This window comes from Astyanax mexicanus, chromosome 14 (genome assembly GCF_023375975.1).
Source record: "Astyanax mexicanus isolate ESR-SI-001 chromosome 14, AstMex3_surface, whole genome shotgun sequence".
NCBI lineage: Eukaryota > Metazoa > Chordata > Actinopteri > Characiformes > Acestrorhamphidae > Astyanax > Astyanax mexicanus.
In genome coordinates this window covers 24,240,872-24,369,055 of record NC_064421.1, presented here as the reverse complement: position 1 = coordinate 24,369,055, position 128,184 = coordinate 24,240,872, and the positions used below count along the sequence as shown (strand labels likewise).

The window sequence follows — 128,184 nt, the reverse complement described above, 5'->3', positions numbered from 1 at the left end:
CATGTTTTACCATATTTTTACCATGTTTTACAATATTTTACCATGTTTTACCATGTTTACCATGTTTTCACCTTGTTTATCATGTTTACCATATTTTTACCTTGTGTACCATATTTTACCACGTTTACCATGTTTTACCATATTTTACCACGTTTACCATGTTTTACCATATTTTACCATGTTTACCATATTTTTACCTTGTTTACCATGTTTACCATATTTTTACCTTCTGTACCATATTTTACCATGTTTACCATATTTTTTACCTTGTTTACCATGTTTACCATATTTTACCATGTTTACCATGTTTTACCATATTTTACCATGTTTACCATGTTTTACCATATTTTATCATGTTTACCATATTTTTTACCTTGTTTACCATGTTTTACCATATTTTACCATGTTTACCATATTTTTTACCCTGTTTAACATATTTTACCATGCTTTACCATGTTTACCATATTTTTACCCTGTTTACCGTGCTTTACCATGTTTTACCATATTTTACCATGTTTACCATGTTTTACCATATTTTACCATGTTTACCATATTTTTTTACCATGTTTACCATTTTTTTTTACCATGTTTACCATGTTTTACCATATTTTACCATGTTTACCATATTTTTTACCATGTTTACCATATTTTTTTACCTTGTTTACCATATTTTACCATGTTTTTTACCCTGTTTACCGTGCTTTACCATGTTTTACCATATTTTTACCATGTTTACCATATTTTTTTTACCATGTTTCCCATTTTTTTACCATGTTTCCCATTTTTTTTTACCATGTTTACCATATTTTTTTTACCATGTTTCCCATTTTTTACAATGTTTAACTTATTGTCTACCATGTTTTACCATATTTTTATTGTTTTACCATGTTTTTATAATTTTACTATGTTTAGAATATTTTTTGCAATGTTTACCATATTTTACCATGTTTTCTTTTATAGTTTTACCATGTTTTTATATTTTTATCATGTTTACCATTGTTTACCAGGTTTTACCATGTTTATCATATTGTTACCATGTTTTACCATGTTTTTAATAGTTTTACCACATTTTTATAATTTTACTATGATTAATTTTACTACCATATTTTATCATGATTAACATGTTTTACCATGTTTTTATAGTTTTACCATGTTTTTTTATTTTACCATTTTTACCATATTTTTTTCTTTGTTTTTATAGTTTTACCATGTTTACCATATTTTACCACGTTTTTTTATTTACCATGTTTACCATATTTTTCTTTGTTTGAATAGTTTTACCATGTTTACCATATTTTTACCATATTATACCATGGTTTTATAATTGTATCATGTTTCTATGCACAGCCCTGTCTGAAGAGTTTTTTTCTTACCTCCGTGCTCACTGAGGTTCTGTGTTACATGTTTAGTGTTTTGTCTGATTCTTTCTTCTGTAAAGTTGCTTTGTGACATCAGTTGTAAAAAGCACTATATAAACACATTTGATTTATAATTTTACCATGTTTTCCATATCTTTACCATGTTTACCATACTTTACCATGTTTTACCATGTTTACCATATTTTACCATGTTTTACCATATTTTTACCATGTTTACCATATTTTACCAGGTTTTATCATATTTGTACCATGTTTTACAATATTTTACCATGTTTTACCATGTTTACCATGTTTTTACCTTGTTTATCATGTTTACCATATTTTTACCTTGTGTACCATATTTTACCACGTTTACCATGTTTTACCATATTTTACCACGTTTACCATGTTTTACCATATTTTACCACGTTTACCATGTTTTACCATATTTTACCATGTTTACCATATTTTTACCTTGTTTACCATGTTTACCATATTTTTACCTTCTGTACCATATTTTACCATATTTACCATGTTTTACCATATTTTACCATGTTTACCATATTTTTTACCTTGTTTACCATGTTTACCATATTTTTTACCTTGTTTACCATATTTTACCATGCTTTACCATGTTTTTACCCTGTTTACCGTGCTTTACCATGTTTTACCATATTTACCATGTTTTACCATGTTTACCATGTTTTACCATATTTTACCATGTTTACCATATTTTTTACCTTGTTTACCATATTTTTTACCTTGTTTACCATGTTTACCATATTTTTACCTTGTTTACCATATTTTTCCATGCTTTACCATGTTTACCATATTTTTACCCTGTTTACAGTGCTTTACCATGTTTTACCATATTTTACCATGTTTACCATGTTTTACCATATTTTACCATGTTCTACCATATTTTACCATGTTTACCATATTTTTTCCTTGTTTACAAGGTTTTACCATATTTTACCATGTTTACCATATTTTTACTATTATTTACCATGTTTTACCATGTTTACCATGTTTTACCATGTTTACCATATTTTACCATGTTTACCATATTTTTTTTTTACCATGTTTCCCATTTTTACCATGTTTACCATTTTTTTTACCATGTTTCCCATTTTTTCCCATGTTTACCATATTTTTTTTTTTACCATGTTTACCATATTTTTACCATGTTTACCATATTTTTATCAGGTTTTACAATGTTTAACTTATTGTCTACCATGTTTTACCATATTTGTATTGTTTTACCATGTTTTTATAATTTTACTATGTTTAGAATATTTTTGCAATGTTTACCATATTTTATCATGTTTTCTTTTATAGTTTTACCATGTTTTTATATTTTTATCATGTTTACCATTGTTTACCAGGTTTTACCATGTTTAACATATTGTTACCATGTTTTACCATGTTTTTTATAGTTTTACCACGTTTTTATAATTTTACTATGATTAATTTTACTACCATATTTTATCATGATTAACATGTTTTACCAGGTTTTACCATGTTTTGATAGTCTTACCATGTTTTTTTTTTACCATGTTTACTTTATTTTACCATACTTTACCGTTTACCATATTTTACCATGTTGTACCATGTTTTTTTGTATAGTTTTATCATGTTTTTATAATTTTACCATGTTTACTACAATTTACCATGTTTACAATATTTTTTGCTGTAATTCTATGAAAAACACACTCAAAAGCACAATTTAATGCTTTTATGTTGTGTTTAAATATAGCTTAATTGCAAATAATTCATTGAAATATACTTCAGTTGCCATAAGTATAAATAGTATATTTAGTAAGTATTTAAGTACATATTCTAGTTTTAAAAAGTATGTACTTTTACATGAAACTTTTAAAAATATACTTAACACACTTTTCTTTTACAAGGCTGAGCACCACCTAAAGGACCTCCCTGAAGATTTATTTATTTTTACCTTCTAACAATGTAAACTTGAATAAAACAAGATAGACACATATTTAATTGACTGATATCTAATTGACGGAATAAAGTCACTATGAAAATATGAATAGCGCCGCTGTCAAACACTGTGAGCTATATGGCAGAGTTGGACTGCAAATTTTCCAGTGATGGTTCTTCAGATTCTAAAGATATTTTTCAAATTGACAAAGAAGAAGAATCTGCAGTGATTGCGAAGGAGACTGTAGAGAATAATAGTAATAATATCTAGCTTAGTGCTCTACAGACTGTACTGGGATTTGACTCTCTCGAAAGAGCCTGAACTGTCCCACTGTACATCAAATTAATACAGCCAAAAACAACACACCTTTTTGTCCTTTTGCATCATCTTCAGTTCATCTTCTTCAACTCCTTAGGTTGTTTTCTACCATCTAAGTCACATATGTCACTCCAAAGACAACGGGCATTGCCAAATAAAAGTTTTTTTTAAGCTCTATTCCTTGAATTTGTAGGAAACCATGATAATGACTAGTTAGGAACTCAGCTTAATCCCTTTCCCTTTCTCAGGCAGATGTCTGTGAAAAAATCAGGAGGACCAGTAAGTTTTTTGGCTTTCTCGGCCACATGACATTGCGTTCAGTAGCTCCTCCATTTCCACTTGCAGTTGTGTTTACGTGGATCTAGGTGGAAACATGCGCACAAAGTGTTATAACGGTGTGTGTGCCAGTGGATCAATAGCTGTTTTATTAAACGTAAGGTGACGAAACTAAGAGATTTGCGTCCGGATGGGACTAAAATTGTTGGCCGACCACAGAGTTTAGTAGGTAGAGAAAAACAGTAGGTAATTCAGCCTGTAATTTTCTCAGAAGACATCTGAGAAAAACACATACATGGTTGTTCTGGACGGGAATAAAACCACAGAGGACCCCCATAAAAGAAAATTACCCCAGAACCCCCTGAAAAACTAATCCTGTCCAGGATTTAGGCTATAGACTGTATTTATGTGTTTGACAATTTCATATTAGCTGTTGCTTAGTCTTTTAATCTTTAAAGTTCTGAAGTCCACCCATAGGCCTATCTGTAGAAATCAATACCCTATCAATACAGTGCACTTAGTAACTGAATCTCCTTCCCTTCCCCATTTTTACAACACTACTGAGTCTCAGTGTCCATATGTAACTCTCTTAGCAGCTCTGGAGACATGGACACTCTCTCAGATCAGATCCTTCAGCCTCCTGTGGGAGCTGCCCTCCTCCAGAACCTCCTTCTCTCTCAGCTAATCTCAGCCTCTATATTTAGTCAGGATATTTACAAACCTGTCATGTCTCTGTCAGCCTTGTGTTTGTCTAGAGGTTAATGCTTTTCCAATGGCTGATCAGGAGGGTGGAGCAAGATGTGGTGAGCAAGAGCCGTGAGAAGCCTGGAGGTGCCAAGTATGGTGGGCCCATACTTTCACATGGATTTTGTGAAGTGATTTTTCACATGGATATTGACTGGGGGAAGTCATGCTTTATAAGAATACTGTATGTAACAATCCCATTTCACTCCTTGACCCTACCACTTACCAAGGGGTGGGGTTGTCTCCATTCTTGTTAGGATTGAAGGGGTAGAGGGAAGAGATAGGGCTTGTTAGGCCTTCATACAGAGAATTTCAGATGCACACTTCAAACCGAGAAGTAGGAGAATCACTGGTAAGATAGCAGAACCAGTGACCAAAGAAATCCACAAATTTTCCATGTTAAAAGTGATGGTGCGCACGTTACAATGGCTGAATTCCTTATAACAAGCATAAAAAAGATTGCAAGTAGTTTGTCTCAGTAGCTAGCTAGCTAGCTATCTAATTTTCCCATTCCACCTTAAATGGTGCAACAGATGGCAGGGGCTGCAGCATTTAAGGCGGAACAAAAAAATAAAATAAAAGCTAATCAAAGCTAATTTTAGCTATAACAAAGGAAAGTGCATTCGCTGCCTGCTAGAGATGCTACATTGGTGTCAGTTTAAAAAAAAAAAGCAACATTTCTGAGACATGAACTGCTTTTTATGAGACAAATTGTATTGCATGAGTACATTTCTGATTTTGTGATTACATATGTACAAACATTTAAATTCTTTGCAGATTTACACCTCAAATGAAGACATCTTTAAGTAGCCTAAGATTTTCAGAAAATAATACCATCTTGGATGTCTGACTGTCCCTTTTAGATACTTAGTAATGTATTGGTAAGTATTAAAACAACAAGCTTTAACTTTTGAAGATCAGTTCATTTTTATACTTTCTATTCACAGAAACAAAAATCTTACTGTAGTCAAGAGTTTCCAATTGTTTGCATGCCACTGAATACCAAAGGCGTGATCCGAACTGGCCTACTGTACTTTCAATGGAATGAATAGCTACTTAATGAGATTTTGGAATTTGTTTTCTCAGCTATTATCCCTTCATTATTTGTGATTACTCAGACTGTACTGTAACTGTACATCTGTGACTAGTGTGATCAATCTGGAGATAACAGACACACTGTTTGTGATAAATGACCCATTACATTTTCAACTTTAAGTGCTATATATGACGTTATATCCTGTAATGTCCAACCTGTAACTGGCCAGAGGCGGAGACTGTTTTAAGAAGATGACTCGGATTAAAAGAGTACAGATCCATCCCTCTAATGCTCGGCCAACAGAGGCCTCCATCTCTACAACACGGCACAAACAGCAAACACACAGCAGGCTGGGTCACATTAGTGCGTCACTGCATCTGAACTTTTCATCTCTGAAGAAACAGAGAGACCAAAATAGTCTTTGTTGACCCCGGATTGCATAAACACACTCATATGGTAACCAAAAATGAAATTCCAAAGGTCCTGTGTGTGTGCTTTTCAATCTGTTTACAATTGACATTTGCAGTATGGCGCAAGAGACCACCTTTTATTTATTTCATTTTCCATCAAAACAGCCAATTAAAAGCAGCCTTCTCATTCATCTGGAGAGATTTCTAAGGAGCCTATGTCCAATGTCGTCCACTTACACATAAACAAATCACATCTAAACAAAAATTCTAAATACAGACAAAATAGGAGCCCTAGGAAACATGACCTGGTACAGCACCAAATCTACTGTCATCTTTATTATGTTTTAAAAGAAAAACACACTTCACTCCACTTTCTAGGTTTAAAAAATAATAATAATAATGTTTTTCATCAAGCCTATTTCTATAAGAAGACAGTAAAAACATGGAGCTGATCAGGAAGCTCTTCAGAACAATGCAGAAATAAATAAATCGGGAAATAATTAAATGCAGAAATAAATAAATCGGGAAATAATTAAATGCAGAAATAAATGAATACAGAAATGAATAGTTATGTAAATAAATAAACAAATGAATCAAAAGAAAAATTAAACAATGTTAATAAAGAAACCCACAAATAACAAATTATTAAGATATTTATTATGTATATGTATTTATTTTCATATTAATTATAATTATTCTTTAGTGTTTAAATCACCATTTTACCTTTATTGAATGATTTACATAGGTATTTATTTATTTATTTATTTTGGATAAATCAGAAAATGTTCCGACTTTTAAGGCTAAAATGTAAAGGTTGTAAAAATCTCTAACAGTCATTCACTGGAATGTCAAAAGAATGAAAGGTGTCATAAAGGCAATGTATGGACAAACTAAAAACTAAAACATTTGGAATTCTATTCAGTTGTTAGGGCTTTGTGAGATATAAATATGAATAATTTTCTATTATTTCCTAATCCTAAAAAAAGAATAGCTTGTGCATGAATTGGTATTTCTCACATGAATTGGTGTCTAACTTTTGCTTTAAGACATAACTAAAGGACATGCTTTACACATGCATTTCTGGACAAGCTTAGAGATTTAGAATTGTTACTAAATGTGAAAAAGTGAAAGAGACATGAGGACTGAGGTGGTTGTGTAATTTTACAGTATTTAACATACATATGGCTTGTGCTGTCCTGCCAGTTTAACCAAAGTTACATAGGATTTTTGGCCGTGTTGAGCCTCGGGTAGTAAATATATAGACGGTATTCTTCCTATTACAGGCCAGTGGAGGATCAAAACGATTTTCTAGTACTGACTTTGTACACAATGTTGCACTACAATAATTGTGTTGTATTGTGATGTGTTTTATTCACATATAAATAATGATGATCACATTCTCTAATTTAATGCACCACTCCTTTTCAGAACAGCCTGAAGCCTGGCAGTGAATCATATTTCAATCCTCACCAATCATCCACTCCCTCAGAACCTGAAAACAAAGCTTTTATTTATATAAGTAATTTACTCCCTGCTGTCTGTCTTCTCACCACATCTATCATCTTTGTTTGAATCAAATGAGCTTCTGTAGGCTGTACACTTGTGGGTTTTCACTACAGTAATAAAATAGATTCCTTTTTGTTGGCAGACTTCCAGAAATACCTGGAATTTCTGCGTGTATTGATCACATCCTGGACAAATAATCATTTATCTCACCACAGTACACAACATCAATGATCAGGAATTTGTGAGCTATGTGCTCTGTGTGGTAAGTCAACTTACCTATAGATTACACACACACAGTTATTGATACTACAAATCCTATATACATATAGTTCTATATAGTTAATCTGTATGAAAGTACACACAATCATTAATTTTCAAAGGTTTAAGATCCCATATCTAATAAATAATAGTTTTATTCAGTAATAAATAATATTTCAGTTAATTTGTTTTGCATTTTTTTGACAACAATTTTTTTTACCATGTCTTTTGACATAAACGGTGGGAATAAGTGTGATTTCAAATTGCAAAAATGCAAATTTCCTATTTTACTTCAAAGGTTTGAGATCCCCTTTCTAATAAATAATAGTTTTATTCAGTAACAAATAATATTTCAGTTAATTTGTTTAGCATTTTTTTGACAACAAAAATGTCTTTTGAAATAAAAGTGTGATTTCAAATTGCAAACATGCAAATTTCCTACCCTACAGTCTATATGTGGAAACTAAAACAGCATTTAATGAAATTTGTTCTTCCTTTATGTAATGAAACCTGTGCACATACAAATATGTGCCTATTTAGCCTTTATACGTTTAGCACTACCCATTCTCATTGAAGTAATAGAAGTGCTTCAGCCTTGAATGCTTTTTAAATCTGTCCTAAAGGCACAATGACATAAATGTTCTTTAATTTTAATGGATTGAAAGAAGGTTAGAAAAGTGCAATAGGAAAAAGATCAGGCACTTATATAGTATAGTATAGTAAAATACAAATCAAATGTAGGATTGTCACGCTTTCCAGTCTTCCTCCTGCTTTTGCACTTCAATTACCATAATACTTCTCCATAGGAGGACCCTATCATGTCAACTGTTCCAATGTTTATTCTCTCCAGAGTACTGATGTGTTTCGCCTTGCTCCTAATTACTGCTTTACATATTTAAACCTATGTAAATGTCTGTTTGCACTGTTACTTTGCAAAGTATTGCCAACCTTACATATTTATATGCTGAAAATTTTGCTTGTTTCTCTCAGCCTGGCTCTCAATCTCTGTTTGGGTTTATTTTTTAGTTTGATTTGATCTCTTGGCTCTTAGATTTTGCCTTTGTTTATGGCTATTGTTTGTTTATGGTTGCCCATGCCTGTTCTGATTGCCTGTGCTGTAAGTCTCTTTGGCTGATTGCTCTGTTAACCCCTTGAAGCCTCTAGTTACTAAAGCTACATGGGTTGGACAATGAAACTGACAGTTTTGGTGGAAACAGGAGAGTTGAGGTGCACATTGAATTCTGCCGCGATTTTATGTTTTTCGGATACAATCCGGGTTAGCACCCGAACATCCCTTTCAGACAGCTTCCTCTTGCGTCCAGAGTTAATCCTGTTGGATGTGGTTCGTCCTTCTTGATGGTATGCTGACATTACCCTGGATACCGTGGCTCTTGACGCATCACAAAGACTTGCTGTCTTGGTCACAGATGCCCCAGCAAGACGTGCACCAACAAATTGTCCTCTTTTGAACTCTGGTATGTCACCCATAATGTTGTGTGCATTGCAAAATTTTGAGCAAAACTGTGCCAATTGAATCCTTCACACTTTTCTCTTACTGGTGCAATGTGCAATTACTGAAGATTGGCCACCAGGCTGGTCCAATTTAGCCATGAAACCTCCCACACTAAAATGACAGGTGTTTCAGTTTCATTGTCCGACCCCTGTATGTTTACATTTACCCCTTTTATTTGCCAGTATCTGACATTAACATTTTAAAATGATGACAATTATGTGAAATGTAAATGTATACTAGTATTGTACTGGAATCATAATTTTAATTGCAACACAATTCACACACACAGACACAGACACACACATTAGGTATTGATTTCAGTGTGAACAAGTGATGGAGAGATCTGAACACGGGTGTCTGAGGGTTCTGGAGCCAGCGGGTCTGACCACACTCAGTCCTTCTGGTTTGTTCGGCCAGCTGCTACCCCGTGCCCTGCTGTCTCTTCATGACTCCACTGTTCTCCTGCCAACTAACCGAGCCCTGCTCAGTGGAATGGACAGTGCAGGGCAGCGAGGAGACAGCTGTCCTCTCGTACTGGCTGCGCTGCCCACTTCTCTCTTTGGATTCCTGGCATTCTCGCTGGTTCTGGAGAGGAAGGAGAGGGCCGAAATTCCCCAGCAGGGCAGGGCAGATGGACTCACAGCTCCTGCCTGACCAGAACAGCTGAGGGTTTGAAGATCCAAGTGCACCAGCTCTCATAAAAACAAAAATCGCATGGTGAGCGCCAAAGAAAGGGCAGTGGATTTATCACTCAGTCATGACATTTTGCTCCTGGTAATTGACTTTTATCTAAACGATCCAAGAACACTGTACGCATGGGATCGTGGGCTGACTTGTTTTTGTAAGTCAAGCCAAAGAACCAATATTTTACTGTAGAAAGGCCAAATCTAGTCAGCAAATATAAATACATTCATGAACACTATCATTGCCAAAAGTCATGGAATAGCAATATGTAACTTTAACATTAAGTGTTACCTCAGGCAATGGCTTGGGAAGGCAAGTCAGGAAAGTGTTTGCCCCTTTCTGACTTCCTGATTTTTTGCATGTTTGTCACACTTAAATGTTTCGAAACATCAAACCAATTTATATATTAGTCAAAGACAACACATGAGAACACAAAATGCAATTTTTAAATGGAGGTGTTTATTATTAAGAGAGAAAAAAAATCCAGACCTAAACCTAATAGCTGGTCGGGCCAACCTTAGCAGCAACAACTGCAACCAAGCGTTTGTGATAACTTGCAATGAGTCTTGGATCCACTCATCTTTGCAGAATTGTTTTAATTCAGCCACATTGGAGGGTTTTCGAGCATGAACAACCTTTTTAAGGTCATGCCACAGCATCTCAATCGGATTCAGGTCAGGACTTTGACTAGGCCACTCCAAAGTCCTTATTTTATTTTTCTTCAGCCATTCAGAGGTGGACTTGCTGGTGTGTTTTGGATCATTGTCCTGCCGCAGAACCCAAGTTCGTTTCAGCTTGAGGTCACGAGCAGATGGTCGGACATTCTCCTTAAGGATCTTTTGGTAGACAGCAGAATTCATAGTTTCATTTATCACAGTTATCCAGGTCCTGAAGCAGCAAAACAACCCCAGACCATCACACTACCACCACCATGTTTTACTGTTGGTATAATGTTCTTTTTCTAGAATGCAGTGTTTCTTTTACGCCAGATGTACTAGGACACAAACCTTCCAAAGAGTTCAACTTTTGTCTCATCGGTCCACAGAATGTTTTTCCAAAAGGGAAGGTTCACCACTGTCCCTTACATTGTGTTCAAATTCCCTGAAATGGCCTAAAAATAAACTGTTTTTACTTTGACTTCCACTGAACTCTCTTGTAAAGTACATATATACACAGCTCTGGAAAAAATGAGACATAAATATGAAGAGTTTCTTTGATTTTACCATATTTGAAAACTTCTGGAATATAATCAAGAGGAAGTTGGATGACACAAGCCATCAAACCAAGCTAAACTGCTTGAATTTTTGTACCAGGAGTGGCATAAAGTTATCCAGAAGCAGTGTGTAAGACTGGTGTCTTTCAACACCATGTAGGTCAGCATGAAAACAAACACACACACAAAGCCTTTTTCCTGATCTAATAGAACATGCTGAAAACAGGAAGGGCACAGTGGTGGGCAGTACTGGAGGAAATGTTTAGAACAGTATAAACACGATCGTTGTCGGTGCTGGAGTTCAGGCCTTTGTTAGACCTAAAACTAATCTGTGATTATTCTCTGGGTGATGAATAAGGGCAGCAGAAGCAGCTACTTCAGTGTGGTTTTCCCTTCTGTCTGCAGTAAGAACAGCCCAGGCCGCTGAGGGCTTTGAGAGCCAGCTTTGTGCTGGAGAGCATGTGAGGACACAGCCCTGGTCAGACACTATAAATGGATTAACAGCGTCCTCCACTGGTGATGGACACACTCTGCATCTTGATGGCCAAAAGATACTAGTTCAGTACTGTGGCAGTTCTTTTAATAAGAACAGTTATAACATACCTAACAATGTTCTTATGTCAAATCATTCTTGTATTTTTAATAGAATTACATTTCATATCGTTATTTTTTTCATATTATTTTGGAGTATGGAATTATTATTTATTATTAATTTTCTTTATATTCTAGTCTAATCTCAGTGGCTTAGTGCATATCAAGAAACTAAAATAACTTTAAGCCCCCAGCTGACCCTGCTAGGCGATGATTCCTTACTCTTAACGGATGGGGAAATTACTAAAGCTAATTAGCTATAAGGTTCATTAAACTGGCTTTAATTGCTGCAAACTAATGTATTGCTCAGAAATGGAAAAACAGTGAGCCTCCAAATTCCTCAATGTGGATAAAAGAACTCTATTCTCAGGTTACATCTGAAAAGGTTCTCTTTAATTTAAGAAATATCAGTGTAATTTAACTTTTGTTATCATCCAAATACCTCCGACTATTACTAAATGAGAGCTGATGTATAAAGTAACTAAAGACCTTGATGTGCTTGTACACCATTTTTATATGTATGCATACCTTGTGTTTATTATATAATACATTCACATTTGTTAACTAACACCTTTATTTATAGATGTATTTATCCTTTTGTTCTTGTCTGACTTTTGTGTGTGGAGGGTGAGGGGAATAATTGTTTTTATTATTATTATTGTTATTATTTTTATTATTATCTTAATTACCCTTATTAAATAAATATTTAAACGTTCCGATAGATGTATGTAACAACCTTTGATTAAAAAAAATAAACATACTGAAGGAAAATATATCATGATATATGATTAAAAAAAGTGATAAAAAAATGTGACTAATTATATGTAATTTGTAACTATAGTTATTTGTTTAGCGTAGTAAAAACACACACACACACATATACTTTTTTTAAAAATATGTATATTAATAATTTGATGTATTTGTCCAATGTATATATTATTCCAATTCAAAATAAATGTACACACTGATAATAAGCCATAACATTAAAACCATCTGCATATTATTGTGTAGGCATGACCTGGCATGACCGACAGACTCCACAATATTTATTAAGTCAAGTTCCCTATGGTATTTAGCACCAAAACGATATCAGCAGATATTCTGCAGAAGTTCTGCAAGTTGTGAGGTGTGCGGGGCTACGGACAGCCTAAGGTGCACCAACACCTGTATACATTGTGAGGTGTTATCTTGTGCTATGGCTGAACATTGTAGTGATTGTGAACAGTGGCGTCTGGTCAGAGTTGTCCAAGCAGCAGGTGAGTGGCAGAAATCATATTGCAGTGTGACCTGACAAAGGTCATGGGACATGATAGTAGTCCATGACATTTGGCATGCCAGTGTATATAGAACCATGAAATCTAAACAAGGGTCATTTGAATGGCAATTTGAGCTTATCTCAATATTGTGACTACAGTTTGACACACAAATTAGAAAGTTGTTTAAGATTCTGATTTGCATCACACCTAATTTTTCACATGACTGACAACAATAAAGAAAAGGACATCAAAACAAAAATCAGATATCATTGACATTACTAAAATACAGTACAAATTAATTTAAGCAAGTCAGGAATTTTCTTCATCATACTAAATGTGGTTAATTGAAAAAAAAAGGTTAAAAAAGGTTACTTGGCCTTCATTCATTAATCATTGAACTGTTTGTTTGTTATCAATTTACAGTGGTACTTTAAAGATTGTAAACCCTTTATAATTGTCTATATTTCTGCATAAATATGACCCAAAACATCCATATTTTCACACAATTCTTAAAAGTAGAGATGAAGAGAATCCAGTTAAACAAATTATTATACATGGTCATTTATTTATTGAGGAAAATAGTATAATATTATAACATTACATATATGTAAATGGCAAAAAAAGTGAACGTTTTCTTTCAGTATCAGTTCTTTTTGGAGAGCAGTGGTTTTCTCCTTGAGACCCTGTCTTCTGTTCTCCTGATGGTGGACTCATGAACATTAACTTTAGCCAACGAGAAAGAGGCCTTCAGTTGCTTAGAGGTTACCCTGGGGTGCTTTGTGACACTGCCAATTATTACACACCTTGCTCTTGGAGTGATCTTCGCTGGTGGACCCCTTTTGGGGAGGGTAACAATATTCTTGAATTTCCTCCATTTGTACACAATCTGTGTGACTGTGGATGGATGGAGTCCAAACTCTTTAGAGATGGTTTTGGAACCTTTTTCAGCCTGATGAGCATCAATAGCTCTTTTTCTGAGGTGCTCATGAATCTCCATTGTTAATGCCATGATGTACTTCCATAAACAAAGGTGTTGTGACGAGCAGACTGTGATAGATTTCCTTGCACCTGATTGTCGTCCCCTTGACTGAAAAGACCAGACTCTAATTTCACCTCAAAACTAATTACTGATTCCTAGTTCACAAGTTTTTTCAATCACACATGTAATATTGGACTATTTATTGGACTATTTACCTCAATAAATACAAGACCAAGTGTAATAATATTGTCTTATTTGTTTAATTGGGTTCTCTTTATCTAATTTTAGGAATTATGAATTTTAGGTCATATTTATGCAAAAATATAGAACATTCTAAAGGTTTCCCAATATTTTAAGCACCACTATATATGATTTATTAATTTATATGCATGTTTCCAGCTTAGATGCTTGATGTATTTGCGTGAAAAGAACCAACCTGTGTCTGAAACATAATTGCCCAAAATGAGTGGCTTCTTCCAGCTGTAATACACCTACACTCAAAAAATAAATAGATTTAACAGCAATATAGAACCGTTACAATTATTTCTCCTGATTATTTAAAGGCATTGTAGCACATTTTATCTTTAAATATTTAAAAGCAGACCATGTTTTTTTACTCCTAACAGACTGAACCATGTACCATGACCACTGGAGAGAGAGTAAGGTCTTCTGCATGACTAAACAGCAAGAATTCTTTCTCAAAAAGAAGAATATAGCTGCTTGAATGCACACACTGACATACACACACACATGCGCACAGATCAGCAGTATTGAATTGGCTTCATTCTGAGCCTGCACAGACCTTAGGTCAGAGCAAGCCATTGGCTGAGGTTCATCACATGACTGCAGATTACAGCTGGAGGCAGAGCTGTGTTTGTTGGGGTTTCATATGGTGTAGATCAGACGCACACCACAGCATTCCTCTTAGCCTGCGCTAACAGATACATACAATCCTTGAACCAGTTCCTCAGCCTCAGAAACTGTGCAGGAGCCTCACAGGACCCACCTCCCCAGATCAGATCCTTAAGCAACCTGAGGCCTGGTCATATACAGCTGAAGCATTTTATATACATGTTCTCTTATAAAGCCATTGTAGAGACGTTGTTAGACCTATATAATCATTATTAATGTAGACATTATTATTAATGTCTTCTTGATATTAGCAATTATTGCAGCATTTGGATGCAACTAATGTGTAAAACTGAAAGAATAAATTAACACCTTCTTTAGGGGAAACGTGAAAGATTGTGTAAATCAATATAGGTTGTACTCTGTACTGTTTACATAGGATTCACTGAACTCCTTAACCTCCTACACTGCAAGGAAATGCTGGCAGTTTCTGGCCTTGCATTTCTTAGAATTAGAAAAAAAAGAGACCACTTATACATTATAAGTTTCTTTGCTTTTACCAAATTGAAAACCTCTGGAATATAATCAAGAGGAAGATGGATGATCACAATCCACCAATCCAAGCTGAACTGCTTGAACTTTTGCACCAGGAGTGGCATAAAGTTATCCAAAAGCACTGTGTAAGACTGGTGGAGGAGAACATGCCAAGATAAATTAAAACTGTGATTAAAAACCAGGGTAATTCCATCAAATATTGATTTCTGAACTCTTAAAACTTTATGAATATGAACTTGTTATCTCTACATTATTTGAGGTCTAAAAGCTCTGTATCTTTTTTGTTATTTCAACCATTTCTCATTTTCTGCAAATACATGCTCTAAATGGCTATTTTGTTAGGGATTTAGGAGAAATGTTGTCCATAGTTTTTAGAATAAAACACCAATGTTCATTTTACTCAAACGTATAACTATAAATAGCAAAATAAGAGAAATTGATTCAGAAACTGAAGTGGTCTCTTAATTTTTTCAGAGCTGTATAAAGATCACAGCCACATGCATTTACACTTGGTAATAAAATAGAGTTCTGGTTAGTCAGACTGAAATACAGTTTCTGTGTGGGATGGGGTATATAAAATTGCTTCTGGTATAGCAATTATTACTGGCATTTCTGTTGTACTTTGAGGCAAATGCATTTACACTGCTATAACATACTGCCCAAACGTGTCTCAGATCACCTTCTGAAGTGGTTTAAGTGATCAGATTTTTTCTTGTGTGTGTTTACACTCATGTTTTTATGTGGAGTATCTTATCCAGAGATAATCCTGAAAAAGGGGAGTACATATTCAATATCTAGAACACCATATATTAAAGTGAGTTGATATGATAGGAGTGGATTTGATATATCCACACATGCCTGACAAAATCGGATCTGTGTCACTTTAAAGAAAACAAATCTGACTTCAACTACTTCAATCTGATAATCTGAATGTAGCCTCGGAATGATTTAATGTGAAATGGTGCACTGCGCACAGTGCGCAGAAAATAATAACTTTTACAGTGGTGGTAATAGTATTCAGGGGATAGAAAGTGGGTTGGAATACATATATATATAAATATATATATTTAAGTTCATCAACTTAATTAAAAACGATCAAGTATGGTCATTAGTATGTGGATTGTATTCTAATATGATTTTAGCCACATTAATTTACACTTGATAGTCCAATTCTGTCTTTGGATTGTCATAATAGCTGTGTAGGACTAAATATGCAAATTTGTTTTTTATACTGGAAACAGTTGTTTATTCACCCTCTCACAAGCCATTGAACTTTTAAAACTTTAAATGTAGCAGATAGCAACAGCTTGAGCAGTCCATGTTCACAATAAAACAACGGTTCAGGGTCCCTACAAACAAGCTTTTCAGACTAGAAGCTAGGGGTGGGACAAAATATCGATATCACAATAGATTGTATTGTTTGCTATACATTATCAATACGTGGCATCAAATTTATATTTATATTTCATTGAAATATAGGGTCTCTAAACTCCTGAAGCCTTGTCCCCCTATTTTACTTGAAGTAATTGCATCAAATGAATTGGGCAAACCTGTGGGGAAGAATATTGGTCCTCTTAAGAGTATCTTCTTCAGTAACACAGATGTTGTGAAGTACTGAAGTATAAACTCTGTCCTTTTTCCGGCACTGTAAACACCTTCCAAACTGACAAGATCTGCATTAATACAATGATGTGCCCCACTAGGAGCAGTTTTAGTTGCACTGGGAGAGACTGATGCATCTACACTGCTATAACATTTGAGATGCATTTGAGGTGTGTCTCAGGCTGAAGCATTTGAATTCGAAATTCATATAAATGCATCTTGAGTGCCTTTTATACTCATTTTCAGATGGTTTGGTCCTATCTAGATTTAATCCTGTGTGTAAACCCATGTGATGAACTGTACCCTGCCCAGTACATTGAGCCCATCATTCCAGCAAGGCTCCACATCCACTGGGATCCTAACCAGGAGAAAGATGAAAGGATTAAGGATTATGTTTTCTTGATTTGTTTACATCTTTATCGTTTAATTACTGTATGTAAAAAGTTTTAAAATCACTGAAATCCCCCTTTAAAAAGAACTCAGCTATGTACACTTGTTTTTTTATTTAAGTACTGGATTATTAAATGTAAAAAGAGTCAAAGAGTTTAAAAGACCTCACCTCTGTCCTAATACAACTGGACCAAAGCCCTGTTTGCAGTACTGATGTTGTTTTGCGCTGCTCGTACTGAGAGTTACTAAGTGTTTCCTGCTGTGGCCCTGATCTTCTCTGTTTGGCTTATTCACATGCTGACTCATTCTTTACAGAAAAGGACTCTGGAACTTTTACCACCCACAACGACCTTTTTTTTTTTTTTTGAAAAACAGTGATTCAAGTTTTCCTTAACTGAGAGTAAGGACTCTGAGCTAATTTTGGGACATAAAGTTTAGAAGATAGCTTTTAACGAGTTGTCCCCCTGTCACAGGGGGACGTAGGGCCCTCGCACAACAGCGCAAATCGTACCGGGCCAAACCGAGAAACCGGTGAAAGTAATTTTGAGGTCTTGTTATTATTAGTGTGGTAATTTTCAAGAGTTTTCTATCCTGCCAAAAATGTGAAATACCCATTTAAAATACAGGTGGCACTATAGAGCTGTTAAAACACATATATTTGAAATTCTAATTCTAGATCAAACAACAGCCTCAGATAAGCAGGCCGGTCAAAGTTTGTGAGCTTTTCTCTCTTATAACGTCCTCAAAACTCCTAGCATTACCTATGTGTCAACCTCCAGTTTTGATGTGGCATCTCAAACATTCAACCGTCCGCCATTCCCTCCTCGTTTAAGATATCGACTATTTCTTCACAATTTATCATCAGATATGTTCAATGTTTATTTTTACCAAATACCAAGAGAATTCAACAAAATTTCTAGGAGTAGTTTGACAACATACGCAAAAAATGTATGCAAAATTCAGATATTTCAAAATGGCCGACTTCCTGTTGGGCGGAGTCAGTCCTACCAATACTGAAAACGTGTCTAATGATGTCTCTTGTGTTTTTGCCAAGTTTCATGAATTTTTAATCATCTGTGTTCTGACTGTGTCATGGTTTCACTTTGGTTTAGTGTTGCGTCTCTATTCAATCAATTGCTCGCCATTACGTCACCGTTTTAGCGATCAACTATTCCTTTGGCAATTTTCATCAACTGTGTCTGATGTTCATTCTCAGCTAATTTAGAGGTAATCTGACAAAGACTTTAGGAACAGTTTAAATGAGTTTGTGAAAAAAAGTGTAAAAAAATTACAAAATCCAATATGGCCGACTTCCTGTTGGGCGGAGCTAATACAAACCAATTGCAAATATGTGCAGAGTCATAGTATCTAAGCTCCTACCAAAATTTGAGAAGATTAGACAAATTGTGACACATCCACAGCTAATTTATTAAACGAATGAATTAGGGGGCGCTATAGAGTCCGCTAGCTACACATGAAAAAATTATCACAATATTTGTAAAGTGTTTTTAGATCTTATGGAATCTGACAATTTTCAAGAGTTTTTGAGCATTTCCGTAATGTCAAATATGCATTGAAACCTAGGTGGCGCTATAGAGCCAATGAAATATGTATATATGAAATTTCAATTTTTAATCAAAGGACCGCTTAAATCAAGCAGGCCTGTAAAGTTTCGTGAGTGTTCAACCTGTTTAACCTCCTCAAACACCTACCAACACCAGAATGTATTTACTTCCTATTTTAATGGGGTATCTCCAGCAATTCAACTGTCCGCCATTTCGTCCCCGTTTAAGATATCGACTATTCCTTCGCAATTTATCATCACGGATGGTAGTAGTTTATTGCTGACAAATATCAAGAGTATTCAACAAATTCCCTAGGAGGAGTTCGACAAAGTATGCAAAAAATGTGTGTAAAATGCACTTATTTCAAAATGGCCGACTTCCTGTTGGGCGGATTCAGTCTTATGAATACTAAAAACGTGTCTAATGATGTCTCTTGTGTTTTTGCCAAGTTTCATGAGTTTTCAATCATCTGTGTTATGACCGTGTCATGGTTTCACTTTTGTTTAGTGTTGCGTCTCCATTAAATTAATTGCCTGCCATTACATCATCGTTTCAGCTATCGACTATTCCTTCACAATTTATCACCATGTATGTCTGGAGCCTACCCACGCCCAATTTAGAGGTAATTTGACAAAGACTTTAGGAGCAGTTTAAATGAGTTTGTGAAAAAAAGTGTAAAAATATTACAAAATCCAATATGGCCGACTTCCTGTTGGGCGGAGCTAATACAAACCAATTGCAAATATGTGCAGAGTCATAGGCTGCGTCCGAAATCGCGTACTTAAGCAGTACGTACTGGATTGGGGTGAGTACGCACTGCTTGTCGAGCAAAGCAGTACGCTTTTTCAGTACGCCAGACCGCAGTACGCACGCAGCCTCGGACGCACTACATCCACCATCTTACCTCTGACGCCCTTTCACCTCTCACCCCTCCTAACCAGCGGCACACTTTACAGAGCTTTACCCTAATTAATTTCATTAAAATCCCCTCATTAATCAGCTCTTATTAATAAATAAACCCCCAAACTGTCCTATTTAATAAACACTGACTGTAAATAAAACTTAAAATTAATATTTCCTCAAATATGAAATATTTAATAATAAATATGAACAGACTGTTTAATATTCATGAAGTATATTAATAATACTTGCTTATGCAACAAAACAATTATCAAAAAGTTTCAAAGATAAATACCAAAATGTTAATTAATTCCTGCCTTTCCATTTCACCTCAGAATTTCCTTTTCTAGCCTAAATATTTAAACACATGATCCTTATTGTTATACATTATCTTTTACTGACTGCATTAAACATAAAGGCAGCATATATGCATTACTGATGTAAATAAAATATGCTAGAACCAGTCAGTTTCGGGAAAACTGGGGATCATATTTGGCAATAAAATGTAAATTAAAAAAATATTTTAGTTATTTTATTTAATATAATTTTTCCCTCACTTGCATATTTACACAAATACATTTCTCACAAAATACAAGAATGACAAGTCTTTAAAGTAGCTTTATTTATTTTTTTTATTCATTGTTCATTTTTCTCCCTCTCTTCATCTTCATCCTCTCGAGTAGGAAGGATAGTTGAATCTGAAACACACACAGATTAAATCAGTTTAGCTTGGTCATTAAACAAATATAATATAAATTCTGAACAACATAAAAGTCTTACCATCCTGGCTGGTTAGCTAGCTATTTAATAAAACTAAATAAAATGGTCAGATTTTGGTTATAATTTATTAATGTGATTTTTGGCAACCAGTCTGTCTGTCTGTTGAAAAGCCTCTCTGATATCAGCAGCCTTTTTCCTCAGATGAGTTTATACAGACTGATCAGTATTAAGTTAAAACTGCCCCAGCTCCTCAGAACTGCAGCAGTATACAGGGCTGTAGTGAGTTAGTAAACGCTGGTGCTGCAGAACAGAAGATTAATAAAGAGTTGTGATAAGTTTAATAACTCTAGCTAAGCTAACTGATCTCAGTAGCACAGGGCTAACGCTGCTCAGTAAAGCAGTTCAGATACGAAAATAAAGATGTTCTGTCTGCAACAGCATTAATAACAAACCCACACCCCTATAACTCGCTACTTTAACTTAAACTAACCCTCATAAATCTTTCATTTACAGCCTAATATCACAAACAACCAAAACAGTTTATATATCTGAATCTCCTCACCTCATAAACTTCTCTCTCTCTCCACTCCTCTCCTCCGCCGCTCACTGACGGGTCACTCAGCTCAGCGCGGCTCCCGGTGGATTGTGGGAAATATTAGCGGGTGAAGTGTGCTGGGCTTGTATACTTAAAAATGTCTCCCGGTGCAGTACGTCATCCGGGAACTTTTCGCGTACTCAAACTCGCCTACTGCGCATTCGGACACACTACCCGATCTCGCATACTGCTTTTGCATACTGTTTAGTATGGAAGTACGCGATTTCGGACGCAGCCCACAGTATCTAAGCTCCTACCAAAATTTGAGAAGATCAGACAAATTGTGACACATCCACAGCTAATTTATTAAACGAATGAATTAGGGGGCGCTATAGAGTCCGCTAGCTACACATGAAAAAATTATCACAATATTTGTAAAGTGTTTTTAGATCTTATGGAATCTGACAATTTTCAAGAGTTTTTGAGCATTTCCGTAATGTCAAATATGCATTGAAACCTAGGTGGCGCTATAGAGCCAATGAAATATGTATATATGAAATTTCAATTTTTAATCAAAGGACCGCTTAAATCAAGCAGGCCTGTAAAGTTTCGTGAGTGTTCAACCTGTTTAACCTCCTCAAACACCTACCAACACCAGAATGTATTTACTTCCTATTTTAATGGGGTATCTCCAGCAATTCAACTGTCCGCCATTTCGTCCCCGTTTAAGATATCGACTATTCCTTCGCAATTTATCATCACGGATGGTAGTAGTTTATTGCTGACAAATATCAAGAGTATTCAACAAATTCCCTAGGAGGAGTTCGACAAAGTATGCAAAAAATGTGTGTAAAATGCATGTTTTTCAAAATGGCCGACTTCCTGTTGGGCGGAGTCAATCATATCAACACTGAAAATGTGTGTAATGATGTCTTTTATGTTTTTGCCAAGTTTCATGAATTTCCAAGCAGCAGTATTCTGACCATGCTAATGTTTCTATTTGGTTTAGTGTTGTGTCTCCATTAAATCAATTGCCCGCCATTACGTCATCGTTTCAGCTATCGACTATTCCTTCGCAATTTAGCACCATGTATGTCTGGAGACTATCCACAGACCATTTAGTTGTAATCTGACAAAGACTCTAGGAGGAGTTCGAATGAGTATGTGAAAAATGTTTAAAAAATTAACATTTTTCAAAATGGCCGACTTCCTGTTGGGCGGAGCTAATACATGCCAATGGGTATTATGTGTGGCATCGTAATATCTATGTTTCTACCAAAAATTTTGAACATTGGGGAAAATTTGAGACAGCTACCGCTAATTTATTAGCCTAAACCAAATAGGGGGCGCTGTAGAGTCATTTAGCACCACATTAGAAAAATGATTACATTTCTCGAAATCATTTAAAGGCATTATTGGGTCTGCTAATTTAGAAGAGGCTAAGAGCTTTCTATAAATGTCATATAAAATAGGTGGCGCTAGAGAGCTGATAAATTATGAATATGAAAAATTCCAATTTTACATCAAAGTACATCCTATGCCCAATAGGCCTGTGAAATTTTATGAGTTTTCGAACATCGTAACCCACCCAAAACACCACGGGAAACTTTTTATTTTGTGACTTCCTGCCAAAATGGCTGACTTCCTGTTAGGCGGAGTCAAATAAATCCAAGTGATTCTTGATCGGTATAATGAGGTCAATGAGCGTACCAAAGTTGGTGCACATTGGACAAACTTTATCCCGGCCACTGGCAACGTTTGGGGGCGCTATAGAGCTCCTGATCCACGCCCAAACCTGTGAACAATGTAATTTAAAATTTTTCACCGGCTTTGACGTCTGTGCCAAAATGCAAGAGTTTTCGAGTATCGGAAAGGCCTCAAAAATGGGCGCGAAGTTTGTAAATAAAAATAATAATAAACGGACCAAAAACAATAGGGCTTTGCACCTCCGGTGCAGGCTTCGCCTGCGCCTTCGGTGCTCGGGCCCTAATTAAAAGCCTTACTGACTGCAGTGTGCCAGTGTTAGGAAATTAAGAGTTCTGGGAGGAGGCGGGCTGGAATTTTTAGAACACACGTCAAAAACACAGCAAAACAGCCTACCATTGGAAAGTCTATGAATGACTTTTGCCTTTATTTACACCATGCTAGTGTCCCTTAAAGGGATATGTGATATCAGGTGAGCCACGCACAAACTCACGTCAACCACAGTGCCACCAGTCACTAGTTATACTGGTCTGAAACCAATAGATCAAGGCTTTCAGTCCTTAAAACTTAAAGAAAAAACTAAAACAAAATCAAAAATCAATTTACTGATGGTCAGTGATGGTTTGGAGAGCCATGCCATCTGCTGGTTTTGGTCCACTGTGTTATATCAAGTCCAAAGTCAGCACTTGATGCTCTCCTCTGCTGACTACTTTTATGGAGATGCAGATTTGATTTTTTTGACTTGGTACACTGCCCACACTGCCACAAAAAAATTTGAGATGCTGTTTTTTGTTTTATAGACTGTAAGCCATGATAAAAAAATAAACGCTTATAATAGATCAATCTATTTGTAATACGTCTATATAATATGAGTTTGACATTTTGAACTGAATTACTGAAATAAATTATTTTTTAATTCTATTCTATTTTTTTTTTTACCTTTTTTACTTAAAAACTGCTAGTATTGAACCACTACTAACTACTCCTAACTTCCCCCCTGAGTATGGGCCTGTGGACCACTGAAGAATGCTTCTAAAGGGAAATGTGATATCAGGTGAGCTACAGGCCAACCCTTAAACCTCAACAGAGTTGCCAGGTTTGCGGTTTTCCCGCCAAATTGGGCTTGTTTGAAAATCCAGTCGCGGGTGAAAATTCAGTGGTGGCGGCTGCCAAAAACGTCAACACGGTGGGCAAACATGTAGAGGTTGACACTAAAATCAATCTTCCTTGATTAACAACAACCATAAGAATGAGGAGAACATAACGACATAAGGGAGGACAGCAGGAGAGAGAGAGTAACCAGAATGTAACCAGACGTAAAAACCACAGAGTAACCAGAAATCACAAGGCGATGAAAAAAAAAATGTTAAAGAAGAGAAAAGAAAGTTCAGGAGGGGCAAGAACAGAAATTAGTAAGTAAGTAAATTATTATTTTTGCTAACTATGTTACTATCAAATGTTATGGACTTTGATATAAACTGTTATAAGATAACTAATAAAACATTAATGTTTCAAAATTATTAATGACTTTAAGATAAATAGCAATCCTGATAATAAACACCTTGTAAAAAAAATCAAACAAAGTCGTACACTCATAGTTGTTCTGACATTTGCTTCAAACGTGTGACAGACAGATATTTTGGGCTAGTTCAAGCTTCTGATTTTGGGCTGGATATTTTTGTTGGACCTGGCAACATTAGTGGCACTGTAACCGTTGGAACTGGAACTGTTCTGTAGAATACAGTCAGCTAGCGTTAACTAGGTTAGGTTTTCGTTTTTGTGTTGAAGAGAGAGAGGGATGGAGGGCTGTTAGGGAGATGGTGGGGTGTTGTAGGGCTCGGGAGGGAGAGCTGAGGGGGGGTTCCAATCTGAAAGCAACAGTTGTTTACTTTGTTATTTTGCCTCTAGTGGGTCTGAAGTTGTACAACAGCGATTGTTTCGGTATTTCCGAGGGAGGCGGAGACTGAGCTGGACGGTGATGCTCGCGGTCTCCACCTCCTCCGCCTCTCCTCCTCTCTCCTCCCTCGAGTCTCTCCTGACCGCCAGCCCGCTTTCTCCCTCCCTCCGGCCGCCCCGCTTTGTTTTCGCGCTCTTACCGAGTCCCTCAGCTGCTCTGTCCCGGCGCGAGTCTCCGAGTAGCGCGGTGAAGCAGAGTAGTGAAAATGGGCGCACTGTCTCTTTAAGATCCCCTGACTGCTCCGCTTCGTATTGATCAATCCACCATTTTCCAACACACTCAGCGGCGGAGGCAGTGCTCGCGACGGCGTGAGGAAGCCCTACCTGGAGCCACCAGGACGCGGGGCAGTCATGGCAGCCAACATGTACCGGGTCGGAGGTAGAGAGCACGTTTTCTGCCTGTCTGTGTCTCTGTGTTGGTGTATGTTTATCCCTCCCCTGAGCGGCGGCCTCGGGTATATACAGCGTTATAGAGCTAGTTACAGTTCAGAGCCCAGAGCTGGAGCAGCTCTCCGTGTCCTTCCTCTTTATTTCCTAAAGCTGGAGTAGAGAGAGCCTCATGCTCTGTGACCAAAGGAGGATGAAGATGATGATGAGGAGCGGGATAAAGATGAAGAGTCTAACTAACGCTAGCTGCTTTCAAACCCCCTCCAAAATGTGTCGTTTAGCTAACTTACTTTCTTAAAACTGGAGTATTCTAGCTTAGCTAACCTAAACATAGGTTAGTAACTTAGTATTTACAGTGAGTTTAGCTAGGTTTACTAGTTAATTAACGCCAACTAACTAACCTAGCTAGCAGCTCTGCAGTCCTATACCCCACCAGCAAACAGCCAAAGCTCATAATTCCCCCAGAACTGAAGCTTTTTACTTAAGTTTTCAAGTTTTTAAAGAAACCTCACATATCATGTAGCATGTTTAAAAAAAGCTGACTAGCTTAGCTCATAGCTTAGTTGCCAAGTAACGGGTGAGTTAACCAGCTAACTATCCAGACATACGTAACTTAGCTATGGGTTAGCTAGCTTAGCCTAATTACTTAACGTTAATACTAACGTTAATTACTTCTCAGCCACAAGAAGTAACGTTAGGGAACGTTTGGTTGAGCATGGAAGTAAAAAAAAAACTATCAGACAGTAGAAAAGCTACGAACTGGAGTACTTTACCGCTGTTAACCTGTTCCTGAACGAGGAGGTAAACAGAGAGAAGTGAGCCGTGGTGGAAACGTGAGTCCGTCCTTAATTAGTTAACTAACGCTGGTCAGGTTAAGTTAACCTAGCCTTCTTGTGTGAAGTAGTACGTTAGTTAAGTTACATATAATTATAAAATAAAAGTATTGAATAGTTCAATTTTTTCAATTGCTTTGAAGCAGGGGTGGGCGATAACAGTTAACGTTATATAACTAAAATAATATCACAATATTTCGGTGTATTTTTGCGATAAAGATATTCTTGGCGATATGACAAAACATTGATTTTTATTAAATAATAATTTTAGCAACATAGTTACTACTACAACAAAATAGATATTAAAGTTTTATTTAGTCTAAGCAAAAAATATATAAACAATTGTCTGATTCGTAAAACAGAGCCTGGTTTTGTAAAAGAAAAAAAAAAGGTGTAATAAAAGTAAAGTAATGGAACTAACACAAATATACCACAAAACTAAAGTGCAGCATATGTAGTGCATATAAACTGTAACCATTAAAATACTCGCTGTTTTAAATCCCGTTCATGCAGCTTGCCATCAGCTACAGGAGCCCTGAGAGAGCAGGGCTCTCCTTGCTCGCTCTGTGGGTAGATGGAGCTCTTTCCCCACATCACTCCAAAGGGTGATGTTGATCAGCACAATTGTCACAGATATTATTGTGAAAAATTATATATTGTCTTTATAGAAAACAACCATTGATATATTCAGCATATAATGGTACAATCATAAAATAACACCCTTTTAGAGAACCATACACTTTTAAAATGAATAATAGTCTAGGAGAGAAGTGTGTTTTCCAGCAATTCGCAAGTTTAAAAGTTTGCCCTATATGTTTTAGTCCTGTTTTTATTGAGTAAATACAGTGGTTGGTATCAAGAACAGCAGAACTTAATAAAGTCAAGAACATATAATTATGGTGACAGATGTAATGAATACCATAAGTAAATTCAGTGAAGACTTTTTAAAGCCTAGAATGATGTTGTGAGCAGAAGAAATTAAGTCAATTTCGAATCCCTCTGTAATATTTTGTAGCCATTTATTATACTAAATTACGTGTCAAAAACAAGTTGGTAGTTTTCTGAGAATGTAAACTTCCCAATTTAGCTTTTTTAAAGTTAAATTGGGATACAGTTTAGCAGTTGAGTAGTGGAACATGTCATCAGTTAAGACTGTCTTTTTCCACCTCAGTCTTGGGGGAGACCCCCTACCCTGCCAAATATGGCACGAGTCTTCCTCTTACAGTTCATTGTGGTCCGGTTTCTGTCTCTTGAAGTTTTTGATAGTGAGCTAGCTTTGTATGTGTTTTTTGTCATATGTAGTGAATTGGAGATGATGCTCAATTATACGTTATATAAAAACATTTTCACAGTACACAGTATTTATCATCTTTTGACATAAAAAAAAAATCAGTATCAGATTCTGCTGTTCAAATACTCTTTCATGAATGACGATGAATTTTATTGTATTTTTGCGGCGCATCATCTAATCTAACTGAATTTTCTTAAAGTATGTTGTCCATGCAATAAGAAAATTTATGACAATATGATAAAATTAATATAAATATTTATGTATAAAATGGGGACTAATTAAACAGTGTTTGGCTGTACAGAATTTTAGAAGGATATCTTTCTTTAAAAAGTAAATAAAGACTTATTCTTGGTTAAAATGTTTGCAGACTTGCTAGTCCAAATGAATTTTTTTCAAATAACTAAGTGAATCAGTTTGCTGCAGTAACAGCCTATACTCTTTCAACCTATACTCTTAAGTCTTTACATGAGAGATTGCAACATTGCTGTAAGGTCAGAGTGCATTTATACATAAGAAGTAGTCAGATCGAGTTCTTAAGATTCAGTGTGATGTGCGTTCTGCCAGTTCAGGCATTCTTGGACACCTGTATTAGTAATTTTGCATGTTATAGTTCCTAAGTTCACCAATTAGAATTAGAATATCTGAATACATTTGGGCACTAAGTGAACAGACAGAAGTATTGGGACACCCACAGGAGCTTTTATGAAGTCTCATTCTATATCTATAATCGTTAATGTGGAGTAGCTCTTCTCTTTGCAGCTCTGATAACAGGTTTGGAGCACTGTGTGCTTCAGCACTAGGCAATCCCACTCTGTAACTTTACATGGGCTGTGTCTGAAATAGGAAAAAGCAAGCTGACTTGATGCTGTGCTTGTCTACACTGTCTCAGAAGGCAGTGTAGTGATTGTGTATCCAAATCACAAAGGCAACAATTAATCCTGAGGTTAATTGCTAGATCGAGTGTTTAGCTTTGTGTCTTTAGCTCTTAGCAATTTAATGATAAGTGTAACTCCAGCCTTTGTTTTACATGGTTTATGTGGCCTATAGTTTCTCCTACAGTGTGGTTGTTCTCTGAAGGCTCAGAAAGGTGTTGTGCTGTGGCTTGGGAGCTCACTAACACTCCTCTAACAGTGTTTGCACCATCCTGTGCTGCTGAGGCTGAAAATGGCCTCAGGCTTTCAGACCTGCAGAGAACCTCTGTGGGCCACTGTACCTTCAGCCTTTGCGGCACCTGATCCATATCGATGACTTCTACCCATCTGGATGATCTCCCATGGACCGAAGCAAGGTCGTAGAACAAGCACATGAAATTTTGCACTTATAAACCATGGCAAAGCTAGATTATTTTAACTGCTACTTTTAGTCTTAAGATGCAGATGGTGCATGCAATGATTAGTTGTACACAATAGATAGTGTACTAATGTGTACAGTAATCACTGAATGGTTTATTGTGTGGAGTCAAATTTAAATAGAAAAAGTGTGTGGACATGATTTTAATGAATGCAATCAGTTACTTTAAGCTACACCCATTGCTGAAACAAATATACAGTTGCACACACACAGCTTGGCTTGTCCCCAAAAAGAAGTATTGGCAATAAAGCAGAACTTTCCTGAGCAGAAAGTCATGACTCCTATGGCATCTAATTTAAAGTGTGGGCAACAGGGGTGCAACTCCTAACCACCTAAGATTTCTAGCTGTCGAGAAGGGCTGCAACTAATGATTATTTTGGTAGTCGACTAAGCTGATTCGTCGATTAGTCGATTAGTCAATGATTATTTCTACCATGTCCTCCATCTCTAAAAATGATAAACAGCTAAACATGTGATTTTAAAAAAGGTGTTTAAATGTCTAGATGTTGTTTAAATGTGGAAAATACTGATATTTAGTGATTAAATATGTACTCTGTTGTGTTTGGCCCCTTTTGGAGACATAGACTAAGTTGAGTGTAAACTGTGGGAGTGAACCATTTGCTTATCTCCCATTGCGCTTCTGTCCCCAGTGCTTTGCGTAATGTGGTACTGTTACAAAATTAGCGATTAGTCAACAATGAAATTTGTGGTCAACAAATTAAAATAATTGACAGCCCTACTGTTGAGCAGTAGAACTGTGTTCTCTGGAATGATGGTGTTCCATCCAGTACTTTTGAGATGAGTAGAGTTATGGATGAGATGATGCGGGGTGGTAATTATCCATCATCTTGACCATGCTCATGCTCTTGTCAGTGAATGCAGTCAAATCTTCATGTCAATGCTGCAATATCTGTGTCCTCTAGGATTTGTTTTTTAAGGATGAAATGATGGAAAGCCTTTAACTAATGTGGCTAAATAACCCAGTGTACGTTAGCTAAGCAACTTGCAGAGTGTGAGTTGCTGTCATGTAAAATTGCTTGCATCTTGCGCTCATATCTTGCACTCATTTGTGTAGGTCAATTGTCCTGCACCTGGCAACCTGTGTGGAGAGGGAGCAGGATATACAACTCAATATAATACAATATAATCAATACAATATAATGTTTTAAAATTGGACCATAGTAGCCATTTAACATGCTTACTGTTAAATATATTTCAATTGAACACAATGACAGTTGCACTCTGTGGTATTTCAGAGCCTCCGGAAGCCAAAACATTACTACACAATGACACATGCATGTTCTTATTTTGATAAAACTGCACAAAGATGGTGCATTACTAGTAATGACATTTTTAAGTCTTATATAAAATAGTTTTAAATATACAGCTCTGGTAAAAAAATAAGAGACCACTTAAAAATTATGGAATATAATCAAGAGCAAGATGGATGATCACAAGCCATTACATCAGGCAGAACTGCTTGATTTTTTGCACCAGGAGTGGCATAAAGTTATCAAAAAACAGTGTGTAAGACTGGTGGAGGAGAACATTTCCAGAAAACTGAAAACCAGGGATATTCCACCAAATATTGATTTCGGAACTCTTAAAACTTTATGAATTTTAACTTGTTTTTTGTGTGTAAAAAGGCAGCAATACTATATGCTATTTTGTCTGCGTAATTCAGCAGCTGATACCTTGAGGTGTGCTGGTTTGTTTTGGTTTGTTTGTTTATTGTGATTCTCATTAACACCAAGATTCATGGCACATTTGAATCTATTCTCTGCGCTCTCTGCATGCATGCCTGCTGTGCGTGAGACTGCAGAGACTGAGAGTGAGCACAGTGTTTCACAGTGTTTCAGTGGAAACTGTGGAGATTGGACATCGGCATTCGATTCTTTAAAGCTCTCCACAGCTCTCCATTTGCGAGTAATGCTGTTTACAACTAGGAATGCTTGATTTTGATGCAGTAGGCGTAGTGCTAAATGGATGCATTAATTACTGACTTTTGTGATTAGCATATCGTAGAGCCTGAAATTGCTAATAATGATTAATACAATGCTAATTGTACAGCCCTCGCTGAAGTGCATGAGTGCTTGGATTCTGGTTAAAGGACGTTGCTCAACTGCCCATCGCCCCCCTCTCAGTACGGTAAATTAGTGGAGGCATATCTACCAAGGTATATTTGAGCCACAGTGGCATCAGCAGCACAAAGCCAATCTCCCCCTCCTGACTGCTGAGGCTTTGCGTTTGAATGCAGAGCTATCATTGGAAAACAATGCCTTGTAGAGAGGAGAGAAAGCCTGTCTGAGTGCCCTCTGTTCTTCTTTGTCTTTCCCGCACACGATGGCAAAAGGTGGCCTGGCGGAATTTCCTCTCACAGAACTCATTGTGCTGCCTCTGCTTTGTTTGCCTTCTCCCTGGAGTTGAGGCTCTCCCAGAAACTCCAGCGCTGACTTGGAATGTGCCAGGAAGAGAGCCTCAAGCAGACCACCATGATGAACCACAGAAATGATGGAAATATGCAGGACTGCGTGTCGCAGGTCTGCTGTGGAGCTTTGGGCCTGCAGGCAGTGAGACGATGTTGCAGATGTTGACCAGTCAGGCGTTTTTACACCTGCACTGTTGGGTCCGGTTAGAACAGACTCTGGTTCTAAACTCTGGAGCAGTTCGCTTGTGGTGAGAACATGATCCGGTCTCAATCAGACCCAGCTATCAAATATACTCCTTTTATTTGAGCTAAACTGCTGATAAGGCACAGTTTAATCTGATACATTAGCCAGATAAAGCTAATTACCACTTGTATGAACAAAGGCTGTCTCTGTTTCCTGATGTTTACACACAGGGTCTGTGCTGCGTTCACTACTCATAGCCGCACGACTCAGTTTACTATGTTTACATATGCACTGCATGCCCCATTGAAAACACTGTGTTTAAAAGCACAGCAGGAAATTTTGTAGTGTTCTGTGTTAAAGCAGCTTTAAACGGCACAGATATTCACGCTGGACCACTGAATCTTTTCGCTATATTTTCTTTCTTGTTCCCGTGCCAGACAGCTCTGACCCATTAGAAGAGACAATGTGCTCTCATGGTTTATTGGTGCACATTTTGGTGCATTTAGTTTTGTGCCTGTGTGAAACCAAACCAAGCACAGGGAAAAAACGCTCCAAATAAACAAACTGATCAACTGATTCAGACAAGAGAAACGAACTACAGGTGTAAAAACGCCCTAGACTCTCCTCTATGGATTGTCCTGAAATGTGTAGGCCCTGGAAGTGATGTAGAATCTGAATCAAGAAGTCAAAGCTGGCAGGGCTGAGGTTCTCCAGTGGGCTCTTCTTATTATTACCACCTGCTTGTCTTTCCTTGCAGCAGTGAATCTATTGATGGAGTAGATTCAGTTGTTGACTGATCACAAAGAAGATGCTGTTGCTTTGACAAGATCATTGGAACCTTTGAGAAGGTTAAACTTTTTTATCGTGTTTCATATCGGTATTGGGATGTCCAACATCGTTACTGGTTATCACATTTTTTTTTGTCCATATCTTGCACCTCTACTGTCACACAGTCTCAAAAATTATATGGTATCATACAGTATTAACAGGGAGTAATGTAAACTGTGCAAGTAGTGCAAATGGTCCTGTGTTTATGTTGCTTCTGTGCAATATGGTTTCATCAGGCTTACAGCGGGTTGTTTATTTATTCTCATCATAGGGGTGGGCGATATGGCCCTAAAATAATATCACGATATTTCATGGCATTTGTGTGATAACTATACTCTTGACGATATGACAAAACACTTTTTTTAAGAATACACTACTGAACAATACTAATAATGCTCTCCATATATCTCCATATATCCAGTGCTGCAGTAACATGAATGACACTGGACAGATATAATCTGTCTCTAGTAGATGTTTAATGAGGAATGAGAACAGTGTGAATTTGTCTTTTGCTAAAAACAGCAAAAAAGTCGTACCCGGATGTGATAATTAGGGGTGGGTTATGTGGCACGATATTTTAGGGTTTAATATCCGTTCACGATATTTAAAAATGTTAACAATATTATCGCATACGATACGATATTGCACACCCCTAGTGGCTACAGGTTCTCATTCCAGACAAGCAGAAGCTTGTGTACTTTTTTGTTTGAAGAATCAGTTGTTCTTTTGGTTATTTAGAAGGAAAACCTGCAGCCACACTGGCTTTTTGCAAAAGATTAATGCAAGGTTCACCCTGCATGACTTGAAGAGTTGTCAAATTGTTGTATTTTTTACACTACACCACTTAATATCCTGCAATCAGGAATCCGGGATCTCTTTACTGGTTCTGATTTGCGTACTACATTACTTATCAGCGACACTGGGTAATGAATTACAAGATCTTTCACCAGACTACGATGTCCAATTCTTGCTGTCCAAAAATGGTCAAGAAATACATATGAGAACTGATGCAATGTTGAGTGATGTATTTCCTTAAGAAAAGAAAGACACAAGTTGTCTGCGTTTATTTGCAGTGAAAAACACCAAAAGAGAAAGAAAAATATAGAAGAGAAAATTAAAAGAATGAAAGTAAATAAATACAATTTTAAGGAAACATGATGATATGCATCATTTTAAATAGTGCTGTTTGTCTACAAATTACACAATTGAAGGAATAAAAAATTGTAATTGAGAATCGCTCATATATTTGAGGAATATCTATTTTTTTGGTATTTATTTATTTTTATCGATCAGCCCTATTAATATCCTACCTCAAGAAGAACAATCCTGTCATTTAGAGGTATCGGAGTAAACCCACACTGCTATTTCCTTTCACTTCGCTTTGTAAATAAGACGCTAATAAGGGGCAACCAAGCTGGAGAGGAGCTGCGCATGCATGGGGGAGATTTTCCGCATGCAGGTTACTGCTGCAACCCTAGTGACGGGTAATTCTAATTTGCAGGTGTTTAGACTTTAAGCCTGCGGCTTAGCTATGTTAGCTAACAGAGTCTGAGCTTAAGCACATTTAAAAGATAATGCCTCATATTTAAGAGCACAAATTTGTTTAAAGTATTATGTGTTTTTAGCTTTTTTTTTGGGCACATTTAATAGATTGAAGCTGAATTATATCCACACATGCGTGCTTCCGCTTTCATTTGAACTCGCTTCTCACATGCTGCTAAATGCACAACTGCAGCCGTCCTGTCAGTCCCAGCCCCCGTTTGTTTTCAAGGCATGACATCAACAATCAGTGAGCCCCCACAGAACCCCTGCCCTGTGGCTATTTTAAATGCACATCAGTGAATGAGCTGTTTTGGCTGTGTACTGGATAGACACGGAACATTTATTTTACACATCAGACACATTGTAATTTTGAAACATCATCCTTATTTGAAGAAATCTCTTTTTTTTTATTTTTATTCTCTACTGTGCATTAAATACTGTTATACTGTCTAACACAACACAACACAGATCTTTTAAGTGACAATATTTTTTTTTAATAACTTATTTCATACAAAAGAAATCTATATAGCTCCCTCCCTAAAGCTGGGCAATATGGCAACGTTTTATTGTATTGTGATATATTGTCTATATATGCATATGTTTTACTAATCATATATATATATATAAAAAAATAAATAAAGCACTAATCCAGCTGTACATTTATACTGCCTTTTATTCTGTAGTGTAATTGATACCAACATAATATTGTATCGACTGAAATTAGGAAAAGTATTGTGATATAAATCTTGACCATATTGTCCAGCCCTAGCCCTCCCTCAATTATCGAGTAATAAATCACTGTAAATAATGTTGACTTTTCAGTAGTTGATGATAATAGATGATGATTATATCGATGTCAATCAATCATTACAGCGATTGAGTTTATTAGTATTAGTAGAGGTTTTGTGAAGCCCAGGTTCTACAGTTGATGATGGGCATGCTGCGTGACAAGTTGTCTGCAGCTGCCTGCCAAAAGAAGCATCAGGCCAGGATGCTCTGCCCAGTGCCCACCCTCCACAGCTCCTCCCTAACAGCGGTTATCTCACCAGTACACTCGGGTGATTGACAGTTGAAACAGCAACTTTATCATTTATTCAATAGTTCTTCTGCTGGCAGAGACTCTTAATAAGTCTATTTGGCCCTTGATAATCCAAGGCTGTCAGTTGAAGTTTCCACTTGTTCAAATCATGTTGGATCCCGTGAAGTTTCCCCTCCCCGTCACTTTTGTTTTTGGTGCTTATGATCTACTGTATTTGCATCATTGAGCGTGTGCACGCGTGTGCGTGCACGGAATACGATGTTGGCTAAATATTGAGCGCACATGAGAGGCTGATGTGGAAACGGACCCGTGGTTCAGCTGGGCAATCAGGGAGAAGAAGGTGGAAGCTTACCATCTGATGGAGTTTAGGAATGTGTGAGGGGAATAAAGAGGAGACTCTGGAAGTGTGTGTGTGTGTGTGTGTGTGTGTGTGTGTGTTTGTGTGTGTTTGTGTTTGTGTGTGGTGAGAACATAAGCTTAAATGAACTGATATTGCCATAGTAACGGATGTCCCGTGGGTCCCAGTCTGAATGTCTTGAGGTAGGGATTGAATGCAGTCTATGCACTTAGACCTAAGCAGACTGTGGCCTCAGTGCAGGTCAGAGAAGTCTTTCTCTCTTTCTCATTCTTTCTCTTTGTCTTTCTTTCTCCCTCTCTCACTCTCTTTTCTCTCTCTCTCTCTCTCTCCCTGTCTATCCCTCTGCTGTTTCTACTTTCACTCGGTTTTAAACTTGTATACTAAAAATTGTATACTAACCTTGACCACAACTAGCTGAAACTCTAGTTCTTTCTCATGTCTCTCGCTCTTCTCGTCTCTCCCTCTCTCTCTCTCTGCTTAGGCTCCACTCATGTCTCTCGTTCTCTCTCAGTAGGGCTCAGCAACATGCGTGGATTGGATCGCAGGAAATTTGACTGCACCGTGATGTCACAGGCTGTGCTATGCGCTGATTGGCCGTGCCCGGCGGGGGGGATGGGACGCTGTGGGTGCAGGCAAGCAGACAGGCAGGGACGGCGGGAGGGCTGGCATGACTCGCCGCGAGACACAGAATGGCATTGCCTCTAGTTCTTCTGGAGCTCCTCAGCATGTGCCACACAGAGCTTTGGCAGTGTGTGCTCACAGTCGCTCTCGCACACACGTGTGCTATTCCATGCCGGGTTTTGCTCAGGTCCAAGGGGCCTTGGCTAGAACTTGTGCTCGTTAAAAAAAGTGACAAAGAGGTGCGGTCTGCTCAGTGTCTTATTCTCAGGACGGCCCTCTGAGAGAAAACAGATAATTCGCGTGTGGATGCGCTGATGGTGGCGAAACATGCAAACACAAGTCCCCAGTTGTCATGAAAGTGAATTATTACAAAGTTTTAATCAAAAACTAGTACAGGATCACTTTAAAGGAATGAGGTGGTTAGTCTTAAGTGTGAAATAAATCATTAGAGCTGTACTTTGGTACTTTAGAGCTGTACTACGTGTCTCACTCACTCACTCATTTATTGTCAACCACTTAATACATTTGCGGTCGCAGTGTAGTCTGAGCCAATCCCGGCAGTCATTGGGTGGAACGCAGTATACACCCTGGAGAGGCCGTCAGTCCATAACAGGGCAAAGAGACACACAGACACACAGTTTCTTTTACTGTTTATTATATGTAAAAGTCTCATTCCATAGTTTTTATTCATTTTAAAATGTCTAATTGTGGTCTCCAGGATGAATGAATGCCATGTTAGCCGTTTTTTGTGAAAAAAAAAAAAACTGCTTCTATTTTGCCCTGCTTTATTTCACTGGATTAATGGTCTCTGAAGAAAGACAGTATTTCCACTCTTGCTCATGAATATTTATACATGCAAACATATCGTCTCTAATTGGCTAACAGCACTGCAGCAGATGACGCGACTTAACCCCTCTACAATTTTACAGCTCTAAAACTCAAAAGGTCAAAATGTTTTCAGAGTTACAGCCTTAGTTATAAATGTATAGCACTAAGTGCTAGATAAAGATAACCCTTAAGTGTTGAGCGCGTGGCATCAACCAGATTCTGGTAGATTCTAAAACACATTCTAAAACTGCTGATTTTAATCAAAGTACACCCGACTCTGAACTAAAGTTCCAGTTTCTATTTCAACAACATAGTTTAAATCAGATTTTAAATCAATTTTGACAAAAACCTTGTGAACTATTTGTAGCGTTTGCCTCGTAATTCACACAAAAAAGGCAATTTTTCAACTTTTGGCATGGCTACTGAGCTTTTACTGAGATTTATTGTGGCGTCGTCGCCACTTGCAGCGTAAACAGCAAACTGATTGACTCTTTTTTTTGAAGGGCAGGACTTTAATCTTGAGTACACAATGGGTTGAGCGTTATGAGAATCATTCCCAATAACCAAGAATCTTATTAGTGTAGTGCAGCAGTCACCCAAAGTGGGAATTGAACCATACTCTCCTGTACTGAGCAGTGGAGAAATTAAACTGTGTTCTTTGGAGGGATAGTGCTCCATCCAATGCTTTTGGGATGAGGTGGGGAGTTGGGAATGGTGTGGTGGGTTGGTGATCATCCAACATCGTGACTTTACTAACAGTAATGGCCAGAATTTAGTAGAAAGATATTCCTGAGCAGTATAAAAACAGTATAAAAAACCCTTTTTTAATACACTTTATTTCAGTGAGGTTGAAACATTGATTAAGCAAGTGTCTCTGATTTAAAATGTTTGATACTTTCTTCACACTACAGTTTTTCTCTTGTGTTTTAAGAGCCTGTTAACTGTGTGCTGCTGCTCTCAGTATTTTAAATGCTTTAATACGCATATTATTTTGTACAAAAGGATGTTTGCAAATGCTTGTAAGGCACCCAAGCAGCTGCTGAAGCTTTGTACGACAGACAGAGCTATCCAGACTCAGCCCTGGCGCTTTAGTGTCCTGACTGATTTGGAGCAACGAGTGCAGGCGGTTCCTTTTCACTGCACAGTGCAGCAGTACTCCCCCCGTCAAGGATCTTTTTCCTGGGATGCATGAAAAGACTGATCAGAACGATCAGCCAAACAGACAGCGTATTTGGAAATGTGTGTTTGGCTGCGTCCCCGGGTCCCTCTTTCTCTCTCTCTCTCTCTTGGGGAGGTGCAGATTACTACCGAGCCTCGTGTGTGCATGTGCGCATGTGTGTATGCTCGCAGCCCACCATGTGTGGAGTGTAATCTGCCAGAGGCCCTGGCGCACGCAGGGTTAAGACCAGGCACCCCACCAAGCCTGCGGCCTGAAGGGACGTCCCACTGAGCCGTAAGCCTGCACTCAGCCCACACGGCCTGGAGCAAGGCCAAGATTGCACACGCACACGCACACACAAGGAGACGAGGGGAAAGGGGAGCAGAAATAAGAATGAGGATCGATAGAGGAATGGAAGAGAACAAGGGATGGGAATAAAATGGGAGAGATGTGGATCCTGATTTCTGCATGTTCAGATTTAAAGCCAGTTGAATGTTCTGAGCAATTAAGTGAGAAGAACTGAATGTGTTTTATGTTTAACTACAGCTCTGGAAATAAATAAGAGACCACTTAAAAATGATGAGTTTCTATGATTTTACCAAATTGAAAACCACTGAAATATAATCAAGAGGAAGATGAATTGTCACAAGCCATCAAACCAAGCTGAACTGCTTGATTTTTTGCACCAGGAATGGAATAAAGTTATTCAAAAGCAGTGTGTAAGACTGATGGAGGAGAACATGCCAAGATGCATGAAAACTGTGATTCAAAACCAGGGTTATTCCACCAAATATTGATTTCTGAACTCTTAAAACTTTATAAATATAAACTTGTTTTCTTTGCATTATTTTCACATCTGAAAGCTCTGCATTTTTTTTTTTTTTTTGTTATTTCAGCCATTTCTCATTTTCTGCAAATAAATGCTCTAAATGACAACATTTTTTATTTGGATTTTGGTAGAAATGTTGTCCATAGTTTATAGAATAAAACAACACTGTTCATTTTACTCAAACACATACCTATAAATAGCAAAATCAGAGAAACTGATTCAGAAACGGAAGTGGTCTCTTGTTGTAATATTTTTGTGCTAAGCTATAGGCCTTTGTGTGGGCCTCTGTATATGCCATTGTAATATGGTTCTGTTATATATACTATATTGGCTGTATGGAGCTGCTCAGCCATAGAAACCCATTCTATGAAGCTCTCTACTCTTTACTGTTCTTGAGCTAAGCTTGAAGGCCACATGAAGTTTGGAGGTCTGTATTGACTTACACTGTAGAAAGTTGGTGACTTCATTTTATATTGACAGAGTGAGTTGCTTTCATTCCCTTTCGTTTTCACTTTGTTATAGTATCACTGACAGTTGACTATCACTGAACCATGCTGAAATTCACTGAGCTCCTGAGAGCGACCCAATCTTTCACTTATGTTTGTGGAAAAAACAGTCTGCATGTCTAGATGCTTGGTTATTTATACACTTGTGGCCATCGAAGTGATTAGAACCTTTAAAGTTCAATGATTTAGATGGGTGAGCAAATAATTATGGTAATATATTGTATGATGGGTGTTCTGTTTCTGTAGGCTTAGTCTTTTCAGGTGTGCTTCTGTTTCTGTCTAAAAAGTAATTTCAGGAGGTGGTCTGAGACTTAAACCATATTGCAGCAGTTTAAATGCATCAGTCTCTACAAGACTTGCCAAATTCAAACCGAAACATCATAACTTCCATGCAACAAACAAATTTGCTGTGATTCAGATACTAGTGACAGATACTAGTGACAGGTAGTGACCAGGTGTACACGGGTCATATAGTCCCAATTAAAATAGTCTGTACAGCCTTTACTCAGTTAATTGGCCAGTAATGTAAAATGTTAGCATGCGATATGCCCACACACACACACATACATCTGTCCACTTACACCGCGCCATTCATCAGGGCTTTTGGAGTTTGAAATAAGTTTATATAAACGAGAGAAAAACATGTCTGCCAGTGTATAGAGCCACTCTCTTGACACACAACAGTGACTGTGAGAAAGAGGAGGAGGAAGCAGATCAGTAGGGATGGGGCAAACAAGACTAGTTACCAAAGCTATACTCTTAACCCACTACAGTTCCCACAGTACCATGCAAATCCACCGGCTTACAGCTTAACATTTCCAGGTGACACATGCGCATGTGTCCAGCGTTATACAGGAGTTTTAGTAAAGTTTCTACAGCACAGAGGCTGAAGCAGTATTAGCATTAGCCGCTAACCACAGCTAACCACAACTCTTTTGCCATTTAGAGGCGAGTATATTAGACTGTAGCCTGCGAGTTTACTGTGTTAAAACAAGCTTTGTGGCGCAAACTGCTAGCTGATCACCCCCTGGGTAACTAGAACGCTCAGGGTTTCTCAGTGTAGCTCTATCGGGTGACTTGACTAGTGCTAACAGGGTTATTGGGAAATTTGAATTCTTTTTTTCTCGAGAAAATTTTGGTTCTAAAACAATTATTTAATGTTTGGTTAATTCTATCACGTCACTGAAAATTAGCTAGCTGGGTGCGTGGGTCCTACTCTGACTGGAGTTTTAGCTACACTGTAACTGTAAATTCACACAGTTAGAAAAATCATAATTTAATAATGTCTATCTTCATTTAGACAAATATAAGGCATAGACATGCAAAATATGCAGAAATGTTATTCAGCTAGTAAAATGTGTGATATTTCATAGTTTTTCATTAATTGTATGTAAGATGGGCCTACTATTATGGCAGTTTTAACATGGATTTTTAGTTTTATTGTCTGTACTGATGTTTTGAAGATCGTATGCTCACGAGAATTTGTATGAACCCTATGCTAAGTGCTGCCATCCGCGGCTAGCGCTGCTGCTAAAATACTGGAACTCTTAAGCTCACTGTAAATAAACGGTAGCGCTTTTCTCACCCAAATAAACAGTTTTCAGGAGAGAAATATGTGTAGAAAAACATCCAGTGCTGGTTTGACTTTTAAAACTTTTAAGTAAAGTTACAGTTTTGTTACTTAGATGCCCCCAACAGTGAGACCTGCTGAATTAGAAGGGTAACATGAGGTCACCACTGTTCCTTACTAGTGTTGCATATAATGCGCCTTATAATCCGGTGCGTCCTTATGTTTGAAAATAGACCAGAAAATAGACGTTCATTGAAGGTGTGCTTTAAAGTCTGTAGAATACGATGTATTTCACCTAATAGTGTATGTTCTGTCCAATTGCTTACACAGTTGTGACGCCTCTACTGTAACAGTTTGTTATAAATACTGTGTACTGTTATACCTCTATTTTGTAGTATTGAAATCTGTCCTAGATAATAACCTACAGCTCTCAGCTGCTTCTGATGATGCTCCCATGTGCCGTCACTGATGACTGTTCTCTCTATCTCCCTACAGATTATGTTTACTTTGAAAACTCCTCCAGTAACCCACTGCTGATCAGGAGAATAGAGGAACTCAACAAGGTGAGTGTGTGTGTGTGTTTGTGTGTATTTGTGCTTATAAGTGAGTTCAGAGCATTTGTCCAGTGCTTTGTGCATCATGCTTTCTGCCTCCCTCTACCTCACGCTCTGCCAGTAACAATGTCCCAGCTTTCATTCTTTTTCTTTTCTCGCAGTCTCTCTCACTCTCTCCTCTCCATTTTTCTCCACTTCCCTCCTTTTCTCTTCTCTCTTTCCATTCCCACCCTAATGATGTTCCTTCTATCCCTAGTTGCACTGAGCTCGCCTGCCTCACATCCTTCAGAAGCAGCAGAGTTTTACGTCCACACTTCCTCATCTGCATGTTCGACCTTTGCCTAAAGCTGATTGGTAACCAGTTTGTGCCGTTGCTGTGACAACTTTGCCTCTTATTTGCAGACGGCAAATGGAAACGTGGAGGCCAAAGTGGTGTGTTTCTACAGACGGAGAGACATCTCTGCCACGCTCATCGCCTTAGCAGACAAACATGCACGTAAGTACAGAAAGTGACAATGATTATGTTTCCCATAGTTCACAGAGGCTGAGGACGTTTAGACCATGACACATGTTGGTGCTGTCCCGCAAAAAGCTTGCATTTTTTTTTACTTTTTAACTTTTAAAAAGTCTCAATTTGCTAGAGGTTCTTTATATTATGTCAACATGTATTGATGAATGCACCAACAAACTGGATTCCATTGAAAGTTTTTTTTGTTTTTCTTTTTTATTAATTTTGCGTGTTATCCAAAAACAAGTACGAGCAAGTACAGGTATAATAACATAAAACAAAATTATAATTCTTTAAATAGCCCAACATGTTTTGCTCCTAAATAAACAAATACCAGCAATTAAAGATTTATTGCTGTCAGTTTCACAGATCCACACATCCAGGATTCCGCAGGTTTACCCTGTTGATTTGATCACATGATAATGTCAGTAATGAAGTAACGGAGCGGTAAATTTAGAACGTCTAATAGGTGGGCAAGTCTTGAGGAGTTTAGTTTCAATAAAAACAATCAGTACTTGATGCCACTTCTAAATATGATGTAATACATTATGGTGTATTGCAATATTGATATAGTGTCCCACCCCTAGTAACCAGTGGCTTTAAAGACAGTAAAGGGTGCTTGCGCTCTCTCTCTCTCTCTCTCTCTCTCTCTCTCTCTCTTTCTCTCTCTTTCTCCCTCCCTCCCCTCTCAGTCTTTCCTCTCATTTGCCCCTTTAGAAATAAAAAAAAATGTATGAATAGTCCTTCTAAAAATAATTAACTAAATAAAAAGATGCTTTAAAACACAGTGAAACCACCTGTAAAGAAATACAGTGATGCACATATTTGGCTTTTAACCTAGCCTGACATAACATCTTAGTTAAGTCAGTTCATAGTTTGGTCAGATCTGTACTGCTGACTCGACTCATGGCTGAGATATCTGTTGTACTGCAGTGTTCTCATTGTAGCTGGGAGCTAGTTGAGAATATCCAGTCGTCCCTGCTGTAAAAATGGCTGCAGTTATAAAGTTGGCGGTGGTGCTCGCGCGTGGTTCATACGTGTGGGGGCTAGGCGTGAGTGACTGTCAGCAGCACTGGTGTGAAGGCAGTGTGTCTGAATGTAAGAACATGGGCCTGTACGCTCGTACATGAAAGAGAAAGGAGAATAAAGCGTGTGCTAGACTGATCCTGAGGTGGTGGGGCTGTTTGTTCATGTGGACCACACAGCAGCAGTTAGGAGGAACGTAGGATGTGCAGTGGTTGTGGTGGTGCTGTTGGGTGGGGGTGTAGGCTACTTAATGTGCGTGTGCGTATGTGCGTATGTGGATTGTGGGCCTCTCCACAGTGCCAGCAGTCCCTCCATGGACTTTCAGACATTTGCAATATGTGAAAAATGCGTGGCAGGAATGGCTGTGGACCGCATGGGTGTGGGCTACATCCTGACTGTGCTTTGGAGAGGAAAGGAGAAAAGAATAGGGAAGAAGAGTGGCAACAGAGAAAAAGTGAAGACATGCTGAAGAAAAAGGAGGTGGCTCTCAAATTAGGACGAGAAGAACAGGGATAAAAAAAAAAAAGGATAGTGAAGACAAGATGATGGTGAGACTGAGAGTGGAGGGATGAATCCCTTCTGGACCAGCTGACACGAGGGAGTCTGAGAAGATACATACATACATCAGTGTGTATTTGTATCAGCACCAATAATGACTTTTAAATGGATTGGATACCATTTGAACCAGTGTTACCGGTTCTTATGCAGTGCTTTTTTTTTTTTTTTTTGGTGTATTTATTTTTTGCTATGGAATCAACAGTAACTCTTTTTTTTTTCCAGTCCTGTCCACATGTAGGTGCCATAATTGTAAAGCTTTGCAATAATTCAGCTGAAGTGTCTCATCAGTTTTCCAATTACTTATTTTTTATTTTAAAGCACTCATAAAATCCCTTCATTTTCTCAAAAATCGACAGTACACCTTTTAATCCACTGTGCCTGTATGAATTCTACTGGTCAGGTATTAAATAGCACTAAAGCCACTCTGCAGAAGTACAGCTTTATAAAGGAATTTTAGTAAAGTTTCTCCAGCACCAATATATGGGACTGTTGTCTGCATGTTTAGCTCTTTCTGGTGGCATTTACTAGCGCTAAGCACTGCTAACCACGGCTATTGCTGCTGCTAACTGCTAACTAACTAAAATATTGATAATCTAAGCTTACTGCAAATAAAGAGGTACTTTACTCACCCAAATAAACATTTTTTATACAGTTTTGTTAACCTAACCTGGTCATTAAGTATGCTCAGATTCTTAGCTGAATTTTATTTTATTCCCACACAACAATACTGAGCCTGAACCTGACCAATTGAAGCAACCTCAGATCACTTCCCTTCCCTACACAAGGCTAATTTATCCATGTGTCTACTTAGATTACCAGGAGTTAAAATGTACATATACAGTACCAAAACAGTATCAACATTTTAAATACACATTCTAATATATTTTTTCTTTTTTTTTCTCCTTCTTTGTGAAGTATTTATTTGGGCTCTTATCTGGAGTGCTGTTAACTTGCGGTTTCTGAGGCTGGTAACCTCAGAACCTGCCTTTACTTGGCCGCCCCTGATGAGAGCCAGTTTCATCATAACATTTTTAATGGTCTTTGTGACTACGCTTAAAGATACTTTGAAAAGTTCTTGAAATGTTTTTCAATTTACTTATCTTCATTTCTTTAAGTATTTTTTTCTTTAATTAGTTTATTTAGTTCTTGCCATAATATGGATTAAAACATTATTCAAATAGGGTTATTCACTGTATACCAATTCTACCTCTTCACAACTTTACAACTGATGCTCTCAAACACATTAAGAGGCAAGAAATACAAGTAATTAACTTTTGACCAGACATTCGTGGTGATCCAGAACACAGGACCTTCTTTCTGTATTTACTTTTTGCACCCATCCTTGTCAGCTCTGACTAATAAAAGAATACACCATGCTCACATGGTTTGTTGTGATGATTTTTTTTGCATTTTTCCACTTGCAGTTTTTCTTGTGTGAAACTGAAACACATGCTCCAGATTGTTGAACTGGTCCAGAAATCAAGTGGACAAAATTCTGATCCACTTGATTTGTGCATTTCTGATTTAATAACTGTTTTCTAGTTCATAAAGTTTTAACATAAACATTAGTGGTTGGCAATATGGTCCTAAAATAATAATGATATATTGGGGATTTTTTGTGGTTTTATTGGCGATATGAAAAATACACTAAAATTTATATTTTTAAGAATATGCTTCTGCTACTGTATAACACTTTTAAACATTCAGTAGAAACAAAAAAAACTGTAAATTTAAGTCTACGTGTTAAAGTTTCCAGATTAATTGTGAGCATTAGTGCATTAGTGCATTAATGTTAACAGCACTACTTTATTTCTATAGAACGGAAGGTAGTGGAGCCACAGTGTCTGTTTTATACAATCACTGGTCTAGCCAGAAATGTGCAGAAAGCTATAACTGGTGCCTGCTCTAGTTGTGTGTCCTCAGGGATAACTCTGGGCCTCCCCCCCTTGACCACAGTATTCAATGTTTATAGTAAAACCCCCATCCAACAGTTTGTCAGTTTGGAACATGTCCAAAACATATAGCTGAGGGTGTCATATAGCGGGCAGCGCATTTTGAGAAACCTTCACTGTGGTCTGTTAATCTCCACTGTATATTTATGTTCATGTACTTTGCTACTATGAAAGATGAGCACCTTCTGGTACAGGGTCAGCTCTTCGTATTGGCTGATACTCACTCCAGTATTCTGATTCTAGGGTATCACAAGAGAGGAGAAGTTTAACTTTCGGTGCTTTCTGAGCACGTCTTCATGTTAAAACTGAAAGCACAGGGATCGTGACTCAGCCAGCCTGAGGTTCTTCGTTCTAAACTTTCCTCTGGAGCTTGCTCGCAGAGTAACTCAGCTGTGTGTATGTGTGTGTGTGTTTTGAGTGTACGTGCACACATGCACTTGTATGTGTGAGTTTGTGGTGAGTCACAGATTAAATATTTTGTTCTCTGTGATGCTGGCTCCTCCTAGCCGGGGTCTGAAGCTTTGGGAGCTGTTTGGCGGCCATGTTTTCACGTGTGCGAAGGCAAAGAGGGAGAAGGACTTGGCCCTGGGCTGAACTGACCACTCCCTGCAGCCTCCTCCTCCCTCACCGTGCCTGAGAGCGGCCTGCGTTCAGACTTGACCTCTCAGTTCAGGGAGGAACAAGTCTTGACTCACCAAATGCATCACAGCTTTCAGTATGACTTATCTTCTTGAATGTGTGTGTATGTGTGTTTATTTGTGTCTCTTTGTGTGTGTGTGCGCCTGTGTCTGAGTGTACGTGGATTGTTATCTATTTATAGAGACATCAGTGTGATGATGTGCTATAGATGTAGATGTAAGTAAGTGAGAGTATTTCATCAGATTACTTCAGCGTATTTAATCAGCCTTTATTTAAACTTAGATGTGCGTTGACGTATAATAAAAAAAAGATCTAAAAAATGTACGATATGGCCCGAAAGAAAATCATTTAACTTCCACATTTGTCAAATAAAAAAGCAAAACCAAATTTAATTGTCTTTGAAAAAAATCAGCTAAGACATAGAGCGGGGGTCGGCAATTAGTTTTGGCCGGGAGCCAGATATTTTCGAAGCCATTACATGGCGGGCCACAAAAAAAAAAATCATTTTTTGGAAAATGAAGCAGGTAAACCCAGGAAGAAAGGAAAAAATAAATAAATAAACACACTGCTCCTCACATGGGGATCGAACCCGAGACATTAGGATAGCGGTCCGATATACTACCGCTGTGTCGGCTAGTGGACTAGGTTACAGATGGGAAAAATGCCTTATAATATGAGAGGGAGCCTGAGAACGGGCGGAAAAATGAGAACGGGCGGAAACAAAAAATCAGGCCGAGCGCAACAGAGAGACAGAGGAGGTGTGTTAACTAAAGTTTGCCAGAGAAGCATTTTTTTTCCATTATCGTTCATTATAGTTCAAACAACCTCACGGGCCAGATGTTTCACGCTTGCGGGCCACCTATATTGCCGACCTATGACATAAAGGAATCAAATACGTAACAAAATCTACTAATATATACTAGTGTATCTAAAAAATATATATATATATAATTTAAAAAGTTACTTTATTTTTTTCAGTATTTCAGTTCAAAATGTGAAAGTCATATATATTATATAGATATATTCCACACAAAGTGATCTAATACAATGTCTTCTATTGTTGACGATTATTGCTTACAGCCAATGAAAACCCAAAAATCAGTGTCGCAGATAATTTTAATACTATATTAGACCAATCGGCAGTGTGCCAAGTCCTGCTGAAAAATGAAATTTGCACCTCTATAAAAAATTGTCAGCAGAGGGAAGCATGAAGTGCTGCAAGATTTTCCAGAAAACACAGCACAGCACAGCAGTGCCAATACTACACATTATAGCACCAACCTTGAGTGTAATATTGTGATTATACTTACACCACAGTTCCATTATTGCTGTTTATTGAAAGATTTTAAGTTATATAGGACGAGAAAAATATGATCTGTTTGGTTATAAACACTCCATTCCGTTGCTGCTCTGTTTGTAGCTGCGCTGTTTGGCTAGTAAACGCTGCATCGTTGCTGGGTTACCTGTATGTAGTGAAGTAATACATGGAGAGCTTCAGTTACAGTGCATTACCGGCTGATAACGGCACTCATAGAACGCCTCTCAGCCAGTCACATTGCAGGGTTGGAACTAACTGTGGTATAATTATAGCTTAATTTTGTGACTCTATAACAGTAGGATTTCCTGTTGAGTTTGGAGTTCTGAGAGATGAGTTTTTGGGAGGCATTACTGTGTTGAAATTGGTGCAAAAGACATTCGGGAATTTCTGTCTTTCCCAAATCACCTCCTGATGCATTCTCTAAAAGGTGACTTTTTCAGATTGTGCTGCATATTATTACAGGTTACAGGTCCATAGTAAGTAGTTGAATTTTCCTCTGAGTAAGAGCAGACATCAAATTGTTAATCGAATAGTTTAAGTGGGTTCTGCATTAAAATACAAAGCAGCAATGATGTGATATTTGTTTTAATACATTGATCGGTTCCAGTGTGTAAAAGAACTGGCGCAAAACATTGCCATACAGCTACTAATGCTGAGTAATATTACATTTTAGTGCAAAGTGATGAACACTGAGGGCCTGAGGGTGCACACTTGGCTGGCTTAGGTTTGATATTAGATTGACACTTCTTTTGAATACACAAATCTTTAGATAAACACACAGATGGATAAACAAAAAGGATCTCTAAAACACAAGTTCTAGTTTGGAGCCGTTTTTCTTTTCTTTTGTCTATCCACCACTTCAGCGTTGTGTGCATGCAGAACAGGCACCATATGTGAAAGTGTAACCTCAGACCATCTCAGAGGTACATAGGGCTGTTCTCAGATTCCAGCACGACAGGGTTTAGTGTACTTTCTGACGTAATGCACCTGATTGAACTCGTCAGCTAATTGCCAAACCCTTCGTGAGCTGGTTTGCGTGTGGTAGAGTGGGCGAAGGTTCAGAAAGAGAGAGACTCATCGAGATAAACTGGCCTGTTTAATGTTGCAGTGTTTTCTAGTCAGAACAAGGTTCTTGCGTTTGGTACATTTGTGTTCTTTTGGTCCGGTTTATTTTGGTTTCAGACTGTAGTTTATTGAATGGACTAGTAGGTCGAATTCTGCCTTCCTGCTAAATTTCTCCCTTTTGAGTGCATGTGCAGCTCTCAGCAAAATTAGCATAACACATTACCCTCAGAGTCCTTCTATTTCTGTTCATAAATAAGGGTTAGTCTACAGTTACAGTAGATACAGGAGTCACTTGTGTAAGTGTTTGCATTCATACTGCTGCGTAAAGTTAGTGCATGTAAACGAAAGTTGCCACAACACCAGTTATTTTACTTTATTCTGTTGTTTAATGGGTGATGATGGTGCACCTCAACTCCCTGTAATTGGTTCAAAATCATAATCAAATAAAAAACATGCTTTTACACTACAAACAAAGTAAACTTTTTTACTTATGGCAGGTTCACACTACACAAACACTGAACATGTCGTTGTGCTGTTCACACTGGTTGTTCTTCAGTTGTTGAGACTTTCACACTACAAGACCGTTCGGCATAACGTGTCACAAATTACACAATTTGTTGCTGTGGGAAATTGCAGACTTACCTGGCTGCTCTACAGAAACACGTTTCGTCACAAGAACACACCAGAACTAAATACACGAAAACTCTCTACAGAGGAAAATATGCACTTGCAATGAGACCAACATAAAAAGGTTCATATGAAGCAATATATAATTTATAAATGTCAGATTTTATTGTTAGTTTTATACTGAAATATGTAGAGGACTTACTTGCAGGCTCCCTCTAGAGTTTAACAGTCATTTACTGATATAACAGAGGCTCTGGTAATGCTTAGCTGTAGCTGCTGCTCCTGACTCCCAGTCGTCGACTGGATCAGATATCTAGCATGCCAAATATTAGCCTGGCATCTGCGACTGGTTGGCGATCAGTTGGCAACAGCTTGGCAAATGTCTTTCAGTAGTTTACACTACTTGACTGTGCGAGCGCTGAGTTTTTTTTGTAGGCGATAAACGAAAAACTGTTGGCGACTGAAAAACTGAGATAAAATCATGTGGTGTGAACCTGGAATTAGGGTGCTTTCACGCCTGTCTTGTTAGATTCGGATTTTCAGACTATTCAGTTTGGTCTGAAATCTCAGGTGTGAACCTGCAGTGTGGAAAACCTTTTTTTTTTTTTTTTTTAAGGTGGTTTGAACTTACAGACCAGTTACAGGAAGTTGAAGCAGGCTGTCCTCAGCCTTGAAACAAACCAGAGGAAAGAAAAAATGGTGTTGTGCTGCAGTCTGATTCCCCTTGCCGTGCAAATATGCCTACCGTAGATGTAGATAAACCTTTTATTCATAAACAGAAATAAAGGAAATCTGAGGGTAATCTGCTTAGGGTAAATTCACTCATTCTGCTGCGGAGTTGAATTCTGGAAATGAGGTAGAATTTGGCACGGCACCTGGAAAAACACCTTTTCAATTAACCAGTTAACCAGTATTGGGATGTAGAAAAGACCTTTACACCAGTAAACTGCAGTGTGAAACCAAAACTAGCTGTGCCAAATGTACACAATGTAACAAACATGAGGAACCTTGGTGTGGACTCTGGTCCAGACCTTCAGGTGCAAGAACTCCCTAAATGGAGCCAATACAGTCCAGCCTTTTCTGCAGATGATGAACCTGTTGATTCCAATGTAATATTGATACGGATGTACATAGACTCTGTGCAGTTTAGCAGTTGAGACATTTCTACAAATGGCCTTATTTATAGTGCTGTGTCTGTGTGTGTGTGTGTGTGTGTGTGTGTAGAAGAGTGAATTCTCCATCTGCCCATGTCCCTCTCCTCTGTCTCCTAATCCTCCATGCATCCCTCTCTCAGGAGTCAGGGGGCAGCTCCCTCTTCCTCTCCTCTTCTCCTCTTCCTCCGCTCTCTTCGTGGTAAGGCGACTCATTCATCAATAATTGATAATTGTTTGGGACAGGTGAGATGGAGAGGCAATTTGTGTAGAGTATAGGCTGGGTGCAGTGCCAGTAGATTGGCTGAGCTGGTGTTCTGTTAACCCTCTCTCTACTTCTTTCTGGTTCTGTCTCTTTCTCTTTTTTTTCTGACCCTCTCTTTTCTTCCTTGCCCACCACTCCTCCGTATCTGTCTCTCTCTATTTTTTTTTTCTGTTTGAATTTTTTTTTTATTTTTCTCTGATATTTCTTTTTGAACTCTGTTTCTCTGTTCCTGTTTCTACCTGTTCTTTTTTTTCTAATGTTCTCTCTCTCTCTTCTTTCATTTTGCACACCCTTTCTTCATTTTCTCTCTGCTCTCTTTCTCTGATCTTTCTTTTTGCACTTTTTTCTGTTTCTCTGTTCCTGTTTCTACCTGTTCTTTTTTTTTCTAACGTTCTCTCTCTCTGTTCTTTCATTTTGCACACACCTGTTATCTCTCTCTCTCCTTTTGATTTCTTTGTTTCTGTTTCTCTCAAACCTCTGTTTTTTTTTTGCACTTTCGCTTTCATTTGCTCTCTTTACTTCTCTCTCTCTTCTGACTCTGTCTCTGTTCTCTTTTGTTTCTCTGTCTCTCTCTGGTTCCTCCATATCAGTCTCTCTGTTTTCTATTTTTTCAGTTTGTTTTCTCTGTTTCTTTTCTCTGATCTTTCTTTTTGCACTCTTTTCTGTTCCTACCTATTTTTTCTAATGTTCTCTCACTTTCTGTTCTTTCTTTCTCAGTTTTCTTTCTCTCCTTTAGATTTGTCGTTTCTGTTTGTCCCTCACACCTCTGATCTTTTTTTTGCACATTTTCTTTCTTTCTCTTTCTACTTCTCTCTCTCTCTCTCTATCTCTCTTTTCTGACCCTGTCTCTGCTCTTCTTTGTTCCCCTTTCACTCTCTACTCTCTCCATATCTGTCTCTCTGTTTTTGTTTTTTAGTTTGTCTTTTTGTTTACTCTGTGCTCCTTTTCTCTAATTTTTACTTTTTGCACTGGTCTTCTGTTTCTTTATTTTTGCTAATGTTCTTTCTCCTTCTGTTCTTTCTTTTTGCCCACCCGTTCTTTGTTTTCTCTCTCCTTTTGTTCTTTTTGTATTCTGTTTCTCTGTCTCACAACTCTTAATTTTGTGCACTTTCCTTTTTCCCCTCTGTTCTCTTTTTTTTTTGCTTACTTGTTCTGATCTCTCAATTTCTTTTTTTTTCTGTTTTCATCTTGCTCTTTTCTATCTGTTCTTGTTCTCCCTCCAGTCTCTCTCTCTATCTCTCTCTCTCTCTCTGTGGACAGAGGCTGTAGGTGAGACAATTTTGCCTCATCTCTCTCAAGGACATTGTGCCCTGTTCACTCACTTCTCACCTCTGCAGTCCTGTCTTACTCTTACTTCAACCATATGCTCCCTATATTTCTCTCTCTCTCTCTCTCGCTCTCGCTCTCTCTCTCACACACACACACACACACACACACACACAATGTACATTTCAAAATACGGGATGTCAGTACTCCAGATATAGCTTTACAGTTACCCATCAACTGTATTGTGTGTGTGTGTGTGTGTTTCTTGCAAAGGAAGATAAAATTTGAAGATAACAGAAACAGAGAGCGTGGAGTGTGTGCTCAGAATGCTGGAGTGAGGAAGAGGAGGGAATACGTATTGATTTTAGGCCCACCTTTTTTCTCTCCCCCTGAAAATCCCTTGATTGCTTTTGTTCTCTCTCTCTCTCTTTCTCTCTCTCTTTCTGGTCTTTTGCACTCTCTCTTAGTCTCTCTACTCTTTCTCTCTCTTTCATTCTCTTGCCCTCTCTCACTCCATGACTTGCTGCTTCTCTCTCTCTCTGTCTCTCTCTCTCTCTGTCTCTCTCTCTCTGTCTTTCTCTCTCTGTCTTTCTCTCTCTGTTTCTCTCTCTCTCTCTCTCTCTCTCTCTCTCTCTCTCTTTCTAATGAAACTCCAAATGAATCGGAGCACGCTTCTTTCTCACTCCCTCTCCCCCACTCTCTTCCTCTCACCCTCCTGCTCCTCAGTCTCTCTCCCACTTATCATTCTCCACTCAGCACCCTCACTTCATACACCCCCCCCCCCCCCACACACACACACACAAACTACACATGTGTAGGACTGGGTAAGAGTGATATTTTCTCTCTGCTGTTCTGCAGAGGAGATTACAGGGGGAGCAGGGATGAAGCGCTCGTATGTGAACTGAATGAGGGGGTGGTGTTTATGTTGATAGGGTCTCATTTGTTTCACCCGTTTTATTTCAGATCTGTACAACACCGTTCTCACATTCAGCTTATATATAATCCGCCTGCTTTGCAGATGGAGACTGCTGCTGCTGTGGATGGAGTACAGTTTTTGGCAGCAGATCTGTTCCACTCCACCTTTAAATATGCTAATCCACTGAGCGTGGTGTGAAATGTAACACACATCATTTTTGTGATTATTATTAGTATTATAAATTCAGTGTAATTCAAGAGTAGGAAATGATTAGATTTCTTGTAGGATTTGATGTTATTTCTGTCTCAAAATATTATTTCAGTACACAATATTACCTGGGATTAAAAGTAGTGTAAGCTGTGCAAGTGTTGAAGATCTTTTTATGCACCTTTGCATATAATTGGTTACCTTTGACCACATATGTAATAACATCTGTCTCTACCTCCTGTTTCTCTCATTCATTGAATTCAGAAAAGTAGAGATGGACTGATTTACCAAAGGTACACCAAAGTATCAGCCTACTTCAAGCTTTGGTATATCAGTGTAGTTTATAGCACCTTTCATTTGTTTTTGCTGTGTTCAAATATACTGGGACAAATAATGTACTCTTGAGAGGTTAACTGGTTAGTGGTCTTAAAAGGACATGTTAGTTTTACACTTTCTGCAGGGTTAGTAATTAGTGCTATCTGTTCTAATAGTGCAAATTTTTTAGATCTAAATGTGACTTTCACGCGCACACTTTTATTCTACGCCATTTTTTAATTATAATTTATTTTTTAAATAATTATAATAAATTATAATTTTCTCCCCAATTTACACGGCCAATTATCCAACCCACTCATTAGGACTCCCCCTATCACTAGTGATGCCCCAACACCAGGAGGGTGAAGACTAGCATATGCCTCCTCTGATACATGTAAAGTCACCGCCACTGCCTCTTTTTACACTGCTGCTGATCTAACATTGCCAGGTAGCATCACAGTGCACTTGGAGGAAAGCACTCGGAGGTTCCGATAAATCAGCTCACAGGTGACTTGTGCTGCGGACATCACCCTTTGGGTGAGAGAGTGCCATTTAGAGAGCGCCATCTACCCACCCAGAGAGAGCATGGCCAGTTGTGCTCTCTCAGGGCTCTGGTAGCTGATCGCAGATTCAAATCCTGTTTATGTAGCTTGCCATTTTTTTTTTATTGCTAGTTAACCCGAAGTCAGTGCTCTCTCTTAATTTAATTGAACAAGCGCGAGGTCTAAGTGTCTAAGTATTTTTTTTTTGCTTGTCACTTTTAAGGCTTGTTTATATTCTGTTTATTTGAAAAATAAAACCAATGTGTTTTTTTCCTCCCACATACTTCTCTGCATCCTATATTCTAGAATTGAAGGAATAAATCTATCAGGAGGATGTTCAGACAGTGGTTGATTGATTCCAGTGATACTGCTCTGTTTTATGTGTATTCGTGGGCTTAGAAGTGCACAACCTTTGCATGCCATTGTAGAAGTATGTCAGTTTCAGAACATTTAAGTATCTAGTGGTTACTCTTCTGCTATTAATGCCCATGTATTGGTAGTTAACTAAAGCTGCTCTTGACCTTTGGCTTGCAGGAGAGCTGGAGGAGGAGATGGAGAACCCAGAGATGGCAGATCTGCCCGAGAAACAGAAACACCAGCTGAGACACAGAGAACTCTTTCTCTCCAGACAGCTGGAGTCTCTGCCTGCTACACACATCAGGTACAAACACCCCATCTGACCTCACTGTCTCTCTGACACATTGGACGAGTTTTCATAATTGTGGTGAAATTCTTCAAACGCTGTCACGGCTGAGGTTTTGTTCCGTAAGCCGGTGAAAGACTCCGCGGATGGCTGTTCCGAGCGGCTGATGTGTCTGAGGCACATTATTATTTCCCCACATGTCAGGAGTCTCTGTCAGGGATCCTCCTGTGTAAACAGTCCTGCAGTGTGAAATGACATATCCGACAATGATGGGGTCAGACCTCTGGAGAGATCTTACACTGTCACGCTGAAGAGTGATGCAGGAATTAGACTGCACATGCTGACTCAGATGCTGCACAGAAAAGAGTTTTAGCAGCTAATAAGCATTGAGGTTTATTTTATTTGCAGCCAGTATATTCTTCACAAGCACCTGGAAATTTAATATGTTGAGTTGCTGATATTAAAAGTAAGCCTCATAATTAGCTAATACCTCTGTACCCGCCTTTTACATTCTTCTCAAACTAACTGACTTAAAGTATAGGGGGTAAACTGATAAACTGATACTTTTGACAATTTATTTAAGGATGTCCCTGTCTCTAACTTCCTTTTCTCTAATTTATTAAATTCAATTAAGTAGAGATGGACCATTTAGTGTTTTTGGGGCGTAGATTATTGACGCCTTTACCTGTTTTTGCTCTTTGAATATTCACGGCACGGCACGGATGAGTGATGTACTCTCAAGAGGGGTATCCGTTTAGAGGTATAAAAAGGTCATGTTGAAACACATCAGCATTGAGTAATTTTGAACACTGACTTTAATGGGGTTCTGCAGCTATTAGTAAGGTCTGTATTGCCAATTTACAGTTATATGAGGAATGTATGAGGAAAGTAAAGTCAGTCTTTCACTTGCTGCAAGAATGGGACTTTTGTTATGCTCCTTGGAAGCTACAGAATGCTGCACTGAAAATGCTTGTCTGTCTGTATGAACAAATTTTAGCCAGATGCCGCCTTTCTCGATCATTACCACACACTGCACTGTCCACTGTGGGTGATAATGCCTTACTTGATGTATTCTTCATACATGTGATACTGTATTACAACTCATTTTCTGTAGGTGTGTGGGCATTATGATTCCTTGACAAAGTCCTCCGTTGATCTTTGATAATTCACAATAACTTGCCGTGAGGTCGCTGGCCAGTATTCAGCCTCACTCACAAGATAACACCTCACAACCTGTCTTCTAATGTAACACTTGATAATCAGTTACATACTGCCTATACCATGTCAGAATATTTGTTGGGGTGTAATGTCAGTTTTACATGACAAAACCACGTACTTATCAGTATTTGGTGTGTTAAGTTCTTTCTTAACATTTTGGCCTAGAAACAAAGCAGATTTCAAAGGCATATACAGCTCTGGAAAAAATTAAGAGACCAATTCAGTTTCTGAATCAGTTTCTCTGATTTAGCTATTTATAGGTATATGTTTGAGTAAAATAAACATTGTTATTTTATTTTATAAAATACAACAAGATTTCTCCCAAATTCCAAATAAAAATATTGTAATTTAGAGCATTTATTTGCAGAGAAATGAGAAATGGCTGAAATAACAAAAAAAAGATGCAGAGCTTTCAGACCTCAAATAATGCAAATAATACAAGTCCATATTCATAAAGTTTTATTAGTTCAGATATTTGGTGGAATAAAACCCTGTTTTTTAATCACAGTTTTTATGCATCTCAGCATGTTCTCGTCCACCAGTCTTACACACTGCTTTTGGATAACTTTATGCCACTCCTGGTGCAAAAATTCAAGCAGTTCAGTTTGGTTTGATGGCTTGTGATCATCCATCTTCCTTTTGATTATATTCCAGAGGTTTTTATTTGGTAAAATCAAAGAAACTCATCGTTTTTAAGTGGTTTCTTATTTTTTCCAGAGTTGTATATTGGATTTAGATGTTTTGCCACAGTGTTTCTGTGTGTGACCGAGAGAGACACACCACACATTTTCCACTGAATTTGTTCTCTCTTTGTCAAAAACTGACATTGTTGTAAACCGAAGCAAAAGTCCTTGCCTGAATTCTCTTTAGTTGTGGATACAGTTGGATCTCATGGTTCTTGTTGTAGTCATTGTTAATGGATGTGTTTTTTGTGTCACTCACTCTTCAGGGGAAAGTGCTGTGTGACGCTTCTCAACGAGACAGAGACCCTCAAGTCCTACCTGGACAGAGAGGTAAGTGCTGCACACCATGTGACCTGCTGAACTGATGCAGTACAGAGATACTGGATGGATGCACCAGCCTCGTTCAGCCTATACAAGCTAGAGATATATGTGTTTATCTGACAAGCGTGTGTGTGTGTGTGTGTTTGTGTGTGTGGATGGATGAGAGCTAGTTTTGAGCTCCGTTCTGAATAAATAATTCAGCGTGTTGACCCAGAATGTTCTCCTCGTATTTAGTAATGAGGAGACTGGAGACTCCACTCAATACCATGCAAACACACAAACACACACACACACACATCGCTCTATAAGTACACAAGGCCGCGTCTTTGTTTGCGCCTGTGTCTCTCTGACTTGTGCTGTGTTTCTGTTGCTTTTTGGATGCAGGACACGTTCTTCTACTCGCTGGTGTACGACCCTCAGCAGAAGACTCTCCTGGCCGATAAGGGGGAGATCAGAGTGGGGAATAAGTACCAGGCAGATATTACTGACCTTCTGCAAGAGGGTAGGCCTGCCTTTCACACACTCTGCAGAGTTTAAGGTCTCATACTTAAAACATATCCCCACTGTATATATGTATATAGATATAGCGTCAAACACAGGGCAGAACAAAGGCTTATACCTTCTTCGTCTCAGTGGGGTTTTCTCTCTTACACGCTTTTGCTTTTACTCACTCATACTTATTTAGCCGTATTTTGATATATCTGCACTGTATGTTAAAGTATAAAACACTTTATTACACTTACATTATATTTCTATTTAACTCTTAAGGCACTAAATCTCAATATGTGTAAATAGAGCCTAGGTTTTTGCTCTGTTTAAGTCTTTAGTCCGCAAAACCAAAGTATTTTAGCTCACTTAAAACTTAAAACATCTAAAACCATGGATGAGTCAGGGCCAGGATGGGAATCACTATACTGTGATTCTGTGATACTTGATATACAGCTCTGGAAAAAATAAGAGACCACTTAAATAAGGTATGATTTTACCAAATTGAAAATCAAGAGGAAGATGGATGATCACAACAATCAAACCAAGCTAAACTGCTTGAATTTTTGCACCGGGAGTGGCATAAAGTTATCCAAAAGCAGTGTGTAAGACTGGTGTAGGAGAACATGCCAAGATACATGAAAACTGTGATTAAAAAAAAACTCCACCAAATATTGATTTCTGAACTGTTTGAATTTCATGAATATGAACTTGTTTTCTTTACATTATTTGAGGTCTGAAAGCTCTGAATGCCCTTTTTTTTTGTTATTTCAGCCATTTTTCATTTTCTGCAAATAAATGCTCTAATTAAAGTTTAAATTAAAGTTTATATTCATTTTACTCAAACATATACCTATAAATAGCAAAATCAGAGAAACTGATTTAGAAACTAAAGTGGTCTCTTAATTTTTTTCCAGAGCTGTATTGCAAGACACTTCAGTGTTACTGAAGTGGATAATATACTCCTGAATAAGGAGCAAATACCTGGAATGATGGATTTATTGGTGCCAGTTTTACTAAATTTGACAGCAAACATTAAACGATGTACAAAAATGTGCTTAGGGTAGCTTGCCCCCAGTTGTTTGTCTCTTTAACAAACAACTAGGGGCTCCTAGTGGTCCTGCAGACTAAGGCTCTGGTTAAATTCTAGTTTAAATCCGGAGTCTGAGAGAGCACGATCGGCCTTGCTCTCTGTGTGGGTAGCTTTCCTCCACGCTTTCCTCCACGCTTTCCTCCAAGCGTGTTGGCTACTAGTATGAAAAGAGGTGGTGGCTGACTTCATATGTGTCAGAGGAGGCATGTGCTAGTCTTCAACCTCCTAGTGTTAGGAGGGGGCATTACTAGTGATAGGGGGAGTCCAGCTGAGTGGGTGGGATAATCGTCATAGCTAAACTGTGGAGAAAAGCAGAATAAAAGGAAATGACTGACACACAATTGGGAATAAATTTTGACTTTAAGGGAGGACAGCACATGCCTGATTTAGTCCCTTGTTTTCCACCATTTATTCACTGGGAGTTTCTTGTCCTCATTCTTCACTACAGGTTCACCCTATTCATTTGATTAGTGTCAAAGTGGAGGGTGGGTCTTGTAGAATTTACTTATAATTTACTTATAAAAAAATATATATATATATATATATTTTGTCTTCACATATCAATAATGTATCGCAAAACTAAAAACAATACAATATATCGCTGTATCAATATTTTGTCCGACCCCTAGACAGGGCTGATCCAGACTATTTGATGATATCCATTAAACCAGATCCATTTCCAATCCTTTGTTTTGTTGTAGTAGAGCAAACGCTAGTGTCCTGTAGTTGCCATTAAAAGTTGGGATGTACAGAAATGGTTCTTGGCGATTGTTTGGCTACAACTGACACTGAAAAACATTTAAGGTTTCTGTTAATTTGGCCACTTTTTCCCCATTGAATCATTTAACTACAGTGTTGTTTTTGAAAGAGAAAGCAATTACACAGTGCAACAGAAATATTTAAAATAAAATGTATTATCCTCTGAACATTTTAATCACAGCTTGTTGCAACTTGATTACACTTTTAAAATGTTATTGCTCAGTATAAATCCTTTATTTTTTTTATCTTTTAATATTTTTAGTATTATTTTTACAATTCTCTGCTGAATAATTTCAGTTGTTGCATATATGATGCATCGCTGATTGATGGACATGATTTCCCAGCTGTGAAATTGAAGAGTGTCTCAGCAGGTATCAGCTGGGAGGTGCATTACTAAGACAGTGGAGTTTAGGAACGACAGCAACCATATAGTTACAGAGCAAGTTCACTTAGTCCTGAGGTGCAACGAAATCACAAATACTCTGCGATATCTATAACTGCAGACTTCAAAGAGGGGTCTACCTCCATATTAATGCCTATTGATTTAGAGTGGGATATCATGAAAGCTCTTGAAAATGATACAGTGTTTTTGATGGTACATGCTACCTCCATGACTCATGCACCATGCTATTACCATTTTTTTTTTTATTTCCTCTTTTGTACTCATCATGTTTGAATCAGTCCTTCTCTCTGAGTCATTAGAAATACATCAGAAATGCATGAACCGCATTTAGTGGAGATGAGCAGCTTTAGCATAGTGTTCTTCAGCGCTCTGCTTGTGTTTTGGTTTATCAGGTGAGGATGACGGCAGGGAGCAGGTCAAACTGGAGGAGAGAGTGTGGGACACCAGCAGTCCTCTGACAGAGAAACAGATCGACCAGTTCCTTGTAGTGGCTCGGTAAGCTCCTCATAGACTTGAGGGTTTTGTTTATCAATGTTTTTGCTTTAATGCCTGACCTTGAATGTGTTTACATGTATCTTATAATCCGATTATGGATGGATTTTTGCAGTTATCTGATTTTATCAAGTAGGCACACTATCAATGAAGGTCTATTTTCATACATATGGTGCACCGGATTATAAGGCGCATTATGCGACACTAGTAAGAAAACAGGAGTGTTGCCATATTTTCCTTCTAATTCAGCAGGTCTCACCGCTGGTTGGTGGTGGATGGGTAGCTACCTAAGTTAAGTAAAGCTAAGCTAAGCGAACGAAACTGTATTTCTTTAAAAAAGACTGTTTCTTTTAAAGTCAAATGAGTGCTGGATATTAATCTACACAGATTTCTCTCCTAAAAACATATTTTTTGGTGAGTAAAGCGCTTCCGTTTTTTACAGTAAGCTTAGATTTCCAGATTTCTACAAAGGCTTGGTGCAGCAGCATTAGCATTAGTGGCTAACTGCTAGCACTAGCCACGCTTAGTGCTAGTAAATGCCACATGACAGCTGACTGGTAGCCGGCTAATGCTACTCCAGCAGTGCTAGCCAGGGTTAGCAGCAGGCTACAGGCCAATAATACTCACTTCTGTATGGCCTAAACTGCGAAAGAGCTAGCGCATAGCACGGTTAGCAGCTAATGCTAATACTGCTCCGTCCTTAGTGCTGGAGAACTAAACTGAAACTCCTGTATAACTCTGCACTTCAGTTGAGTGGCTCTACTGTTCCTTACAACCTGACTTAAATGTTATACATAAGGTGCACCGGATTATAAGGCGCAATGATGATTTTGGGGAAAATTAAATGAAATATTCTGGAAATAAGCAAGCAGCATTTAAGACCACAACCATATAATGGCAACGAAACAACGAAACTGAAACCAAAGGATTTAAATAATCTTCGATTTCTAGCTGTTCATATTGTGGCTTTTTTGGGGGTTTAAGATGACATTTACATAATTTACATTCTCTTATTCTGTGTATTGGCTGGTTGCAAAAATCTGAGTATAGTTTTCCCATTATCTGATTATTCATGTTCATGTTAATGCATTGATTTGGGTTGCTGCCAAACTCAGTAATTATATTATGAAGTGCATGTAAATGCACTCAGTGGCTGATTATTAACCAAGTAAAGGTTCTGGACAGTCAAAGCTCACATATGTTCAAATTTAGCCATTAAAGTGCTGATTTTTTCCTATCTCTTATTTTGCTCTCTCCATCTCTCCCCCTCTCCTCCTCTCTTTCCGCTCTCAGGTCTGTGGGTACATTTGCACGGGCTCTGGACTGCAGTAGTTCAGTTCGGCAGCCCAGTCTGCACATGAGCGCTGCAGCAGCCTCCAGAGATATCACACTGGTAAGGCACCACCTACACTCACTACACACTACATCCTCCTTCTGCTCTGCTTCACACTTTGGTCTGGCTTATAAAACGCATTGTGATAATCACTTGTGCTTTGCTGATTGGCCATGCACGGATAATCATAATGGTTTGCTGCAACATGAAGATCAATAAAAATAAAAGCATAACCTATGAAAGAGTAGGTAAGACTTCAAAATGATAGTGATGCTACACTGACTTGTAATTCTATAATTTTATATATACAGAATCCAGACGTATGTGGCACTCAAGTAGGGCAGAGTGACTGTAAAGTGCAGGGTAAAATGTGATACAGCACTGAAAAAAAATGAGACCACTTCCGTTTCTGAATCAGTTTCTTTAATTTTGCTATTTATAGTTTTTTTTTTGAGTAAAATGAACATTGTTGTTTTATTCTATAAACTACGAACAACATTTCTCCCAAATTCCAAATAAAAATATTGTCATTATAGCGTTTATATACAGAAAATGAGAAATGGCTGAAATAACAAAAAAGATGCAGAGCCTTCAGACCTCAAATAATGCAAAGAAAACAAGTTCATATTCATACATTTTTAAGAGTTCAGAAATGTAATATTTGTAGGAATAACCCTGTTTTTTATTCACAGTTTTTTAAGAGTTCAGAAATGTAATATTTGTAGGAATAACCCTGTTTTTTATTCACAGTTTTCATGCATCTTGGCATGTTCTCCTCCACCAGTTTTACACACTGCTTTTGGATAACTTTATGCCACTCCTGGTTCAAAAATTCAAGCAGTTCAGCTTGGTTTGATGGCTTGTGGTCATCTGTCTTCCTCTTGATTATATTCCAGAGGTTTTCAATTTGATAAAATAAAAATAAAAAAACTCATAAATTTTAAGTGGTCTCTAATTTTTTTCCAGGGCTGTAGATAGTGTGACAGATAAGTTTTCTTTTATGGGCTGTGGTGTGATACACTGCCACTGGCTGTTGAGCAGCCTGATGGCCTGATGGCCTGAGGGAAGAAGCTGTTCTAGAACTGACTGGTTCTGGTCGTCATGCCTCTCTTACTTGGTGGTGATGCATCCTGAAAGGATATTCTCCACTGTGCTCCACTCTAGCGATATGGGCTGGACAACGCTTGTAAAAACATAACATATTTGTCTTATATGTGTGTAAATTCTTGTAATGTTACTCTGCTGCGTCTGTCCACGTGCTTCTTAATTTATATTCACAGTTCTGTAGCTCTTAGCTTGTTCAAAAAGCATGTGTAAAACCTGTCCTTCTGTGGGGGCTTGAATTGCACTTGCGACTGTAGGGGTGAGCTCAATAGGTCGTCTCAGTAGACATTAAAAAGGTCTAAACTAGTGCCCTTAGATTCATTTAGAATCATTGTTCCTCTAGCGAACATCTCACTTCTCATGCAAGTTGCGTAAGTCGTTGACTCTGCCAACGTCTGGCAGTATGGGGATAAAATATCTGTGTACCTGTGGGTCATTTGCTAAAATATACTTACCGGAGTCTAACCAACCACAGCATGAATCATTCTGTATTCTGGGCTGCACAAAAAACAAGTTGCAGGCCTCATTTTTCCTGTGGTTCCCCGTGGATTCTGAACAGAACAGAACAGAACAGGACGGGACAGGAGAGAGTACGAGTGATGTTCACCCACAACCACCTTCTGCTTGATTCTGCCCCTCATTTATAAAACATATAGTACAGGTGCCAGAGGGCACCACACACATGCATAAACATGCACCCTGAGACACTGAGCAATGCTTTTTTAGTCTGTAGGTGGGGAGCTGTTGTGAAATGGTATTTTTCGATATATAATTTGGCTTTGAAGGCTAATCATTTATTCACATTTTTGCATGTCTTGAGAGATGTGTACATGTACAGGAAAGACAGTAAAGTTTAGTTGAACAAATAGGAGTAGCAGTACCACTGCTGCCCTTGTTGTGTGACACAAAATGCCACACTAGACAAATGCTTTACTTTGGAGTTTGCTTAGTATAGCTTTGAAAATAATTAAATAAACAATTACATTATTTTATTATAAAATGCATTGCGCGAAGGCCCATTTGCATGTTATTTATTAATGTTTGCAAATGAATTGGCTTGATTTTGGTCTGGCATTAAGTTGATTGCATAATCAGAGTGCCGTGTTTGCCGGGTTGCAATCAAACATTTCTCATTCGCTTTTTTTTCTCCACGTTTAATATGATGTTATCAACATAATAGGATTGTTTAACTTAAAAAATAGTCATTGAAAAGTTACTTGATTTTAATAATTCAGTTAAAAATGTGAAACTCTTATTAAATAGATATTTTAAGCGTTTATTTCTTTTATTGTTGATGATTATGGCTTACAGCCAATGAAAATCCAAAAATCAGTGTCTTAGGACATTCAATTATTATACAAGACCAATTGGTACTTTGGCAGTGTGCCAAGTCCTGCTGAAAAAAATGAAATCCTCATCTCCATAAAAGTTGTCATCAGAGAGAAGCATGAAGTGCTTTAAGATTTTAAAGAAAAACACTGCGCTGATTTTAGACTTGATAAAACACAGTGGATCAACACCAGCAGATTATATGACTTTCCAAACCATTGCTGATCGTCAGTAAATTTTACATTTCCTTTGGAAATCAAGGGAGCAGAGTCTGGAGGAAGAGTGGAGAGACACACAGTCCAAGCTGCTTGAGGTCAAGTTTGAAGTTTCCACCAATCCGTGATGGTTTGGAGAGACATGTCATCTGCTGGTGTTGGTCCACTGTGTTATAAGTCAGCGCATTGTCTAAAATATTTTTTTTTTTCTTAATGTATTCTGTTTGGGGATGTAATAGTTAACAGATTGTATTATGTATGAACACTTGGTTGTCAAGTTTTTCCTGTTTTTAAGACTAATCAGACTAAAATCTGATTACTGTCTGACACAATATAGAAATCTGTGCGAAAGGTGGTTGCTGCCCAAATTGTATGTAACCTCTAGAGTGATCCCTGTTTTGTCTGAGTTTAGTAAGAGAAAATTGTATAATGCAGTTTTTAATTTATTTTATTCAGTCCATTATTGAAACAAAGGTCCTCTAAAAGTAGGTGTAGTTGGATATTTTAATTGCTTAAACAGATTAAAGTGTTTAAACTTGCATCTCATATACCGCTTGCCACATAGTAATTTGTAGATCTGTAGATTTGAAAAAAAAATTGACCAGACCTGTGAATATAATTAGTTTTGTGGAAAATATATTGTAAAAGATTTAATAGATAGAAGATATTGTCATTTTAAGATAGATTTATGCTACTTATGTAATAATATAGAATAATTAAGCATTTACACATAACTTGTAAATATCAGTCAGCTTTTAAATATTAAGCATATTTAGGCATTGGATTTGGAATATAAAAATGTTCAAATATCCTTACTAAATTATAGAATAATGATGGTGAATATCACAAATCATGTCAACCCAAGTCGGCATAGTGGATTATTCACTTTAATGGGTTTTAAAAAACAATGGGCTATATTGAGGCCAGCAAAAATGATTAAGGTCATATTATATTATAAATATTATAAAATAAGTCGATAATTATTGTGATAAGTATTTTAAACCAACCAATCAAATATTTTTCCCTTTTTTTGTCTCCAGTTCCACGCCATGGACACACTGCACAAGAACGGCTATGACATGACCCGGGCTATCGCAGCCCTGGTGCCGCAGGGTGGACCCGTACTCTGCAGAGACGAGATGGAGGAGTGGAGCGCTTCAGAGGCCAACCTGTTCGAAGAGGCACTGGAGAAATACGGCAAAGACTTCACTGACATCCAGCAAGACTTTGTAAGTTTCTGAGAAACAACACATTTACCAAGAGACCAAGTGGCATATATAGAACTTAGGGTTCAATATATATAGAGAAAATGCAGACAAAACTATGCAATAAAGACTCTATTTAGAATGCAATAAAAGCAGATTGCCTATTACAGTGAAGTGTGTCTAGATCATATTTAACTCTGCCACCTGCTGGTGATTTAGTGTACATATGTTGTTGTAGCGTAAAGGTCTAACCCAAACTGCCCCAGCCCAGAGAGACAGGGAGGAGCCACTCATAGAACATTTCCACACCCACTTTTACAGAAGAAGCAAAGGCATCTTATTAAAAAAGAAAAAGTGAGTGTTTTGCTTTAAGTAGTGTTTTGCTTCAGATTTGTTCATGTTCTGCAGTAAAAAAAATGTTTGAACTCCTAGTTGAGTTTAAAGTACTGTGTCAAATTGTTTCACTAACATATTAGTCCAAAATATTGTTTATTGCATGATTTAAGAACATTTGTTATAATAATCTCTTAACCTTTTTAGGCAGTTTCTTTTAAAATGTCACATTTACTGATGGGATAAATTATAAACCATTAGGATAAACTAGATTAGTGTTGGGTTTTTGTTTTTTTTCTTATCTTTGCATAGTCAAAGATAATTTCTCAAGTAGTTTCTCTGAATAACCACTATGTGATTAAAGTGATATTGACAATATAATTTGTGTTTTTAGAATTTAATATATTTAGCAGGGTGGAAATTAGGGCTGCACATTATATTTTTCAACATCTCCTTCGCAATGTGTTCATGTTAAAACGTGCTGGTATAATTTAATACACACAAAGGAATGGATGCATAATGATATCAGAATTATGTAGGTATTCGCCGATAATTGCTTTTTTTTTTTTGAGACCATTGGCCAATATAGCCAGTGTTTTAAAACGATATATGCTGATGTATTTATTAAATGCTGAAAAAGGACAAAGCGATGCTGGCCACACTACAACAACTGGCCAACGCTGGCCGTGATACATTAAGACTATAAAGACTAATAAAAATAAATATGAACTGTCTTAAATCAATGTATTTTTGAGTTATGAAGTGAAACCAGGGTGTCTAATCTCTCGAAGATATAAACGTGTATATTGCCATTGGCATCAGCAGATACCTACATGTGTGATATCTGCATCGGCCCAGAATTCTCACATCGGTGCATTCCTTCATTATTAATATCATTGTGTTGAATCATTGACTTTTGGAGAAATGTGGTGAAAAATTTCGATATCTCATAGCTCTCTGGACACGGGACTTTTATTTTGTAATTGAAACTGCTGCATACTTTTTTTTTTTTTTACACAAAAAAAAATCACGTTCTCGCCTAGAAATAACAAAACTTTATTTTTATTACACAGCAGAACTATTTACAAAATGTATACCTTGCAGGTATATAATTTCTCCTCTGCTGATACTGCTGCAAGGTGCATTCTGGGATATCAGACTGTATGAAGTCATTTTTCATGCTTCCCTGATAATGAGGGAGGAGCAGGAACACATCTGGGTATTTAACTGTGATCTTCTTAATGGAACACTGCTTGGGCTATGACTGATGACGTTTCCCGAGTCCACAAGAATACAAGTACAGACAAGAATGCAGATTGAGAAACGGCCCCAGATTTACAGAAAAACTTCAGTTCTTACATCACTTCCTGTGTGCTACATGTTTAACTGTCTACAGAAAGCATTCAGCATTTTCAGAACTTTTAGAAAATTTTCCTTTGACACAATTGCAAATGGAGAAATGAGGGGATATAAAAAATAAATAAATATGTGGTTTATAACAGTGACTGACGTGCAGTTTCTTGCAGGGTTAAAGTTAAACAGAGTGCTCTGTGCTTTGTTTTTCAGCTGCCGTGGAAGTCTCTGACTAGCATTATTGAGTATTACTACATGTGGAAAACCACAGACAGATATGTTCAGCAGGTAAGGACTTTTTTCTGGTTAAATAAAATGAGTAAATAATAATAATAAATGAGTAAATAAATAATTTCCCTGTCTTTTGCTTCCTGGTATAGAAACGGTTAAAGGCTGCGGAGGCGGAGAGCAAGCTGAAGCAGGTTTACATCCCTAACTAGTGAGTATCTTGGCGAACAGGTCAGAGGGAAGCCCTGGATTTGCGAGCATTTCAGCATAAGCTCTGAGTAAATGGCTCTTTGATCATGCATAATCCTGTGATCTCTGTGACCCTCATACTCTCTCTCTCTCTCTCTGTCTGTTTGTTTGTCTGTCTGTCTGTATGTGTGCGTGTGTATACAGTAACAAACCCAACCCCAACCAGCTGAGTGTGAACAGTGTGAAGCCAGCTCTGGTGAACGGGGCAGGGGTGTTGCCGGGGGCGACGGGGCAGCCGACCGTACTTGGCCGGGCCTGCGAGAGCTGCTACAGTAAGTCAGGGATTTCTGAATTAAACTTTTTAACCGTTTTTTAAGCTTCACGTGGGCAGAAGCCATTTTAAAAAGCTTTGATTGGTTAGAACAGCTGTCAGTCAGATAAGTCCTATAGCAACTAAAAAAAAAACAGACTAATGCTCTAATGAATGATTTAGTTGTTTTTTTATTTTAGTTAATTGATAGAATATATATTTCCTGATTAAATATCATGTAATTGTTTACATGCACCTATTGTCACCCCTTCTCTGAAGGGTTAAAAGGGCCTTACTGCACACCACTGATAAACACATACATAAGTAATATCAGTACATGGGAATATAAATGTCCTCAACATGAATGCCGTGTCGCTTCTAATTTGTTTCTAAAAGTGAAAACTCAGCTGTAAAAAAAAAAAACCAAAAGCATCGCTGAATTGTTTTGCTTTGCCAGCACCACTTTTGTGCAGAAGTGTGGCCATGTACAAAGTCAGTGTTAATAACTGTTAAACTTTGCTTTGCATTTTATTTTCCGGTAATTTCCAGGGTTTTGGTCCCTGTTAATCACCTGTGTATTGTACTAGGTCAAGTAAATTTTACTTTATATCACTATACTGGGTATCAGCAACTTTCCTTCAAGCTGATTGGCTGCCAGGTAATGCAGTAAAAACAACAGGCAGTGGTTGACTTGTGGCTGTCTACAAACCCTTATTTTTGTGTATGTGTGCGCTTGCGTTTGTGTGTGTGTATAGCCACCAGCTCGTATCAGTGGTACTCATGGGGGCCGACCAACATGCAGTGCAGGCTGTGCGCCTCCTGCTGGACCTACTGGAAGAAGTACGGTGGCCTGAAGATGCCCACTAGGTTGGACGGGGAGCGGCCAGGTCCCAACCGCAACAACATGGTGGGCAGGTTTCCAAAACAGAGCTCTTCCATTTACGCTATGCTCAATGAAAGTGTTGAAAGAGTATATTCCAAATCATGCTGTAGCTTTTTTGCTGGTCCATTTATCATGTAGTTTGGATGCTGTGTACAGAACATCTGCCAGGTTCACATTATGAATGTGCAAAATTGGACATAAATGCTATAAAATTATTAATTGGCATGCTTATCCATCCTGATGGAAATAATAAGGTTATAAATCTGGAAAAGTCATGCAGTTTGAAAAAAACATTTTCCTGGCCTGTGTAAGATTTGGAAAAAATAAAAATGCCCAGGAAGTTTTGGAAAAGTCATAGGAATTTGGTCTACAAATCTTTGTGTTTCAGTTTATCAATGGAGAATATCTATTGTGAGCTAACATGTACGTCAGCTCAGAGTTAATTCAGTAATTTAGCCCTACACAGTTTATTATTAAAGGTTGTGTGTCAACATTTTTATCAGATTCATTTTAGGCCTACTATTATCAATTTATTGTCCATGTCTGCATTGATGTTTTAAAAATCGTATGGTCAGGAAAAGTTGCCTTAAAGACATGGAAAAGTCATGAGAAAATCATGGAAATGTATTGGTTAAAAGGTGTATGAACCCTGTAAATAAATAACTAATCTTTACCCTAATGAGACCAGATGTGTTTCAGATGTATTCCACTTGCAATGTCAACATCAGCTTCATCATCCTCTATTTTTCCCCCCTCTCCTCACATATTCCTCTGCTTTGAGACCTTTAGAAAGGTTTAGTGATTCTGAAAGGGTTTGCCATTACTGAATTCCTGCTGTGTCGTTTTTTCAGCTAACACCCTGTGTTTATGAGAAACGCTGGCATGCTCACTCTGATCTTTCTGGTTGCTAGAGTCCTCATGGCCTGCCGGTTAGGCACAGCGGGAGTCCAAAGTTCGCTGTGAAGACCAGGCAAGCTTTCTACCTGCAGACCACCCAGCTGACCCGAATGGCCCGCCGGGTCTGCCAGGACCTCCTCAGGTCCCGCTACGTAGCTAGACACCCCTACATACCTGTCAACACAGCAGCCATCAAAGCAGAGTGTAGGTGAAATGTTTTAGATTTTTTTTTCTTTTCCTGGGGCTGTCCAGATGAGAGCCAGTTTCATCATAACATTTATTGATGGTATTTGCAACTGCACTTGAGGATACTTTCAAAGTTCTTGAACAGTTTTTTTTACTGAATGACATTTTTTTCTTTACTTAGTTGAGTAGTTCCTGCCATAATATGGATTAAAACATTAACCAAATAGGGCTATTTACTGTATTCACCAACTTTACCTCTCCACAACTTTACAATTGATGCTCTCAAACACATTAGGAGGCAAGAAATTCAAGTAATTAACTCTTGACAAGTTCAGCACAGCTGTTAACTGAAAGCTGTTCCAAGTGACTCTACTCCATAAAGCTAAATAAGCAAATAAAAAGTTAAACATATTCTGGTTTGTTTAACACTTTTTTTTGTTCACTGAATAATACCATATGTTTTTCTTCTTAGTTTGGATGACAATGCAATGCATTTGTTTATAATGAAAAACTGAATTTAAGGTGTGTCTAAACTCTTTTGGTACTGTATGTGTAAGTAAGCTTTATTTATAAAGCACTCTTTACACAGCTTCCACTGCCCAAAGTGCTGTACACAAAATGTCTAATAACTACACATGCATACAACCAAAAATTAGGTAAAAGAAATCACTTAAATAACATATTAAAATAAGAATCCCAACATAAAAAAAAAAAAAAAAAAAAAAATGCTAAAAATACACATAAACTAAAATGCACAACAACAATATATAAAGGATAAATCGAATTTCCACAGTAACTCACTAATCAAAAGCAAGTTTGTATAAGTAAGTCTTTAAACCTGATTTAAAAACCGAGACAGAAGTAGCTTGGTGAATAGTTAGTGGCAGACTGTTCCAAAGTCTTGGGGCATACACTGAAAATGCACGATCACCTTTGAGTTTCAAACGAACCCTATGAATGACCAACAAATTCTGTGCTGATGATCTCAGAGAGCGCTGTGAGACTGAGGAGGTAAGCAAATCTGCAATATAAGAGGGTGCCAGACCATTTAATGCTTTAAAAACTACTAAAAGCACTTTAAACTGAATTCTGTATTCGACAGGTAGCCAATGAAGTGAGGCGAGAACTGGTGTTATATGTTCTCTTTTCTTGGTTCTTGTCAATAATCTGCATGCAGCATTCTGAAAGTGATGCAGAAGGGACTGGTTAATCCCAATGTACAAAGAATTACAGTAGTCTATTTGTGAAGAGATAAATGCATGGATAATGTGTGTATGAAAAAATTACTATTACTACAAATTATATATTATGTCTATATATCTAAATCCATAGTACCTATCCATGAAATTGTCCATGAAATCCTCAAAAATGACCTGAAATAAACATCATTTAAAGTTAAGGTTTTACCTCTCTCCTGCAAAGTTACTGTTTTGGAAATACTTGTTTTTCATTGGACAGTGGTGATATTCACATTAATTAATTACAGGACTTTACATTGCATGTCACACAGGTCAGAATATAGACAGCTTCTCCTCACTGCTATTGCTGAGGAACCAAACCCCTCTATAAACTATTGTAATAATAATAGTTCTCATTTTTTATTCCTCCGGAACCATGGTGCAACATGGAACAACAATACAATAGACAAACATAAAGTGCAAAAGTGTAACGGAAGTGCAACATAAAAACTATTACACTACAATAAATACAACAGACGAGACAGTTTAACAGACAGGACAGTGCAGTACTGATATGGTACAATGAAATGAGTGAGGATAAGTTGGAGAGATATGTAACATAATGTAACATATAGAACATACATGATGACACAGCAGTTACTGAGGTTTAGAGTTTATATTGCTGATAGGGATAGAGACATTCCATCCCTAAAGCTCCATCCCTTTCCTCTCTGCTTTGATAAGGACCATCATATTCACCACACTTGTGTTAGATGCAGATAAAAATGTGTCCTCCACCTTTAACCAATTCATGCGCTCAACACACACATACATAGGAACACAGTAAAATAGTGATTACACAGTGCACGGTGGGTAGCCCTTGCTGTGGCAGTCCAACAGTGGCAGCCTGTTAAACAAAATGCAAAAATTCTACTTCATCTGAAAAAGCCTCATGTGATTAGCTAATGACTGTTTCCTGGTCTTAATGTTACTTTGTTAATTTGTACCTATGATATTCCTGTATGTATTATTTTCTTTCACAGTATGTTGAAACGCAGTTAAATTCACAGCCTGTTTTCTGTGCTGTATTTGTAGGCGCAGTGCGGTTGCCAGATATGTCCAAAAAGCCTGCATCCTTGAAACAGGCAGTACGGAAGCCTCTGGAGTCTGTGGTTAGATATCTTGGTGGGTGGAAATGACATCTGCACTCTTTTTCATTTTCCTTTGTTATTTTAAAAGTATGGGGAACATTCGCTCTTGGGGCCACAGCACTTTCTGCCTGTTGTCTGTTTTACAGTGTTTAGAACAGAGTATCTATTTCAGAGTGTGAAAGTGTTGGAGAGGTAGAGTAGACTTTTCTAGAAAGGATATATCTGTTTAGTTTAACATGTCCGAGGGTGAGAGAGAGAACAGGAATTTGCATTTGATGATTAGGTTTCAAGTCAGAGACGGCAATAGTGCTCTAGAGAAGAGCTTAATGTGATGAAATGGATTAAGTGGCCCAGGAAGGTGTATAGTATTTTGTTTATATTGCTGCATTTTTAAATCTCAGAGCCCATAGGCTCCGTCATTTCCGTTAAGAGCTTCAGAATAATTAACAAATGCACTCAGAGTGTATTCAGTGTACAGTGTACAACAAGTCCGTTCAGGTCTGCGGCTCCTTTTTAATCAGATGTTTAGTGATCATTAATCAGCACTGGAAATTACCATGTCATATTTTGTGCCATGACTTTGGGTATTTACAGATTTTTGTCTTTTTATTCTAGAGGCCCATCCATGTCCTCCTAAACCAGAAATTCTTCGAGGAGCCTCCATTTCCACAAGCAGCCTGACGCCCATCAAATCCTCCCCCATCCTCAACAACGGCTCGCCCACCATCCTGGGCAAACGTACCTACGAGCAGCACAACGGCCTGGAGGGTGAGATAATTCAGAGTATCTCTTGTCAGCTCAGCTTCTGTTTGTGGTGATCATCAACCATCTCTCGTTTCTTCTCATTCATACTCTCCTTCGCTCTCTCGTTCTCAAATTCTAGCTCTCTAGAATTTCCACACTTACATTCTCACTCCTTTCCTTTTCTTTTCTTTCTTATCCATGCTCTGCTCTTTCCTTGCTTTGAGTTTTGCGCTCACATTTTTCCATTTTGTGTTCTCTCGCTTTTTCATTTTATTAATTTTATTACAGATTCAAGCTTTTTTTTTCCTCTTGCACTCTCTCTCTTTCTACCTCTCTTGTGTTCACACTCTCTCACACTTATCATCATACATTCTTACTCTTTTACTTTTTCTCTCTCCTTCTAACTTTTGCTCTCATTCTCTCTAGCTCTCATGTTCTTGCTCTCGCATTCTTGCTTTTTTATTTTAGCCTTCTTTCTCTCTCTCAAGTTTTTGTACTTTCTCTCTTCTTCTCTCTCACTTGCTCTCGCATGTTTCTATATACAGCTCTGGAAAAAAAATAAGCGACCACTTAAAAATGATGAGTTGTTTTTTTTTTTTACCAAATTTGAAAACCACTGGAATATAATTAAGAGGAAGCTGGATGATCACAAGCCATCAAACCAAGCTGTACTGCTTGAATTTTTGCATCAGGAGTGGCATAAAGTTATCCAAAAGCAGTGTGAATGACTGGTGGAGGAGAACATGCCAAGATGCATGAAAACTGTGATTACATCAAATATTGATTTTTTTTTTTACTTTAAAAACTTTTCTTTGCATTATTTGAGGTCTGAAAGGTCTGCTTTTTGGTTTATTTCAGCCATTTCTAATTTTCTGCAAATACATGCTCTAAATGACAATATCTTTATTTGGAATTTGGGAGAAATGTTGTTTGTAGTTTTAAGAATAAAACAACAATGTTAATTTTACTCAAATATATACCTATAAATAGCAAAATCAGTGGTCTCTCTTTTTTTTCCAGAGCTCTGTCCCCACTCTTTATTTTTTTTCTCTTTTCTCTCTCCTTGTTATTATACATGTTTACTCTCTTGCTTTCTCTCTTCTTCTAACGTTCATTCTCTCTTGCTCTTGTTCTCACTTTTTGTTTTATCCCTTCTTCTTACTCTTTAGTTGTTTTGATTTCTCTCTCTTCTTACTTGCTTTCTCTCTTGCCCTCACACCTTTTTGTTTTCTTTCTCTTCTTTAACTCGAACACAATCTTGCACTTTTGCTTTCCCTCTCTCTCTTTTTGATCTTCCTTTCTCTCTCTCAGGTTGGCTTTACTAGCCTGACTGTCTTAATAAAGCACACAAACCTTAAGGTTGAACATATGTAGTTAAATTACAGCAATTATAAAATGAATGAATGAAAAACTCATTAACTACTAATATAAATAATAATCAAAGAAAATAAATTGAATCTCTCTCTCGCTCTCTCTCACCCTGCATCATCTGTCTCCAATCTTTGAATTGCTGTCAGTGTTGTCATGGCAACAGATCAGCAGTGACTCACATGGATCTCCTGCAGGATCAGACCCCAAAAAAGACACACACACACACACACACACACTTTCACCAACCGACAACACTGTCACAGCCATTTTCAGTCACTCATGAGAGCTCTAACCCACATGTGCTGCATTCAAGTTGTCTTAGTTTATAGTATAATACTTGCAGCTAGGCCTAAACGAAGTTTACATACTGGCTTATTCGTGTTATTAGGCTCTCATTGCTGTGAAAAACATTATTGAGATCAGCAAATAATGGAGTTCATCATGTCTGTACGTTATACATTATCTAGTATGTTAAGTCAGTAATGTAATTACTGTAACAGGCCTTCTAGCTGCATATCTGATTGCTTCAGTTAAGCATCCTTGTCTATGCTCTGTCATATCATGTCATAAACTCTATCCAAGGGTCTGGAAACCAATGTTCCATGGTTATGTAATTCCCTGATGAGCTTGGCACCATGCTGCTCTGAGCAGCACTGCTTCTCTTCCTTTGCCTTCTCTTTTATGTTTCTCTCTGATTCTTAGACCTGACATTCCTGCAACAGCTGCCTTTATATCACTGACCACTGTCATATCAGCTGGTCTTTAATGTGTAGATTAGAGTTTTACCTTATGTAAGTAGTGTGGAGCAGTGTGAGCAAGTTCACCTCAGTACCTTTTACAGCCAACAGGGGGAGATAATGCACAGTTCATAATGGCCACAGGGTACAGTAAGGTCTACTACCGGTATTCAGATATAAATTGTGACGCTGCACTGATGAGAGAGCTTCTTTTGAAGGTGACTTTTGTTTTGGCGGGTTTGGTATCTTTCCCTGATCATCATAATTTATATGCAACTCCAAAACCCTGTTTACACTTGATCACATAATGCATCTTGAGTGTCAGGTTTATATGATAGGGCTTAGTGCTGGGCAGTATACCGGTTCATTCGGTATACTGCGGGGTGAACTTGAACCGCGTTTGAAGTGTTTTTTATCCCAGTAAAATAGAGCAATAACTACAGCCTTTTCAAATATATTAATACTGTAGCTTAAAAGATGATTTGACTGTATTTGTTAACTGGAGAGAAAAAGGGAATTGTAGCTGATTTAAATACTGTAATGCCTATAATGGCTTCAGGAATAACATATAGTAAATTGATAAAGTGGTATCTAACTTGTGCAATAGAACTTTTGAGAAATATCTCTTTGAATACTTAAACATTGAGTATTTTAGGTTTGTTTATAGTGTTTTTAATAAATATTAAAATATTTAATTTTGTAAAGGGAGCCGTGTTAAATTTGTTAGCGTATCTAATTTTAAGGTCTATTGTTTACATTCTTTAGCTATTTTTCTAATAATAAGGACTGATTTCTTCATATTGTGTAATTTTGTTGGACAAAGTAAACCCAATACTATTCAAAGCCTTAATTTAAATCCTTAGTGTTTTATATTATATAACAGTATAGCATTATATAGTATAGCAGTAACTCACAAACCTATATTAAAGCCTAGTCATGCAAAAAATAATAATAATAAAAAAATATATAAAAATACTGTGATATACCGTGATACCGTCAGAATCTTGAAAAAAAACGTGATATGCATTTTTGGCCTAACCGCCCAGCACTAATGGGGCTCCATCCAGTACTTATGGAATAAGGTGTGGAGTGTTGTGGATGGTGTGATGGGGGATCATCAAAGATTTTGACCTCATTAATGACTAATTTATAACTTGTGCCACTGAACACAATTACATCCTCACAACAATACTCCAGAATGTAGTAGTAGGTATTTCCTGAGCAGTAAAGAAATATAAACTTTTTTGTAATACTCTTTATCTCTGGGTACATCTTGTGCACTTTTGTAACTCATGCAGATAAGCTTGCTCCGTCCATCTCATCCTGCAGCAGTTCTTAATTTGTAAATGATGAGCCAAAAAAACTCATTGGTCCTCCTGTTTTTTTCAATTGCAGTTTGGATGCAAGATTTTTATAACTGAGAAGAAGTGTGAAATATTTTTCACATATGTTGCCCTGAGAAACTAATCCTTTTCGGATATGGTATACTACACCACCTCAGTGTTACTGCAGTGCTGAGAAAGATCCACCACCATTACTTGCTCTCTATCGGCTAATATTTATTCTATGCTGAAAAAGGACCAAGTCACACTGGCTGCCATATTTTTTATTAGTTAGTTTATAAGTTATAAAGTTATACTGGGGTGTCTATTTTCTTTGTAAGTTATAAATGTCTATATCGGCATTGGCATCGGCAGATATGTACATGTGTAGTATCGGATATCGGCATCGGCCACTTCCCAACATCAGTGCATCCCTAGTCTATAGACTACAGAACAACAGCGTGTGAAAAAGAAAATAGATTGATAAAAAAAAAGTATGCAGAGAAACAGGAGGACAAGTGTCTGTAATTAAAAAAACTACAAAGTGCTCCTACGTGCTCAGTGAAGCTGAAAAGATGGGCAATGAGTGCAGAAACAGGATACAGGGTTGAGTCATTAGATGGACAGTTAGGGCAGAAACAAGATACATGGTGAAGTCATAATATTCTGACTTGATTTGTTTATATTGTTCACTTATTCTGCCACAGCAAAGGGGCCATTTCAAAGAAATATGTTTGTGATGTATGTAAACTTTAGAACACAGCTCTTCTAGACTAGAGGTTCTGGATTTAGCTTGCACAATCACACTGTAACAACACCCTGTCTGTTTTCCCATCTTCTTTCAGGATCCAAACCCAAAGTGTTGACCCCTCAGTGGGAGATCATGTCCAAGCGTATGTCTGAGCAGGGACGCCCTCCCTCCGCCTTGCAGGACAATGAAGTTCATGAGCTTGACTGACCCCTTCTGTGGCCTCCACCTGTTATGCACAGAGAACAGGTATAGGTTTATTTATTTATTATTTTATTTTTTTTATATAAATTAAATGTTATTGCACATTGGTTCATGTCTAAATTACAATTCAAACCTGTGTACTTAATGGTTTTATTTTGTTTTTGCAGGTGAAGATGAAGGTTTTCTCTCCATCTCTCAGTGATTTGAAGGACCTATGAAGAGGATCTAGGCTCAGCCTGGGCGGTATTAGAGCTGGTGTCAATAAGAGACTTTGGAGGGATGGGGACAGGGGGGGGACAGCAAAGAACTTTTGAACTAGAACAGGCTTTGGCCAATGATAGGACTGACCTGACTGTACAGGACTGCGTTCAATATTTACCATATATTGCAACTTCTGTTGATTATTATTATTATTATTATTATTATTATTATAACTACAAGTCTTGTTGCTATTGTTTTTTTTTTGTTTTGTTCATTTTTTAACCAAATGTAATCTTTTTTTAGTTAACTGTTGATAAAAGAGAGAAACTGAGACGTTTCTTGAAGCAGCTTGCTCTCAAACCCTAAAGAGGGAAAACATGGACAGACTGTCACTTTGGCATCTTGCATTGTTTTCAAATTTTTCTAAACTTACCAGAAAAAGAGATGGACAATTCCGTCAGTGCTGTTGTTTTGATTCCGTTTCTTTGAATGCTTGTATTATTTGGTTTCTTTAGTCCGTCCTTCCCTGAAGCCACAGACGTTTAACTTATTGATGAAGATGACGGAACGTGCTCTTTTTCTACCTTTTTCCACAAGTATTGCAACTAAGCTTCGATGGTGTAATTACAGAAAGTTGTTTCTCTTTTGTGAATATGTAAATGAGAACATTTACGGAGGCATTATTGTACAGTGGTGCATTTTGGGCCTCCAGTGTTTATCAATGCTTGTTATAATGATTTTGTCATGTACAGCATATTCTTTTTGTAAGGAAACTCTTGCATAAATGGAGAATTGTTCTGAGATGGTGGAAATTCTACAAGGGTACTGCTCCATGAATACAATGCACCTTCTCAAGAATGATACCGTATACATGTTTTACAGATCAGTTTCTTTACACTCACACGCATCCTGCCAGGAGTGGTGCTGAAAACCAGGCAGGTTATCAGCCTGCTGATATGCGATATGCTCGGGTTTACACCACAGTTGGCTTATTAAATATTAATACCTTTTAGAGAGCGGATGGCAAATAGAAGTCCTCCCGACACGTTCATCACGTTCACTAAAAGCCTCATGTTTTTCATCAGATTATCGTAGTTGAGCCTTATTTTAGTCATTACATAGATAACAATATGACAACATGCCTCCTGTGTTCCAAATTTAAAGGTCAGATTGGAAAGACTGTGACCAGCCAGACAGTGGTGTGTAGGGAAAGGGTCAAATCAAGTCAAGTAGGAAGTGCCAGTTCTCCTTAAAAAAAAAAAAGGGGGGGAGAACTATAATGAGAAAAGAAGTGTTTGCTGGGCATCTTGATTTTAAACATATTGGCTAAAAATAAAAATAGGTAACTTAAGATAATTTAACATTGACAAACATTAATAACCCTAATCAAAAATACAGGGGAGAATTACTGAATTGATTTCCAGTGTTGGCAACGCAACTTCTCTGCATTATTTATTTAACTGATTTTTTTATTATTATTTGACCCAGAAGACTACCATGATCAACTAATTTATGTTCAAATCAAATACCCTGTTTACACCTAGTCACTTTAATTGTCTTGAGTAAAAGGATCATATCTAAATAGTTTCAGTTCAAGCACAAAAAAAATGCAATTGTAAATGCACTTTTAAAACAGACGTTTAAACCAAATCCAAATCTTAAGGGAGTGGACTGAGATGCATTTTTCACCACATTATTCTTTTAATATTAACCAAAACTCCTCAAAACACCTTCTACAACAACTGGATAATTAATAATAACCATTAATGTGAGCATGCAATGAGTAAAATTGCATTTTCTGTCCCATAACGTATTGTTTTCTTTTCTTTTCTTTTTTTGTTTGTATTACCATGTGTATGTGTACCATGCATGTGGCTTAAATTTGTATCATGGCACATTCCAGATGCTATTCATTCATATTAAGTAACCAGGTGTAAACAGCTAAATCTAAATTTAGTAAGAAGCATAAAATGCAACTTTGAAGAAAAAAAACATATGCTTGGTTTTAAAATTATGAAATAATGAAATATTGTGCGCTTGTAAGACTTTTATAATTATAAACACCTAACAGTATTTCATTTCTGTGATTTACATGAATTTTCCTAGTTCAGGGGTTCAATTTGGATTTTCTAAATCATGTTTTGTTAAAAGTCAGTATGTGACCAAAGGATTGAATTTATTGATTTAATATGATAAGTGATTAAAAACTCACTTTTTAACCAATATGCTTTCATCAGTTTTCATCTGATCATTTGTGTAAACTGGGCAAACTGGACCAAAGAAAGGAGATTTGAGTTCTTTCATGTTCAGGTGGACAGTAGTGGGTTAATAAAAAGCTGAGGCTGTCCTTAATTTAATTCCAGCTTCTTTACTAGATGAGTTATTTTATAAGCGTCTATATGCGGACTTTGGACAGGCTCTGTTACAGTGTGAGGCTGGGCAGAAGAGCAGCAGCAGTGAAGGGGTTAACTCGCTCGAGCTGAGAGCGAGAGAGGGAGCTGTGGGTGCTGGATGCCCGAGCTCGTCTCTGAGCATGTGCTGATGGTACTGCTGCAGTGAAGTAAAATGTGTCAGTTAGCAGAGGAGAGGGGGAGAGAGAGGCTAGCCGGGGGAAATGCAGTGTGAGAAGGAACCGGCACGGCGATTTTCCTGTTTTGTAGCCTCTCTTTCCACACACTACGATGCGCTTCCAGAGGCCTGATCCCAGCCGCTCTACGCCCGAAGAGTAAACAGACGGTAAGCGCTTCCAGGACGCTGGTGTTTACCTACCTAACGCTTAACTGCAGCTCGGCTAAAGCTCATCAAACCTGCGCTGAAACAGCCCGCAGTCCGCGCTAATGACCGGTAGCACAGCCCAGCGGTCAGGTTCCCATGACTGAACGCTTGTCTTTGCCCCGGTTCTGCTCGGTTCTCCCTGCAGGATGAGGAGGATAAGGAGAACCGGGTCCGGCGGCTCAGGTGTTTCGGCTCCGGTGTTTGATCGAGTTGTGCTTCCCATAGATGTGTCCTACTTAGCGGTTCTGCGCATGCGCGGCCCACAATTTATAATGTTTTCATGTGTTTTTCTTGATAATTTTTTTTATTCTGGTAGCTGTATTATGCAATTTGACCATAACTTTATTATTATTTGTTTAGTTTGAGTGCTACAAAAATGTAAGTAGCAAAAAAAAAAAAAAAACTATTTTCTCTTTTCCCCATATTTTTAAAAATCAGGTATTTAATTTAACCTTCTAGCTAACTAGCTACGGTGGTTTAGGTAGTTAAAATTGGCTGTCTTTTCTATCTGTCTTTTCTGCGGGGAGAAATATATTTAGGGATATACAGCACATGTAGCGAAAAACAACCTTTTGCTTATTTTCCCATATATTTATTTTAAATCATATAAGCTATTTCATTTAACCTTATAGCTAACTAGCTCCCGTGGTTTGGGTAATTAAAAAAGTATATAGGAAGATAAAGCACATCTAGTTAGCTAACTAGGTTACTTTAGTTATTTTATTACAGTAGCTTTAGGTTCACTAGTTAGCTACACTAAAAATAAAACCTAGTAAGGCTACACTATGTTGGATAGCTTGCACGATTTGGCAAGGTAGCTAAACTATATTATGTACAGCTATTTAACTTAGCTAGTCAGCTAGGTTTTATATATTTATATATATATATATATATATATATATATATATATATATATATATATATATATATATATATTATATATATATATATATATATATATATATATATATATATATATATATATATATATATATATATTGCTTCTATCCTGGTTTATTTATTCCAGCTCATAGCGTTAACCTGCGTGTCCTCTTCTGCACAGGACATATTTACTATTTAACGTTAAGACGTTAGTTTCGTATTTCGTAGTTATCTCCGTCTCTCTGAGGAGATATTTATTTAGCGAGTTTGTTGGATAACCGTTGAGTATTTTGTGTTTTTATTTAGTGTTAAGCTAAGCTGTGCTTTTTGAGCGCGCGCCGGTTATTACAGTAACTGGCGTTAATTAACCTACAGCTAACCTGTCCGAGCTAACTGACTGAGCAGGTTATCTGAGCTCCACCGGTTTCATGACCATGTTGTATCAGTCAGTCAGTCAGTCAGTCAGTCAGTCAGTCAGTTTTCGGTCTGTTTTCAGCTCCTCCTGTCCGGTGCGGGCTGTGTCTGTGGAGCGGGGACGGTGGCGGTCGGTCTAAGCTCCGTGTCTTTGGTGCAGGTGTTCTGCCGAGTTGTGCTACCCTGTCAAACCAGGCTACCCTAGTGTATATTTAAACGTAAAACTGCCAGAAAAAGCACCATATTTAAAAAAACGCTTTGGGTAGGATATTTGTCAAGCCTGAATCAATATATCAGGATACAGTTAATAGAGTCAATAGTGGTGATTATAATATAATTTGTTTATAATTTTACTTTGTTCATTTGTTCACTTATTATTACTTTAATTATTATCAGTTGTCGTTTACACAGTTGTAACACTCAGACAAATAATGGTAGGGGGCTCCGGTTGTTTAATGCACTCAAGTAGAACAGATTACTATTTATTTATTTATTTTTTTTAAATCTGGTTCCGCGCATGCGCACTGATGTTGCGAAGCACATTTCAAAAGGTAGCACAACTCGACAGAACACCCTCGGAGGTGGAGGGAGAGAGGGGGTGAGGGTGGCCGGTGCGGTGTCTCTGCGGAACGGGTAACTACAGCGGGCAGGAGGGCCTGCATGCCTGCCTGCGCCGTCACGACTGCAGAGTGTGGAGAATCCCAACAACAACACAGTGTGTGTAGGCTATTAGAGAGAGAGAGAGAGAGAGAGAGAGAGAGAGAGAGAGAGAGAGAGAGTGTGTGTGTGTGTGTGCAGGATGGGGGCTTTATGTTTTGCACCACGTTTTAAGGGCAAATCAGCTTCCAAAGCTTGAACATAATAATAATAAAAAGCAAATAAATGAATAAACAATAAATGAGATTAAACAGGATTAGATGTATTCTTCATATGATTAAGTCAGGTGCTGCAGTTTGATGATGAAAAGGTCGTACAAGGATCTTTTCTGTATTTTTTTTTTTTTTTTTTAGGTTGAAATTCGCCCTTGTGCACTAGAGCAGCAGATAGATGAAAGACACGCTGATCCTTAGAGCACAGTTGATTAAAACTGGGGATTTGGCATGAGTGGTGGAAGTTCCACTGCATTGCAGGTCACATTAACAGTCCGGAGCTAAAGCGTGTGTCTTTGAAGGGACACAAGCGCTGTTCTGGACCATTTATGGTCACATTGCCGGACTGCAGTTGAACCTATAGTGCTGGGAACTGGGCAGAACGCAAAAATAATGCACCAAGAAGGAGCTGTCGGAATGTAATGCAGTGCAAGTAATTACAATGTTGGAATGAAGAATACGGCTTTTATCCCAGTTGTCTAAGAATAAATGCTTGATTGGTATTGGTGATAGATCTGGCCAAGAAAGTTACTGTCTGGTGCAATCTGGTGGAGAGGAAGAGCATCATCCTGCTAAATGAGTGGCACATACATGTCCTGCACATACATACAGTGTTGCTGCTGAGCTGTCAGCGTCCCTTATATCACTACTAGGAGTGACTGAGTGATCATATGCGATGGCATCCCAGGTCAACACACCACCAGCTGGTTTGAAACTCTTATCACAAGGCTTTCTTACTCAAGGCTCTACACATTTGGATTCCAAATAGAACCTGGATAAGTTGTTAAGAAAATACGATCCCAGTCCATAGCAGTCTAGGTTTCCCCCTTTTACAACACCACTGCAAACGAAGGCGAAATTCATGCATTTGCGTAGATGACCGGCTACATTGTAAACGTATCTGTTCACATACTTGCCTCTTCTGTGCTATGCATGTTACTAGAGGCTTCAACTAGAGGATAGCTCAAGCGTTTAATAACTGCTAGATAAAAAAAAAAAAAAACGTTCCAAGATTCCGTCCCTGCTCCATTTTTTGGCCATTTTCCGGTGTGCATGGATATTGCGGGCACAAATTTGTTTCCATTTCAGTGTATATATTTCCATATTGACTTTTAAACCCATGCTGATCTCTCAGCAGCTGTTCAGAGCCCAGTTTTCCAAAAGCATCTCAAGCATTTAAATACATCTTAACGATCCTTGATCATCCAAGGATCACCTTAATGCTAAGCACTTTTTGGGAAACCCAGACTTGATTTTTGTCACTGTGCAGCAGCAAGGACACATTATTCAGCTACTCGTCAAATCTTTCCCTTTTCCTTACCACACCACACCTGTAATCATTTACATATCTGCTTGAGACATGACTGCATGATGAGTTTTGTTGCAATCCAGGATGTATTTTTTTTGCTATTGAGTGATTTAAAACAGTTAAGTGTTAATAAAATTAATGCAGCAATGCTTCTTAAGCAGTATTGCGTAGGGCTCAGGGCACTACAAGTTGTGGTTGTAATTGGTTTAGAAACTACTTGGGAATGTTTGAAAACAGGTAAACACACTATACTGTAAAAGTTGATGCTAAATACACTTCTCTTTATCTTTTAGGGTCACTAAAGCTAAAAATTCAATGTATGCCAGTCTTGCTGATGTATCGCTGAGCTTTACCCAAGTGTCCTGGACGAAAAAGCACTTTAGGAGAATCTGCACTGACAGTGTAATTTAGTCTGAGTCTGCGCTTAAATCTGTGCCAGGAAAACCGGCCCATAGTGCAACTCTCTCGGAAGGCTGTGTAGTGGTCACAGCAGGCCGAGGTCATTACTGCGCAATGACGCTCCGCAAGGATTCTCCTGAAGCTGCAATTTCATGCTGCTTTGTTTATTATGTGGCTCATCACAGCCACGTTGCTAACCCTGAGCTTTTTTTAAGCTTCAGACGGTTCTAATCCCCATATGTTATGCAGTCTGGAGGGCTTAGAACATTCTTAAGGGCCTTTATTTCAGTGTAAGAAACTGTAGGAAGACTTATGACAGCCTTGCACCGACCTCTTTAAATTTAAACTTAGATTTTCATCGCGTTTAACAGAGAGTTAACAGAGTAGTTATATCCTGTACTGTAATAACAATTCACTTAAAATACAGACAGGATGCTAACCTAGAAGCTAGTTTACCTTTTAAGAGGCACTTTATTGTCGTTTTTTAAGAGGCTCTATGTCTCTAGGTCATGAGGTGTAAATAAAGTGCTCTTAGTCAAAAGAAAAAAAAGGTGCTTTTATTGAAGTCTTGCCCACACGTTTTGGCACCACCACAGTCAAAAGGGCTGGTGGATGATTATACAATGCAAGAGTTGAAGTGAGATTGCTATAGAGAGGCCTCAAGTGCCTTGATCCCTTCCTGCCTTTTATAGCACCCCACAAATAGCATCCTTTCTATCCTTTCTGCCCAAGCCATCTTATGAAGTAGCTTTAAATGGGTCTGATATGGGACGTTGTGTAGCTACAAAACATCTGTAAAAGCAAAAAAGCAGTTCTGGTAATAGTTTTCAAGAGTCCATGGTGTTTATGATATCTATGTTAAATGCCTGCTCTTACATTAGCAAATTGTCCCCATATGTTATGCAGTCATATTCCCTTCTAATTCCAGGTCTTGTAAGAGATGAAGCTCCTAATTATGTCTATTCAACTGTGTTTCTCTTCTAGGTACTTCATAACACATGACTAGGCACTAAAATCTTTACCAACACTACCAACACTTTACTCAAATAGGGCTATTTATTATTTACTAATGTTTTAATCCATATTATGGGTTGCACTAAATCAAATGTGTGTTACACATTTACTGTTGTTAGAAAAAAATATGTGTGCAATGTCTGGATTATATACATATGACAAATACACATATGACAAAAACTGAGCATGTCAATTCTGTGGTATACTTACATTTCTCCACTGTTTAACAAAAAAAAAAACTCATTGGGTCCTGTGTTTTTATTTTGTTTACTAAAAGCACTTCTTAAAATGATGTTCTTTTACTAAAAGAATGTAACTTTTTACATTTTATATAGATTTTTTGCAGCAGTTAATATAAACATTAAATAACCCAAACCCTACATGTCTGTTAGCAGAACAAGATATTACCCAAAAGTAATTTTTATTGCAGCATATTGTTAATAGTTGCAATTCGTTGCTCTAATCACTAACCTCGTGTGTAAAGCCGGTGTTGTGCCGAATTAAGCACCCCCTGCCAGAAAAAGCACCCCTTCTCTGACTTCTTGGCTTTAACTTTACCTAGTAAATGGAAATACCCAAGATGCTTTTCGAAGCTACGCTGACTCATAAGAAATACGGAAAAATAAACGTCACCTGCAGCCTCTCCCGAGGGGGGGGTGATTTACCTGGCGGGGGTGTTGAATTTGACACCATACAATTGCCTAAATCTGCACTCCGAAACACGCTCTCGAGAGGGGGTGCTTTTCATGGCAGCTGTGCAGATTTCGGTGCGCTTTCAAAATAAAGGTTTATTTTAAACCAATTTCCGTTTTTATTGCTGTATCGTTTTTAGATGTTTTTTTTATCAGTCTGGATGTTTAACACTTTAAAGTTTCTATTTGATTTCTTATGTGTTTCTTCAAAGTCTGGGTGATTTGTGTATTAATTCACAATGTATGAAGAACAATAAAAAAAATAGTAGAAAAATAATATTAGAAGGTGTGCCCAAACCTTCGACTGGTACTGTATTTTAAACAATTTATAGGAGAATTCTACTATTTTTTACTAATATCTGCTTGTTTTAGAAACTAAAAACAGTGCATTTAATGTAAAACGGTAATTACAAGACGTATGTTTTTATATATGAAACCAGTTAGTAATGGATCCGGGAGTTTCCCTACGTCGAGTAATCTCCAAGCTTCTCAATCTTTCCAAACACTCTATGATCCAAAGTGCCGAAAGGGGAGTACTTCCTCTTCAATTTGAAACCTGAGCTTCAGATCCTGGTTCTCTACTCTAGAGGCCGATCAGTAATGTCCATACCTGATGAAAAAAACAAAGGCATTTTGGGCTTGAGTGCTGAGATGCTGCTGTGATGTAACCGAGCTGTCTGTCCTATTGATCCATGTGTGGAGGGAAGTGACTTGATGGCAATAACCCAGAGCTCCCATCAGCCCCATCCAGAAATAGAGGAGTAAGATGCAGCACAGTCAATAATCTCAATGTTACAAAGTAGTGAAGAGGGCAGTTGTGCAGGTCGTTTCACAGAAACTGGATTGAGGACACTATCAGGCAAGGTGGCTCTTTATGCAGAGCCTTTTGTCACCAGCGTTTTGAGTGATGGAATGAGGGGACCTATCTACAGTTTGTCTGGATGAAAAGGGAAAGTAGGAGGTCTCCCTCTACTTCAGGCAACCATGACACTGCTACATGCTTTGTTCCCTTCACAGTAAATTATTTATTTTGTGTTTTTTTTGACAGTTGATCTGTATGGAATCCATGAACGGATCATGGATTATCCGTTGTCTGTTTCTCCCTTACTGACCAGTTGGTTCGAGAGTTGCTTGTCTGTTTACATGAACAAATCGAGCCGGACACCGTCAGTCATAATAATTCTATGATGTATTCCAAATACATACAGCTCCAAATAAAAATATTGTTATTTGGAGTATTTATTTGCAGAAAAATGAGAAATGGCTGAAATAACAAAAAGACCTCAAATAGGGCAAATATAAGTTCATATTCATGAGTTTAATATTTGGTGTAAACTATGGTTTTTAATCACAGTTTTCATGCATCTTGGCATGTTCTCCTCCACCAGCCTTACACACTGCTTTTGGATAACTTTATGCTATTCCTGGTGCACAAATCCAAGCAGTTCAGCTTGGTTTGGTGGCTTGTGATCATCCATCTTCCTCTTGATTATATAAAATCAAAAACTCATCATTTTTAAGTGGTCTTTTATTTTTTTTTTTCAGAGCTGTATGTGACTCTGTGGCAACTTCATCTGGCACCCATGATCATGCCTCGCTCCAGTTCTGATCATTAATGTTGCCTTGGCATGAGCACAATGGCCAGTGTTCAGCCTCAGCCCTACACAAGATAGCACCTCACAACTTATACAGTGTGGTGTGGGCTTTCAAAAGAAAAAAACGCAATCCAGCCCGAATTGCAGGCCAATTATACTCAGCAGCTCTCCCTTCCACCTGCCAAAATTATAAAACTATATTTACTATATTTACTCGCCAGCGTATACTTTTTTCAACATTTGCAACACAACTTTCCAGGTAAAGGTTTTGAGACCAAAAAGATTTAATAGTATGTATTGTGAACACATCTTTAGATATAATTTATATAATATTAACATAATACCTCTACCTACTGTTCATTGTAATCGCCAGTCAGTAAGCTCAACCCAATAGATTTATTTTTGAAAATGCTTATCACAATATTAATATTTCAGGTAGTCCTGCATGAACAAGATTATTTCTAGCTATTGTACTGTGGGGTATTTGAATGAGCTTTGAGAAGCTTTTGGCATCGTTCAGAACTAAAGGCAACTGAAACTTAAACACATGGTGGGTTTGAGGCTGTTCTGGCAGGAGGAATGAGGATTAGAGAATAATGAGAATAAAGCTCAGTCACAGAAGATCTAGACCTCACATGCACCCACACTGAAGGTGAACTGAGCCATTAATTCAGCCTTCAACTGAAAGTCTTCTGTTTTTTCCCACATCCCAGAATTTTGTCTGCTTGGTACAGGATTATTGTAGTATGCTTTTCAGTGTTCAGTCCACCAGCTAAGAACCATCTTATTCATTAAAACTGTACTATAATACAGTTTATTATATATGTTGGGCCTCTTTATAGCTTTTATATATACACAGCTCTGGAAAAAATAAGAGAACACCTCAGTTTCTGAATCAATTTCTCTGATTGTTTTATTTATATGTATATGTTTGAGTAAAATGAACATTGTTGTTTTATTCTATAAACTACAGACATTTTTTTTCTCAAATTCCAAATAAAAATATTGTCCTTTAGAGCATTTATTTCAAGAAAATTGCAAAGCTTTCAGACCTTAAATAATGCAAGGAAACAAGTTCCTATTCATAAAGTTATAAGAGTTCAGAAATCAATATTTGATGGAATAACCCTGGATTTTAATCACAGTTTTCATGCATCTTGGCCTGCTCTTCTCCACCAGTCCTACACACTGCTTTTGGACAACTTAATGCCACTCCTGGCGCAACAAAACTCAAGCAGTTCAGCTTGCTTTGATGGCTTGTGATCATCTATCTTACTCTTGATTATAGTCCAGAGGTTTTCAATTTGGTAAAATCAAAGAAACTCATAATTAGCGGTGGGCAATATTATATTGTATACAATATATTGTGACACAGAAATATCATGATATTAAAAATCCATATCGTTATAATAGGGCTGTTCTGTCTTAAAAGTAGTCTATTATTTACCGTGAAGCTTTAGGTTTATTTATTGTATAATTGTTTTAGTTTGCAGTTTATATGCATGCACTAAATATTCTGCAATATTATTTGCGGCATTATATTAATTTATACTATATTATTTATTTTGCCACATTATGATTAAATATGTATATATTTTCATGTAGGATAGATGGAAGTTAGACGTTAGAAGACACTAACCTAATTTCAGCTTGAATATTTAGTTTTAACGTAAGATATTGAATCAATTCAATTCAATTCAATTCAATTTTATTTATATAGCGCTTTTTACAACAAAGGTTGTCACAAAGCCGCTTTACAGGAAAAACAGGTCCACGCCTCTTATGAGCAGCACCACAGAGATGCCAATTTTATGGTGACACAGTGGCAAGGAAAAACTCCCTTTAAGAGGAAGAAACCTTGGAAGGAACCAAGACTCAGTCCGAGGAACCCATCCTACTCGGGTTGACCCGCTCAGTACAAACAAACAACAAACAACAAACAAATAACAGGACAAAACAGTACAGAGTATTAATGTGAACTATGGCTAATATAACAGGTACTAATTTATGAATATAAGAATGTGATGGGCACAAACTATAGAGCTATGGCTAATACAGAAACAGATACTGAGTGTGTTAATGGTAATCAGTGCAGGGTTGCAGAGCCGGAGAACAACACAGCGGGCAGTGGAGAGCCAGGCTGGGAACATCAGGAACAGGGCATCTCCATACATGTAAAAGAGATAGATAGAGAAAACAGAAAGGAAAGGAAGAGAAAAAGAAAGCAGAAGTTAGAAGGGTTGTGAAATAATTCTGATGAGTAGAAGGACAGGGCTGATTCCTGAAAGCTGGAACCACAGACAGACACATCCAGGAAGACCGGCCGGCCAGGCGTCTCAGCACATGTGAGAAAGACAGAGAGAGAGAACAGAGAGGGGAGGGAAGAAAAAGGGGTTAGAATGGTTTTATAAAACTCTGCTGGAGTGGGATGGGCACTGGTAGCAGCAGCTCAGGACATGGGGAGAGAAAGAGAAAGCAGATGATTAGGACAGGGTTTATATTTGCTGGATAAGCTGTAAGAGGAAGAAAATTGTAATGAGACATTACTCAAAAGCTTGAGCAAATAGAAATGTTTTGAGTCTAGATTTAAAGATTGAGAGTGTGTCTGAGTCCCGTATATTAATAGGGAGGCTATTCCAAAGTTGGGGAGCTTTATAAAAGAACGCTCTTCCTCCTGCATAGTTTTTTCTAATGCGCGGGACAAATAACAGGCCAGCGTCTTGGGAGCGGAGTGAACGCGGCGGATTGTAAGGAGTAAGGAGTTCCTGTAGATAATGCGGGGCCAGACCATTAAGGGATTTATACGTCAGGAGAAGTATTTTATAATCTATACGAAATCTAACAGGTAGCCAATGTAGGGATGAAAGAATAGGTGTAATGTGATCGAACTTTCTAGCTCTGGTAAGCACTCTTGCGGCTGCATTCTGAACTAGCTGGAGTTTATGGAGTAATTTATGTGGACTTCCAGCCAACAACGCGTTGCAGTAGTCCAGCCTGGAGGTTATGAATGCATGTACCAGCTTCTCAGCATCTTCCAGAGAGAGTATACTGCGGATTTTAGCTATATTTCTTAAGTGGAAGAATGCAATTTTGACTATGCTACATATGTGAGCATCAAACGAAAGAATTGGGTCAAAGATGACCCCAAGGTTTCTCACAGTTTTACCAGGTATAATTAAGTGACCGTCTATGTCTACAGTATTAACATTTATGTTTTTATCAATATTAGGACCTAATAGAAGGACCTCAGTTTTATCAGAATTAAGTAAGAGAAAGTTGTGTGTCATCCAATTTTTAATGTCTTTAATACAGTCTGTTATTTGATTTGTACAGAGCTCCTCGTTGGGTTTAGCAGATATGTAAAGTTGCGTGTCATCAGCATAGCAGTGAAAGTTAATACCATGCCTACAGATAATTTTACCCAGTGGTAGCATATAAAGAGTAAAGAGTAATGGACCCAGTATTGATCCTTGAGGGACACCATATTTTACTCTAGACTGATAAGAGCATTCGTTATTTAAGTAAACACACTGGAATCGATCTCTCAGATAAGATCTGAACCAGGTGAGGGCTGATCCTTTAATTCCTATAAGATTTTCTAACCTATCAAGTAGAATAGCGTGATCTATGGTGTCAAAGGCAGCACTTAGATCTAGCAGTACAAGGATGGCATTACTGCCACTATCAAGAGCTGAAAGTAAATCATTAGTTACTCTAAGTAGAGCTGTTTCAGTACAAGAAATATCAGTCACAGACATCTCACTTCTCCTGTGAATACCGTGATTATCTCACATACACCTGTAAATCAGGTGTATATAAAAATCAAAAATATGAAAGCATACACCAGCATATGCTTTTGTGGTCAGCACATATCAAGACAGTGGATGGAAGGCTGCTGACCAAACACTACCTAAACACTGTGTATAGGGTGGGGGTGTTATAGCATGAGTTATTGCAAGGTAGATTGTCTGCAGTCAGCATTGACATTGCACCAGTATTAGCGAGCATCACGTGTCTGCTTGGCTTGCTGAGTTTTTACTGCCTTCTCAGGAGCTGCTGCCATATATTGAAGCGAGTGCTTGTATCCGACACTGGTCTGCCGGGGTTCCTGGGAGGGTCAATAGAGGTCTAACTGGGTAAAGATCAATACCAATGCTGACTGAAGAGCAACCGGCTAAGGGGGGAGGGGATACGACAGCCCACACAGACAAACATGCAGATATACATCTAGTGCCTCTGACTAAAGAAAGCCATGTGGGCTTACTGTTGATTCATCACTTCATAGACAGAACAGGTTTTGAATATGCAAAACTTGCATACAGTAGAGTGTGAGTTGTTTAAAAAGCAACAAAGCTATCTTGGTCAGAATGTTTGCTACTAATATTTAATACAACTGGTAATCTGGTAATAATCTGGTTAAAAGATGGTTAACAGGATCAAACAACCAATAAACCCCCAAAACCCCAGTGAGGAAGCTGAAAGTGACAAGGAACAAGAAAAGCTAACAACTAAGATCAACAAGGGGGTCCTATCCTCCTTTGGTTGCTAATTATAAACGATTGGTAAAAAGTCACTGTACCATCTAGAGATGCATGAATACCGATACTGGTATTGGGTATCTGCACGATACATGCTCATTTACTCATACTAGTAATTCCAAACGAGGCTCAGGTACCAACATCCGATACTGTACGTCTACAAAGGGCCATCATTACTCAAGTCCCAATTACAGTACCAATCAAAAGTGGAAACACTTTCTTACAAAATATAAAAATAATCCCATAATAATATTAAAATGTACAGAAACGTATGTTTAATGTATTCAATATTAAATTTACAATGTAACATAAAATAAATATATATATGTATATATATATATATATATATATACATATATATACGTCCTGTTTAAGATTAGACTCAATTAGACTTTTTTTTTCTTAAGCCATTCAGAGATGGACTTGTTTGTGTGTTTTGGATCATTGTCCTGCTGCAGAACCCAATTACCTATGACCAGTCAAAGAGTTAATGTATCCGATGTGAAGTGTCCACATGCAGTAAAAAATATACAATAAGTGTATCGGCGAGTACAGAAATACACAGTTCGTACTCAGTTGGGGAAAAAAAGATATCTTTGTAATCCTCGTGCCATCACAAAAGGAATGTTGTTCTGCTCAAGTGTTCTGATGTAATCATAATAGTCTTGGTACAAATGACGAAATTAATGCTAATGGTTAGCCTGGTAAATTGGATGAATATTTCTGAAGCTAGGTCATTTATACTATCTTCCTGAAGTTGTCCATACTGAATGGTTCAATCTCTTAAACTCCTCAAAACCAGAGAATCTTACTGAATACTTCCTCACTGTTATAACCCAGGAACAGCTCAGCCAGTTTGCGCTGCTTTGCAGGTATTTACCAATTAGTAATCCCTTGAGTGTCACAGAGCACAAGGGGTTAAAATGTAAGACTTTAAGACCTGATTTTCTGGACAGGGATTAAGCCTATCCTGCACTACAAAGCATTCTGAACGGAGAATCTCCTCTGAAAGAAAAATGTAGTCCAGGACTGAGTTTAATCCTCGTCTGGGAAGCCGGCCCTCAAATATTTTCTTTTCTTTTTTTTTCGATAAAAAGGATTTGTCAGGATTTATTTTAGGTTTACCACTATTAACTAGATCAGTAGGTACGTAATCCACTGATTATTTTAATAACTTTGATTACGATATATAAATTGAAAAAAATATATGTTTAGTTACAAAGGCTGTGTTTAATTCTTCTGCATCTTGTCGTTAAAAAAAAAAGGTTTTACATGATTTAAAGTTGGAACAGGTTTACTTACTCTAAATTTAGTGTATTTTGCATAATTTAATCTTGCTACTTTTTCTGTGGAAAAAATTTTTTGATAATCTAATCTCTTAATAAATCTCTGAAAGTAAATATCTTCACTGTCCAATGAAAAAGGTGTATCCCCAAACAGCAACTTTATAGGAGAGAGATAAAACCTTCCTAACTTTCAATGGAGGTCAATATAACAGGAGTGTATATTAGGTCATTTAAGAGGATTTCTATTGGTCCATTAATCAATAAATTTGAACAAAGTGTAAGTGACAGTTTGTGTGTTGAAATTATGCAGTAAACGGAGATACTTGTTTTCAGTAAAAAGCGATATGTACTTTAAAAATAATTCCCCGTTAAAAGCAGGAAAAATGAGATGGCAACACAGGATTGAACTGCACCTGCTGTCCTACAAATTGTTGGGGGGAGGGGAGTTGGAGCACGCATTACAGTGCAGTGCATGCTGGGAATTGTAGTTCAGTGGATTGTAAAATATAAAATATTTATTTTTATAGAAAAATAAAAAATATCAATGCAATGTCACTGGATAGATAATTGTGCTTAGTGGACTCTTCTCAGTGACACTGAGATGTTTAACACACACACTAATACACTACCACCATGTCAGTCAGTGTCACTGCAGTGCTGAGATTGACTTCCTACCCAAATAATAGTACCTGCTCTGCGTGGTCTTGTGGGGTCCTGACCATTAACCGACCTAGAACTACAAAGTTGCTCCTGTTTGGTCAGTGGGGCTGATAAATTTGGACAATGATTGGGGCTTCTCATTGTTCTTTTAGCACCTCCACTGCACAGAACTGTTGTTCCATATCACAAACTCTAATCGGCAGTTGGGTTTTTGAGACTGTGTTACTCAGTTGCCTTAAAATCCCTTTTAATTAACTTAAACCTCCCCCGAAATAAAGTCCTCCGCTGCACATCCCTGACAACAGTTTCACCTCATGGTCAGGACAGATATACAGCTGGGAAAAGGTTGGGTTGTTGGGTAAATTTGACGGTAACACTTTACTTGGATGGTCCACTTGATGGCCTTGTTGACACTCAACTGACATTCAACTAACATTCAACTACATGTATATTAAATGCAACTGAACTGAAAGGTGAAAGTAAATGATTCTCTATTGAGTATAACCAAACATTCCACTCTAAACTAAACTCTAATCTTAATATTTTAGGATTGGGTTTAGGGTTAGATTTTAAGATTAGGTTAAGGTTGGGGTTAGGTGTAGGGTTAGATTTTAAGATAATGTAAAGGTTAGGGTTAGGTGTAGGGTTAGATTTTAGGGTTGATTAAGGGTTAAGGTTAGGGTTAGGTGTAGGGTTAGATTTTAGAGTTGATTAAGGGTTAAGGTTAGGGTTAGGTGTAGGGTTAGGTTAAGGTTAGGGTTAGGTGTAGGGTTAGGTTAAGGTTAGGTGTAGGGTTAGATTTTAAGATTAGGTAAAGGTTAGGGTTAGGTGTAGGGTTAGATTTTATGGTTGATTAAGGGTTAAGGTTAGGGTTAGGTGTAGAGTTAGATTTTATGGTTGATTAAGGGTTAAGATTAGGGTTAGGTGTAGGGTTAGATTTTATGGTTGATTAAGGGTTAAGGTTAGGGTTAGGTGTAGGGTTAGATTTTAGGGTTGATTAAGGGTTAAGGTCAGGGTTAGGTGTAGAGTTAGATTTTATGGTTGATTAAGGGTTAAGGTTAGGGTTAGGTGTAGAGTTAGATTTTATGGTTGATTAAGGGTTAAGATTAGGGTTAAGGTTAGGGTTAGATTTTAGGGTTGATTAAGGGTTAAGGTCAGGGTTAGGTGTAGGGTTTGATTTTAGGGTTGATTAAGGGTTAAGGTTAGGGTTTGGTGTAGGGTTTGATTTTATGGTTGATTAAGGGTTAAGGTTAGGGTTAGGGTTAGATTTTAGGGTTGATTAAGGGTTAAGGTTAGGGTTAGGTGTAGGGTTAGATTTTAGGGTTGATTAAGGGTTAAGGTTAGGGTTAGGTGTAGGGTTAGATTTTAGGGTTGATTAAGGGTTAAGGTCAGGGTTAGGTGTAGGTTTAGGATCTTATTTTGAATCATTTACATTCAACATAGGGTTAAGTTACATTTAATGGACATTCAATTTAGTGTTAGTTGAATGTCAGTTGGGCATCAACAAGGCCATAAAGTGGACCATCCAAGTAAAGTGTTACCAATTTGACTAAGGCTCACTGAACCCAGGCCTCTAGCTTGGCAATTTGCACAAAACTCTAATTCTTGTTTTAAGCCTAGAATTGAGCTAATCCTCTGTAGCCTGGCCTGGACTGGCACCTCCGCTTATCGCCTAAAGTAGCCTTTTGTTCTCCAACAGCATGCGGCTCCACTTCTCGAGCGCAACTGGTAGTGTGAAGTACGATCTTGTTACCAAATCTGCTTTAATGTCATTCACTAGACTTCTCCTGAGACAGTTGAATGCTTAATTGTCGTTTGAAACTCAATTAGCATTGATGGACACTTTCTCAAGAGCCTCTCTGCTGCTTTAGGCTTCGAGCTGTTTGAAGGACACAGCCCTCTGGTGGCCTCCTGATATATGATATGTGGAGCTTAGTGTGTGAGTGTGTGTGCATGGTGGGTGGTTGGGATTTACAGCCAAGGGCAGGAGATATGGAGTCAGTTTCATGCCATAGAACAGTATCTTGTATGGCCTATGTACATGCACTGATGTGTCAAAGTCTGCGGGGCAGGGTCTAGGATTGTGTCCCATGACTTTTGCCATGTCCATGGAAGCTAAAGAAGACTGCACTTACTGCACTCCTGATTTGAATTGTGGGGGTGATTTATGCTAATCGACTGTTGATCTCTGTCTGTTTGTATGGTCATTTAGGGGTTGGACAATGAATCTGAAACACCTGCTTTTAGACCACAATAATTTATTGTCCCTACGGACAGTTCTGGTGGAAACAGGAGAGTTGAGGTGCACATTGAATTCTGCCGTGATTTGGGCAGCCGTGGTTTTATGTTTTTTGGACACAATCCGGGTTAGCACCCGAACATCCCTTTCAGACAGCTTCCTCTTGCGTCCACAGTTAATCCTGTTGGATGTGGTTGGTCCATTCTTGGTGGTATGCTGACATTACCCTGGATACCGTGGCTCTTGATACATCACAAAGACTTGCTGTCTTGGTCACAGATGCGCCAGCAAGACGTGCACCAACAATTTGTCCTCTTTTGAACTCTGGTATGTCACTCATAATGTTGTGTGCATTGCAATATTTTGAGCAAAACTGGGTTCTTACCCTGATAATTGAACTTTATCTTAACGCTCTTACTGGTGCAATGTGCAATTAATAAAGATTGGCCACCAGGCTGGTCCAATTTAGTCATGAAACCTCCCACACTAAAATGACAGGTGTTTCAGTTTCATTGTCCAACCCCTGTACTTCTAAGATGCTTACTTTACTTAATTTTTTCCTTGCTTTTTCCCTTCATTTCCAGCTGAACTCCCTCAAAGTTTGGAACAAAACAGTCAAGATGGTCACCATGGCAACAACGATGACCCCAGAGCCACTGACGGCCTTGTCGCGGTGGTACCTGTACGCCATCCATGGCTACTTCTGCGAGGTCATGTTCACGGCAGCTTGGGAGTTTGTAGTCAACTGCAACTGGAAGTTCCCCGGTGTGACAAGCGTCTGGGCACTCTTCATCTACGGTACGTGCATCCTCATCGTGGAGCGCATGTACCTGTGCCTGCGGGGCCGCTGTAACGTGCTTCTCCGCTGTATCATCTACACGCTGTGGACCTACCTGTGGGAGTTTGGGACTGGCCTGCTACTGCGGCAGTTCAACGCCTGCCCCTGGGACTACTCCGAATTTAAGTATAACTTCATGGGGCTGATCACGGCGGAATACGCTGTGCCTTGGTTCTGCGCATCCTTCATCGTGGAGCGCCTGGTCATCCGCAACACGCTGCGGCTACGTTTCGACGAAGGGTCTGAGGCTGGCCGGACTGGAGGACAGCCTGACTGTGGTGGAGATGGTGGGGCAAGAGCAGGAAGTGAAGGAAGGAGAGGAAGAGGAGCCAGTGGAGCGGCAAGTAGTGCCAACGGCTACGTGAAGGTGGACTAAATCGAGATTGCAAGGGTAGTCAAGGATGCAGCTGTTCCCTAGCCCATTTCAAGGGTTTCCTTTCCTTGTGCCCTCAATCTGTCCCCTTTGCCCCTCTGCTGTTATATCCATCCACATATCCGTCCGGCTCTTTTCCCTGCACTACCCCCCCCTATATGAACAATCTTTGGGCACAGTTGGTGTGGAACCATGGAAAAAAAAAAACACAAAGCTTGGACAGATATCTTCCACAACTATAAAGCACTATTGTGGATGTATCTGTCTAATTATTTGTCTTTCTCTGTTTACACAGAAAAGAGTGTCTCCCCAGTCTCTCCACTAATGCCCAATGCCAACTCCTCATGCCCCTCATCTTCCAGCAGCTATTTTAGACCAGGGATGACCCAAAAGAGGAGCATGCTAGAGCAAGCGTAGATTTTATCCACTTACTGTCACTGTCCGAAACCTCCAAGGCCAGTCCATCCACCTCTAAAACAGAGAGGGAGAAAGAAAACAAACAAACAACCAAACAAAAAAAACATGAGGACATGTGTACTACTGATAAAATGGCATCTTGAATTAAATATAAAGAAAAGAAACATGTTTGCAGAAAATATCAAAAGAACACTACTCAGAATATTTTTTAGCATATTAAAAAGTCTACAGTGTGTAGTAGCAAAAGTAAATAACTGTTAGTATAAATACTTACCTTCTGAGGTTTATTTGTTAATATTTATCTGATGATAGTTAAGAAGTAACTAAACTATATAACATAGGCCTATAGTAAATGGTATACTGTGCCCTAAAGCAATGCATTGTACTTGAATCTATGGTTTTTATACTATAAGAAAAAAAATCCCAGGGCTTGAACATGCATGAAGAGTGTCTTCCAGAATTTTTCATACAGAGTCAGATCTGCAATGTATTCTGTATATAAAAAAGAACTGAGTGATTTATTTTTACTTAACCACATGGACTAACACAGAGGAACACTGTATTGTTTTCACTTGTATCTCTTGTAATGAAGCCTGCTGCTGATTGTTAGTATTGTAGAATGAGTTAGATCAAAATATCCTGTGAACAACACACTGGAGAGCGAGTGAGCGTTTTTAAATAGGTGCGAAAATCTTGATCTGGTGCTATGTTCTCACTCCGACCACACAAAATATCTCTGTATGAATATTAAAGGGTCCAGACTTAATGCACCATAGTACCTGTGGGAAAATGGGAAAAAAAAGAAGCAAAGCAGAACAGATGTTAAGAAAAATGGCTTGGCTCTAGAATGAAAAGTGCGCAAGAACAAGTGTCAAGGACACCTTGTTAACAAGTCACTTTTCTGTCCATCGATTAAAGACTTGCTATCTGCATGGTAAATTATGGTTGATGATAATGTCACAAAGCTTCAAACATCTGTTTTTGATTCTGTTGAAAGTGGCTGATGATGTTTTGTATTAAAAACCTAAATATCCCATCTGTTCATTAATTAAAGCCATTATTGCACCGTTTTGATATTATCATCGTCATATTTATTTGGCGCCACCTGAAAATCTGTTGCATTGTCAGAAATTTACACCTGTCTTTAATTAGAACTCTTTCTCAGTAATACATTATAAGGGAATTCCTCAGGTGTACATTTAGAGTGGTTTGGTGTAAAAGCACTGTTTAAGAAAAAAAAAAACGAACATACTATAGATTCAGTTGTTTATTTTCACCCCAAATGCTTAAACGACTATACATATTGCATGTGATGTTTTTTTTATATAAATAGTATTTATTTTTTCTAATTTGCCTATTCTGTTGATGTGGGCTGTAAACTGTCTTTTTAATTATTACAAACATGGCAGCTAATTCCCAAAAACATTTTGATTGGTTTTGTTCAAAAATGTATTTCTTAAATATGTCTGAAAGAAAAAAAGAAATATATTTTTGCAGATTAAACCCTCCCATTATCTGCAAGGTGAAGGAACAGCAATAATGTTCCCAGGCCAAACAATCCAGCACTAATTAAAATATAATATTTTTCTCCGTAAAATTATCTTTAGCTTGATTTTTTTTCACACAATACAGTTCATGATTCACCTATGATAATTCACAATAATTTACTATACATAAATTAATAAATGAAAACAAATCAAACAACAAACTGAATTATTATTCCTCACCATTTCTCATTTGCTAAAACACTGATTTTTGGGTTTTATTGGCTGTAAGCCAACAATAAAATAAATAAATGCTTAAAATAGATCACGCTCTGTGTAATACATCTATACAATATATGAGTTTCACATTTTGAACTGAATTACTGAAATAAAGTAATTTTTCAATGATATTCTATTTTTTTGAGATGCATTAGTAACTGTTATTATATAATATTACCACATACCAGATACTAGTACATACTCCAATCCACACCAATCCATTTTATTTGTTTTCATTTGCAACTGATTTATACAGTGTATTTATGAAAATTGGTGTGAGGTTATGTGTAGCCACCATCACTGCCACCTGGTGCATGATGTGGTGCTGTATGAAATCATCACAGTGATTTACTTTCACCTCAGCAGAAGGTCATGTGATAATACCAGAGCAGGTGATGTATTTAATTCCTCTGAGATTTGAGCCGAGGGAAGGTTGCCCGACTGTCTAAATTTTGGCAAATCAGCGTAAAAGCCAGGAAAACAGAGAGGATTTGATTTTTCAGCAGAATTTAATCTGAATCTCAGATCCTATGCAGTGTGCAGAAGCATAAATCCTAAAATACTGACAGTCAGGTCACTTGATCACTATAAAACTATAAAACTATTTCAAATTTAGACTACAGCTGTGTCTCAATAATACACAGTAATACTCTAACATATATACTATAGTCTAATAGTCTTAATAGTGTGGGTTTCGGAAGGTTAGTACACAAAATGTTAAGTACTACCTGTTGTTTGCCTTAACAGAAACTAATAAGCTAATAACTTGAATCATTATCTGTCTTTTTTTCTACTATTGTTCAAGACATGAGAACCCCCCCCCCCCCCCTCTTTCTGTTTTGCATTGCATTGTGGGATAGCAGTGTCCATTGCAACAGCCAGCAATGATGTAGTGCTGTTTAAAATTTTAACATTATTTAAAAACATTTTATTGCCTGTATAGTTCACTATTAAACACCCATAATGCAGTGTGGTGGTTATGTGTCAAACGTCCCTCGAGCAGTACAGATTAAAGACGTTTGCTGTTGGTCATTCCCTAGTCAGTTCACTATATATAGTACGTGCTACATATTGAATAGTACATGAGTTACCATGAACATGAACCATTCTGAACACATTCAGTTTTGAGTCTGTATGATGGATTTTTGAGTGGACCTTAAAAAAATTAGAATACCATTGAAAATGTACTTTATTTCAGTCATTTATTTCAAAAAGTGAAACTCATATTATATAGATGTATTACACACAGAGTGATCGGTTGTGTTTATTTCTTATTTTTTATTGTTGGTGATTATGGCTTACAGCCAATGAAAAGTCAAAATCAGTGTCTCAAAAAATTTAAATATTATATTTTACTGTTGGCAGTGTGCCTAATCCTGCAGGAAAATGAAATCCGCATCTCTATAAAAGTTGTCAGCAGACGAAAGCATGAAGATTTTCCAGGAAAACACTGCACTGACTTTGGAATTTATATAACACAGTGGACCAACACCAGCAGATGACTTGGCTCTCCAAACCATCACTGATTGCAGAAACTTTGGTTGGACTGTGTGTCTCTCCACTCTTCCTCCAGACTCTGGTCTCTTGATATCCAAATGAAATACAAAATTTTCTGATGGTCAGTAATAGTTTGGAGAGGATGTCATCTGCTGGTGCTGATCCACTGTGAGAAGTGGACCAACATATATATATATATATATATATATATATATATATATATATATATATATATATATATATATATATATATATATAATGTATAAATATGTACATCTAAAAGCAAACAATATCTAGAAGAGTTCCCTGGGTCTGTGTTTGTCTGTATATAAATGAATTAGAAATTTTCCTCGATTTTTCACTTTTTACTTTAAATAAAGCATATCTTCTAAACCAGGGTTAAGATTTATTAGATTGAGGAAAGTGATTTATGTCTTGTATTTTTTCTTTGGCTTTTTTCTGGCATGTTTTTAAGTATTTCCTTATTTTTTATGTTCCAGTTTTCACAAGGCAAAGTGAAGCTGATAAAAGACAAACCAGCTGATTTTTTCTAGCCTAATAATCTTTTTAGGGGGCTGTGAGAACAAGTTTTGTAGACATACACAAAACACTTATTCTCAAACATAAAAACCTGATTATTTCTTAAGGCTGTAGGACACAGTCTCACCTGTTCGTCGACAGCACGTAAACAACAGAAAAGCGAGGTAAGTATTGAAGTATATAATTTTACCATTTTACTTTTCTTCTGTGAAAAATGGCTTGTCAGTCATGGCGTTTGTGTTCCTAGATAATAGCCTATCCTAAAGACTATAGTCTGCATACATTCACAATTAGGCCTCAGCTTTCTTTATCAGACAGGTGAAACCATTGACTGAATATAATAAAACAGGGTTTATATGTCGAGTTATGCTACCAACCGATACATACTTCCGTAAAACACTACGCATGCGTTAACCTGTGCTGCATTTTTTTAATATTATTTCTCGTGTTTTATAATAATTCAATTTTTTGTGCATTTAACAATTCTCTCTGGACTCCCTGTCATTAAACAAAAGTGTAATGACAGTGATTTAGGTTATCTAAAAACAGTAAAAAGACTTCTGCTAGGAACATGATATAATATTGTGCTTATTTTGTATTTTTACCTTTTAATATACGCTAGGGTAGCACGGTTTTGCCGGGTAGCACAACTCGACAGAACACCATCATTGTGTAAAATCTACGCTAAAACGTACAGAAGGTGCGATGCGGTGTTTTGTCCACTAGATGTCCTCACCTCCCCGCCTCAGAAATCACAGCACTGCAGCCTGAGCGCCCTCAGCTGCTGTAACCACCACTTTATGGGCCATTCACCTGAATGGGTGCCATCTGTCCCCATTAAATTAATTACATGTATAAATGTGCAAACAAAATAACTTTAAAATACATTTTATTATTAAGCATAGTGTCTTGTACATTGACTTAATTGTAAAAGTAACATAAGTAATTAAAAAGAAAATAATAAAAACTATTAGCATTTGTTACCTGTCCCCACTTTCTAATTATAAACTTTACCATGACATTTCATTTATTTTTTTTATCCTTTAGAGATGTCATATTTTTCATTGTAGTGTGACTCCAAATGCTTTAAATTAAAATGCTTTAATGCTTTTTTTTTCATAATAATTAAATGAAAATACTAATTTTAGTTGTGTCTCTGGGTTCACTCATTCCTGTTACCGTAACACATTACCCTGATCATCTGACACATCTGGAACATTTTACAGTCATATGTAATTATATGGAAAAAAACTCATTCCTGTTACTTTCATTCCTGTTACTCGAAACATAAAGAGTAACAGGAGTGAGTACCAGTAACAGGAGTGATATTTTTTGTCATAAATATAAATTATTTGAACACAGTCTTTCTTAAAAAGAAAATCAAAGGAATTAGTGAAATATGAAAAACATGCTTATTAAGTCACATGAGATGTGTAACCATCTTCGGCTTAGAACCCTTGCTGCCTGAGTTAGGCCAGTTCATGTTTTGACTGGTTAAATACATGTATTATTAGATTCATAATTTTAAAAAAAGCGTTGGAAGCGTTACAACAAGCAAATGGCACCCATTCGGTGAAATGGCCCACATATTATTATTTATACAACAGATAGCAGAATATTTACTTACTTACTGACTTTAATATTCACATTCATCGTTTTTTTTGGACATTATATTGTTGATTAGGTCTTTCTATCATTCTATCGATAATTTTTATTGAGTAAGTTGTGTATAAGCCACAGGGGCTGGAATCAAGAGCAAGTGTAAAGAGATATTTTCTCTAAACTAAAGAGGAAATTTAAGAAAAATAGAAAAAAAGTTACTCCTGTCTATAAATATAGTTTTCAAATTGCACTGAAAATAATACACCTCATAAACCAATCAGTCATAAAAAATACTCCAGTTAACTGTGTATTCTCCTATGTTGCATCCCATAAACAGTACAGGACTTGAAAGGAGCCCTGAGGGGATTTTTACCCACTTCTCACATGTGTCTAAATGCCCCTAAATGATTTTAAATCACTCTTGATTTCCTTTCTTTTCAGCAGCCCCTGTTCTGTTCTTTTCTCTATTTTAAAAGCATTATGTGGGTCAGCGGGTGTTTGCTGTAATCCTTTAATTGCTTATGGTACTGCTCCTTTATGTCTGCTTTGTTATGGTATGAGCTCACCTGTGGGCGTGGCCGTGTACCACACTGAACTCCTGAAAGATGCATAGGCCCCGCCCACCACATTGTGGCATGTCACAGACTATTAGGACTCCATATAAGGACAGGTGCGCTCTTGTAACATAACAGCAATAGAAACACAGATGGCACTCCCAGAGGGATATGTTTTGTTTTTCAAAGACAAAGAGGTGTGTGTGTGTGTGGTGTGAACTTGTTTTTAGCACTTTGTGACACCAACACGTGTGTTTGCACGTGTTTTTGTGCTTGTATATGTGAGAGAGAGAGAGAGAGAGAGAGAGAGAAAGAGAGAGAGAGAGTGTGTGTGTTTCTGAGTGTAAATGTTTTCTCCCCTCTCCAAATTTTCAGCTTTCCTTGAATGACTTCCAACTTAAAGCGATAGTCTGTATATTTTGGGGATTTGGGGATTTTAGAGACCTCTCTGGTGAGAGTGTGTAATTACACAGAACATTTTTTTAAATTCAGGTTAATGTAAATAAATTGTTGGGCAAAATTCCGTATATATGTTTCATATGGGGGTACATTGTGGTCTTAAAGCGTGTCAGTAAGCAGAGCTGTCCTCCCGCCAGAGCAAAGCAGCACAGTGAAGGATGTCGTCATGCTGACCAAGGTGAATAGCTTCAAGCTTCAAGGCCTGGGGCCTCTGAATGGTCTCTCAGAAAGCAGAGGAACATGAGAGAAACACACAAAGGGACAGAACTGGCTTGACGGGCAGGTTGACACCATGGGGCAGCGTAGGCAGAGATGTAGTGGTCAGAATAGATTTTCCTCCTATTCAGTGCCCACTGTTGAAAGTGGATTCTTTAAACAAAGTCTTGTATATGTGGAGGCCAAACTTCAGTTATTTTACTTCAGCCAGTCTGAGATAGGGCTGGGCGATATGTTAAAATATTACTTCTTGATATTTAAATACATTTGTTACAGTACACAATATTTAACACAGTGTGGAAAACATGCACCAGTATAGGCAGATTTATAAAACTGACATTTAAATACTTTTCTATGTACAGTTATTTATATTGAGAATTTGCCAAATAGATAAAAATATAGAAATCTGTGAAATATAGGTCAGTATTCACAGAAATCTACTAAATTTAACGATTTATAGATAACAGTATTTAAAATCAAAGCTCTAGTACTAAGACCTGAAATATCTTTCCAGAGAATTACTTTAAAAATGATTTTATGATAAAAAAAAAACACACAGACACACTCTTAACATATTTGTCACACTATAAGGTGGATAATAAGGTGCACTGTTAATAAACTATCAATAATCTTTTTTCTGATCTATTTTTATACACAAGGCACATTTGATTATAAGGTGCATTATGAGACACTAGTAAGGAACAAGGGTGTTGCCATGTTTTCCTTCTAATTCAGCAGGTCTTAAATGAGCGCTGGATGCTAATCTACACAGATTTCTGAAAACTCCTGAAAACTGTTTATTTGGGTGAGTGAAGCGCTTCCCTTTATTTACAGTAAGCTCAAATTTCTAAGGCTAACCGCGGTTATCGGCTAATGCTGCTCGATAGTGTTGCACTGAGGAACTCTGAGTGTTCTGGTAAGCCAGGGTGATATTAGCTAGCAGTTCAACCCATGTAGCTTGTTTTAACACGGTACATGTGCAGACTACAGTTCGATATACTCACCTCTGAATAGTAAAAGAGCTAGCGCTTATCATAGTTAGCGACTAATGCTAATACTGCTCCAGTCTTGAGTCTTGGTGCTGGAGAACCAAACTGAAATTCCTGTATAACGCTGCACTTTAGAGGAGTGGCTTTACTGCTTCTTACAACCTACACATTTCAGTAATGTGATTTGTTTTACATATAAAGCACTGAGGCCATGTCTTATGCTTTTTAGGAGAGCAACATGGCAACATGACTTTTCATCTCTTTCAGTGTTTCGTTCATTACAGTTCTCTTTCCATTCACAAGCCCAGGGCAAGGAAAGTGAGTCGTTTTCCTATATAAACATACAAACAGGAACAGTTTGATACGGTATTGATTTTATTATCCTCCTCCATCTGTCTGCCACTCAGATACAGCAGGTACACCTTCAGTGATGCTTTCTCCACCTCTCCGTACACAGGAGCGGCTCAGCGTCCCCAACAATCTCACTTCCCAAAGCCAAAACAAACAGCAGGCTGCGGCAGGGCGTGTGTTATGACAGTTTTTAAACGGTGGCCAGCTGTACCTCACGCTCTCATAGCGCGTTGCCGTTATGTAAACGGCTCTGGCTTATCTCTGAGACAGCTTTGCATAACGAGATGCGGAGGGTTCCCACGCTGCTTTGCATTTTTACAGGAGCGTTTGAGCAGCAGGCTCTCCTCGTATTTGCTGAAGATAAGAGGAGTAGGTTTTCCCGCCATTTTCCTTCAAGTGCCTTGTAGCACTGAGGGTGAAGCACAATTAGAAACTGTTGGATGGTAGTATCACGTGTCAATAAGGCAGTTACAGGCCTCGCGTGTTAATCTGATAAAGATGAGGGTGAAGATGGGGAAGAGTGGAAGGATTTGTACAAACAGGAATGGGAATCATGACTTGGCCGTGCTTGCCTGCTGCGATTCAGAGTGTATGGTCCTTGGTGTTATCTTTTACCGTTATTTTACAACCCTGTGCTTCATGGATCCATTCTTAAGCATTATTAGGATGGCATTAGTTTCACACGGGAAGGTGGAGTTTCTAATTGATTTTCTCAGTGAGTCTGGTGCCTTTTACCTTCTGAAAAACAAGCCATAAACTTGACCTCAGGTCAAATTAATACCATGTAAATTAACATGTATGCATTGTGTAGTAAAGGAGTTTTTTGGGGGGTTCTTCTAGGTATGGACGCACTCAAGGAGGCATTTAGATACCTTAGGACCATTCAAATCTGTAGCAAACTTTAGTCAAATCCAGACTTCAAGCCTATAGGCACTTAATGTCTAGCAAATTATTGTCTAGCGTAGCTTATAGGTTGCACACGCTATATTCTTGGTTATGTGTATAAATAAAACTTCTAAGTGGGCTTTAAGGTTGGGTTTCATCACGTTTTTAATACACACGTTTCATCACGTGTGTATTTTGAGTAGCCACTCCCATTTTAGTCAATTATGCTGAGATTTCTTGTCCTACAGTACCAGTCAATTTTGCACACATCTCTTCCCATTTATTTATTTTTTATTATTTTCTACATTGCAAATTAATACTGAAGTCATCCAGACTGTGGAGGATCACATAAAGAATCATGTAGTAACTTAAAAATGTTAAACAAACCAAAATACTCTGTGAAAGTTTTAAGCGGCTCTCATCTGGGGTTAAGATGTTAACTTAAAGTTTCTGAGGCTGGTAACTCTGATTAATTTATTCTGTGCAACAGAGGTAACTTTTGAGCCCTATCCGGACGGGATTAGTTTCTCAGGGGGTCCTGGGGTAATTTTCTCTGTGCTGCATACCCAAATTTTGCACAGCAAATGTTAACTGTAGTGATATAAAACTATTAAGTATTTGCAGTCAAAATTATTACAATTTAGTCTTTATTGTCCTGTTGGAAGGGCCAAAGACAACACCCAAGCTTCAGCTTCCTTACAGAAGGCATGATACTGGCACTGGAAACCCGCAGTAGTGTGTGAAGGACAAGATGATTTCAATGAATTATTTGGAAATCCCAGGACAAAAACCTCATTCTATGTGGGGAAGTTAAAGTTTGGGCATCATAGGACCTTCCAACGGGACAATGATCTAATCCTGAGCATAATTAAAAATTCACCTAGTCTTGATTTCAGAAGAAGTCCCAGAAGATTCTGGAGCGACCATCACAATCAGATATAAACATGAAAAGTTTTTGGCGGGATTGTAGCATGCTAAACACAGAAATATTAATGGAGGCCTAAGATTTCTCAGGAAAACTGTCAGCTGGTGTCTGGTTATGCATCATACCTGCATAAGGCTATAACACCAAATGGATGCTTTGCTAAAGGACTAGAGATGATTATAGGAAGGAGTTGAATGTTTATGAGACTGTGGTAGTAATTAACACTGGCATTTTGTGTTGAATTTGGAGAACCTACTTGTTATATTAGTTCTGTTAAGCTATTTAAACCCAAGCTGGAAACATTGGACGAAGTACCAGTCCATCACAGTGTACCACACACACATTACCTCACACATTCACACCTAGGGGACAAATTAGCATGAGCAATTTACCTACCACCCGTTTCTGATGGGCGGAAATCTGAGTATGTGGAGGAAAGCCAGGATTAAACACACAACTCCAAGCCCCCTGAAGCTATACAACCTACCTTTTTCTCAACATACAACAAAAAACTTAGTCTTTAGTAAGGTACTAGGCATTGACATAGGCATAGGCATTGAAATAGACTTTTAATAAAGTCCTTAAACTAGCTTACGATTGTTGCCATTTCTTTCCTCCGTCAATGGAAACACAACTGATTACTTTCCAAAGCTATTGTTGTATCATACGAGGGAACAAGGTCTACTGAGAGTGTAGACACACTGTGGAAAAGGAACTGAATCAACCACTGTTGTTTCTTCTCACTTTTTTTTCTAATGTTTAAATTGTTTAAAACTAAGTTTCTGAGCCAGGACCAGAATAGATGTTTCATTTCATCTCTAACTCAGAGGTAAGCGCACAAGGTGCTGGAACTTTATTCCTCTTTTTCCTCTCTCCATTCCTCTCTCTTTTCTCATTCCCTCTGTTTTTTTCCCACTCGCCCGCTCCTTCCTAAGCAGATCCAGGGTTTTTAAAGCAGACCACAGCCAGGTACTGTGCAGAGTGTGAATTATGATAATGGTTCTTGGCAGGAGAGAAAATAAGTGCAGTTATTAAAATTAATGGCCGCTGCTCGTCCTGCGGTCCAGCCCCCAGGCTGGGGAGGAGATGGTGGAGTGCCAGACCTCATGGATCCCCTCCCTCGTTCCACCAGTACTTCGTTGAGTGTGTATGAGATACGTTTGTGTGTGTCGGCCTTCTAGTTACATTTCACAGCCCCTTTCTCTTGCTGGAACCCTTCCTTGGGATGGTTTGGCTGGTGTATTGGCACGGCAAGACCCTGTGCTCGGCACTTGACAACCATTGAGGTTTCTGGCCTTCTTTTGCTGCCTCACATCTTTAACATGGTCCACAAGACTGCAGACAGACACGTCTCAGTTCTGAAGTTTTCCCCTTTAACTTAAGCGCTTTGAAGTGGGAATCCTAGAGCCTGGCGGGTCTTGACGTAATAGCTGCTTCTGACAGGATCCAAAGACTAGCCGTGTTCTTTAGCCCTGTCTTACTGGCCTACATAGGCATGCTGACAAACAGCCCCTTTTTCCTCCCATTTCCAGCTCTTGTCACACTCTACTTCTCTCACTTTAATGACTGGTTCAAGCCACAAAACCTGTCTCCAGTCGGCCTTTCAGTTATGGCAAACGAGGGATTGAGAACAGCCTATCAAATTGGTTTATTCAGTTTGTCCGTGGTAGTCTATAAAACACCTATAAAGGGCACAGTATAGGCCCGCCAAGCACTACCATTTCACTGCTAGAATGCTTCCTTTGTTTGTTCAAGGCACAGCTGTGGACGTTGGTCCGCCTTTGGTGCACTTTATGTAGACGTCTTGCTTCATGGGATAAATTATACACCAGGATTAAAGTATAAATCATTTAAGCTAGCAAGCTGACAGTTCATATTCTGTGGTCTTGCATGGATTGTCAGTGGATTGTTGGAAGTGTTTTACATTTTGTTCGTGATAAAAGTTCTTGTCTTCTAAATGCACAATCAATTTTGATTGGATATAAAAAAGGTTCTCTACGAGTCACATTATATCTGATAACAGCACATTTGAATACCATCACTGCTGTTACATTCCAGTGATCATACTGTAGATTGCTATGGAACAAGAACAAGAAAAACATGTTACAGGTCTAAAAGGATGCTGATCAAATATGATTGAAGATCCCTTATTAAGAACGAGAACAGACATAAAGAAGACCTTTTTTATTTTTAGACTGAGAAACAACTCTGGGCCTAAATGTACGTGGGTCTGAAAGGATGTGGAGCAGATCAAGAAGCCCTTACTGGGAAAGGAAAAATATATAGAATTTTTTAAGAACGATTCAACAAAATGTTTGTTGTAAATCTCTGTTGTAAGGTGTGTAAGATGTGCCCTACTAGTCATGTTTTATCTGACAACAGCATTTTTTTGGTTTCCCATCAGTGCTGTTACATTCCATTGATCATAGTTTGCTATGGAACAAGAACAAGAAGAAGGTTTGCAGCTGCTGTAACTACTTTAAAAGATGTTACAAGGAAGAATTTGTCTATTTTAAACTGAGAACACTGAAACTGTGAACACACGTTAAATTGTGATTTCACCTATGTATTGTTCAGTTACTTACATTCAAAGGATCTTAACTTTGAGATTACACATGAAGGGTTAATTTTTGTCTGTTTGTGTGAGACATCTCTGAGACAGAGTGTTTAAAGAGGGGTTAATTGTTGCTGTTAAAAATGGCACCTGAAAAAAGAAAGAAAGATTGCATGAAGTCATTAGTTAAATTGTATGTTCATTTGTCTGTTCCAACAGTCAGTCAGTCAGTCAGTCAGTCAGTCTCACTACTGTTCAATTAGCAGTAAAACAAGACTCCTAACAACAGCCTAAGCCATCAGAACCTTCCCCATATTTGTTTATTCACTGTTTTAGGACGTCCAATGTGATAGTTAATACAGTAATAGAGATTACAACAACAGTGATAACAGTAAACCTACAAAACGAGTTGACAGGCTCACAACACAAGATCCATCTCCTTCACTGGAGCTTCATAGCAGATTCTCCCTTCACAACATGGTAAGAGCAGATGTATGGACATTTGGGTAGATGTTTTAAATCCAGCATTTTCCACCAAAGGCACAGATTCTCTTCTTTGGAACATGGTTTATATTTCTGAGTTGTGTTAAAAAGCTAGTTTGGAGCTGTGTTCTAAATACTGTAGTTTCAAATAATATTAAATAGCATGTTGAAATGTTGGGTTAGCACAGTTAGCTTCCATGACCAATTTTCAAAGCACTATAAGCGCACTGGATTATAAGACGCACTATTAATAAATGTCTATTTTATGGTATAATTTCATACATAAAGCATAATGGATAATAAGGTGCATCATGTGACACTAGTAAGGAACATGGGGTGTTGCCATGTTTAACTTCAAATTTAGCAGGCCTCGCCACTGGGTAAAGCAAAGCTAAGTAAACAAAATTGTAATTCCTAAAATAAACATTTTCTTTTAAAGTCAAACGAGCGCTGGATGTTAATCTACACAGATTTCTCTCCTGAAAACTGCTTATTTGGGTGTGTCAAACGCTTCCATTAATTACAGTAAGCTTAGATTTCCACTATAGCTGGGTGCAGCAGTATTATCATTAGCAGGCTAACTGCTAGAGCTAGCCACACTTAGCAGCTAATGAAGCCTGACAGAGCAACACTGAGGAACGATATTAGCTACAGTTAGTCCCACGTAGCTTGTTTTAAAACGTCCTACAGTCCAACAATACTGACCTGTGCAGTACTGACTGCACAGCAAAAGAGCTAGCATTTAGTGCGGTGTGCGGCTAATGCTAATACTGCTGGAGAACTATACTGAAACTCCCTTATAACGCTGTTTTACTACTCCTTACAACCTGACTGGAAGAATTCATGCATAAGGTGCACTGGATTATGAGGCGCCCTGAAGATTTTTGGGGAAATTAAAGGATTAAATTTTTTTTTGGCCTTATAGTACGAAAAATACGGTATTCATCTAGCCAGAGCATTATTTTTGTACTGTTATAAGCTAACCTAACCTGAAACCTTTCCAAAATGTTTTCTGTTTGCTGGGATACAGCTGTCCATTGTGAGCAGACTGAGGTAACTCTGTTAATATTCTAAATGAATGCTCATCATAGCTGATCAGGGATTTCTGCCTTATCAACAAGGCAGAAACTGACAAAAAAAGAAGATTTTTCCATCCATAGACTGAGGAACAACTCCTGGGGGAGTCTGAAAGGATGTAGAGCAGATCAAAAAGCCTTTACAGGAAAAAAGATATAGAATGTTTAAAGAACAATTCAACAAAATTCCAGACCTTAGCATTATTGAATGTGTTTGTTGTGTGTAATGAGTTAAATTGACTGTAGTAAGATGTGCACGGTTTTCTCCCAGATTGGCTTGGAAATTCTGTGTTCTGTGAACTCATTGTGTTCATTAAGCTGTGTGAACATGTCTGTCAGTACTGCTGTATTGCAGCGTCTGTGTTACTCCATTAGCAAAGCTCATTTGCTGCTGATCTACTCCAGATTTACGCTGCTGCAGTTGAGCGGTGAGGCTGCGGAGTGTGTTTCAGCTGTGGTGTTTGGTGAAGTAGAGATCCGCTGGGGTGTACGGTACAGTGTGACCTGTGTTATTGCAGGTGCGTGCGTTATTACGTCTGATTTATGAAATATGTGAGACATTCACTACTTATATTTTCTCAACGGCTCGGACAGTGTTAAAGTGGCCTTTTGAGGTTTTAGAAAAACAACGTGATTTCCTGAGGAGTGAGAGAGGGAGAGAAGTAAAAGATGTACAGCTTTATTTAAAGAACTGTATGCTGAACCGTGTGGGATTTGAAAGACTTTATGTAGTAAAGTGTTTATCGGTGATCTCAGCACCAAGTCACAAGTACGAGGTATGGACGTTCTTTTTTAGATGAGCCCTACATCTTTCTCAAGGGTGTATGAAGAGGCTAATAAATGTTTAATACATTGAATCTTTAGCTATATTAGGAAATGAACCCTTTAAACACTGGGTTAATCATTCAGTTATTAGTTCAAAAGAAAAAAATAATTATAAAACCGTTTCTTTTACCAGATTCTCAGAGTTCCATAGGGTTCTATGAAACTGATATAAATTATGCCAGTTATGAAGTGTAGGCATACAAACAGAGGTCAAAGGGTTTAAAAGGTTAAACCAAGTGGACAGAATACATTGATTAAAGTTGTCAGTAATGGCAGAAAAGCATTGAATAATGGTCTACAATGTTAATATGATACACACAGCCGCTCTGACAGATAAGCACCCTGACTAAAATAAGCAAAAATATGGCAATATGGCCTAGGGATGTCTAGGGATGCACAGTTATGTTATGTTTTAGGGTTTTTTTTTAATATAAGCATCAGCATATGTTTTGCTTTAACCAGTATTGATGTAACTACAGAGGAGCAGAATGTTTAACTGCACTAAAATACATTTTACAGCATTTACAATTTAAAAGAATATTTCTCTAATAATATCTGTAATGCAGATCAATGCTATTTTAACCCCAGGCACTGTATTTTAAGCATTATATATACTTAAAATGACAGTACGTTTTTGGGAGAATGTGTAATTGGACCGAGCATGCTAAAAATAATATTGAACATTGATTGTAGTGCAGTTTCTTTTCAGAATTAATTAATCTGGTGATTTTTTTAGAGGATTCTGTTGCTCTCTCTTTTATTTTGCCAATTCTCTTCAGTTCTAATTGTGCATTTTGTTGATTTAACGATGAATGAATGAGAAGATAAAGACAGACTTTGCTGTTCTGATTACGCTTTGTTTGCAGTAGTTCTTGTATCAGCACCATTAGCAGCACCATGGTTAATCAGGTACCAAGTAACCCAAATGATAACCCTGGTCTTAATCCTAATCCTAACAATTTGACCGATCCAGTTTGTCACACTGGCCAGACACACAGTTTATTGATAAAGGGATCAGATTTACAGGGATAGTCGGAGACAGGCAGGATCATTAATAAAATGGCAGCAATAGTACACAACAAACCATGGAGAGAGCGGACAAAAGGGGTCATACATGGGAGATCCACACAAGAGCTAGGCTAGGCAAAAGAGTAGTCAAATATACAAAAATGTGTCTGTAACAAAAGAGTATGAAACAAAAAGACGTGAGGTAAAAAAATCTAGAAACTAGGTTCAGTACCGGTCAGTGAGGAACAGAAACAGTATTCATACAAACAGGGACAGGTGTGGGTAATCAGAAGCTTAGCGAGTTAGAACGCCATAGCACCACGTGATCAGCAGAGTCTGGAATATCTTGTGTAGGTGCATGCTGGGAGTTCATTTCTTTAGTGTATGTATTAGAGTTCATAGCAGGCAGACTGACAACGTCATGACTAACACAGTTTCAGTCCCCAGATGTTAAAGCTTGTAAGCAATATATTAAAAAAATGGTCAATAATATTTAGAGGGATACAAGAATGAAAATATTACTTTGTTTCTAATTTGTAAAACTGGAGTGCAGAAACATTTTGTATTACAACCACAGAAGACAAGTTAAACAACCAACAATCAATCCATCAGAAAAAAAAAAACTACAGGTGTTTATATTCATTCTTCCATTGTGAGAAAACTCAAAGAAGCTCAGCACTCTAGAAGCTCACTGTGAAAAAAAAAAAACAGACAAAAGATAAAAACATCACACATCAAATGGGATGAGCTTTGTGTAATATGCTCAGAGACATCTTCGATGCCAGAACAGGGCCTTGTCTAATTCCCACAGGCTCTCTCTGAGGTTTCATCCCCAGGGTCCCCAGCCCAGGGCTCATGCTGACTGAGGAGAGCATGCAGGGTTCTCTCTCCGGACCTGTAAAAGCTAGCGGAGCCACACGAGCCTAAGCATGAGGCCCATTTGGGTTTCTATAAAAAAAGAGCCAGGTAGTAAAAAAAAGCACTTTTGTGGGGAAATCTGGCGTGTTGTTTTTGGATCCGAGCTCAGTTGGAGCATTTGAGTTGGGAGTGACATTTCAGCCCCCCTGCACTTCATCCTCCATTGGGCTCTTTAAGAAAGTAGTGGCCAGTGCAGCTTTAGCACTCCAAGGTTGTGAAAGTGTGAGTGTAAAATACATGGGAACAGTCTCTGAACCACACCTGCCAGCCAATGGGGATCTATGTGCGGCTGTTGCGCTGAAGCTGAGAGTGCTTATGCTGTGACAGATAACTGCCTCTGCCTTTTTTTAAACCTCACCCATTACTATCAGCCTCCTACCGGATTGCATTTCACTCACGCCTGATTGATTTATGAGTTGTTTGAACCGAGTAAACTCTTACTTATGGCAAATCTGTTGTGCAAATGCCTGAAAAAAAGCATTTTGCTGAACAGATTTAAAGCCAATTGGGGGCATCCAAGGGCCCAGAGCCCTGAGGATAGCATTAAAACCACACAACAAACAACTGTAACATATTGATTTCATTTGAGGTATTCCACACATTCCACTTTAAGAAAGAAATTCGTGAGTATTCCGAAATTGCACAAGTCAATCATACTCTAATGTCGATCCAGGTTGTCAATCATAATCCAATCAAGTTTAATGTAGCAAGAAAAAACGAAGACGTGACTTGTGGAATAACCTGTGTAAAAGGAAAACAAGTGCGTCTTATACTTTAAACATGACGCTGCTCTTCCTTTCTGTTTAATAAAGTTAAAAAATAACTTTTATTGTAGACTATCTGCTCAAGGCATGAGGTAATCTTTGATAAGACAACAATAAAGGCCGGACAGTATCTTAGACCAGCAGTGTAGCAAGAGCTGAACTCGCCAGATGTCATACAGTGTTATTCGAGAGGTCTGAGATTTGTTCGGATTTGATGTTTGGCCTGCAGCGTTCTGTGTGACAGTTTTATTTATTTTGTTTGCTTTTGAAACAGGTGTGTTACCGGTTGTTTTCAAGCCTGTCATTAAGTTAATTTCACTTTATGCTGACTGCAATCTAGAAAATGTAGCCTAGCCTAATAGGTTCTCGCTGGAGGCAAACGTATTCTGAATGAGGAAAACATTTCAGAACGTTTATCATTAGCTGCAGCTCTGGAACGTGACTGCTTCAGCTACAGCTGCTTGAAAAATATTCATAAACCTTGAACTTTTTCACATTTCGTCACCTTACACCCACAGACGTAAATGCATTTTATTGAGACTTTAAGGGATAGACCAACACAAAGAAGTACACAATTGTGAAGTGGAACAAAAATGAGACATGGTTACAAACGTTTACTTAAATACAAATCTGAAAAAAGTGACATGCAAAAGTATTCGGCCCCCTATATCAATATTTAGTAGAGCCAGTTTTTTTACTGTAATTACAGGTGAAAGGTTTTTTTGAAGGTATGTCTCTACCAGATTTGCACATCTAGGAATTTTTAAACCCATTTTTCTATGCAAAATAGCTTAAGCCCTTTGCATGTCTTGCCACAGATACTCTTGTCTTGCTGGAAGGTGAATCTCCTTCCCAGTCTTTAGTCTTTTGCAGCCTCCAACAGGTTTTCTTTCAGGATTGCTCTGTATTTAGCTCCATCCATCTTCCCATCAGCTCTGACTAGCTTCCTGGTCCCTGCTAAAGAAAAGCATCCCCACAGCATGATGCTGCCACCACTATGTATCACAGTGGGGATAGTGTGTTCAGGGTGATGAGTAGTGTTACTTTTCTGCCACACATGGCGCTTTGCATTAAGACCAGGGAATTAAACCATGAGCTCAGTGAGCATTCTTGGAATTAAGTTCATTTTAAAATGTTTGTTTTTTTGTGTGAATTTAAGTATTTAATTGGAGTTCCTTCAAGTCTGTGCTGCAATTTGTGTGACTAATAGGCTACAAATATGGAATATTGATGGGTCAGTCGTGCTCTTCATTAGCTGCAGCCTAGGATTTGGAACTTAAATATTATTTTAAAATATACAAACAAGACAAAGTTGACCATAGGCTTAAGTACTACCATGAACAAAGCATCTGTTACTTTCTCACTTGAACTAGCATTATTTAAGATGCATTGATACATTTATAGAAGCTGGCGAATAAGAAGAAAACATCAGCTATGTGTGCATAGCCTTTTTTACAGCTGTTTTACACACTGCCCTGCAGATTTGTTTCTTGTCTTTTCTCCCGATACACCTGCGTTTTAGTTAATTTATATATAATATAAAGGATGAACAAATGCTTCTTTACCTGATGGCATAGAAGAACCACCAATTTAATTTAGATGTGTGTCATGAGTTACAATTAAACCTTATTACAATCAAACCTGACAAGTAAAGTTTTTTTTCAACTGTCTTCTTTAGTATTTCTCATCCAAACTGTTGTATTTATTTTTACATGCTTTTTTATCCCTTATAATGAATGCTTAACTTTTAATACCGACCTCTGTTCTGATTGGCTGCCCTGTATTGTACCTTTTGCAAAAAGCCACACATACTTAAACACTTCTCATAACTTTGTGAATAGGTGTGACCAAACCAACATGGGTTAGATGCATATATACATGAAAGACTGTATTTGTAGTTTCCATATTGAATCTTTTAACAGTGTTAACATTTAGGTCCCAATATCTTTAAATGGCATCACATTTAGTATATGGGCTCGTTAACCTCCTAAACTGCTTAGAATCACAGGTGGTGTGTACAAGTAAGAGTATAGATAAGAAAAGCACATAGAAACAATAACTTTATACTTTCCAACTGTGCCTTAAAGAACACTGGTTATGGAAATAATAACAAGCCTCCACACCTTCCTCAACTATGACCAACAATCTTCTCTTCATTTTGATTGGCTGAAAGCCAGTCACCAGATAGAAGGCAGAACAAATGCTTTGTGATGCAACCTAGATGCTCCTTCCAGCAGACTTCCCCAAGGCCCTGTCTTAGTAATGTCTCAGAGGGTACGAGCACACACACACACACACACACATGCACAATGGCATTTAGATCACCCTATCATTACCTGTTTGTGTATAGTCTTACATTTCTGACATGTCAATCAGCGTCTCGTATGACCCAGTGGCAGTGAAAAGAGCCTAAGCTGAGTTGACGAGCCAGTTAAAGCACTTTTAAGCAACTTGGACCAAAGCCAAGTCATCACAGATTCAATGAACTTGACTTTCTGTCATCAGCTTCATTGTGTTAAACTCTTTTCCTTCTCTTTGCGACCTTTATTCGAAAACTCATTCCTTTGTCAACACAGAAAGAAGAAAGATAATGAGTATGGTTTTTGGAGTATTTGGACATGGCTAAGTCAGTGAGTGACCCAGTTTCAGAGACAATATTGGACATTATAGGAGTTAGAAAATTGGGTCAGCTTCAGTGCAGTGAAGTGCAGGTCTGTTTTTGTTTGTCTGTGTGGAATTATTCAGTCCTTGTTTGAGATTTATCTTTGGGGGAATGTAGTTGGGACAGGAGCGGTTATGGTTATTTATATGTATTTCCTTACATCTGTACTTACGAATACAAAGATGTTTCCTTTTAAAATTGTCTCCCCAATTAACACAATTCCAATTAGTCAGTAAGGTCTCCTCTTATCAAAGACTGCTAGCACCTATTTCATTCAAGACACACGAAGCACTGGATTCTTTTTGGATTGCTTCTAATGCAAGGTTGTGACACTATCGGCCCTATCTTATACCCTGGATGCAGTCTATTTTCATTCCTTGCACCCACCTGCATCATTGAAATAGCAACAGTGGTTCTGAAAATATCTAAGCTGATGAGTGTAGTGGTCTCAAAACGAGGTTTGTTCAGGTAAATATCTAGGTAAGTATTGCTATCTTGGCAACAAAAAACAACAAGTGTGTCACTGACTGAATACAACCTAGAGAGATCATCAACGTCAGATGTTCATTGCTACCTTGGCGGTTTCCTATCAACAGGAGATTCACGCTTTTGATGCACACATGGACCCACAGCAGTGCACAAATCCATAGTGCGTACCTGTTGGCAGCTATGCAAACTTTTACATCACCAGTAAACATGAAGAATGGATGGGCAGGAACAATCAGGTCAGTTTTCTCTGCTAAGGAGCATTGGACATGTCCAGGTAACTATACCCCTGAAATAGCAATGCACCAACGTCAGAGCGCACCTGGCAACTGGTTTGCACTGTGAAGAGTGATGGTGGAAGAGAGAAAAGGCCAACCTACCAACCCACAGAGAGCAAAGCCAGTCATGTCTGGGTATTCATTTCTGTATATTTATCCAGAGCTGCCTTTTCACACTTATAGTATACAGATTAGATGTGTACATTATGACGCAGTGTAAACTCTCTCTCTCTATTTTCGTACAGGTAAAATCCGGTACATACAGTTTAAGTTCTCCAGGTAATGTACAGAAATCACCTGGGTTACCATGCATCTCTGAGATGAATCCAGTTACCCAATAACTGTCAGTGAAATGTAAAAGATAATGGAACCACAGGACCTTTTTTAGTTGTCTCCAGGTCCAGCTACAATGCTCATATGCTTGCTGTTGTTGGTGCTTGCGATGGTGGCTAAAGCTTAGCATTGAGCACTGTGTCTGGTCTCATACTACATAAGCCGATATGCTATATGTTTCAAAGATTCGTGACACAGTAGCCTTTCTGTTGGTTCCACCCAAATGAGTTAATCTTAATTACCAACTTAGACCACTGTAGATACTAAAGCTACTCACCACAGTTACAGACTTGTAGCACAAGCCTTGTTTTTTTAGACCAGTATTCTGGTCATTATTATTTTTTGCCTTGCCAACGATTTGGGTAAAACCAACAGAAAGGCTACTGTGGCATGAATCTTAGAAACATGTATTGTTTTTTAGCTTTACGCCCACCAATTTCTCCTGCACCCTACATGAACTATAAGGCCCAACTGTTCACGTACCATCCAATACGTCCCAAACCTTGACAAATGCCTTTGTTACAAGATTATCAGCGATATCCACTTCATCTACTAGTGGCCATACTGTGGTGTTTGATCCGAAAGGGAGGCAGTTTATGGGGTTAAGGATTTTCTCTTTCCCTCCTGGATACTCTTACATCAAGAATGGCCATAATGCTCATTCCTAGCATGTGGGTCAAAAGTCATGGTGTCGCTGGCTCATCCTCTGAGTAAGACAGAAGCAGCTTGGCACTGCCCTTGACCTGCTGCACCATGTGTGGGCACTGACACGTTTCGCCCCCCTGAGAGAGTGGAACAGATCTGAGGGACCGCCGCTGTGATCCGGCCCAGCAGCAGTAGCAGCAGCTTGAGACGCACACATGCACACTTGTACACTATATCAGGTCACCCCAACACACCAGGCCGGCCTGGCCATCTCGTTTGATGTGGGCTCCTCAGTTTTCTTGACATTTGGTGCGTCTGTCCCCTTTGCGATCCGCACATTCCTGAGTCGCGTATCGGACCACCCTGAGCCGCATGCCTCGCCCTACACCCCTCGCCCTCTGCTCTCAGGCCCATCTGGACTCCTCTAAACCTGCTGCGTTCCTCAGACAGTTATCATGTGTGTGTGTGTATATGTATACGTGTGTGTGGCCAGATCTTTATCACACACCGGACACTGTATCTGCGCTATCTAGTATCTCCTGTCTGGATAAAGGGAGCTTGTGTAGGACATACAATATTCCCTTTCTCCTCATTAAAAGGGATCAGGACCTCCCTTTCATCCTGTTTAGGGTTCCAAACATTAGCTTTTTAGTGCTTACGTTTGAGACTCTGCTTCAGAAAGGGTCTGTTATGATGGTAGACGCAGATTACACTTTTGGAAATGAATGGAAGGAAATGAATGAGTGACATTATAAGAGCCGGAGCGCTGACCGATGCGTGTAACTCAGGATAAATACAAATACACACTGATGTAATCCCAAACGCAAAGCAGGCAGATAAGATCTGACTGCAGAGGAGTGTCTCTCTCTATCTTTCTTTCTCTTTCTCTGTCTTTGTGTCACACACCAGTGCACTCACACAAATCTAGGACACAAAACAAAACGATGCCTCAAAGAAATACGCATAAAGTGGTTTCAAATTTAGCTGGACATTATTACTTATGAACTGGAAAAAACTCAACAGTTCAGAAAAAAATAAGTATCATTAAAAAACTTTGTAAATCTTCCTCCAGACTCTGGTCCCTTGATTTCCACATGAAATGCTAAATTTACTGATGGTCAGTGATGGTTTGGAGTGCCATGTCATCTGCTGGTGTTGGTCCACTGTATTATATCAAGTCTAAAATCAGTGCAGTCTTTTCATATTCCCTGTACTTGTAATCATGTTTCACTACAACCCAAGTCCATTTCACACCTGATTTCTCCTTTAACAATGGAAAATGTGATTAATCTCACAAAAAGCTCAAATGTAAAGATTTTAATATGTGAATGAATGGATCAATAGAAAAGGTTAATTATTAACATGCATGCAATTTTTGTTAGTCTTTTTTGTTTCCAAAAACAAAATATCATGTAAGAGAATATACTGACATGATGTAAAGCCCCGTTCATATGGATTTACCCATTTTTGAAAAAAGGTAAAAAAAAAAAAGTTTTTGTTACAGCCACAAAAAATCAATAAAAAAAACATAAAATCTGCATGTCTCTGATTGATTCACAAATAGTTTCCTACCCCCTATATACTGAACTACATAAAGCAATAAACATATAATATTTACAAAAAGATAACATTAGATTTCAGATTTTTTTTACATTATATATTCAAAGAAATGTACATTTATTACTAATATATAATGCTCTGTTTAGATTTTTTGAGGTCCATCGTACAGTGAGAAATGTGAGGTGGTAAGTAAACCTTATTCGTAGTGATTTGATGATAGAATGCTAATGCAAAAGTTTTCACCTCAGTATGGAGACAAATATTGCCAAAAATCTCCATAAAAAACATCTGCCAGATTCAGGGTGATACTTTTTTTTTTTTATAAAAAGTGAAAAACGGCAGAAAAGGCTGGGATGGGAGGGATGAGGTTTGAGTGACAGCTGCAGCACATAGTACTGAATGCAATTCATCACTAAACCATTTTCAATGCAGATGTTAGAAAAGTCCAGCATTAACAGTTAGATGTGATGGGTGTTGTTATGTTTAATGTTGTTATATTAGTATATATTTCATTGGGGAGACATGCTTAATCACAAATTTCAATACAACATTATTACTCTTATCTAACTGGATTTAGTGCAGCAAATGTTTAATAAAAAGCATTTTTACGTGTTTGATAATGGTTTTATTTTTAAATATGGGACTATTCTGTTTTCTGTGTCACAACAATGACAGAAGATAATGCAGTTTGTCTTAAAATAAATCTAGGAAAATTTTAATACAGTAATTTTGACGCCAGTTTTTGAAGGTCAGTTGCTGGTAGAACTGAGCAAATTCTTAAATTTAAAAATAAAAGAATGCAGTGTCCCTGAATTATTGACATCATCTATACACATACACACAATTATGCATTTCCTAAAATTTTCTCTGTATATCTGCATGTGAATATAGGTCAATGGCAAAGCGGGTTTAGGAGGTTGAGTGTACTTTGCTAATCTGTTATTTGAAGGCCCTGTTCTCTGTTATCCCTCACAGGTCAAGGTCCATGGCTGCAGCTGGAAGCTTTTTTTGTGGCTTGAATGGCTGGTGAGTGTATGGGAGCGTTTATGGGGGTCTGGAGCAGGTGTGTAATATGAGTGGCAGTAATAGAGGCTCTATTGCTGATAAGATTCAGTTGTCTGGTTTAGTAGGAGTGGCATGTCGGTATTTTGAAGGTGTATCGTATTTTTTGCGCTATAAGACACACTTAAAATCCTTTAATTTTCCCAAAAATCATCAGTGCGCCTTATAGTCCAGTGCACCTTATGAATAAATTGTACTATTCAGGTTGCAAGGAGCAGTAAAGCGACTATGATGATGTACAGCATTATAAGGGAGTTTTGTGAAGTTTCTCCAGTGCTGAGGCTGAGAGCAGCGGCATTAGTACCTAAACAGGTCTGGCTAGGACAGCTAACTGGGGCTGGCAACCACTGCTAACCGGGGCTGGGTAGCACTGCTAACCGCAGCTGGCTAGCACTGTTAAACAGGGCTGGCAAGCACTGCTAACTGGGGCTGGCTAGAACTGCAAACCAGGGCTGATTAGCACTGCTAACCGTGGCTGGCTAGAACTGCTAACCGCAGCTGTCTAGCACTGCTAACTGTGGCTGGCTAGCACTGCTAACCGCTGCTGGCAAGCACTGCTAATCGAGGCTGGCTAGAACTGCTAACCGCAGCTGGCTAGCACTGCTAAAGCAGCTGGCTAACCTGCTAGCGCCACCCCTTGGACAATACATTGAAATTCTAAGTTTATTGTAAATAAACTGAAGCACTTTACTCACCCAAATAAAGGTTTTCAGAAGAGAAATGTGTGTAGAACACTATCCAGCGCTCATTTGACTTTTTGAAAGAAAAGTAGGGTTTTCTTTTACAGCTTTTTTAACAGTTTTGTTTACTTAGGCTCAACACCCTTGTTCACTTTAAGTATTTATTCTTACTAGTTTTGCTTAATGCACCTTATAAACAGGTGCACCCTGTAGTACGTAAAATGCGGTAACTGCTTCATTAAAATGCACCTTATAAATGTAGATAATCATGTTGAATTTGCTTAAAAACATTTTTCCTACAAATCATAACCATCACCATGTCTTTCATATGGCAAATAAAAATCATTAATGTGCACTAGCAATAATAATAGAGTTAACTGACACTGTACTGTATTGCATTCTGAACTCTTTAATACTTGATACTTATAATACCTGCGATACTTAACCATTAATGCTGCTAATGCTCATCCAGCTCATGCACTGCACACTGAAATGTACACACTTGACTTGATTATCTCACTTACTGTATGTTGTAGGATTTCTTTTGATATGTAATTAATATGATCTAACAATGTTGTTTTTTGTGCATGAAACATCACATGAAATCACATATACAATACAATACTATGCACACAAAAACACAAAACAAAATAAATCGCTACCTGAAATTTCCACATCTTTACACTAATAATTTAAACAATTGTAATAATATAAAACCATTATTACTTAATTTGGGAATGGATTCAGTAAAGGAAAAGATAATATCACAATACTTTGATATATTAATATTTTTTTACATCCTTATTGCTCTATACTGCAGTATGTGTGTGGTAGGTTTATTTTAAAGGTGATTCAGTGTGTAGTTGATGAATTCTCAGACTGTACCTCAGTCTGCTGAAGAGCGTGTGAAAATGCTAAATATTGTTTTTTGCCAATTTCCTCATTCTCTCATGCTGACTTTGACATTCTGTTGTGTCTCTTTGGCTCAGTCTGACTGAATATTTTGTCTGTGTCAACGAAAGTTTCTCCACTGCACCTGGATTAGAGGTTCTCTTGGCTCTTTCAGTAAACAGCTCTCTGAGCTGTTTCCTTCTTAATGTGTTATGTTCTTCTCCCACCTATTGTTCCTTTAAGAATAAGCTCATCAAACTAAACAGCACGGCTCGTACCGAAACTGCTCCGCATACAGACGTCTTTTGTTTGGTGTGAACAAGTTACTGATGAACGAGTACCGTAGGTTAAACGAGGGAAAATCTTGGCTTGTTAGAAAGCTTCATGATTGCCTTTTCCATCAGGCCTGCCAGTAATAATGTTTCTTTCTGAATGCAATATTAAGCAGGGGGGAAAAGCCCAACACACTCCAAACTTGTTTTCCCCCCATGTTTTCCTGTTGAAGACAGTTTAAATAAAGACTCTCAGGTAACAGCCACTACCCCCTCCTAATGGCTCTTAATAGGACCTGTAAAAGCTTTAAATGAAGGCCGCCTCTACGTGGAGTTGGCTGCCCAGCTCACGATTAGTGTTATTTACTGGAGTTATGGGCTGACTCAGTAAATGGCAACAAAAAAAGAAAGGCCTAAGAAAAAGAGAAGAGATCTACAGCAAGGATTAGGGGTTTTGCAGCATTGAACAGAATACTGTTTATGAACTGTTAATATAGTTAATATATATAACTGTTGTGATACTGGTACCTTATTGCTGTGGTATATTTGAATAAGCCTCTAATGGATCACATATTTTCACTGTATGCTTAGACTTAAATGCTTAAATAACATTGTTCTTGTGAAGTTAAAGTTCAGTAAGTAACTAATAACCCCTGTATTAGAAGGCACATAATACTCTGACATGTCAAAAGTCTAATATAAATTGATAGTGTTAAGTCAGGAATGGCTTGGGAATGTCCACACTTTATTAGGTATTTAACATTTATCCAGCCACAGTGTCATGAGTGTACTAGAAATACATCATAGAAGACTTTTATAAAAAAAAAACATATCAAAAAATCAATCAAATGTTATGTTACAGAAATCAATACACAACACAATACACACTAACAAACAACATATAGATATTACAATCAAAATTATGAAACATAACAAAGCACACATTTGATACATATAAAACAGTCTCAGGATCGCTGGTTCGAATCCTGCTCATGCAACTTTCCATCAGCTGCCAGAGCTCTAAGAGAGCTCAACTGTCCTTACTCTCTTTGGGTGGTTAGATTGCGCTCTCTCCCCTCATCACTCCTATGGTGATGTCGATCAGCACAAGGCATCTGTGAGCTGATGTATCGGAAACCTAGTCGCTGCATTTTCTTCCGAGTGCGCTGTGATGCTACTCGGCAATCATGCATCAGCAGCAGTTTGAAAAGAGGCTGTGGCTGACTTCACATGTATCGGAGGAGGCATGTGTTAGTCTTCACCCTCCTGGTGTTGGGTCATCACTAGTGATGGGGGATATACAGCTGAGCAGCTGGATAAATGAGACAATTGGCCTAGCTAAAATGGGGAGAAAAAATTAAAGAAAATTTGAAATTAATTTTTAAACAAAAAAGTCTTGAAGCCTACAAATACCTACTTCCTTAGAACCTGACTTTTACCTTCAACTCATAACAGGCATTTAAACTAATCTGTATATAATGTGGCCCAAAAACACAGCATGTTTGATATCTAAATAATAAAGATCTAACTGTGTATCTCAGTACTATATATTTAGAATAATAAACATATGATCATTGCATTCTTCATGGTATATTATGAATTGTGTTGTATACTAAATTATGTTGAGTATGTGTAAGATCATAACATTGAAAATGTTGGCATGCTGCTTCTTCAATTAAAAAGTATTGATCTTGTTTTTTAGTATCTTGTATAATATTGTTTTGAATACATTGATATTTACAATATATTGCCCAGCCCTAATGCAGCCATGCACAATGACTTCTAATATACTTGACACATCTACCACTACTTTAAATCAGGACCTCATATCTAAGCATTTTTACAGAAAATAATCAAAGCATTTTGTGAAAGTTATGAACTAATTCAGCAGTAATAATGCTTTTTTAACTGCTGTCAAACTAAAAGAGCTGTGGTATTCAATCAATACCAACAATTCCTGCTTTTGTGATGCTTAGACTAAAAACAGAATTTAATTACAATCTGAAAGTGGTTTTGTGGAATGTTTAGTGGCCAAACGGCACATTTCCAGTGCATAGTACAGGTCTAAACTTCTTGAGGTCTAAACTTCTGCATTTTGGTACCTGGTACCTGGTTTAATGTTCAGTACCAAAGCTGCCCCCCCCCAAACATCAAAATGTAGTTGGTAAAATGTATGGTATGTCACTATGTTAATATGTTACTACATCACACGTTATCAGAGTAACACAGTAACAGTGCAAACTGCTCATGGCATCATGTTCTAGATCCTTGGTTTGATTCTTCGATACTGCATCACTTAGAGAAAACACAAGACCAGACAACCATCATCCCCCCATCCGTGCAGTATACACACATATACAGACTAAATATACATAGACTCAGAAGACACACACAGTAACTAAGGGTCTTGCTCAATGGCCCAACAGTGGTGGCTCACCAAACCCAGCTATCAAACCCACAGCCCAGTTGCTAGTGGCCTGGTGCTCTAATCGCTGAGCCACTACTGCCACAGCTATCAAATTGTGACTATTTTCTCTGGCCAGTCACCACTATGCAAGGTTTATATATCACACTTTAGTCCCAACTTAGCTCGCTTCTACCTACTGGTGAGTGGGTACTAGAAAATGCACCCTGGTCCAGATGCCACCTATCAAATCTTCCTAATGGAAAAGCAAAAAAAATAAAGTCGAGTAGTGTAGGTACCAGTATGAGTCAATTATGCCCATTATGATGACGGTGGTGGTTATCCCAGCATTGTGATGCAGTGAGGATCACTGGCCTCATTTGCCTTTGGGAGAAGAAATCTGAACAACAGCATTTAATAGGGTGTGGTGGCATGAGTGGCGTTAGGTTACAGCAGTTAGGTTACCTTTTTAAAGAAATGAAGATAGAAAGAGATATGGGAAGATACTGGTTAAATGGGAGTAGCTTAAATGATAAAAACGTACAGTACACCTCACATGTTACCTGTTATATAACACGCCATGTGTGTTTTCCTTGTGTGTGTGCCTGTGAAATGTTTGTGAAATTATCTTTGTCACCAGTTTCCATAAGCAGATGGAAAAACAATTTATCAGTGAGTTGCTTTTAGTCTCTTATTAGAGAAACAGGTTTAGCTAGATCAGGTATACTGTAGTTTGAAAGATGTGTTACGAGGCCCTAATGGTGGTGCACCTACTGAGACATCTTGGAGACCTTGAGAAAGAAGAAAATAACAGGAGTGCGTGGCACACTTTTTTTTAATTTATTGAACCATGATGTGCACATGGCACAAGACTGAACCATAAGCTATAAATTCTTATGCAGCAATTATTGGGAGTTGTGGAGTTCCTCAGGGCTCTGTTGTAGGACCTATAAAAATGATAAATGATTAATAGTTCATAATTAGTCTTCTGTAGTTTATAGAGTGAAGGACTGAAGTGTGGGCTGAGTGACATACAGGGTCTAGTGGCGATAAAATATAACCACAAACCTAAAGCACACATTATATGAAATAAAAAAAAAAATACAGGTGAAAATGACTAAAAATAACATACATATATATATATTATTAAGTCCCTGTTTTAAATGTCAAGGTTCTCCGGATTCTAGCAAGGAGGTGTGGAGCTATTTGAGCCTGGATAACGGTGGAAAAAGTGGTTTATCGAGGCAAATTGTGCCCCGTGTCACCCAGTCTGAAGGGTGATTGGACAAACTGTTAAAATTTCTGGATCTCGGAACGCTGTGGAAGAACGGAGGTGTGCTATTCATCAAAGGTAAGTACTTTTTATCATGTTTTACTACACCAAAAGTGCATATTAAAACACTGGCTAATGCTGTAGACCACTACTATCTGTAGAACTCTTATAGCTTTGCTCCAGCAGGGGGCAGTATGACAGTTCCCAAAGGGGATTTGAAAGGGGAACTCCTCTTCCACGGCCCACCACTGTGTGCCTTCCACACTTATATGTTTTCCTGGCTCTTCTTCAACCACTCATTGAATCATCAAGACCTGCAATAGCTGAGTGAGGTGTGTTAGACCCTGGAAATCAGAAAAAAAAATAATGTGTACAAAGTGCACAAAGTCTCCAAACACAAGGAATGAGAGCATCTGCCATAGGCCCCACTTGATGATATTCCTCCGAACAGGATATTGTGTTGTGCGCATGTGTTTCACCACATTTACACTTGCAAACGTCCCACATTTCACACCTTTGCACATCTCACACGAAGCTCGCTCAGCAGTCGTCACACATGTACAGCATTTCTGACATTTAAAGCACATCTCTAATCATCACATCAGTGCCTAGACCTCAGCGCATACCACAGCACAATTATAAACTGTCTGACTTCATGCTGCTCACAGATTCTATGCAGCAGCTTTCATTCAGCCCCATCAGCAGTTCCTCACATGCTCTCTCTCGCTTGATAAGGTTATGGATTCACTCTGCAAACTGCAGACTTAAAAGGAGCTGACCGCTGAACTTCAGAGCGTACACTTACAAACCATCGTGTTTGAACAGCTTATCTCCACGATATGCAATAAATGTAAAGAATAAAACGTTGAAAACAATTTGATGTTGAACATTTGACAATTTAATGTTTCAATTCAAAATGACTATGGGTTCATTCTTCACTATGTATAATGTTACAATACATTTATGGCTTATGGTTTATTGGTACAGCCTGGAGTTCTTGTTAAAACCAAAGCCTGCCAAATGGATGGCAGATATGTTATCCACTGTGCTCCCAACCCAACCCATATGTCTTATCAACAACTAACAGT

At 38.0% G+C, this 128,184-nt stretch overlaps 2 protein-coding genes and 2 long non-coding RNA genes across 5 annotated transcripts; 2 read left to right on the top strand and 2 right to left on the bottom strand.

The window, feature by feature from the left end:
- Positions 1 to 20,545: 20,545 nt before the first annotated feature.
- Positions 20,546 to 21,495, bottom strand: LOC111192495 (uncharacterized). The gene is made up of 2 exons (XR_002649918.2): positions 21,228 to 21,495; positions 20,546 to 20,643 (listed from the first exon to the last, which is right to left on the bottom strand). It is a non-coding gene; the product is annotated as an uncharacterized LOC111192495 (long non-coding RNA).
- Positions 21,496 to 24,853: 3,358 nt separating this feature from the next.
- On the top strand, positions 24,854 to 77,709 carry mta1 (metastasis associated 1). Of its 2 annotated transcripts, none has more exons than XM_022672917.2 (18): positions 24,854 to 25,239; positions 41,109 to 41,176; positions 41,570 to 41,663; positions 54,057 to 54,183; positions 56,333 to 56,396; positions 56,772 to 56,889; positions 59,521 to 59,623; positions 60,914 to 61,013; positions 64,642 to 64,830; positions 66,706 to 66,780; positions 66,873 to 66,931; positions 67,114 to 67,241; positions 67,975 to 68,126; positions 69,014 to 69,203; positions 71,459 to 71,548; positions 72,130 to 72,282; positions 76,534 to 76,685; positions 76,808 to 77,709. In XM_022672917.2, exons 1-17 carry the CDS (start codon positions 25,212 to 25,214, stop codon positions 76,644 to 76,646), a joined length of 1,851 nt encoding a protein of 616 aa, XP_022528638.2. In that variant the 5' UTR covers positions 24,854 to 25,211; the 3' UTR covers positions 76,647 to 76,685; positions 76,808 to 77,709. The 2 variants fall into 2 exon arrangements, with proteins under 2 accessions (XP_022528638.2, XP_049319528.1); XM_049463571.1 differs by lacking the exon at positions 24,854 to 25,239 and adding an exon at positions 25,879 to 26,080.
- On the bottom strand, positions 75,957 to 79,879 carry LOC111193212 (uncharacterized). Its single transcript, XR_002650345.2, has 2 exons — positions 79,611 to 79,879; positions 75,957 to 76,665 (listed from the first exon to the last, which is right to left on the bottom strand). It is a non-coding gene; the product is annotated as an uncharacterized LOC111193212 (long non-coding RNA).
- On the top strand, positions 79,134 to 98,211 carry tmem229b (transmembrane protein 229B). The gene is made up of 2 exons (XM_007252559.4): positions 79,134 to 79,577; positions 96,098 to 98,211. Exon 2 carries the CDS (start codon positions 96,134 to 96,136, stop codon positions 96,725 to 96,727), a length of 594 nt encoding a protein of 197 aa, XP_007252621.2. The 5' UTR covers positions 79,134 to 79,577; positions 96,098 to 96,133; the 3' UTR covers positions 96,728 to 98,211.
- The last annotated feature ends 29,973 nt before the right edge of the window (positions 98,212 to 128,184 follow it).

What these genes read in the sequence shown, in the direction of transcription:
- mta1 (XM_022672917.2), top strand. Translation starts at nt 25,212, where the DNA reads ATGGCAGCCAACATGTACCGGGTCGGAG. An exon ending in TACTGACCTTCTGCAAGAGG is followed by an intron (nt 56,890 to 59,520) that starts GTAGGCCTGCCT and finishes TTGGTTTATCAG; the next exon opens with GTGAGGATGACGGCAGGGAG. An exon ending in CTGACATCCAGCAAGACTTT is followed by an intron (nt 64,831 to 66,705) that starts GTAAGTTTCTGA and finishes TTTGTTTTTCAG; the next exon opens with CTGCCGTGGAAGTCTCTGAC.
- tmem229b (XM_007252559.4), top strand. Translation starts at nt 96,134, where the DNA reads ATGGTCACCATGGCAACAACGATGACCCCAGAGCCACTGACGGCCTTG.